The 143637-nt window shown below is 34.6% G+C and overlaps 13 protein-coding genes and 1 long non-coding RNA gene across 16 annotated transcripts; 4 read left to right on the top strand and 10 right to left on the bottom strand.

The window, feature by feature from the left end:
* Positions 1–2491: 2491 nt before the first annotated feature.
* LOC115700623 (vanillin aminotransferase) lies at positions 2492–8870 on the top strand. Of its 2 annotated transcripts, XM_030628231.2 has the most exons (18): positions 2492–2724; positions 3040–3122; positions 3253–3337; positions 3413–3485; positions 3755–3852; positions 4065–4157; positions 4362–4435; positions 4517–4555; positions 4632–4720; positions 4796–4872; positions 4973–5047; positions 5452–5583; positions 5914–6001; positions 6085–6163; positions 8075–8165; positions 8276–8354; positions 8430–8545; positions 8698–8870. In XM_030628231.2, exons 1-18 carry the CDS (start codon positions 2680–2682, stop codon positions 8770–8772), a joined length of 1491 nt encoding a protein of 496 aa, XP_030484091.2. In that variant the 5' UTR covers positions 2492–2679; the 3' UTR covers positions 8773–8870. The 2 variants fall into 2 exon arrangements, with proteins under 2 accessions (XP_030484091.2, XP_060958843.1); XM_061102860.1 differs by having other exon boundaries at positions 2567–2724; positions 8276–8545.
* A 159-nt stretch (positions 8871–9029) lies between these two features.
* On the bottom strand, positions 9030–9711 carry LOC115700624 (uncharacterized). Its single transcript, XM_030628232.2, has 2 exons — positions 9440–9711; positions 9030–9354 (listed from the first exon to the last, which is right to left on the bottom strand). The coding sequence occupies exons 1-2, from the start codon at positions 9533–9535 to the stop codon at positions 9241–9243; spliced, it is 210 nt and encodes a 69-aa protein (XP_030484092.1). The 5' UTR covers positions 9536–9711; the 3' UTR covers positions 9030–9240.
* A 13419-nt stretch (positions 9712–23130) lies between these two features.
* LOC115700177 (uncharacterized) lies at positions 23131–24142 on the bottom strand. The gene is made up of 3 exons (XM_061103368.1): positions 24064–24142; positions 23731–23963; positions 23131–23616 (listed from the first exon to the last, which is right to left on the bottom strand). The coding sequence occupies exons 1-3, from the start codon at positions 24140–24142 to the stop codon at positions 23131–23133; spliced, it is 798 nt and encodes a 265-aa protein (XP_060959351.1).
* A 142-nt stretch (positions 24143–24284) lies between these two features.
* Positions 24285–25078, bottom strand: LOC115700175 (uncharacterized). The gene is made up of 2 exons (XM_030627738.2): positions 24732–25078; positions 24285–24690 (listed from the first exon to the last, which is right to left on the bottom strand). Exons 1-2 carry the CDS (start codon positions 25076–25078, stop codon positions 24285–24287), a joined length of 753 nt encoding a protein of 250 aa, XP_030483598.2.
* Positions 25079–37288: 12210 nt separating this feature from the next.
* Positions 37289–38416, bottom strand: LOC133030577 (uncharacterized). Its single transcript, XM_061103367.1, has one exon. The coding sequence runs from the start codon at positions 38414–38416 to the stop codon at positions 37289–37291; it is 1128 nt and encodes a 375-aa protein (XP_060959350.1).
* A 9-nt stretch (positions 38417–38425) lies between these two features.
* LOC133030576 (uncharacterized) lies at positions 38426–39973 on the bottom strand. The gene is made up of 2 exons (XM_061103366.1): positions 39514–39973; positions 38426–39291 (listed from the first exon to the last, which is right to left on the bottom strand). The coding sequence occupies exons 1-2, from the start codon at positions 39971–39973 to the stop codon at positions 38426–38428; spliced, it is 1326 nt and encodes a 441-aa protein (XP_060959349.1).
* A 9127-nt stretch (positions 39974–49100) lies between these two features.
* Positions 49101–49997, bottom strand: LOC133030575 (uncharacterized). The gene is made up of 3 exons (XM_061103365.1): positions 49791–49997; positions 49515–49689; positions 49101–49123 (listed from the first exon to the last, which is right to left on the bottom strand). The coding sequence occupies exons 1-3, from the start codon at positions 49995–49997 to the stop codon at positions 49101–49103; spliced, it is 405 nt and encodes a 134-aa protein (XP_060959348.1).
* A 9208-nt stretch (positions 49998–59205) lies between these two features.
* LOC115699137 (uncharacterized) lies at positions 59206–67787 on the top strand. Of its 2 annotated transcripts, none has more exons than XM_030626383.2 (7): positions 59206–59400; positions 62274–62361; positions 62550–65801; positions 65943–66185; positions 66288–66446; positions 66718–66885; positions 67254–67787. In XM_030626383.2, the coding sequence occupies exons 2-7, from the start codon at positions 62278–62280 to the stop codon at positions 67500–67502; spliced, it is 4155 nt and encodes a 1384-aa protein (XP_030482243.2). In that variant the 5' UTR covers positions 59206–59400; positions 62274–62277; the 3' UTR covers positions 67503–67787. The 2 variants fall into 2 exon arrangements, with proteins under 2 accessions (XP_030482243.2, XP_060958842.1); XM_061102859.1 differs by lacking the exon at positions 59206–59400 and adding an exon at positions 59478–59880.
* A 4744-nt stretch (positions 67788–72531) lies between these two features.
* LOC133030283 (uncharacterized) lies at positions 72532–80873 on the bottom strand. Its single transcript, XM_061102857.1, has 5 exons — positions 80623–80873; positions 80239–80481; positions 73887–74045; positions 73457–73615; positions 72532–73089 (listed from the first exon to the last, which is right to left on the bottom strand). Exons 2-5 carry the CDS (start codon positions 80467–80469, stop codon positions 72841–72843), a joined length of 798 nt encoding a protein of 265 aa, XP_060958840.1. The 5' UTR covers positions 80470–80481; positions 80623–80873; the 3' UTR covers positions 72532–72840.
* An 8790-nt stretch (positions 80874–89663) lies between these two features.
* LOC115699549 (uncharacterized) lies at positions 89664–97816 on the top strand. The gene is made up of 11 exons (XM_030627020.2): positions 89664–89757; positions 89899–89982; positions 90084–90164; positions 90247–91799; positions 91914–92274; positions 93045–93129; positions 93710–93766; positions 94765–94824; positions 94952–95164; positions 95500–97002; positions 97302–97816. Exons 1-11 carry the CDS (start codon positions 89696–89698, stop codon positions 97800–97802), a joined length of 4560 nt encoding a protein of 1519 aa, XP_030482880.2. The 5' UTR covers positions 89664–89695; the 3' UTR covers positions 97803–97816.
* Positions 97817–98233: 417 nt separating this feature from the next.
* On the top strand, positions 98234–100786 carry LOC133030284 (starch synthase 3, chloroplastic/amyloplastic-like). The gene is made up of 7 exons (XM_061102858.1): positions 98234–98372; positions 98716–98845; positions 99309–99491; positions 99585–99716; positions 99826–99937; positions 100100–100223; positions 100308–100786. Exons 2-6 carry the CDS (start codon positions 98795–98797, stop codon positions 100105–100107), a joined length of 486 nt encoding a protein of 161 aa, XP_060958841.1. The 5' UTR covers positions 98234–98372; positions 98716–98794; the 3' UTR covers positions 100108–100223; positions 100308–100786.
* A 3442-nt stretch (positions 100787–104228) lies between these two features.
* Positions 104229–105839, bottom strand: LOC133030574 (uncharacterized). The gene is made up of 4 exons (XM_061103364.1): positions 105507–105839; positions 105330–105422; positions 105142–105246; positions 104229–104438 (listed from the first exon to the last, which is right to left on the bottom strand). Exons 1-4 carry the CDS (start codon positions 105837–105839, stop codon positions 104229–104231), a joined length of 741 nt encoding a protein of 246 aa, XP_060959347.1.
* A 9302-nt stretch (positions 105840–115141) lies between these two features.
* On the bottom strand, positions 115142–117475 carry LOC115700662 (scarecrow-like protein 23). Its single transcript, XM_030628281.2, has one exon. It carries the CDS (start codon positions 116968–116970, stop codon positions 115606–115608), a length of 1365 nt encoding a protein of 454 aa, XP_030484141.1. The 5' UTR covers positions 116971–117475; the 3' UTR covers positions 115142–115605.
* A 6759-nt stretch (positions 117476–124234) lies between these two features.
* LOC133030282 (uncharacterized) lies at positions 124235–126101 on the bottom strand. Its single transcript, XR_009684129.1, has 3 exons — positions 125701–126101; positions 124938–125015; positions 124235–124462 (listed from the first exon to the last, which is right to left on the bottom strand). It is a non-coding gene; the product is annotated as an uncharacterized LOC133030282 (long non-coding RNA).
* Between the last annotated feature and the right edge of the window lie 17536 nt (positions 126102–143637).

Raw genomic sequence — 143637 nt, 5'->3', positions numbered from 1 at the left:
AAGTGTATATTTATCTAAACTAGAATTCTAAATTGCATTACTGAAAACAAAAAAATAATAATTTTAAGCTTTAAACTGTAATACATATAAAATGTATAAGATTTTTTCTAAAACTAAAATCTTTAATTTCATAATAATTAACAATTATTTATATGTTTTTATTTTTCAAAAAAAATACTTGAGCTTACCAAAATCTATAAGAACAAAAGCAATAAAAAAAAATTTAACAAAAAAAAAATGAAGGAAGAAAAAAGTGTCATAAACATTATTGAATAATAGCAATTGCCAACACAAGAATTTCAGCACAAAAAATTATATTTGACCCCTAAACAAGATTATCATCTTCCAATCCTAAAAATATAAATAATGAACAATACCTCATTAGTTATTCTAGGAGAATGATGCATGGTAATATCAAAAAATCATTGGATGATAATAATATTTCTCTAACAATGATAGCCTAAGTAAGAACTAAGAAGTATTGTAGCGTTTTATTTTTAAGAGTATGAATAATATTAAGACAATTGGATTCCACAATAAAGCTCTTATTCTCCTAATAAAAAAAACACATTAATATACATGTAAATGATTTTTAATTTTACAATAATAAATTATTAATAAACTCACAATTTCATAAAATAATAAAGTAGTAATTTCAAACTATTAGTTGTAATTATTATTTCCAATTTTATAAAAAAATAAATATAATTTTTTTTTTAAATAATTGTTAGAAACTTGCCATAAAAAGTTATTAGATTGTTACCTTATTAATTTTTTGTAGTTCCCATCAATGAGTATTACCCATTAAGAAGTGTCCCATATATATATATATATATATATATATATTAATAGGCTACCTTATTATTTATGTGCAAAAAAAAAAATTATAAAAAGTTATTATGCACACATTTCGAGCAACAAATATGATCACGACATGTGGAAGAGAGTTCAAAAATAAAATATATTTAAAATAAATAAATATTATAACGTCTAGAGAAACGCTACGTGTCAAAATTAAAATATGCTAATCTTGTTAATTGGGGTCCATAAGCGAAGTGATTTAAAATAAATTTTACTTAATTGAACAGATAACTTGTAATAAAAACATACATTACTTTAAAATAAAATATTAAAGTCATGTCTAGGATCTCGTAAAAGTATTCTCAAAATATTACAAGTTATTTCATACAAGCCGACCTAAGTGACTAAATAGAATTTTTATACAATATTTTTTTTTTGAATGGGAGCATTATGATAGTTTTCAGAATCTACAATCTAGAACTAAGTCAACCCCCACTACAAGAAAAATAATTAATAGTTGCAAATTTATTAGCAGCGGGCTAATTTTGTCACTAATGATGGGGCAGTAGCGACAAAAAACATAATCCACCGTTAATGTTGGTTGATTTTTTTTTTTTTTAAAAAAAACAATAAGAAAGGTTATTGCAAGAAAAAAGTTAATAGTTGCAGATTTATTAGTGACAGGCCAATTCCGCCACTAATAATTGGAGTGTTAGTGGCGGGAAACATGGTCCACCGCTAATATTACTTGATTTAAAAAAATAATAAGAAAGGTTATTAGTGGCGGGCCTGTTACTATTGTCTGCCGTTAATAATTAGGTGAAAAAATTCTCTCTCATTTGATTTGAATTTTTATTAGCGACAGACATTAGCAGCGAGCTCTTCTAAAAAATTGAAAAAATATCGTAATATTATTAGCGGCAGCATTAACGACGAACTCTGACGCTAATAATGTCATATAAGTAAAAAAAACCTTAATTTTTCTATTTTTCTTCATCTCTTTCTCTCTTTCTTCTAAAAAAAATATATATTTTTACTAATTTTAATAAAAAAAATTATAAATAACGCATCCATTTAATTTATTTTTCATATTTAAAATATATTTTACAGAATTAAAAATTTAAAAAGTAATAATGTGAAAAATTATTTATCTCACACTCTTGAATAAGATTAATTAGATTAAATTATCCAATCTTCGAGCATGATCAAACACTAGATAAACAATTATTTAGCATAATCCAATCTTTGTGGCCAAAAGACTAGGAGACTAATTTGGATGATTTTGTCCAATCCTTAAAAAAAAAAAAAATCAAAATGCCAAATAATTATCGTGAACACCGACCGAACTTGCCCAAGAGCATTAACATCAAATCTATATATTAGAATTTAAATTTAACACTTGCTACTAATTTACACTTAATAATAATAATTTACACTTAATAATGCAATGTTTTACATTATATATATACAGCTCACCTTGTAAATATATGACAATAATTTATACTTTATAATATTGTCTTGTAGCTCATTTTGTATTTGGCCTTAAGTGATCTTGTTTTTGGCTTTCTAGGCAGATGTAATTGGCATAATCCAATGACATAATTAGTGACTGTTCGTTCACTTAACATTAAATTAATTTATTATATCCAAATGATTTATATATGTATATAGAGAGAGAGACAAATAAGATAAGACCCCAACATTTAAGAATTAAATAGATTCATTCTATGTTGGTATTATTCCTGAATGTACTTGGACTGAAATGCGGGTCTTTTTCATCCGCACTACTTCTGTAACTCATAACTTATACAAACATAATAAAGCCTCACTCATCATCTATTCATCTTCAACACTCTGCTTACGGTGAAAAGAAAAAAAATGACTATCAACCACCTATTTCAATCCATTTTGTTCAGAGCCCAGGTACTCATAATTCCCACTACCCTTCATCATTTAAAAATAATAATTATATGTATGTATATATTTTTTGAGTTCCTTTCATATTAATCTTTAGAAAGTATATATGGCTTTTCTAGAAATTTAAATGACTAAACTGAGATGTTTTTGCCTAACAAAGTGAATTGATTTATATAACCAAAGAAAAAAGTGCCAATAAAATCAACCAATTTATTAATCTCTCCAAAGCAGTGGAAAATCAACCACCCATTTTGATTTTTTTTTTTCCCTAGAATATTTCACCTTTGACTTGCATTTGAAACATGCTTGTCTTACCTGCAGAGACATCTTCGCCGGAAACCTTTGCCGTTCAGATTAAATGAAAGAGTTTCATCATCAACTGCTGAGGTTAAACAAAGTAAAGGGTATGCATCAGTTTTTTAATTCATGTATCTTAAGTGACACTATCATGTATATGCAAGAATCTAATGTTCATAAACTTGAAGAGTTCAATTTTTTATGTGTTTATATTTCTGCATATCTTGATAATCACAGATACAAGGGACATGGTATGTTAGCACCATTTACTGCTGGCTGGCAGTCCACTGAAACAGAACCTTTGGTTATTGAAAAATCTGAGGTATTATATGGGTTTTTAGGTTTCCTAAGGGAGATTTAAAGTATATATCTCTTACTTGAAGATGTAACATTTCAGGGTTCCTATGTTTACGACATCAATGGCAAAAAATACCTTGATGCTTTAGCTGGTCTTTGGTGCACAGTATTAGGTACTCTAAATCTATGTTTCTTTAAGTTATGGTTTTGTCTATCTTCAATTTGTTGCTGCATATTTCTAATGTTTTTGAGATAAATCTTTCAATATGGTGCTACACTTTAGAACCCTCTTAAATGTTAACATTTGGAGAATATTTTCAAAGGAAATGCAAACTGTTAAAACTGATGCATTTATTTACATATTCATCAAAACGTTTGCATTTGAAAGTTACTACAATCTAGATTTAGCTTCTCTTACTTCTGTAATGATGAAAAACTGTAGGAGGAAATGAACCTAGACTTGTGGCAGCTGCAACTGAACAAATGAATACTTTGCCATTTTACCACTCCTTTTGGAATCGTACTACGAAACCGTCCTTGGTATACATTGCAGTATCTTAATTTCATCATGTTCATATACATTTCTTCTTAAAGCATCTTCATTTAATTGGATACTAATAAAAGTTGTGCTACTTTCTCTGAAATAAGAAGTATTAAACATACCAAGTGATGAACTTGTTAGGAGAACCTTTCAGAAGATTCCTCAAGACTCAGACTCAGGGTTGGAACTGACATTTTCCTTTTATCTACAGGACCTGGCAAAGGAGCTTCTAGAAGTCTTTACAGCTAGAAAAATGGCTAAAGTTTTCTTTACCAATAGTGGGTCAGATGCCAATGATACTCAGGTTAGCCAATGATAGAAAATTTTCTTTGTTACACTTAGTTTCCCTGTAATGTGTTAATGATATTGCATTCAACCTTAGTCTTTAGTAGCCTTGAAGAAGTTGGAAACAATTTTCTGCTCCAACATACTGAGAGATGAAACAAGATCTTGTGAGCATATTATAATGCAATTATTATGAATAACTTCTTAACTTCTTGCTTTGTAGGTGAAGCTGGTTTGGTACTACAATAATGCACTTGGAAGGCCGAATAAAAAAAAGATCATAGCTCGAGAAAAATCGTAATACTGGCATACTCAATTGATGTTTTTTCTTTTGTCTTGTAACAAGCTCAAGTAACTTAAGATTCTGCATTTTGACAGGTACCATGGATCGACTTTGATAGCAGCTAGTCTTTCTGGGTAGGCATAATATTGAAGAAACATTACAACCAAACAAGCCTTTTACTATCTTAACTGACTGGTTACATTATCACAGGCTTCCAGCTTTGCATCAAAAATTTGATCTTCCAGCTCCATTTGTATTGCACATTGATTGCCCTCATTATTGGCGCTTTCACCTTCCAGGTGTGAGTTTGTTTGTGTGCTAAACTTAACAACATCTTCATTTCTCTTCATTTGGTAATGAAATCTTCATTATAGATGAGACAGAGGAAGAGTACTCCACTAGACTAGCCAATAACTTGGAGAGTCTCATACTCAATGAGGGACCAGATACGGTAGTAGAAATATATTGTCTCAGCATACAAGAATAAATTATTTAGTGCGAATTTCATTTTTTTTAGACCAAATAAAAAATGGACCATTTCACTTATACAGATAGCAGCATTCATTGCTGAACCCGTTATGGGAGCAGGAGGAGTGATACTTCCCCCCAAGACTTATTTTGAAAAAGTATGTTACTGCTAACTAGACTTATTTTGTAAGAACTAGCTGGCTTCTTTTTTTCTTTTTTTGATGTTTGGTTGTTCTTGTTGTTTTTGCATGGTTTTACATGTTCTGTGATTTTATGATGCAACACCATATTCAAATGTTCTTGTTCTTTTCACTTTTCCTTGTCTTTTAGTTGTTGTCATTCTTTCTTTCTTTCTTCTAATGTTTGCCCTCTATTTCTATATTGTCATTTTTCTCTTTTTCATCTTTGATCAAAAGATTCTATGAAGTAGCTGTGTCTTTTCCTTCATTAGTGTTAGGGTAACTTTAATTATCTCAAGGGTTTTTTTTTCTCTTTTTTTCACACAACAGCATAACAAATTCAACTTTTATTTCATGTGATCTGTATGTGTTATGATGTGCAGGTTCAAACTGTTTTGAAGAAATATGACATTCTTTTCATTGCTGATGAGGTGATATGTGGATTTGGAAGACTGGGAACAATGTTTGGATGTGACAAATACAACATTAAACCTGACCTTGTAACTGTGGCAAAGGTAAAGGTGTATAAACTGAATGACACACAAAAAGGTCACAAGCAAAAAAAATTATACACACACAAACATATTATTTACAAAACTTATGACACATATTTTTGTTAAAGCATAGCCTTCCCAAACAATATATGTGAGTGTCCCAGATCGATAAAAGAAGAGAGAGTTTATCACTTTATAAGGCTAAGGAGCTACTCCCCTTATTACCATATAGTTTTGAGGTAGAACCTCCTTGGACTTGTAAGTGGTGTCTCTATCTCTTGATGATGGGCGCGGTCCAAACCTATATTTAACAGTTTTTCTCACTCTTTCTAATGTTGGATTAATCTTCAGGCACTTTCTTCTGCATATTTGCCCATTGCAGCTGTTTTAGTGAGCCCTGAAATATCAGAAGTAATATACTCCCAAAGCAACAAGCTTGGTAATTATTGGGTCTAATTAACAATATAAATATTTTCATTTGGTCATTTCAAAGTGTTTCACAATTGTTTCTCTTAATGCCAGGTATCTTCTCCCATGGATTTACTTATTCTGGGCATCCAGTTTCATGTGCAGTAGCCATTGAAGTGCTTAAAATATTCAAGTCTGTTACTTTCTTTTCTAATCATCAATGTCAAAATATTTAACTACACAGAATGTCTAGACCTTAGATGTTTGTGGTGAATCCACTTAGATTATAACAGAAAAGAAATTAAGTTAATAAGCTTTTTTTTTGAAAAGAGAAAAGACCCATTTATCTAGGGTCCTTCCCATTATTTATTAATAAGCCTCACTTATGGCGGAGGAAAACCTTGGTTACAGATAGCATCTAGGAAGCTTATAAAAATGTTCTCCATTCTCTACATAAGTCTAGAAAGGACGTATCCTCAAAATGTTTGGTTCTAAAGATCCAAGTAGCTGTCCAAAATTTAACTGTCTCCCACACAACCACTTCTGATTTGACAACCCCTTCAAAAATTTTGGCATTTCTTTCGAGCCACACGGCCCAAATTGTTGCTAATATCACGGTTTTCCAAAGCTTTGTTCTGCGTTTGCTGCCAGCTAACTTAGAAGCTATCATTTGTGATACGGACCTTGGCATAACCCAAGCCAAATCGAACTCCTCTAGCGCATGTCTCCATAAGCATCGAATAAAATTACACTCCAGAAACAAATGTTCAACGTCTTCTCCGCTACCTTTACAGCAAACACACCAGCCAGGAGATATATAGAGGTAAGGCTTCCTTTTTTGTACCTTGTCATGGACACTGACTTTGTCTAAAGCGACGAGCCAACCAAATACTTTGACTTTTGATGGAACGCAATTTTTCCATAACGTCTTCGTCCAAGTCAGATCCTCAGTCGATGGGTATGATGTCAGCCAAGAAAAGGCTGATTTACAAGAAAATACTCTCGATGGATCCGGTTTCCATATTCGACTATCATCCGAAATACTCAACACTTTTACATGTTCCACCTTTTGCATTAATGAGATAAGGCTTGGCATCTCTCTATCCATTAAGTTCCTTCTAAACTTGAAATTCCAACTCTCTACCCATCCACCTGGTAATCCTTCATCCACTATCATGTCTTTTATAGAAGCATTCCTTCCTTTTGATATTACTGCTAAGTCAGGGAATACACTAATCAAAGGGGAATCATCAAGCCAAATGTCTTTCCAAAATCGAATCCTATCACCTCTTCCAATTTTGAACTGTACCAAGCCCAAGTACTCGTCATACAGATCTGAGATGTCCCTCCATGGGCCTTTGGGGGACAAACGACTTCCATTCTTGGAATCCCAAAAATTATCAGCTTTACCGTATCTGCTTACCACCACCCTGTGCCACAGCGAATTTTGTTCTAAAGGAAATCTCCACAACCACTTCATAAGCATAAGCAGACTTTTGTTTCTTAACTCTAATCTCCCAATCCCTAGTCCTCCTTCATCGCGTGGCCTGCAAACCTCCTCCCAAGCCACTAAGTGGTCCCTACCTGAAGATTCGCTGCCTTCCCAAAAGAAGTCTCTCATCATTTTCTCCAATGTTCTAATTACTGACTTAGGTGCTTTAAATAGAGATAGGAAATATAATGGAAGAGATGATAAAACTGACTGAATGAGCGTCAACCTACCCCCTTTAGATAAGAATGCACATTTCCAACCATCTAGTCTTTTAGCACACTTGTTCATTAATGGTTCCCAGAAGCTCCATTTTCTAGGTGAACCCCCCAAAGGTAGACCTAAATATTGGAGTGGCCAGCTTCCCACTTTGCAACCGATTCTGCTTGCAAGCCTTGCAACAATACTTTCATCCGTACATATTCCCAATAGTTGACTTTTGCTCATATTAACCTTTAGTCCAGATATTGCGCAAAATGCTTCTACTAACCTCATCAACTTGTATAAAGAAGTAGTGGATGTCTGTAATCTTTTTGGTTTCTACCTCATAAATGATGGCTCAGCTTGTTTTTCAGTATGTAAAGTTATATCGACTTGTATTATATTGTATTGTAGGGAGAGAAATCTTGTTGAACAAGTAAATAACATTTCTCCAAGGTTTCAAGATGGTTTGAAGGCTTTCTCCAACAGCCCAATTATTGGAGAGGTATGCATTTTTTTTTACTGAAATTTCTATTGTTTTCTGTTCAATAAGTGTATCCACAAAGATGAAAAATGCTAATAGTATATACATATGTTTCACATGAGATTTTGTAGATAAGGGGAACTGGCTTGGTTCTTGGTACAGAGTTTACAGATAACAAATCACCAAATAATCCATTCCCTCCTGAATGGGGCAAGTTCCTTCTTCCTTTTTACCTCGAACAGTTTGCATCTAAAGTTGTCCTAACAAATTTTCAAAAATTTCCAGGAATAGGCTCTTATTTTGGAGCTGAATGTGTGAAGAATGGGATGTTTGTACGCGTATCGGGGGACAATGTTGCAATGGCTCCACCTTTTATCATCTCACCTGAAGAGGTTGATGAGGTAGTAAATAAGAACCATTCCTCAATCCACTTCCACATATCAATTGAATATGTCTTTTTTCTTTCCTTTTCAATTATACACTTGAGTGACTTAATATTTGTGTAGTTACTGATTCAAGACAAGCTTTACTCACAACAACATTATTTTATCAGATAATACGAATATATGGAAAAGCGCTGAAGAGCACCGAAGAGAGGGTTAAAGAGCTCAAGTCTAAGCAAACTTAGAAAATATTTATAGCCTTGTTCATGTTAACCATACCTTATCAGTGAAGGATTCATAAAACAAAAATGGTTCTATAAATATATAATCTTTGATTGCTTAATTTCTATGTTAGATCGATACATAATTATATTCAATTTGTGAGACAAGACTGAACTGTAAAAACATAGTAAAAGCTGGAGAGAAACAAAGAGAATAATAATGATTAAACTAAACTGATCACAATGAAAGCTCCACCAAATTTAAAATATGCAAAATGGACTAGTTTAAAGGGTTATCTTAAAATTATAGAGATCATCATTGAATGCCAAGACATAGTCAACAATTTTCACTTTTTTCTTTTTCCCTTTAAGAAATGAAATAAACATTCTACAAGCAATTCATATATATGTATATATAAAAAGCAGAAGTGATATGCTTAGGCAGATAAGATAGTGAGAGAAAAGAGTACTGGTGAGGAGAAATATATATAGTCAGAATTTGGATTCTTTCTGGGCTTTTCTTCTGGCACGTTTTTCTCTTGAGGTTGGTGATGGCTTGAATCTTCCATTATCAGCTTGTGAATCTTCCAAGTCTTGGAAAGATTTCTGTAAAGATACCCAAATGAGATGAAGTGGTATAATAGAGAAGAGGATAGAAGAGAAAGGAAAGATGGAAAAGAAGAGCAGTTACCTCTCTGAGTTCAGAAAAGCTTACGACATAGAATGTAACAGCAGCAGCTGCCACTATTCCTAGAATAGGAAGGCCTAAACCCTGTAACCCATCCATCCTATGCTACTTCCTCTCTCTCTCTCTCTCTCTCTCTCTCTTAAAAACCAAGATTGTATTTTATATTATGGTTGTTGTTGATTCTTGGGCAAAAAAGGGATAAGGTTGTAATAAGGGGTAGTTTTGGCAGCCAAAGATGTTCTGAGGGGTATATCCGCCACTGGCGGTTTATATACCATTATGTTAGAGAATTTTTAGGGTAAATATATTTTGGACTGTTTGAGTAGTTATATTTACACCTAACCAAATAATTATAATTTCAGATGCTTCTGCTTAGATACGTCTCAAGTGTTTTTTACGGTCGACGGTGAAAGCAAAGTCAAAGTATTGATTGTGTGTGGCTTAGTATTCTTTGTCGGCCGAGAAGAATTATATCGCCATAAATCAAAGAGTATTTACGATCGTGTTCGAGGCTATTTCATAAATTCTAATAAATTCTTTAATTATTGTAATTCTTTGGTTTTTTTTTCCTTTTCCTTTTGTCATTATTCACACATTATACATGAAAATTTAGTAATTATATGTAGGGTTATTTGCGGCAAAACCCCTTAAATTAGGCAGGTTTTTGCAACTAACTCCCAATTCTAAAATTTTGGTGGTAAAACCTCCTAAATCCAGCTTCTTTAGCAGTTAGCCATTTCCGTCTATTTTTGGGTGTTAAGTGACCGGTTGGAATGTCTATGTGTACACAATGTACACGTGGTACAATTTAATTAGTCCACGTAATAAATATTTAAAATTAAAACATAAAAATTAATTATTTTAAAAATAAAAAATAAAAAATATTTTTATTTAAAAATAAAAAAATTTAAAATTTAAAAATTTATTTTTATATTTTTTTTCTTTTTTTTTTCTTTCTTCTTCTTCTTCCTCCTTCTAACCCCAGCTGCTCTTCCCTCCACCTTCGCACCTCCATTCACCAACCCAGAAACCCCAACTCGAACCACCTGCAAACGAGCCACCTTCAACATCTGATCCGAAGCCCTCATCACCCAAACAACCCACCTGCAAACGACCCACCTTCAACATCGAAGCCCTCATCACCCAAACCGAACCCAGCAGCACCTCCATTTCACCATTCCAGTCGACACCATCCGAGCCCCGTTCATCCAACAGAGGAAGAAGAAGAAGAAAGAAGGAATTTTCGTATGTTGCGACTGGGGTTTGATGGAAGGTTCCCGTGGATGTCCCCGTTCACGGCTAGGGTTTGATGGAAGGTTCCCGTGGATGTTGCGGCTGGGGTTTGATGGGGTTAATTTTGGGGACTAGGGTTTCAAAGATGAAGAAGTTATATAGAGAAGAAGAAGGAGGCGTGAAGAAAGAAAAGAGAAAGAAAAGAAAAAAAGAAAAAAAATATAAAAATAAATTTTTAAATTTTAAATTTTTTTTATTTTTTATTTTTAAAATAATTAATTTTTATATTTTAATTTTAAATATTTATTACGTGGACTAATTAAATTATGCCACGTGTACATTGTGTACACGTAGACATTCCAACCTGTCACTTAACACCCAAAAATGGACGGAAAGGGCTAACTGCTAACAGAAGCTGAGTTTAGGAGGTTTTACCACCAAAATTTTAGAATTGGGGGTTAGTTGCAAAAACCTACCTACTTTAGGGGATTTTGCCGCAAATAATCCTTATATGTATTACTCATATTTATATTTTTATCATATGTCGTACGTATAGAGAAATTCTCAGCCCAGTTTTAAAAATTTGCTTTTATTGATCTTTCTGTGCAGTACGGCAGTACCTTGTATTATCTATATCTATTAGAAAAACATATTCATATTTAAAAAGTTTTGTTATTATATTGCTGTTGTTGTTAAGGCGTGACCAAATCGCTATGGGATATGAAATTCTTGGTGGTTCTTTGTTCGGCACCAGTGGGCAGGGATAGTTACTCATAGAACAATTACTAGTGGTTACTGGTGTGATTTGTTGAAGATAGTAGAAATTTTCTCAGTTCTTTATATTAAGCTTAATTAATTTTAAAATTTTATTTTTTACATAATTAATATATTTAAAATTATATACACTGTTTGATAATCAGCATAAATTGTTACATTTTGAATTAGAACATTTATTTAAGTAGTTTTTTCCTTTAAAAAATTAAATAAATAAATAACTTTTCATATTAAAGTAATTTTTTTTTATTATTATTGACCGTTAATTTAAAACAATGTCAGATAATTTTTTCTTTTTAATATTTATTATAATAAGAATATATTTTTTTTGACATGAAATTACAACTTCATTAAATTAGCATTCCGAATACAAAATAGTTTGAAGATGAGGGGGAAGAGAAGTCCCAAGAATGCTACGACCAGATAAAGACCCAGCGTGCCTAGCAACAAAGTGGGTAACTCGATTTGCTGATCGTCTAACAAAACGTAAACTAACATTGGAAAGAGAGGATAATAAATTTCTACAATCACTAACAACTAGACCAAATACCGAAGTCATTGGCTGAGTAAAATGAATTGCTTGAACTGCTAACATACTGTCGCTCTCAATCATGACACCTTTCTAGTTGTTTGTTTTAATCCAACTGAGTGCTTCCTTGATGCCCATTGCTTCTATTGTTTCAGCTGGAAAATAGCCTCCATGATACATGGCTTGAATGTGGAGTGGAGAAGCATGATGATCGCGAGCAATAAAACCAAACCCATAGGAATTTTCCTATTCAAATACAGCGGCATCAACATTAATCTTGATGGTTCGTATCTCCGGTTTAACCCAAAGCTCATTTTGATCACCTATATTGTCAAAAAATATAGCTGATGAAGTAATATCTTGAGCTTTTCTCCAATGATCAAGAGAAGTAAATGCTGATACCATAATCTCGTTCAAAGAGGAAGTTTTATTTTTCCAAAATTTTTTTACGAGCTTTCCATAACATCCAGCAAACCATTGCTATTTTGCACATGTCTTCGGTGGCAGCAGAAGAAAAAACCTATTCGAGCCATGAACAAAGGTGGCGAAGGGAGTTTGATAGAGGACACCTAGCTGATGCCAACAAGTAGCAGCCAAAGAGCAGTTAATAAGAGTATGGGAAGTGTTTTCGGGTTGGGAAAGACACATCGGGCAGAGATTAGATATGTTTACATGTTTAGTGACAAGGTTTAGACAAGTAGGTAGACGATTTGTCAAGGCTCACCACAACAAGTTTTTAACCTTTGGCGGTATCTTCAGTTGCCAAAGCTCTTTTCAGAATCCGAAATTATTTGCTGCAGGTTGAGGAGCTTTTTCTTTCTGCAGCAGCAAATAGGCGCTGCTAACACTAAAACTACCATTGGATTCACCAATCCAATACCAGCAGTCATCTTCATCTGTAGAGCTGAGTGGAAGTCCTAGAATGAGGTTGGCATCTCTAGGATTGAACATATCGTGAACCAAATCATAATCCCAGCTAGCCGCACCAGTAGTAAACAGAGAAGAAACTTGCTGGTTTAAGAGACCGGGGGTCTGAGTTGTGACATAAGGTTGATTCTTATCAAGAAGCCATGGATGATGAAGGATACTGGTATTCATACTAGACCGAATTGTGCGCCGAGCTCCTAACTTGATTAGCTTTTGAGCACTCCAAATACTTCGCCAGACAAAATTAGGATTGGGGCCAAGTTCAGCATTGAGAAAATCAGAGTGAGGAAAATACCTTGCTTTGTAAACCCGGCTAGCTAGAGTATTGGGATTACATAACAAGCGCCAACCTTGCTTAGCAAACATAGCAAGATTGAAATCACTTAAATATCAAAATCCCATACCTCCAAGATGTTTATAAGTGGTCATTAGATCCCAAGACATCCAAATGATCCCGTGACCTTTACTTGAACTAGTTTTCCACCAAAACCGGACCATAAGCTTTTCAATCTCTTGACAAATGCCAATAGGAATGAGAAAAGCACTCATGGCATAAGTAGGAAGCGATTGAATTACTGTCTTAAGAAGAATTTTCTTGCCTGCTCTGGAGAGAAACTTATCATGCCATAATAATAATATTTTTATTCTCTCTAGAAACACTAATTATATTGGGTAGTTTTTTATTTTTAAGTCATTATTCTAATTATTTTTATCTTAATATTATTTTAAAATTATTATTACTATTTTAAAATATTTTATCTTTTTATATATGTGTTTAATATTTTATTATATTTGATTTTTCTACTTTTCCTTTTTATAAATTTATTTTTTTTAGTTATTTAAATTTGTTATATATTATTTGTATAGCCTATTAAGATTACTATTTCTAAATTTTATTGTATTATTTTTTTATAAAGTAGATATTTTTACTACTATTAAAGTTATTAGTTATTTGTTATTTAAGTGTATTATTAATTGGTTATTAGAGTTGTAAAATTATTGAGTCATTTAAGTTATTAATTATTTGAAGTAGCTTGCGTTCAAGATCCTTCTATTATTTTTGACAAGATGAGTATTCTAATTTTTCACTCAAAATTGACTATTTTAACTATTTATCAATACTATTTATTTGTAGTAAAATTTTATTATAAACTTTGTAACAATATTTATTTATTTGTTATAATGTTTTTTTTTTCCTTCTTGACTAATGTATTTTTATTTAGGGATAATTACATAAGGCACTATTTTTTGTAAAAAATTACATTTTTACGTTTAATAATTTTTTTTTTACATTTTTACGGTTTCCCGTAAAAACAAAACGAAAACAACAAGAAAACTACATAAAAGTAACATGAAAATAACATCAAAATAACATACATATAACAAAAAATTAACAACAAGTTAACATGAATACAACATAAAAAGACTGTATTTTCTGTAAATAAATTCAAAAAATTCATAAAAATATTTAAAATTCCGTGAAACCGTATTTTTGTAATTTTTTTGTTGTTTTTTGTGTATTTGTGAAATTATCCCTTTTATTTATTTGCAGTTAAAACTTTTTCTCTCTTCAAGGAAGTCAATCCTCACAAGATTCTCATACTTATGCTGCTAAGATTTCCTTCATGCCGAGAGTTGTTCATTGTTGTTTGGTTCATTTGGAAGAAGTAGAACAAGCGGCTGTAATTCAAGCGTATTGTTTGATATATTAGTCACGTTGGATAATTTTCCTTCAATGTTCGTTGAATTTATTGATTCTGATCCCTTAGCAATTGTGTTAGTCTTTGCTAGGTGACTTTCTCTTTTCAGTGATCAAAGATCATTGTTAGAGGATATAACAAGTTTGTTATCCAGATTTCCCATAGTGTCCCTCATCCATATACATCGATCGACCAATGTGGCTGTATATGAATTAGTTGTGTATGCTCTTTGGATGGATAAACAACTTGTTTGGCTAAAGACAACTCATTTTTTATTATTTAGAATGTATAGTCTTTTAGCATGTACGACATTATTTATTTATCAATGATATTGGTCATTACTTGTAAAAAAAAAAATTATAACTACACCTTCAAAAATATAATTACATATTTAACCTCCTTTTGTGAAATGACCTAAATAGATATCTTTGTTTTTTTTTTTTATTTTGTTTATCAATTTATTTTTAGTAATTAAGTATATCCCACCACTTTAATTTAATATAAATATATAAAATAAAAAAATTAACTTATAAAATTGTTCATTATAAAATTTGAAACCCTTGATAAAAATCGCTTCATTCAGCTGTAATTTATGTTAGATGCAATGTTGTATAAATAGGAGGTTTATTGAAAATAAAGGGATAGAGTTAGATGGCTTAAAGCTGGGGACAAAAACACTAAATTTTTCCACAGGCATGCCTCCTTTCGTAAGAGGACCAATTGTATCAAGTATCTTAAGACGGAGGATGGGACTGTTGTTAATACTCAGGATGACATTGTTGGCCTGATAACCTCCTATTTTTCTGATATGTTGTGTAATATCCCGAAAAATATATTGATATTTTAATTGGACATATTTTATTAAATATGTGATTAAGTGGGTATTAGAGTAGGATTATAATCCTACTTAAACTAATTACGAGTTGATTAGGAAAATATGAGTAAATGAATAATAAAGCGTAATTTATTAATTACGGAGATTGTATTGAAATATGTGGGTATCGTAGATACCATAATTCGAATAAAATATTTTCGGGCCTGGCAATTGTGGAACTCGACAGAATGGTCAGAAATGTCACGATGGTTGAAATTGTGTTATATTGGAAATTATACCGGACTAGGTTGAGATGTTGAGAAGTAGGTTAAATCGGGAAAGTTAGAAAATTACCAAAATGCCCCTAGGTTATTTTAAAGTTTAATTTCTTTGGGGGGTAAATTAGTCATTTTGTATAATAGGTATTTTGACTTTCTAGACTATGTGGGCTGCCCACTATTATTTAAAAAAAAAAAAAAAAGAAAGAAAGAAAATAATATGAAACCCTATTTAAGGGAAAAGCTTCCAAGGCAAGAAACAAAACTTTTTCTTCTTCTTCTTCTTCTTCCCTTCGTGTGAACCAAAAACCAGCCAGCAAAGGATCAAAACTTCACCATTTCTCTTGAATTGAAGTAGCTTGTAGAACCTAAGCACAACCTAGAAGCAATCAAGGTAAGTTCTATGCTTTGTTCTAAGAATTTAATTGGTTTTGGAGTAAGGTTTTGTGTTTCAGTAGCTGTAGGAGTTAAAGTAAGTTAGGGTTATGTTTAGTTTAGATTTTTGAGTATGCTGAAAATTGATTTGGGTGGTTTCCATGGCTGGTTGACTTGAGTTGCATTGGATGAAGCTAAAAATTAAGTTTTCTTCACTTGAACATGTGATTTTGAGTTAGAGATTGAATTGTTGTGTTTTGAAGCTTGGAATATGTTGTCTTATGGTTATTATACTGCTCTGTAATGTTTGGGATCAATTGATTAGGTTTGGAGCAAGTTTTGGGACTTTGAAGAGCTGAAATTTTTGAGTTTCTGCTGTTGTGAACCGGAATTCCGGATGGAACATGGCTGCACCAACCGGAATTCCGGATGGTCAATTTTCAGGAATCGCCAATTTTTCGTATTTTAGCCATAACTTTTCACTCGGGTGTCCGTTTTAGACATTCTATATACCGTTTCGAAGCTTAGGAAGAGCTCTACAGTATGAGACATAGATTAGAGCCAAAAGATGTATTTTATTTTAGGGTGTTTTTACCATAAGATTTGGTAGAAAACCCTAAGTTATTTTATGCGGGTTTTAGACAGTGTTTTGGAATGGACCCTTATTGATTTACCTTTATCGTGACATAGGACTCGAAAGTATCGGGCATCGTTCCACTCAGGTCGGCCCACATACTTGACTTTGGACTTGAGGTAAGAAAAGTATTATATACCGTTTGTAGTTAACGATTATAATTGTGATAGTCTCGATTATGATCGAGATTCCGATAAGTGTATGTTTTGACTCGATTATGATCGATGGAAATATTATGAAACGATTATTATCATTTGACTCGATTATGATCGAGGGAAATATTATGAAACGATTATTATCGTTTGACTCGATTATGATCGAGGGAAATATTATGAAACGATTATTATCGTTTGACTCGATTATGATCGAGGGAAATATTATGAAACGATTATTATCGTTGTGGCTCGATTATGAACGAGTAAAAGAAACGGTTATTACCGTTATGAGTAATTACTCCTGAAACCGCGGATAGGTTTCTTACTTATCGTTTGTTGTATCGGACAACGATAGTGACATATACAGCTCGTGGTTAACGAGTGGTAGGGGTACTTTATGAAGTACCTAAATTATGTGGTTATGAAGTTGTGGAACGATCAAGAGTGTTATTATGTGATGAGTTGTAATTGAATACATTTTTGTTAAGGTAGGATTGAATAAATGTTAAATTGCTTATGAAATTGGTCATTTTTCTTACAGTCTCAGTGGCTTAGGGATGTAAGAAAACAGGTTGTAATGATGTATGATTGGAGTGCTTTATGAAGCACTGAAATTGTGTGGATATGCTAATGTGTGAACTAGGGTGCTTTATGAAGCATTGAAAATGAATATTTATGATAATGCATGATTAAGGTGTTTTATGAAATGCTGAGATTGTTGATTATGTATAGCTATAAATACTCTTAATTTTGTAATGAGTTGCTCGTATAGACGTTGAATTGTAAATATACGTTGAAAGAGTGCAATCTACTGGTATGAATAATCTGTTGAAAAGAAATCTACTATTACTTTCCATAATTTTCTTTTGTCTAATAGCTTTCTTGCTGAGTCTATGACTCACGGGTGCTTCATGATGCAGGTAAGAAGATTAGCGGTTCTTTTTGGCCACGAGTCAGAGGTCTCCCAGCAATGTACATATCAACCGTGTTGTCTTGGCTTCCAGGAAGCAGGATCACCCCTTTTTCTATGATTGGATGTATAACCTACTCTTGTATTAATGGTTTTATAATTAGTTATAAAAGAATTTTATTAGCAGGGGATCCCCATATTACGACAGTATTTTGAACTAAAATTTCTATTTTAAATTTAATTAAAGATAATATATTTTTTTTTTTGAATTAAACCACACTTTTCCTAAACTAATAGATTATTGATAATAAGATTATAAAACCACACACGTGGCGTTCCTGAGGTTCAGGGCGTTACATGTTCTCTTTCTAGGGGAGTGATATTGAGGCTGCTGCTTCAATCTTTACTTCTTTGGGACCTGTGCTTAGGGAACATGATATAAAGGCTTTTGCCCAGAACTGTTGAAGAGGTGAGAAAAGCTGTCTTTCAGCTTTCAGGGGACAAGGTTGTAGGTTTAGATGGTCTGAATGCGTTCTTTTATTAGAAAAATTGGTTTATTTTGGGTAGGGATTTTACAAATGTAATCCTAGATTGTCTTAATAAGGGTGTGGATTTTACTGATGTTAATTCTACCCTCATTGTTTTAATCCCCAAAAAGTAGCATGTTATGTTAAAAGACTTTAGACACGTTAGTCTTTGTACCACTCTCTATAAAGTAATCTCTAAAACCCTTCCCAACAGGCTCAAGTTGATTCTCGATAAAATTATCTCTCCCTATCAAAGTGCTTTTGTCTCGAGTCGTGTCATTTATTTAATATTATCATTGCTAATGAGCTTGTACATGCTATCCCTAATAGAAGAGTTGGTAAGCGTGGGTGAGCTGCCTTAAAGCTTGACATGTTTAAAGCTTTTGATTGAGTTGAGTGGGATTTTCTTCGGAATCTTATGTTTCATTTTAATTTCCCTGTCCACTTTGTCTTTCTCATCTTTAAGTGCCTATCTACAACATCCATTTCTTTCTATGTTAATGGTCATGTTTGAAGGACTGTCAAACCCACTAGAGATCTTAGGCAGAGTGATCATTTATCCCCCTATTTGTTCATTCTCTATTCAGAAGGCCTGTCCACAATTCTTAGGAATTATCAGAGTAAGGGGCTTCTCCGTGGCATTGCTATTTCTAGAAACGCCCCTCCCATATCTCATCTTCTTTTTGCTGATGATAACATCTTATTCTGTTCAGCAGATCAACATTCATGAGATGCTTTAAATCATGCAGTTACTATCTACTCTAAAGCCTCTAGACATGTTATCAATTTTACTAAGTCCTGTATTTTATTCTCACCTAACACTCACACTGATATTATGGACCTTTTCTTTTGTACTTTTTAGTTAGAGAATAGGCCTTTTATCACTAAATATCTCGGTATGCTTCAATGTCTTTCTCGTGTAAGATATTCTGCTTTTACCTTTCTCAAAGATAAAATATCCACAATTGTTCACTCCTGGCATCACAAATAGTTCTCTAGAGCGGGCAAGGAAACTCTTATTAAGGCTGTTCTTCAAGCTATCCCCTCATATGCTATGGCCTGTTTTCGTATACCCACAAAGATTTGTAAGAAAATTGAATCCCTCGTCTCCAAATTTTGGTGGGGGTCTTCAGTTTAAACTCAAAAAGTCCATTAGAAAAATTGGAAGATTGTTTGCCAGTCCAAGTGTGTGGGAGGTCTAGGCTTTAGATCTTTAACTCATTTCAATCAGGCCATGATTGCTAAGCAAGCTTAGAGAATCCTTAAGCGTCCTGATTCTTTATTGAGTTTAACCCTCAAAGCTCAATATTTTCCTAATTCTTCAATTCTTGAGGCTGCTCCTGGCCATAGTCCCTCTTTCTCATGGAGAAGTATTCTTTGGGGTCGTGACTTATTGAAGTAGGGGTTGATTTGGAAGGTGGATGATGGTAAAGGTATTAAAAGTATAGAGGACCATTGGTTCCCTGACTTTCGTTTTAAATCGTATTCCTCTCTCTCCCCTCCTGACTCCAATTTATCTTTTTTTATAAACTCCTCTGGTGCTTGGGATCTCGCTAGACTCCATCAATATTTTGATGATCCAATCATAGAGGATATCCTTAGTGTTCTTATTTCAGGCAATAGTTGTAATGATAATTTGATTTGGGGCCAAGATCTTTCAAGTATTTTTAATGTTGAAACTGCTTACCACTTGGCTCCCAATTCCATAGATATGCCTTCTTCTTCCTTAATTGAAGGATGCAAACATTTCTACTCAACACAAGGGAAAGAAATGGGCGAACAGGTACCTCGACTTGCTTCTGGTCAATTGAGAGTTAATACAAATGCTGCCATTGATAATGTATCGGATTTTGTTGTTCCAATTGTAGGAGTGGCTCTTCCTGAAGTGGCTGAAGCTAAAGCGATTCTTGTTGTTATTTCCTAGATCCAAGTAGTCAAGCTGTCGGTTTCTATTATAGCTTCAGATTGTAAGAGTGTTGTGGATAAAATTAATAGTTCTTATTGTAATAATTCTGTTCTTAGTGATGTTATCAATTGTATTAAGGGCTCATTGTTGTTCAGCCCAAGCCTGCTTATAGTTCATGTTTCGAGAGACAACAACAAATTAGCTCATTGTCATGCTAGAGCAGGTTTAGGGTTAAACAGTGAGTGTGTGTGTAATATCCCAGAAAATAAATAATATTTAAATGGACATATTTTATTAAATATGTAATTACTTGGAAAATGAAGTAGGATTATGATCTTACTTAGATGGATTTTTGAGAAATTATTTAAGTAAATATGTTATTTTGGGCCCGGTAATTGTGGAAATTTAGCTATGTGGTTAGCAATGTCACGACATTAAATGAAAGAATTATTTTGAGAATATCCCGGATTAAGTTAGAATTTTATTAGAATGTCGGAATGGGGAGTTAGTAAAATTACCAAAATGCCCCTAGGGTTTTCTTTTAAAAAAAAAGTGTGAGAGGGGTAAATTAGGAATTCAAGAAAATATTTTTTTTTTGACTTTCCCTCTTTTCTTTGCTGCTGCCCATTTTTATTTAAAAGGAAAGAAATTTAAAAAAAAAAAAAGAAAAGCTTTTTTTTTAAAAGGAAGAAGGAGTTTCCTTCCAAGTGAAGCAACCTTTTTTTTTCTCCATCTTCTTCTCCTTTTTCCTTCGAGCAGCTGAACCAGCCTCAAGAGGGATTGGTTTGCTTCAGCCAACACCAATTTTCAGAGCTAAACTCCATCTCCAAGTTGACCTTGCACCCTAGGTAAGTTCACCCTTCTAGTCTTGGTGTTTTCTTAAGTTTTCAAGCTAGGTTTTGTTATTTTTTTGAAAATTTTCAAAGCTGCAGGTTTAGTGAGGGTGTAGGTTTGTTATCCAAGTTAAATATGGTTTGTTAATGCATGTTTGGATTGAATTCATGGCTGTTGGGATTGATTGGAGAGTGAGGAAGCTAAAAGAAACTTGATTTCTTCACTTGAGTATGTGATTTCAAGCTAGAGATTGAACCATTGTGTTTTGCAGCTTAGGTTATGTCATATGTATGTTAATAAACTGTTCTGGAAAGTTTGGATAGGTTTGGAAGGGTTTTGGATCGATTTTTGGTGAAAAGGGACTATTGTTCACAGTGCACGCGAAGCAGGTCGACCGGATGGGTTCGGTATGCAGGCCGGTCGGCCGGTTACTGCGAGGAGAATTTCTTCGGGTTTGTTTTATGTTCGCTTTTGACCGGGGAGTTATGTACTATCTGTTTTAAATTAAATATGGGATGCTTGACCTAAATTAGGGTTGTTGGGAGTTAGGTTACGTTTGATTTCTAAATTAGGGTTTTAAATCCGGAATATTATGTTAAGGTATTTATTGTGTTTCTCAATTGTCGTGACATAGGACCGGGATTGCCTAGCTTGTTTTTCCACCCAGGTCGGCCATATTCTTGACTTCTGAATTAAGGTAAGAAAAGTGGTAAGCACCATATGTGGTTAAAAATCAATGAATGAATGGAGGTGATCTTGATTATTATCATGATATTGATTAAAGTTTATTAAGCCTAGGTTATTACCTAGGGTTGGAAACGGTTATTACCGTTATGAGTAATTACTCTTGAAACCTCGGTTAGGTTTCTTACTTATCGTTTGCGTTATCGGGCAACGATAGTGACATATTCAGCTCGTATGTAACGAGTGGTAAAAGTGGTACTTTATTAAGTACCAGGAATGTATGATGTTTAAGAAAATGCCTGTTATTATCGAATAGTGAGTAAACATAATGGCATGAGAATAAGTTGTTAATCTTTTTCTTTCAATTATTGTTTTTGTCACTTTCTTGCTGAGTCTTTGTGACTCACTGGTGCTTTATGGTGCAGGTAAAGGAAAAGCTAAAGTTGAACAACCATGAGTTATGGTCACAGCAGCAATGTACATACCAGCCACAGGCAGCCCAGTTTACAGGATGCTCTATTTTGATTGTATTTTGGAAAATATAAAGTTTATGTTGTAAAATACTTTGAAACCAGTTTGTAAATATTTTGGAAACAGGGGGACCCCATAAATCATATTACTTATCTTTTGTTAAATAGTTTAAAGGATGAGTTTTTAACTATCAAAATTTTAATTACCCACACTTTTAGTATAATTACATCTTATATAATTATTGGTATTTTAAATAAAGTGCACACACGTGGCGTCCCTGTTGGACAGGGCGTTACAGTGTGTGTGTAATGGTTCTTTATCTTCCATTCTGACCTGAATGCTTTGTATTTGTATTTGTTCTTCTTTTATTGAAAGTTTTCAGGTTTATCAAAAAATAATTAAAATCCTAAAATTATTTTTTTTAAAAGCAACTCTAAAATCATTTAATAGAGTAAAATTTTTAAATTTTATCAATGGAGATCACTTAATAACAACAGTAAATTTATTATATATGTATTTAATATTTATCGTTGTTTTTATTATATATTGTGTTATCTTAATCTTTACATTATTTTTTTTTTTGAATGAAAGTTTGATCTTTATTAAATAACGACTTTCGCTACCAAACTAGGTAGCAAAACAGCTGGAACAGACTCCAATCTGAAGCTACAATTAGGATACAATGTAGTCGCCCTAGCAAAGGAATGATCCACTACATTAGTTGATCGCTTAACAAAAGAAACAAAAATATTATTTAAATTAGCAAGCAAATTCTTACAATCTTGAGTAACCAGTCCAAAGAACAAAATTATTCTGTCGAGCAATGAATAGCTTGGACCAAATTAAGGCAGTCTTTTTCCACATACACTTCCCTCCAACCGCTGTCTTTGATCCAGCTTAAGGCCTCTCGGACACCTATGGCCTCAGCAAGCACGGGTTCAACTTAACCAAAGAACAGTTTAATGTGTCTTTCAATGAGTAGTTCCGACCCATTACGAACAACGAGACCTATGCCATAACTATCACCATTGTTAAATAAAGTTGTATCCACATTAATCTTGATACTATTTCCCCAAGGAGCAGTCCAGCACTCAACAACGTTTCTAGTCTGTAGCAAAGACCATAACGATTCCATCTCGGAACTTTGAGCACACCTCCATTGATCAAGATAGCAGTTTGCAAATGCAACAATATCTTCAGGATTTATCCCTTTCCCTTTCCAAACTAACTCATTTCTTGCACCCCATATGGCCCAACAAATTGTTGCAGCTTTGCAACACAGATCAACAGCAGCCAAATTAAAAACTGTCGTGCACCAATCAAAAAAAGAGCTCCCTGCTAGTGTAGCCGTGCCTATCCCCACCCTTTCCCAGCATTTTCTAGTAACAGGACAACTAACCAATATGTGCAAAATGGTTTCATCTTCTTCCTGGCACAAGGGGCAAATTGAATTGATGGCAACATGCTTGGTTCGCAACTAAACCAAAGTGAGAAGGCAATTTTTACAGGTTCGCCAAATCAGATTAAGGATTTTTGAAGGTACCTTCAAGCTCCATAACCTCTGCCAGAATTTTGAATCTGCTCCCTCATACCATTGTCCCTTCAAGCTTTGCAAAAGTGCATAAGCACTCTTGACAGTATAAGTGCTTAAACCATCTTCTGACCGAATGTAGTGATCCTCAGCCGAAACCAAATTGAGAGAAATTTTGGTGATCAACCACCAATTTCTCTCATCAAAGATATCATGCAGTAAGTCCACATCCCAATTGAGCTCACCTACAGTCATTAAGTTACACAACCGGGTATTAATAAGACTTGGGTAATCTGTTGTAATATAAGGATTTAATTCATTTGGAAGCCATGGTTTGCCAATAACAGGGATATTGCATCCATTTCCCACCAACCAATGTGTACCTTTTCGCACCAAGTCTTGAGATTCCAAGATACTTCGCCATATAAAGCTCAAATTGGATCCAAGTTGAGCATTCAAAAAACTACCATGTGGATATACCGGGCCTTAAACACTCTCGAAGATAGTGAATTCAGCCTAGTAAGTAACCTCCATCCTTGCTTGCTTCGAAGAGCAATGTTAAAGTCTCAGAAATTATGAAAACCCATTCCCCCTCCTTTCTTGTGCTTGCAAAGTCTTTCCCAAGCCATCCAATTGATCCCTTTGTTGCCATCCTTAAAGGAATGCCACCAGAACTTGGTTATGTATTGTTCAATGTCTCTACTAATCTCCATAGGTAATAGAAAGACGTTCATTGCGTAGCTTGGAAAGGCTTGAACCACCGATTTAATGAGGACTTCTTTGCCGCCTTTGAAGAGAAACCTCCCTTCCCATGTCTTCAAACGATTCCTAACTTTATCTCGAAGATAGCCAAGAATCATGGTCTTGTTTTGGCTTAGAGTGCTTGGAAGACCCAAATAGAAGCTACCCTCTTCTACAACAGTTATCTCTAGCAGCGAACAAAGTTGATTGCGCAACACCATCTCAATATTACTACAAAAGAAAATAGATAATTTGCGAAGTTAACTCTTTGCCCCGAAGCCATTTCAAATTTCCTCAGCAATTCTTGAATACATATAGCTTCTTGAATCATAGCTTTGCAATAGAGGTAACTGTCGTCTACAAAAAGAATATGAGACAATTGAGGAGCTCCATTAGCAACCTTGCATCCATGAATCAAACCACTACGCTCATATTTCTGAAGCAATGCTGAAAGCTTCTTAGCACAAATGATAAACAAGTAAGGCGAAAGGGGATCTCCTTGTCTAATTTCCTGAGTTGGAAGAATCGGACCTACCTCGTGGCTGCCATGTATGATCTTATATTTTTCCAATGAGACACAAGACATAATCAACCTGATCCAGTGCTCTAAGAACCCCATCTTACGTAACATTGATTCCAAGAAGTGCCATTCAATTTTGTCATATGCTTTGCTCATATCGAGTTTTAAAGCCATGAAGCCTGTTTTGCCTTGTCTTTTCCTTCTAAAATAATGTAGGATTTCAAAGGAAACCATCACGTTGTCAGATATCAAACGACCCAGGATTAAAGTGCTTTGAGAGTCTGAAATTATTGAATCCATGAAAGGCTTCATTCTATTTGTCATGACTTTCGTAACCACCTTGTATAGGACATTACACAGAGAAATGGGACGCAAGTCTTAAATATATTGAGGGGACTTTTTCTTCGAGATTAAGACAACATTTGCATCCCTGCATGCTTTCTCAAAGGAACCAGTTGCAAAGAATTGTTGCACAAGGCCGACAACATTTTTTTTTTACAATGGCCCAACACTTTTGATAAAAGGCAGGCTCCTCCGAAACTGGCCTAGAAAATTCCAAATTTGTAGACTTCGAAACAGTTCTAGTAACACTATCGATAACTTCATGGCATCAGGAATTTGAGGCAGCAAGCAAAGATGAAAATTAATCAGACATGACCGCAGATAAACCACTATCCCAGTCCACCCAGTTATCTTGACCATCCTTCAATTTGGATATTTGATTATGGCGTTTACGTTTACTAGCAGATAAGTGAAAATACTTACTATTTTTATCTCTACCTTTAAGCCAAAAATGCTTTGCTCTCTGCTTCCAAAATATTTCCCTTTGATCAAGAATCTCAAATAATTCTTTTTTAACATCATTGTAGAGTTGTATGGATTCAGTATCACGGTTACCTTTGAGTAAACGCAGCTAGTCCTTGCAACGCTTAATACAGCCTCTAAAATTACCAGCGATTTTCTTCCCCCACTACTCCAAAGTTGAGGCACACAGTTCTAATTTTTTAGTAATTCGCCCACCAATACTTCTTTCCCAGCAACTTTGGATGATTTGGAAACACATCGGTTCTCTTAACCATGCGGTTTCAAAGAAAAAACGATGACAGGTTGAGAAATTTGTATGACCCACAAGTTCTAACAATAAAGGACAATGGTTTGATGAAGACGAACCGAGGTTGAGAAGCTTCGATGCAGGAAAAAGTGCAGCCCACATACTGTTAATAAGTGCTCTGTCCAGCCGAATTTCCACCCAAAGATCAGTACCCTGATTCCTTTCCCAAGTGAAAGGATAGCCAATCAACTCCATATCCTCCAAACCGCATTCAGCAAGGCAATGATTAAAGCCCTCCAATAGCCATCTTGGGTAGGGATGGCCACCCCTTTTATCTTCTTGAGTAAGAACATTATTAATTAACATCCTTTTTGTTGCTGGGCTGTATAAATGTTTGTAGGGCCAGCTCAATGTATTTGTGTAATATTTTGGGTTGAGATGCAAAATGGCCATAAATTTGGTAACTAAGTTAGTAAATGTCCACTTTTTTAAAAAATTAAGAAAATGGTCAAATCTAATAAATTAGCTAATAAAAAATACAAAAATAAATTTATCACATATTTTTTAAAAAAACTATATAATAATAAAATTAAGTTACATAATTTTTTTAGTATTGCATATTATTATATTGTAACAAAAATAAATAAATATATTTGATCATTTAAATATATACAACTAGAAAAAAAAGTTTTGAGGTCTGTGGTTCCTTTATGTTTTTCTAAGAGGTTATATCTACTTATTGTTTTACATTTGTTTATGTGTTGTTTTAGTAGTTTTTTGTTATGATTTTTTAAGATTAGGCTTGCAAATATAACTGCTATTGCATTGGGTATTGAGGTTGTGCAGAACACTTTTTAGTTTTTTTTAATCATGTTTTTCTTTCTTTTGTTTGATTTATTTTAGTGTTGTTTTACAGTTGTTTTGTCATGATTATTTATGTGACGTCGATTTCACTTTTTTTTTTCTCAATCTCACCGAAATTAATGATTGTTTTCCGATTGTTCTGGTGTTCCTGTGATGGTTCTGTTCGTGGGTGTGGAAGATGGAGGTCTCATTTTTTTTTTTTTGTGTGTTTACAGTATAAAAGAAAATAAAATTGGCCAAGACAATAAAAAGTAATTTCTGCCATGTGGCAAAGTATTTTTGTAAAGATTGGGCCGAAAGTCAGTATTTTTGTAAGTTTTCTTATTTAAAATACACTGTTAATATACCGTAGTAATAAAATTATATACCACAAAGAAATTATAAAAATATTTAATTAATACTCAAAAAATATATATATCATGCTAACAAAATTATATATACCACCATTAAAATATGAATACATACCAAAATATATATATATAATAAAATAGAAACTAAATATCATATTAAATAAATGATATATTATAGACAACAAAAATCATATACCATACACAGGGCCGTCTTAAGCATTTTTGAGGCCCTGTTCTAATCTTAAAATTTGGGCCCTTAAAAAAATGCAATAAAAAATAATAATATTTTCAAATATTATTATATTACGATAAAATTTACAAAATTAAACACCAAAAAATTTAAACAATTTTATTAAAATTATTATTTATCCCATTACAACTTTAAGCTAACATCAACCTTCTATTTAAAATTTATAATTTTTTTCTCTTAATTTTTAGCTTTTGATGGAATGTTGAAAGCTAATTGCAAAGGATTATAATATAAGATAAAAAAACAATATCATTGGAATGAATAGAATATGTATTTAAAAAATAAATGAATAGAATAAAAAAAATTTGATAAAATAGTTATTACCATTAAATATGGGATTGAGAACAACTTTTTTACTTAAAAAATAGAAAGTAATAATTTTATTTTTATTTTTTTTCATTTTTATTTCATTTAATGTTTCATTTCATAAAAAAAAAGACAAAAAAACCAACCTAAAAAGAAGGCAAGAAATTAGGCCCTATTTAAATGGGCTCTGTGCAATAGACCAGGATGCACAGGCTTATAGCCGGCCCTGACCATACAATAAAACGTATATACCTATAATAAAAAATAAAATAAAATAATATAATATTATTAAAAAAATTATATATATCATATTAACAAAATTATATATAAAGGTATACTAAAATAAAAACTAAACATGAATTATCTAAAATAAAATGACATACTATACAATAAAACTTATATACCATATAACATAAAATATATACCTTACAATAGAAATATATATAATAATGACAACAAATAAAAATAAAAATATATAGGATGCTAAGAAAATTATATATCATGTCAACAAAAGTACAATAGAAAATTAAACTTAAATATTATTTAAAAAAATTATATACCGTATAATAAAAAATACATATACCATACACCAAAATATATATACAAAAAATAATAATAATAAAAATATAGATAATAAAAACTATACATATGGGTATATATATGTAGTATACTATACTAACCAAAATATATACCACAATTAAAATATATATACCATGACCATTGTATATAATAAAATAAAAACTAATTAAATATTATTTAAAATAAATAATTATACAATCAAAAAATATAAAAATAATAATTAAATATATGTAGCATGTCAATAAAATTATATACATACATTAAAATATTTTTATTATGCTAATAAAATTATATACCACTATTATACATATCATAATAAGAAATAAATATCATCTAAGAATAATTATATACCATACAACAAAATAGAAATATACCGTACAACAAAATTTATATACCAACAACCCGAAATAACTCATAAAAAATTAAAAAAATTGACATAACTTTAAAATAAAAAAGATTTTAACAAAACTAATATAGAGATACCATAATGTTTAAATAATTTGCTTCTAATTCTAAAAAAGTAAAAAAAAAAAAAACTAATGATTTTGAAATAACGACATTTACTAACATAGTCTTATGATTTAGGGTCATTTGCTATATTTTTTTTTAAATGAGGACATAAACTAACATAGTCCTATAATTTGGGGCCATTTATTATAATTTTCCTAATATTTTTGTCATTTTAGTATATACCCAAAAAAAGCCTTTTTTAATATCTATAATGATTCAAAAAATTCAAAATAATTTATAATATAGAAAACAAGATTCAAACAATTCATTTTACTCGAGTATAAAATAAATAAAAAAAAAAAAAACATGCATGCAACAAAGTGTTTAAATTTTACTTTTAATGTGTTAATTTTTTTCTCTCTTTTTTTTTTAATTTCACAAAAAATTTGTAGGATGTTTTAAATTATTGTGTTGTACACTTTATACGAAAAAAAAAATTAAAACTATTTTGATGTCGAAAATACAAAAAGTGTATCGATAAACTCTTTTTGAGAATGCAAGGTAGAATTTCCAATATTTGTGTTTTCTTCTAATTAATCATTTTGACTTGAGCTTGTTTGGATGACAATTTGCAAGATCATCAAAGCAGTTGAGACATTTTCATTAAGTGGGGTAGTAACACCACTTAGTCTTGACAACAAGGTACCACCAATACTAAAGTGGTGGAATTTGATTGACCAAAAATTGACCCGCCAACTCAATCAAACCTAAATAGATATGACTTTTCTCTAAATATTAAACTAGTCAATTTGGCACGCTTTCTTGCATTTTCCCAAATTCATACACATTTTATTTACCACTTTAACATTCTAGTGTTGCAATTAGAATCTTCTGTTAGACATTTATATGTATAAACTGAAATATATATGTTTATGTATAAAGTGCAGAATTAAATCAAACATATATATACTATGAATAAGGATCGAAATACCTCCAGCCATTGAATCTTTGAGCTTTAGTCCCACATAAGCATGATCTGCAAAAGAAACCGATTGATGTGGGTAATCGGGCTTCCTCGCTCTCTCAACTCTCTTTAGATGGAATTTGCTGTTATGAACAGAATGAGTGAGGAGCTCGGGGACCGAGACCCTATATTTATAGGTGAGATACTCCATCAGTATCTGCGCCACATTAATTGTCAGAATATTTTGACAATTAATTCAGGAAATCAAATCAGGTAATGAATATAGAAATCTGACCATATATAGAATATTACATAATTGATTTTGTCCAGATTCAATGAATATAAAATATTCATTTATCAGAAAATCAATTATTTATTTATTTCCTTAAATAGAAATTTATTTCTTTAAATAGAAATATATTTCCTTAAATAAAAATATTCTTATATTCTCCCACTTGGTCAGCATTTAGACTAAAACATTCAAACCCAAACGTTTCTCATTATATAATAAACATACGAATCATAGCGACATGTCCTCATTATAAGTCGAGTATTATCTTCCATGTATTACGATATATTTATTATATAACAATGTACTTTATGTGGCAATATACTTAAGTGAATAAACCCTAACCCTTATGTTTATTCAGGTCCTCTTACGATAATTTTCTTAGATGAAATTAAGGTGCACATAAATATGAGAAAATATCAAAATTAGAGTTTCATTAAATAATTTTTGGTTGTACAAATAAAAAAAAAACTGCATATGGGTTAACTGAATCCCATATTTACTTTATGATCCTTGAATTTGTGTTGCGGCATGCCTTTAGTCAAGGATCTATGCGATCACCCAATTCAGTTTGCGTGATTAATGACCACTTATCACGCCTTTTTTTTATGGCTAAATACTTAATGTCGATATGCTAGCTTCGACCAGTACTCTTAGAGTTATTAGCCATAAATATTGTAGCTGAATTTATCGCAAAATTTTCTTAATGGCCTAATGAAACTGTAATTCTGAACTCTAGGCCTACTATGAAACTCTATAATACATCATACGAGATGTATCCTCAAAACAATAAATGAATCTGACTTCTATAGTGGAAATAACAATCAAGATTCTCTACAATATAACTTACTGGTAATCTTAAGGACGTAATAAAATATTGATTTATGTGAATCAATACAACCAGTGAAGTATGTTAGAATCTAATTGGTTAACTATATTTCTAGATGGTCAATTCATCTTAAAATATGTATGAATATAATTTTTAGTATCTTAAAGATACCTCATCACTTTATATGAAAAATAAAGTGGTCTTAACTTTAGTTATTCTGATACTACTTAACGATCCTGAAACAAATGTAATGCAAAGTCTTATTCAGACTCTTAGGCATACATTAGGCTTCTAAAATAGAAGCAAATGAATGTTCTTAATTTATTCTCACTCCAGATCATTTTTCAGATGCTGGTTCCAGTTGAATTTATCACACTTAAAGATAAAAGTTATATCTGATGAATAATACATAATTTTATTTAATCAGAGATGCTGTGGCTACTCTCTAATTAATTAAAATTATATATATTATTTATATTCCTTATCTCAAAATAATAATTTAAGATATGAATGATTTCAACTTATATAGAAAACTTTTATCATCATTTGCAAGTAACATATTGTCGACGTATAAAACAAATATTACTCCCACTAACTTTCTGGTATATAATTATTTCCATAATTCTCTTTTCAAACCTAAAGGAAAAGATGATATAATACCAATTTGTGAGATGTTTGTATTAATCTATAGGTAGACACTTTAAGCTTGCATATTCTCACCACTTATTAGAGGAAAATCTTTATGGTAGTCTGTATACCTTCTCCTCTAGTTCACTGTTTAGAATTGATTAATGAATTAAAACAAGCAACAAATGCCAAGGTCTATAATAGAATCTTTTATAAAAAATAAGTGAGAATGCAGATCTCCTTTGTTATTGATTCTTATTTCAAAATGAACTTCTTAGCAATGAATATTCTTTTATATCTTTATGTTTCTCAATGTTGCCTAATGAAGATTATTGGTGAAAAAATCTATGCTTAATTAATGTTCTCCACCCCATTAGGTAACTTTACTAAAGATAAACTTTATTGCTCTTTAAGATATTCATTTCTTCATTCGTGGCATATTGTATTACAACTTCAATTCTTTATCATTCTATAATTTAATTTGTGTCTCAAATTAATATTGTAGTTGAACTCTTATTGTACAAAATGTAATCACTAGAAAACATTGATCTTATTGTTCTAATAAGTCATCTTAAGGATGGACCAACAAACTCTTAAAAGAGCAAATGGTTCAATATGCATGTTATTTTAGCAATTACTAAATAACATAACTTATTAGAATTTTATCAATGGCTTGTAGATTATTAATGATTAGTTATGAATTCTCAATAACCATTAACCTTAAGGGTTGTTGTGAATCATAATTAATCTAACACTTGAGGTGGAAGTTTGAGAAAATATGAATGATCTTTCTCTAAAACTAGGTTCCTAGATTGATCACTCCCACTGATCAAGTCAATTCTTAATTCCACAGTTCTAGTGTTGTGAGATGGATAATAAAATATGTAACCCTTAAACCTTATAGCTTTTCAAATGAAATATGCTCATTTATGGTTTTGGGCCCAGATCTTTTCTTCGACAATTGTACTCTAACTATATATGGGTATTTATAAAATGTGTACATGTCATCCAGTCGGTTTTCAACCTTATCACAACTCAAAGTATATTTGAGAAACAACTTTGGTTAGAACACGATTCGATATGTACACCCCCATTGAAGAGTACTATCAATAGACAAAGATTTAGGAAAGTTTGGAGTTGGCTATGTAGGCTCCACCCCATGTCCAAAAAATGCTTAGTTTCTTAAATCTGTCACACACTATAATTTGGGTGTACCAAGCATATGTATCGGGCAATGAACCCATGCTTTTAAAGAAACTTTGCAAATAGACTGTGAGTTTATCCATACTCACGAATTTTAATGTAATATTCTCCATTTTATATTTGATCTCACTATCTTAATATGCAAAATGCACCATTTCTCTACTTAAGATTTAAATGTCTTTGAAACATATAAATCTATACTTTTGTAGAAAAATTATTTATGTGAGTAATCGTTAAAAAGGAGATGCAAAATTTGAGTCCATGTCTTCAAAATTAATTAACTTGTATGATTTCTAATATGATAGAATTCTAGTATGCACCGATTTTGATTTGTTGGAATACATATTCTTAATGAAATTCACACAAGTTCTAAATAAAGTTAGTAAAATCAAGTGTAATGAAGATCCCCACCATTTACTAACATTTATTCTATTTATGGAGATATGTTCCATAATTTTTGGTGCTATAATGTAGAAGAATTTTTATTAATAACACATTTTTTTATTGTCAGATTGAACTTGCATATCTTTATGATTGACATCATTTGTAGTAAAGACCTCTAAATGTGTCTAAATCAAGTTTCAATAGAATCTTGGAACATAAAGGTCTTTGCCAATTTTAAAACAAAGCCACTACTATATTGTTTGTTCCTTAAACTTCTAAATGTGAGAACTTATCTTGTTTATGGATAAGATTTGCTCACAGTTACTGACTTTCTTAGGTTTATTTGTAAACCTTGCAAGAAATTATGAATTTGGAATAACAATCTAAAATAATCCACTATGTGTTAATAATCACATTAACTATATTAGAATGAATTCATACACAATAAATTAAAATTTATTGGTGATAATAAAGTGTGATTTATTTTTCTTAATTAAACAGTAAAAACTGTACTTTTTAGATTAAGTTATCAGAATAAATTTTTGGAAATTTCTACTCGTATGGAAGAAATTTATGAATAGTGATGTAATAAAATTACATATATAGTTTTGAGGTTTAAATGAATCATGTTTTTACCAATAAATAAACATGCTTACATATGAAATCTTATTAAACAAAAATTGCCTGTGGGCTAAATTTTTAATTTAATAAGATTAGATTTAGATGTAGATTATGATAGATTTACACAATTTATGAAAAAACTTAAAGTTTAATATTTCTATCTTAATGAAAAGTATGAAACACTTAATTATTTATAAATGTTTCAAAATTTTATACTTTATGATAAAATTATTAAATTAAATCTACATAATTTCATGTGGGATAAATTAAGAGAATTTAATTTAACATATTAATTGTGTAAATATAATAAAATCCCTGTAGGGTAAGATTATTATGTTCACATAATTCATGTCCATTATGTGATCTTGATCCACTTAATGTATATAATTTTATATAATTAAGGATGCTGTGGCTACTCCCTAATTATTTAAAATTATGTGGTTCACTAGACACCAAAGTATAAACTGAAGATTAAAATTTTACTAAATCCAAAATTGTCTGTGGGCTAAATTTTAAATTTAATAAAATTAGATGAACTTTATGATAGATTTAATTAAACAATTAGTTTTGGAAAATGAAGGTTTATTATCTATCTTTAATTAAATTTGTGATAACACTATTAAATTAAATTCCCATAACTCCCTGTGGGGTAAATTAAGAGAATTTAATTTAACATATTATCCTAATTAATTATACAAATATAATAAAATCCCTGTGGGGTAAAATTATTATACCTATATAATTAATTACAAGTTATGTCCATTAAGGTGAATTTTAATTAATATATAATTTTATACAAATAAGGATGCTGTGGCTACTCCCTAATTATATAAAATTATATTTTCACTTTGACATTAGGTATTGGGCTCTACCTAAAAGTAATTTCGTTATTAACATAATAAAGAATCACTGAGATTAGTGCTCCTAGTGTGGTCGTCCGAAGATCATTAAAAACCGTTCTAGATATGAGCATTTGTCCCAAGTTCATGTTTTCTTATGTCAAACCACAAAATTACTTACATTTTATTCATATTTTATTCATTTTAGGAAGTTTTATGAATATTTTATGAATAATTTTATGAAGTTTTATGAAACTTAATGTGCTATATAAAATATTCAACCTATCTTAATGTTTGAATATTTCTAAATATATCTAGCACTATAAAAAGAATTTATGTATAGCATTTAAATCATACAAATCAAAATTAATTGTATTAAAAATAAGTTTGCCAAATAAATACAAATTAATACAATTATTGTATGATAATAAATTAAATGCTTAATTCCATGATATGTAATTAATTATGCATTTATAACCATATAATATCTTAAGTATTTGTACTAATGATTAATTTGTATAAATAAGGTAAATATACAAATTAGTACAATTAATTATATGAAATGAATTAAATACAAAATTAAAGAATATACTTAATGACAGATTATCAATTAATTTAATCAATAAATTACTTAATTGGTAAATAAATATAATAATTGCACACTTAATTGTAGAATAATTAAATATTCACATTCTTAAAATATCACAATTATTGTAATTACATGTAAAAATAAAGCATGTAATTAATTTACCAAGTTAAAAACTTTCCATAATAATTTATTACTAAATAACATATAATATATAAAGATATATGTTAAATAAGAATGGAAAGTTTAAACAAATGTAATTTAATGGACTAAATCAACAAAAATAAGGAAATAAAATAAAATTCCAAAAATAAATCAAAATAATAAAATTTCGGAATTTTCTTAAATTTTTCTTAATTTTCCTTTTTTTTTTTTTGAAAAATCTGCCCTGAAAAACGACACGTCGTACGGAGTCGGACTCAAAAATTTCATGCTGAAAACGACATGTCGTTTTTTAACATTAGAGAAAACGACATGTCGTACGGCCTTGGGTTCAAAATTCATACTTAAAAACGACATGTCGTTTTCCTCATAAGGAAAAAACGACACGTCGTACGGAGGTGCCAAAAAAAAACTCTCTACTTAAAAACGACATGTCGTTTTTTATGTCGTACGGAGTCATCTCCTGCCTCCAACCGGGTCAGTTTTGACCCGTTTACTGCGCGCGGGTCCGCTCGACCCAACCCAAAACCCGACCATAAAACTATTTTCCGACGTCTAAAAATCATGAAATCATTTCCAAAATGATCTAAATGAATAAATTAAGACATTCATATAGATTTCATGCATCGAAAACACGTAAAATAAAGACTTTAAAATCACCAAAAATATCGGGTCCGATTTTTTTTTTTTTTTTTTGAGATTTCTTTATTTTTCAAAATGAGTTTTCATGCTTTAGAACAATCTATATTAATGTATGAATGTATTTATTCATAATGTATAATGTATATATAAACATATATACATATATATATACAGAAAATAAAATAATGTACCGTATGTATATATATAATCATGAAATGTATATATGTATATATTTATATATAGCATTTAGGTATATAAACAATATGATATAATGAATATATGAACATATATATATACAATATATATACCTAATGAAATGAAGAAAATATCTATATATATGTATAAACTGTATATGAATATATATATAAACTGAATGTATATGAATATATATATAGATATAAACTAAATGTATATAGGTATATACGTATGAAAATGTATATATATAATATGAATATATATATATAATATGAATGTATATACGAACCCGAAAACGAATATATAATATATATATGAACACCGTATATACGTATATATATATTAAACTCAAACTAAATCAAGGCAGAGATATATAATCCGCTCTGATACCAACTGTTAGACATTTATATGTATAAACTGAAATATATATGTTTATGTATAAAGTGCGGAATTAAATCAAACATATATATACTATGAATAAGGATCGAAATACCTCCAGCCATTGAATCTTTGAGCTTTAGTCCCACATAAGCATGATCTGCAAAAGAAACCGATTGATGTGGGTAATCGGGCTTCCTCGCTCTCTCAACTCTCTTTAGATGGAATTTGCTGTTATGAACAGAATGAGTGAGGAGCTCGGGGACCGAGACCCTATATTTATAGGTGAGATACTCCATCGATATACGCGCCACATTAATTGTCAGAATATTTTGACAATTAATTCAGGAAATCAAATCAGGTAATGAATATAGAAATCTGACCATATATAGAATATTACATAATTGATTTTGTCCAGATTCAATGAATATAAAATATTCATTTATCAGAAAATCAATTATTTATTTATTTCCTTAAATAGAAATTTATTTCTTTAAATAGAAATATATTTCCTTAAATAAAAATATTCTTATATCTTCGACTTTTCCAAAAAAAAAAAAAATTAGAATGTTCGACCATATTTTTTGCATAGGCTTGATAATTAATTCATATGTATATTTAAGCTTTTCTTTAGGAACAACAAGCAATTGACACTAATACTATTCTTATTATGTTTACATGTCCACAATTTGTTTTTTTTTTTTTTAAGAAAAACGTGCAATATATTAGCATAAAAACAGTTAGACATGTCGGTCATTACAGAAAAGATTGTCGGGCAAGGAAGTCGGAGACAAAGTTCCAAACCTCTGATGGGGAAAAGCCCACTTGGCCACATTATGGGCCGCAAAATTACAAAGTCTACTAACATGTTCAAAACTACAACCGATAAAAGAGGGAGAGATTCTGTTACAAAAAGAGACATAGTTCGCAAGCTCCCAACAGGAATCTTTCTCATTGAGGGCATTGATCACTACCCTCGAATCACTCTCAACAATAATAAAATGGAAACCTAGAGTCCTAGCCGCCTCTAAGGCTAAACAGCACGCCGCCGCTTCCCCACACAGAGCATCAGCAAACTCCAGTTTAGAAGTAGTAACCCAGATCACCTTGCCAACGTGATCTCTTGCAACCACACCTGCACACATGCTATCCAACCCGACTCTGATGTCGCAGTTCAGTTTCAACCAATCCTGAGGGGGAGGACGCCAAACATCCGACGAGCACAACTTGGGGCAAGGGAGTAAGTAAGCTTGGTGATCTGCAAAAGAAAAACGAATAGTGTCAATGCATTTAAAAATATCAACAAAACTGTTGTTGTGTACCTTTTCATTCCGAGTTTGCCAAATCTTATCAATAATTATTGAAGCATAAAGGAAAGCCTCCTCAGCATTAATGCCTTTGCTTTTTAGGTCCCATAAGAACTTGACCCAATCCCACATTCTAATACCAGTATCACAAATAGGGTAGATACCCCAAGGGGTTGACCTCCATAAGTGAGAGGCAAAGTCACAAGACAGGAAAAGATGCTCCATGGTTTCGACTGCTGCTCCGCACAAAGGGCACTTGTCATCCTCAATAGGAAATTTTCTTGCTATGACCACACGGACAGGGAGAGCCTTAGAGAGGATACACCACCAAAGAACCTTGAGCCTCTCAGGGATTTTACTGTTCCAAAGCTTGTTCCACAAGGACGGGGCGACCTCACAAGAAATCACTCGATCTGCAGCTTGGGCCCTATAAGCTGACTTGCTAGAAAAGTAACCATTAGATTCTAAGGTCCAGAACCAATTGTCCTCTCCTATGCCTGAAGGATTGCCTCCTTTCAAGATAGCCGAAATAGTCTCATTATCAAACAAGCTGTTAAGCATTTGGATATTTCATCCCCCATTGGGCAGCAGGAGATCAGCAACTTTTAAATCCTCATTCAGCAAGGGACCTCTTGGCCGGGGTAAGAAGCCTTTCTTATGGGCTATCCAAGGGTCATGCCAAACATTAGAATCCTTACCATCCATTATTCGCTTACAGGCACCCTTGCGAATAATTGCTCTTGATTTAGTCACATTCTTCCAAAACCACGAGTCCGAGGCTTTCGGATTGCAATCCAAAAAGGGTCTGCCTTTAAGATATTTAGCTTCCAAGATCCGACAGCATAAGGATTGGTTTCCTGTCAGAAGGTTCCACCCCCATTTAGCCAAGAAAGCCTGGTTTATTTCTTTTGATTTCCGGAAACCCAACCCCCCTAAAGACTTGGGGAGGCACAACTTGTCCCATGCTTTTAGGTACAGCCCATGATTACCCTTCTCAGAGCCCCACCAGAAGTCACGAACCAAGCCGTCAATCTTCGTAGCAAGACGGTTGGAAAGCTTAATAGTTTGCATAGCATGCATAGGAAGAGAGAGACCTACCGATTTGATAAGCATCGCTCTTCCCACTTTTGAAAGAGTCTTAGCTTTCCAACCATGTAATTTCGAAGTCAGGTTATCCAGAATGAAGTTAAAGTCAGCATCCTTTTGTCTCGATCTGAAAAGAGGGAGGCCTAAATACTTGACATTTCCTTCCGGAGATCCTATACCCAGCATAGCCTTGATCCCTTGTTTCATGTTGTTGGGGGTATTCTTACTAAAGAAAATGGATGTCTTCATTTTATTCACCTTCTGACCAGACCAGGAGCAAAACTTCTCAAGACAATCCCAATATCCTTTGGCCTCCTCTAGATTGGCTTTACCAACCAGAATGAGGTCATCTGCGAAGAAGATATGGGATATAATAGGGCCCCCCTACTCAGCCTGATACCACTAATAGATCTCTTAGCTTGGGCATCTTCCAGAAGCCTAGACAAGATGTCCGCCGCCCAAATGAAGAGGTAGGGAGAAAGGGGGTCCCCTTGACAAAGACCACGCGAGGGGATAATCTTTCCAAAGGGGCCTCCATTAATGCAAAGGTTGAGGGTGGTGGTAGGATATACACTGGGAAACCCAATTCCGAAATTCCGATGGCACCCCAAAGCAATCAATAACATGATCAATAAATCTCCAACTCATCTTATCATAAGCTTTCATGAGGTCAATCTTTATAGCAAACAGACATTCTCTGCCTTTTTTCCGATTAAACGAGTGGATAATTTCCTGGGCAATCACATTATTATCATGAATATTCCTCCCAGGCACAAAGGCGGCTTGAGTAGGGCAGATGAGTCTAGGTAACACTGACTTGATTCTGTTAGCAATAATCTTGGATATTACCTTATAAACCACATTGCAAAGAGAGATTGGTCGATACTGGCTCGGTCTCTTAGGGTTCTGAACCTTAGGAATAAGGACAATATTGGTAGCATTGACACCTTTGTGCATACGTCCTGAGTGGAAGAAATCCAAGACTGCTTCATAGAAGTCATTCTCAATTTGTTTCAATTTCAAATTAAGCATGAAAAACAATTTTACCAAAATACATAACAGAATTTTTGTAATTGAAATTTTTATATATATTTTTTAGCAACGTATAATATTTAAACAATGAACACATTAACCGAATTATAGTACCAAAGCTTACATGCACAAGTGGGAAATGGAATATATGTGTAATTTCAGTTTGAAAACTTAATAAAGGGTCAAGTCGCTAATTTAGTATAGGACCAAGCATTCAAGTATATCAGCAAAATAATTAATTAATCAGCCAACAACTTGCTTTGAAATATAAATAGCAAATTTATATTTATAAATAGCAAATTGAGAAGTGGAAACAACTAGTCAAAGGGTGTTCGGCCGGCTACGATTATGTCCTGATATTCTTTAAAATGGGTCACACGAATTATATGAGTGATCCTAATGTAATATTTCAATTAATATCTAAATTCAAGCATATAATAATAATAATAATAAAATTGGGTTTTAACACTAATCTCAGGAGTGTTCATTGGATCATATTTAATGGATTTGAACTCATCCGTTCCAATCCAATTATTTATTAGATATTGGATTTTTCCATCCGATCCAATCCAATTGAATTGAGTCATCCGATCCAATTCGATCCAATTGATGTATTGGATTGGATCGGTTCCATCCATTAGATGCTTTAACTAGTTTTTTATTGGATTGGATTGGATCCATCCATCTAATGGATGAATCAAATCCATTTTAGCCACTATTTAGGCTGATTTCATTAAAAAGAAAAAAAAAAATATAAAAACATAATTTAAAACCTAATAATCCAACATAGATAATAAAATAATATATAAAATATTAAATAAAAGGAGTGTTTTCAATATTATAGTTAAAATTGATTTTATTTAGAAAAATACCTTTAAGAAAATAATTTACACAAATACCGTTGTGCCACATCAGCATACATACCGAAAATCAAAATAATTACCAAAAATAGAAAAAAATTATCGTTTCCAGGAATTTTTGCTTTTTGGGAGTTTGGAAAAAAAAGTAACCATTTAGTTGCTTTTGATGTGAATAAGATATCAATTGGTTATTTTTTTACTAAAAAATTTATTTCAAAATTTTACGCATATAAATAATAAAATAATCATTTTAATATGCTAGAAACATATATTTTTTTGTCTCCAAAAAATGACGACTAATATTAAAAGAAACTTTTTTGTTTTTTTTTTATTATATTTTTAGGGTGTGGTAAATAGTGGCATAAGTACCCAAAGTTTTAGGTTTGTAAGTGGCATAAACCTAATGATTTTTTTTAGTGGCATAAGTACCCAATGTTTATAAAACTGTAATTTTCTTCCAGTTTCATCAGTACAGACTCTGTTATTGTCTTAAACAGGACACATATAAGACCCAAATTTTAGATTATTTGGTCTGGATGAAAAATATGTAGTATCAAAATCTTTTTTTAATAAATTTAAAACGGAGCCTGTACTGACGAAAATAGAGAAAAATTACAGTTTTACAAACATTAGGTATTTATGCCACTAAAAAAATCATTGGGTTTATGCCACTTACAAACTCAAAACTTTGGATACTTATACCGCTATTTATCCTATTTTTAGGCTATATTATGTTATTTTATTATTTAAGATACCTTAAGATTACTTTTTTTTTTCTTCTAATGTAACGATTTTTAGATACTATTCAATTTATTTACAAATTATTTTATAAATCTATTGAAATAGTTTTATAAAAATAAGTTTATTTTTATATAATTTTGTAATATCTTAATATAAAATAAAATAAAAATTAGTAACTAAGTTGTTTGTTACATTAAATTTTATTAAAATTTAAATGTTGTTTATTTATTTATAAAAAAAAATATACATAAAAAATTAAAATATTTAATAATAATAATAAAAAAGAGAATATTTAACAAATTTACCATCATTATTAAAAAAAATAACTTTATTTGAGTCACATTAAAATAATAATAAAAAAAGTAATTAGCAAAAAGAAAAAAAATAAAAAAAAATAAAAAACAACCTGTAGGCTTCAATACCTAGAAGAGAATCACTAATTAATTTTTTATAATCTTTAAAAGATTTGTAAATATATATATTAAAAGATGATAGGAAATTGTGAAAAGAAATATTAAGACAAAATGATATTTTTTTTGACACATATAAAAAGAGGAACAAGACAAACAAAAACATAAGTATACATAATATAATGAAATTTTTACACCCAAAATACAATTTACACACTTTATTACTAATAAACCTACACACGGTTAAAACAACTTTTTTACCTTTTCTCTATATTTTATTACACATATACCACATGCACATCAAATCCATGCACCAGACACGCGCGACTTCCCTATCAACCATCAATCAACTCTCAATCACTTCCCTCTCTTTTTTTCTTTTGTTTTCCTTTGATTTTTATTTCTTTTCTGCTTTTTTTTCTAAAATAACAAGTAACCTCCATTGTTGAACCTTAACTCCCCACGATTCCTCCACCATTTTTCCCTCTCATTTTTGTTCTTCAAAATTTTTTTAACTCCCACTAAACCAATCCCATAACCGTTTTCCCACTTTCTTTTTGTTTCCCAATCTTTATTTAAAATGACTGTGACCCGTTCATCCTCATCTCGTTCCCTTGTTCATAAAAAAAATTCCAAAATGGGTTTGAAATCACTAGCTAATAAAGCTAAGGGAAAACGTCCTATTATTGAGGAGGAAGACTCTAATTTTGCTCCTCCATTAACGAAGCGTGGGAGAGCTCATCCTAAGAAGAAAACAAAGCTCGGTGTGCAAGAAACAATGGCTGAAGATGTTTCCAAGAAAAAAGTTAATGTTGGTGCTGATGTTCGAACCGAGGTTCGGTTTCATTTTCGTTTCCTCCATTTTGAACATTTACTTGTATTTCCATTTCATCGTTTTGGTTTCTTCTGGTTTCTAAAATTTTAGGGTTATCATTTTAAAATTTCGTTTGGTTCTCTTTGGATTTTTAGGGCTTTAATTTTGTTTGATCAATTTTATATTGTTCTTTTTGTGGGTTTCGCATTTTAGTTTGTTTCTTATTTCTTTCGTTTAATTTTTGTTGTGTTTTATGTTTTGTTTGTGTTACTAGTTTTTTTTAGATATTTTGAAACATATGTCTCGTTTAGTGTCTCTAATCAGTGGGTTTTAGTTTTATCCTAGTTTTTTTAATAGTTTAATCTGTTTATGTGTGATGTGTTTTGGGAATATTATTAGGTATAGTTGTTTGCTGTTATTTTTTAGGTAACAATTCGATTTTAGATGTTTGTAGTTTATATTCGTAGAGTAGTTTCTGTTTGTCAGTCTGTTTTTAGTTTTTTTATAGTTTTATTATAGTTTATATACTTGTTTAGTTGCAATTTATATTTATTGTTGCCATGTTTGTTAACTTGCAGGTCTAGGATTACAAATTTAGTCCCTCTGATTATTACAGATCCAAATGTGTTTGCACTAGCAATTTTTCTGTTATTGATAATATTAAGAAAACTTTATCTGTCAATTTACTGTCTATGTTTCGTGAAACCCACTTTGGTCATTTTCTTGATATACCTGAGTATGTTTTCCACCCCCAAGTTGTACATAGCCTACTGTTGAGGGAAGTGTATCAGCCCAATCCTAAAGAATTTTGGCCTAAGGTTGCTGGCCGTTGCATACGGTTTAGTGCCGAGGAGTTTTATTTGATCACTGGAATGATTGTTTTGGTGATTGCAACAAGTTGTTGTTTTCCCAGGAATCAAACCAGTTGGTTGAGATTTGTTTCCGTGGTGTAAAAACCATTAACCATAAAGCTATTGAGGATGCTTTTTTGGGTAGTAGGTGGGGTTTGGACAAGTCTCTTGGTTTGAAACTGGCTGTGTTGTATTTTATTCAATGTTTTCTTCTTAGCAATACTCTTGATAAAGAAGTATCTAGGTTTGATCTAGATGATGTTGATAGCAGTCGTTGGGATGAGTATTGTTGGGGTAGGGAATCCTTTGAATTGACTATTGATTCATTCAAAGGTAGAATTCAGCATGGGATTATAATGAAAAATAGGAAGGCAGAGAAGGGAGGCCAGTATGATCGTTGGTATAGGGCTTTGGGATGTCCGTGGGTGTTTACTGTTTGGTTTTATGAATGTTGTCCTGCCATGGTAAACACTTTCTGTAAAAGAGTTTCATCTAGGATTCCAAGAATTCTGAATTGGAGCAATACCATTGTGACCAAAAATCCAACTCTTAGAGACTTGAAGGACAAGATTTTTGATTTGCCGTTGAACAAGGTAAAATTCAGTTTCTTTACTGTTTTTTTTTTTTTTTCTGTTTTGTGCTTTTTGTTAATATTTGGTTATTTAATTGTTTTTGTTTCATTTTTTTATTGTGTTTGATTACGATGTTCGTTAAAGATTAAAAATATATGTCCTGCTGATGAAGAGAGGCAAAAGCTTCAACTTGAAGGTTTATTTCTTGATGAATCTATTGATGACCGCAGTATATCTAAACAAACATTTGAGAGTGGTTCATCTTTAAAGAAATCTGATTCAGATGACATTGATTTGATGAAATCTAAGTTGGAGCTAGTCATTTCGAATCAAGAATCCTTGGCTGAAGACTTCATTTCCTTGAGGTGTTTTGTTGATCTTAATTTCAAGCTTGTAATGACTGTAATTAAGGATATTCAACAGAAGGTTAATGCCATTCATCGTCGTCCTTCTGATGAGGTATTTAATTATACTTTATTGTTTCTGTTTTTACATGCTTTGTTTTTAGTTTCTTTACTGTTTTAAGTTGCATTTGTGTTGTATGAATCAGGGAAAGTCATCTGATGACTTCGTAACACAAGATTCTGATGATGATGATGATGATGATGATGATGATGATGATGATGATTATGATAATGATGATGCTGAGGATGATGAGAAGGAACTGCCTGATCCTAAAAATATTGATTCAGACTCCGATGATGGTGATGAGCTGGTTAAAGATGGTGGTGATGCTGATGAAGATGATAAGGTTGTTAATGATGTTCCTGCTTCTGATGTGAATCAATCTGAGGCTGTTGCAGGCAGTGATGAGTGGGCTAAGGATGTTGAGAACCTTAAGGCCAATGAGTCCAGTTTAAAGGGGGATGATTTTTTCGATGGTTTAAGCCAGCTTGAAATTGATGATGATCAAGTTGTGTTGGCTGGTTTAGAGGCTGTTCGTAAAATCAATGTAAGTGTATCTTAATTTGTTTGCAAGAAAATTATGTTTTATTTTAGTTGCTTGACAGTTTAATGTTTGTTTTGCAACTGTTTATTTTCTGACTTTGTTTTTTCTTTAGGTCCCAGAACCCAATCCAGATGTTGTTGGTGAAAAGACTGTTGCCATTCCTACTGATGAAGAAGCTGAGGACACTGTTTCTGATACTCCTCTTTTGGATAAGAGAAAGCGTGCACCGGCATTGAAATCGCCTTTTGTTGATTTCGGGTCGACTGATGTGAGGAGCACTCCAATGGAGGTAATGTCCTCAGATTCTCAATTAGGAGGGGATTAGAGGGATTTTAAGATGATTACTTATGTGAAGGGCCTTTATGCTCTTAACGATTCATTTGCTGATCCCGTCTCTCTTGAAATTGAGACAAAGTTTGACGCTTGGGTTGGTCAAGGCTTACTAAAAATCCTAGGTGACTATTTTATTCTTTCTGTATTTGTATTCTGTTTTATTTTTCAACTTTATTTTAGTTTTTCTTCACAAATTTCATTTTAATATAATTTTTTTTGTTGTTTGTTTGTTCTTTTAGGCATTTCAATTGTTATGTTGATGGTGCGAAGAAATTTTCCCCAGGGTTTAGATTAGGTGTTGATTATGTTGAGGATAAAACCTGGTTTTATCATTTGGCTACCTGTGATATGTTTATCAATGGCTCGGTAAAGTTTCTATTTTCTATTATAATTTATGATAGTTGGTTTTAAGTTGTTTTATCAATGTTTTTAAGTTTAGCTACTGTATTCAAGTTTTTAAATAGTTGTTTAACCTTTTGATTTGTGTTTCTGTATTGTTTTTGTTTCAGCATATGAACTCTATATTTTATTACCTTAGGAAAAAAGGTAAATATTCTTCTACTGTTTTATTGAATTTTGCGATAACTGATTGTCTTTTCGATGATTCCATTCTAGCGATGTACCACAAGTTCAACAAAGCTAAGGCAATGAAAACTAAGATGTCGCACATACATGCTGCCCACCCAATAGCGCATTACATCTGAGGTTTGCGAATTCCGTGTTCTAAGCCTTGGTATGAATTCGATCATGTGTTATTCATCATAAATCTTAGGAAGGAAAGCCATTGGATTTTTGGTCGTCTAGACTTGAATGAGGGGATTTTGTTTCTTTATAATTCCTTGAGGACTGCCAAAATGAATGCTGCAGCTAGGAATGCAATGAAGGCTTATTCTGTGTTGCTCCCTTTATTTTTTGATCTCCTTGGATTTTGGAAGAATAGGTCACATGCTCTTGATTTAGGTTCTGACCCTAAACTCCTCTAAGAGTTGTGGAGATTAGTGGTCTTCCGTCTCAGCAGAAAAAGTGAGTTGTTTCTTTTAAGTATATTTTATGTTATTTTTTAGTTGCTTAACTGTTTTTCATTTTCTGGTTATTAGTGATTGCGGAGCATTTGTGGCTGCATTTGTCGAGTTCTTCATCCATGGAAAAGATGTTCCTACGGATTTTGACATCAAAGTTTATCGTAATCGACTTGCTGCCCTTTTCTTCTCATATGGGCAAAGGAAAATTGATGAAAGTATTGATAGCAAGGATGAGAAGCAAAGCAAATCTTCTAAGGCTTCTAAATTGAAAAAGTAGGGTCTTTTAATTGTTGGGTTTTGTGCCCTAAATAAAACCTATTATAATCTGATTAGTTATCAATATAAGAAATTTGAAGTGATTTATGTTTGCATGAATTTTACATGCTTATGGTTTAATATGTTTAATATATGCACAAAATCTGTTAAGTCCAGAACATATATTTATTCACAATTACAGTATTGTCAACACAGTGGAATGTGATTGTGATTATATGATTCAAAAGAATAAGTCCCTGTTTCATCAATGTTTTGGATTTACACTGGTGTGATAATCAGCGTTGATGTGTACTTACACTTGAGTAAGTGTTATGTTCTTTCCAGGACATTGGTAAAGTATACTAGTTTCGAATGTATGGAGTATACATTGGACTGGACCGATATTGAACTTAGTTAAGATACTATAAACTTACCGTTGTATCTTTCCAAGTCAATATCAGTAGTTGATCTTAGATTAAAAGAATCTAAATCCTGATATGCTTAGGCTCAACTCAGGAGTGCTACTCATGTTCTTTGATTTATTAGTTAAGCCTACTTTTGGGTCAGGGTGATACGTATATTTTGGGAACATGATAGTATGATTGAGTGGGAGTGTTGAACATAAATATGGAATCTATAGCTTCTACTGGTGTATAGAAGTCAAGTGATGATTCCCTTCGAGCTTAGCTAAATAGAAGTAAATGGATGAGCTCTTGTTTCAGTGACTAATTCATAGATCACTAAAACATCATTTACAGGTAGCTAAGTGTTTTAAGGGGCCAAATACATTAAGGGGTGAAAACGGTAAAATTATCCCATCTCGATGTAAATCATCTATATAGAGGATCTTTGATCACATTAAGGTTATAACAATGGTTAAATGAGATAGCATATCTATATGGTGAAACATATAGAGTGCTCTATATAAGTCTGAGAGTGCAATTCTAAGTTCTAAGAGTGGATTCAACGAGGAATTAATAAGTAGGGATTTACTTAGTAAATTGGGTTCACTTATTGGAAGCTCAGCATATAGATCCATGGTCCCCATTCTAGTTGAGACTATACTGCTTGTAAGACTCAATAATTGATTTGTAATTAATCAATTATAATTCTAAAGTTAGACTATGTCTAATTTGTGAATTTTCACTAAGCAGGGGTGAAATTGTAAAGAAAAGAGATTCTAGGTTTATTTATTAATTAAGAAACTCTATATGTCTAATTAATAATTAAGTTAAATGACAATATTATTTAATAATCTATTTTAGTTATTAAATAATTAGTTTTGGCATTTAAATAGTTAGAATTGGGAAATTGGCGTTTTTGACAAAATAGAAATAAAAATTGTGAAAACTGCAAAATCCAAATAAGGCCCATTAACACCTATGGCCGACCACTTGGGTGAGATTTTCCAATTAATATTTTCATTATTTTAATGCCAAATAATTACTAACCTAAACCTAGTAGTTGCCTATAAATAGAAAGTGATGGCTTAGTCAAATAACAAGTTTTCAACAAGTTTTCTTCTGATTGCCTTTTTCAGAAAAACTGAGCCTTCCACTTTCTCTCTCTATAGCCGACCCTATCTCTCTCTCTTTTCCTCTTCACCATTTCAAAACCTTAGTGATAGAGTAGTGCCCACACACAGCAAGTGGTACCTCAATCATAGATTGGAAGACTGTGAAGGATCACACACAAAGAGAAGGACATTCGGGCTCAAATCTTGATAATACTCTGCGACAGAAAGGATACAAGGGTTAGAGATCTGAGTGGAAGGAGACATTATTCCGATGCAACCAATGTAAGGTTTTCTTAACTTTATATGTGTTTAACTATCGTTTTAGTAAGTTCATATTTAGGATGTTAAAGAACATACTTGTGAGTAGATCTAAGATCCTGGTAAAATAAATTTCCAACATTAATTTAGTGACAATTTGGTGTGATTGGTTGACTTTATCATCAGACAATTGTTAGTTATTTTATGTTTCTAAGTATTATATTTGGTTTTATACTCTGGATCTGGTTTTAAACTTTTAGTATATTTGACATTAATCATTATAATATGTTATTTTTGTATGTTTGTATCAGCATTAGTTTTATGTTTTTCCAATTTTTGAAATTTTTATATACAGTCGTACAACTATATAGAAACTATTATACAACTATATACAAACACTGTGCACTGTTCATCATACTTGTAATTTCAATTGTTTATCAATGTATTATTCACTTTTTTGCAACTTTTTTATTATCCTTATTAATTATGTTTTATAAATTCCTATTTGACTTTTTAAAAACTTTGCTAATGAAGTTATTTTCGTAGTTAACCTTTAACAAGTGTCAAAACTGTCATAAAACGATTTTGCAACTATTAGCAAACTGTTAAAAATTTGCAAAATAATATCCCAAGTGTATCGAATATAACATATCATCCTGTGTGAATTCTCCCAGAGAACTAAACAATTCAAATAATTCATATGTATCTATTTTATTGCTTGATTGTTGCATGTCTTTCGGTTGTGCCCGTGTTGACCACATTTGCTGCACCTGTTATGTTTTTTTGTATCCCAATCAGCTAAAAATCTTCGTTTCCTTGGTCTTCCAGATCTTATTTTCTGGTTTGGTGGCAGAACAATGATATCTTTTATGTTTTGTGGTACATCACATGTTGTGTGATTGTGTACCGGATATGTTGAGCCGTTGTATGTTTCAAGCCATGTTCTTGTCGTGTAATAACTTGAACAGTAGTTGTAAACATTCAAGTTCATCTCTTTTATAACAGCAAACGCATGAGCACACAGTAATTCGTCAAGTTGGAATCGGTTGCAACTGCATGTTTTCTCCTTGAGATTGATTACCCATGATCTTATTAGTTCTACCACTTCGAACATGCTCTCATTTATTGGCTTTACCTACAAATTAAGTCAATTTTATAAATCGTCATTATGATCAAGAAACTGAAAATAAACTATTTAAAAATTGTAATGCAACTTAAAATTTTAAGAGATTTTACATTTTCTGTCAATGAGTCCACAAAGTTGTTGACTAATTTCTTCTCTGATGTAGGTGTTAAAAATGTTGTTGCTTTCTGTGTCTTTTTCCTGTTTGTGTATGTCCATTGTTGTATCAAAGCTCTCAATGACTCCATCAGTGTTGTGATTGGTAGTTCTCTAGCTGCTAAGTTTGCTGTATTTAGAGATTCAACAATGTTTGAAGTCATAGTTGAATACCTGTTGTTTTTGCTGTTGTATCTTGACCATTTATGGTATCCAACTTGTTGTAAATATGGTCTGACACGAATGTCCAAGTTGTCCAACTCGCTCATATGGTATTCAAATTTCCTCTCTGTGTATGCTCTGGCTGCAGCAAAGAATGGTTTATCCAGCTTGCTTGCATTCTTCTTGAAGGTTGCTTTTAGGTTACTTAACAGGTGGTATACACAATAGCCATGCGTGATTTCTGGAAATACTTGAGCAGCTGCCTTAATTATGCTCTCATGTCTGTCTGAGATCAAGCACTGTTCCTCTCTGATCCCATATGTTTCTTTTAGTTTTGTGAAAAACCATTGCCATGAGTTGTTGTTTTCTGAATCCACAACAGAAAAAGCTAGTGGAAAAATGTGCCCATTTCCATCTTGTGTACAAGCAGAGAGCTATGTACCTCCATATGTTGATTTAAGGAAAGTTTCGTCAACAACTATTATAGGTTTGCACTTTTTCCATCCTTTTTTCGAAGAATCTAGTGCGACAAACAAGTACTTGAAGCTGTTGTCTTCCTCTGTTTGCATGTGCACTATAGTTCCGGGATTAGTTTTTTGCAGCATGTGCAAAAAACTTGGCAGCAGCTTGTATGATTCGTTGGCTTTTCCTCGTAATTCTTCTTGCACGTGCTCTTTGCTTCTCCATGCTTTCATCTAGTTCATTCTCACCCCATACTTGTGTTTCATTTCTCCTCTGATGTCTTGTGGCGTTTGAGTTGTTTTTATGTTGGTAAACCGTGGCTTGATGTAGTTTCCAATCAACTTCGTTGTAGCTTTTCTTTTGTCGGCAAATCTTATGTTTAGATCACAAGTGTCTATCACCTTTCTGTCATACTTTCGAATTATGAATGACTTTGTTGGCCCGTTTACGGATGCCGTTAGTGCCCACTTGCATTTTGGATCCAAGCAACAAATTTTGTATGTTCTTGCACATGATTTTTTCACTCTGAATTGGAAGTTGTTCCTAATTGCATAGAAACCAAGCACACTCTACAGTGTTTCTTTGTCTTTGTATATTTGTGCTTCTTCTATTTCAGGATGTTGCGGATCTGTGATTAGTAGTTTGTCATAATCTGTGATTTGTGGTTCCCTATTTTTGTTGTTTTCCAGTTGCTCAACCATTTCCTCTGCCCCAAGTTTTGCATAGTCCATGAAGTCAAAATTTTCTCCCCCATCTTCTGGTTCTGTCAATTGTATGTTGTTGATTTGTTGAGTCTTCTGTTGTTGCTGCATTGTATTCGATCGGTTCAAATGCGCTTGTATGTGCAATTAATGCATTACTATTTTCCAAGAAGGATGGATTGATGGTTGTTGTTGGGTTGTTGATGATATTTACACACAATGAGTATGTTGTGAAGTCGGGGTCCTTCAGGTTTAGTTGTATGTAGAAATGCAGGCTTTGATCATCCTTTATCCTCAATGGTTGGTATCCTTCTTTGACTTGATATTTCTGTTGCAAAACAGTGTTTTCTTGGTTGCATTCCAGTACCTCTTTCAGCTTCCATTGTAATTCTTCATATTTACAATTGGCTGAAATGTAATGTCCACTAGCTTCATAATTTTCATAATTCATTCGATCATCAAATTGTCCATTGTAGAAGACTAGGAATGGAATGTTTTTTTTTCCTGTGATTTTGAAATTGCTATTAGTGCAAGGCAGCGATATTGAAACTGGTTTGATTCTGTTATGAAATAGAGTAGAAACTTACTTCTATTTCCTTCCCTTTGTTCAAGTCTTGTATTTCCTGTCCTGATTCAGAAACTAACCATTTCTCAAAGTGTTTTCTCCTTTTCTTATCTCCAAAATAAATTACTGCAAAAAATAGAATTAAACTATTATAAAATGATGGTGCAACTGTAAATCAACTTGAAAAACCATAACACTTATCTCAATTTAACATAGTTGTGGTCATTGTGCTTTTTCATCAGTTTTATTTGAATCAGATCAATTTCCAACTATTATAAAACTAATTTGCCACCATTTACATAAATTGTACCTTGTATATCTGCTATTTTTTGGTATCCGTCAAGTGACAATCCTTCATAATTTGTAAACTATTTTAAAATAACATTGCAACTGTAAGGCAACGCAAAAAGTTAAAAACAGGCTTATACGTAACATGTCGTTCCTTAATTAGAATCAGATCTTGTTTATTGTTTTTAAGAATCTGAATTGCTTGTTGGAAACCAGAGAATCAACCAGAATGCAACTGTATATGACGTAGATTTATTTTTGAAAAAAATTTCATATCATACCTTGTTTTGGATTCGAGGGGGAGCTCCAGATCTGTTTAATACAGATCTACAATTCTTGAATCTGGATTTTCGATTCTGGAGTGAGTTATTTTGAACGATTAAAACCGAAATCAAATGTTTAATTTCAGTTTCTTCACAGTTTTTCTGGGTTTTTTTTGTAATTTTCTGTTTAGAACATTGCAGTTGTTCTTTTCCAATCAATTTTCGCCGAAATTTATGGTTGTATTACCCTCGTTTTGGTTTCATTCTGGTTGCGTTGTAGATTTGATCGATGGAGGTATCTTCATCTTCTCCGTTCATTACGTGCGGTTTAAGGTATAGACCATGTGGTATTTTCGTAATTTTTTCATTGTGGGTTGTATAAATGTTGAATGGGCCGGCCCATAGTAATTTTGTAATATTTTTCCCTTTTTGGAATTTTCCTGTTTTTTTTCCTAATATAATTGTAGTGTAAATAGTTGCGGTATGTGTATCAATTAAATCAGTGGCAACATTTTTATAAATAAAATGCAAATGACGTTCCTCAATGCAATTTTTTCTAAATAAAATAATTAAATATATAAAATTATAAATATTAAATATGGTTGGATGGACATTGGATGATATTAGATTGGATCGGTTCGGCTATCCATTGGATCGGATGTCTCATTCAACATCCGATCCGATCTAATTGGATTTTTAAAATTTTCATCCGATCCGATCCAATTATGATTGGATATCTGATTCTATTGGATCGGTTGGGATTAGATCAGTCGATTGGGATTGGATCGGATGACTTTCTACACACCCCTAAACACTATTATCCGTTGGTGTGATTTATCAGTTTGATATTTGGAGACATTTTTTATTGCAACCAAGTCCCCGTATCAATATTTCACCCCAATTTTTTTTTTTTGATAGAAATGTTCCCACATTACTAATTACGAAGATCATCTTCATGGGTCACATTTTTTTTTGTGTAAATTTTTTACTTTTGATACAACAACTTTAATAATTTACAGTAAATATCCAACTAAATAAATATATTCTACTTAAAAAAATATCTCGCATTTATTTATTTACATTAATAATCTAAAGTAGCTGATTTTGATATAATTATATCACGACTACTAGTAAGAATTTACAATTTTAAAATAATTTAGTAAAATAAAATATTTATTAAATCAATTAAACATTACACATTTTTTTTTTAAAAAAAAATACTATTGAAATTCTATAGTTGATTCTAATATACACGACCTGTTTTCGGAAAAATTTAGATAATACCAAAATTCGTGCAAGTATTAAATAATCTAGATAATGAAAGTGTGAATACTCACTTAGAGTAGCGAGTATTCAACAATGAGCTACCAAAAATAAAAGAATATCTGGAAATAATAAAGACACAAGAAAATATAGTGGTTCAGTCAGATAATATAATCAATGATGACATTGTCGTCATTGATAATATAATCAATGTGACATTGTCGTCTTTGATTTACCAAAATAATAAAAAATAAATAAATTATTATCAACAACGACTTTGTCATTATTGATATTAAAATTTTCCAATGACATTAAATGTCGTTGTTCATAATACTTTTTGTCGATGAACTATTCCTAACGACTTTTTACCAACGAAATGTCCTCATTGATAGACATTACTGATGAAAAATGGGCTTTTCACCAACGAAAATTGTCCTCATTGATGCCCATCATTCTTGTAGTGCAACCAGTGATATTACTTAGAAAGATATAACAGTAAGTCTATGATATCTTATCCAAGTTCAATATCGGTCCAATTTAATGTATACTCCATACATCTGATACTGGTATACTTTATCAATGCCTTGGAAAAGACATAACACTTATCCAAGGTGTAAGTATACCTTATCACTGATTATCATGTTAGTTTAAATTTAGTGTACTGACAAATCATGGGAATTAAATTTTTAAACATATAATCACGACTATATTCCACTGTGTTGACAATAATATAATCGTGAATAAATATATATTATGAACTTAATAGTAAATTTGATTATATTGAAATAAGTTTTATTTATAGCAAAAAACCCAACAAGGAGTGGTTTTTAGACGTGAAATATTGTCTAAAGACAGAAAGAAGAAATCCTAGTAAGATGTTTAAATAAAAGATTGAAAGAAATCTAGGAAGGAAAAATATGGCATCACTTCCTTGCGACACTGAAATCTAATGATAGGGTTAGAACCCTCTTTAACGGGAAGTCAATGGTGAAGAACCAGTAATCTTGAAAGTCGTGCATGTACTTTACAGTGTTGGTTGGACAAATCAGCCCCTATTTCATTTTTCAAGCCGATAGAAGCCAATTTCGCTCCTATTCTTCTGCATGGGGTTTGACTTCACTTGGTAGAAGTAAAGAATCTCCTCTGGGGACGGGATCTCCAACTTTTTGGTTCTGCAAAGAACGAACCAACCTTCCAACAACTTATAAACTTAGGGGATTAGCTGGAAGGGGGAAATACCTACTTTTACACAGAAGTGCATGAAGTAACATCTAAGTGGAAGAGGAGCCCCCATCTCTGTATGAGCCTAACTCTAAACGATGAAGCTATGTGTCCATCTACATGGGGACTCCCTCAAAATAGAAAGCATGTTCAAGAATATGCCAAAAATATTCTTGAGGCTTTGATCTTCCTCGTATGCTCAAAGCACCTCATAATTTTTTATATTTATTTGTGTACTTATCCATCTCCCATGGATATGAATTATACACCACTCTTGGAGCTTAAACTTCCTCTTGCTCCAAAATCTCCACCTCATCGGTTTGAGCAGCTTCAGCCATGATAGAAGCTAGAAAAGAATAAAAGAAAAGCCAAACAATTAAATACTCAAACTAAAGAAGATAACAAGGGTGTGGGAGATTCTTCCCCTAACACTGCTTGGAGAGGTCCCCAATGGACCCTACATTTAGAAGCAAAATCCTCAAGAAAATTGCTCCACGATGATCATATCAGGAACACAGAGGGATAATTGAAGATTTATGACATATCATTGTTGGAATTATTTTACCAGGATCTAGATTTACTACCATGTATGTTTTTAACATACTGAATATGAATTCTCTAAAACAATAAAATAAACACATATAAAGTTTAAGAAACCTTACAGTGGGTGCAGCGGAATTAAATGACTCCTTCCGCTTAGATCTCTATTCCTTGTATCCTTTCTGTAGCAGAGTATCACCAAGATCTGAGCCCGATTCTCCTTCTTATTGATTGGATTCTTCACAGTCTTACATACTATGATTGAGGACCAACTTGATGTATGTGGGCACTCACTCTATCACTCAAGGTATGAAAATATGAAGAGAGAAAGAGAGGAATAGGGTTTCAGCTATGCTATAGGAAAGGAGGCTCAAAATTTTACTGAAGGAATGAGATGTATCATCATCTTTTCCCTTAAGCCACATTACCTATTTATAGGCAACAAAGATCTCAGATGGAAGAATTACATTCAGCAATACTTGAGTGCATTATGTTGAAGTTTGCTACACAACCAGAAATTTACTAATGGAGACAGAATTTACATAACCTAACAATGACTACAAACAATATATATATATAAGTGTCCTTATTTTGAAAAAATGTTCAGAACTTCCCCAAAGGTTTAAATCCTATTCCTCTACCTTTTATGAAAGACAAGCAAGCATCAAAGAGGTAAAATACTTATGTGATGGATTCGAACGTCGTGTGTCAGTCATTCATAAATTCTTATTGTGAGAGGTTGATCAAGATGCACAACCCTAGTTCAAATGGACCAAGTTTTATTTATGAGGGCTTTGATCTCTGCCTAAAGATCTAATGGTTCCAACTGCGTCAAAGAATCAATGGTGAGAACTATAGGTGGTGCTCCGAAGTTTTCTCGTGCACGAATTCAAAGAAGAAGGTGAATACACTCGTCAAAGTAATGGTTCATTCACCAAAAGAAATTTTCACTTTTTCTCTCTCAAAAAATTCAAATTCAAAATGAAAAATGGGAAAAAATGGTAAATAGATGATTTCCACATTATTTATAGGACCAAAATGGCAATTTGCGTGCCCCTAAGTTAATGGCTCAAATTGCATCCAAGAAAATAGAAAATATATATGATGGTCTAGAAAAACTGCGAGCTTTTCATTTAATGCATCGCTTGGAACTGAGATATTCGAATGATGATATTCTTCTTGGGACACTCGCTAACATGATCAGCGACAGTTTTGCAAATCCACGATGTGCGCGCTCCTTCAATAACGTAATCTTCACTAGCCAACAAAATAATGGCACATGTCACTCCATTTCAAAAAGTAAGAAGTTGTCAACCACAACGTGTTCACTTAGAATTGAAAAAGGTCTTCACCTTTTAAGCATCCACATGTCCTCATGCCATTTGGAAGGAAAAATACAAGCCTTCAAAATCCCAGAGTTCTGAAAGCTTGGGGCTAAATATTATTCGTGTTTCTGGAAGGACACGTGTGATTCCAAGATTATTTAATTCAGCTAATACAGGCCCAAACGCAGGCCCATTTAAGGTAATAGACCAAATCCATTAATGGAGTCAAACCATCCAGATGATGGACAGATGATTGGTTCATGCAAACAAGTATCCATCTAAGCACATCTCCGAATAGCATTAAGCAATGCTCCAAGAAGAGTAATTAATGAGCATCTATATGTTGAGCATAGTATCCCACTCATTTATTATTATCTCCCACAATATCAAGACATTATTTCTAAGATCTTGTCTGAGAGTCTAATATTCTCAATATGGAAATAAGATAATTGCCAATCAAGCATTATCTTTATTATCTACAAAAGTAGGACATGTTTTGACAACTATCAACATGACATGGCATCCATGTTAGTAGAAAATTAATACCTCACGGGCCGAGCTTCACCGGATGAACTCGAAATTAATAAATTATTTGTATTTACCTCATTAGTGGGCAATGTTTACATACAAGAGCTCTAAGTCTATAAATATAAGAAAATTCATTTATGCAAAAGGTTAAAATCTGAATTCTTGCAAGCTAAGGCAAATTCTAAGGTTTGTAAACTCGACAAATATTTGTGCAATACTCAAAGACTTTTCCAGCTATAATAATATTGACTCGTGAATAAGAGGTCGTTAATCTTTGACCACGTAAAATCTCTTTTCTTGTTCTTTGTTTTTGATCTATCTGTTTAATTTTAACATAATTATATTCTGTTTCTAAAAATCTCGATAAATAATTTTATTTTTAAATATTTATTCACGTGTGCCAATAAAATAATATCATGTGTACATTGTATCTATGTGGATAATACTCTATGTACATGTAGACATTCAACTTACAGTTTACTGTCAAAATAGATAAAAATAATTAAATACTAACGAAACTTGGATTTAAAAAATTTTATCATCAAACAATAAATTTTAAAAATTAATTGTTAGTGAGGTGACACTATTAAAGATTACCTCGCAATTTAGTCTTTCTAATATTGTAATTAGTTTGGTTAGACCTTCTTGAATTATTTATTTTGTGAGATTTGTGCAAGTTTGAATAGGAATTTATCATTCTTAACCAATAATGAATGTTCTAAACAAGGGAAAAAAGAAACTTTTTTTATTATAAAAAAAGTGAAAAAAGAAAAAAAAAAATCATTTGTACTAGCCAAAAGACAAAATTGGTTATAAAAATTTGTTGAAGCATTAAATTGTGAATAGTGACTAGTGATTAGGAATAGGGTAGTTCGAGAGCTTCCAAAGTGATAAAGGGATTGGATAAATAAGAAGAGTTTAAATAAAATATAGAAACATGTGTGGGCCAAACTTAAATTTCCATAAAAATGATATTAATTTTTGTAAATAGAAATAGAGAAAGAGAGAAGAGAGAGAATATATAATGTCTTAATCCGCCGAAGAAAGACAGAGTCCGCTTCGTCATGCTCCCATTGCACTCGAAGAAAGGGCGGTTTGGTCGGTCGATTATGGCCGCCACTTTGTTACCAAAAAGCCATCCCAATACTTTTTTTTCTTTCTTTTATTCAATGACCAATTACACCTTCTTTTTGTCTCAAATATATGATATAACATTCTTGGATGTTTCTTTTCAACCAAAATAAAACTATTTTTAAACATTAATACATTTTGGAATTTCCACATGGGACTCCCCCTAAACTACAACCATTTAGGGTAGTTTGGTAACACTAATATTCTTCTTATTATTTTTTTCTCTCTATATTCATTGCTCTTAGATTCAACCTAAATAAATAAATCACTGAAATGATAATGACATCATTATATTCATAATTTTTTAGTAGGTGTGCATTTTGGCATGAAGCTCAACATATTTATGCTATATTGTCTAATAGTTAACAAAATCTACTCATTTATTTTTACTTTTCTTACTCATTTAATTGTTATGCACCACAGTATTTTTCCACTATCATCATAATAATGAAGGTCAAATCTAAATTATTAGTAATCTACTGCATTTTCAAGGAGAAAAAAAAAATCTTCTATTAGGTTAACACATTTACTGTTAGTAACTTGTTAAAATTCAGTAATTTAGAATTTATTCTTGTTCTTATAGAAATTTTAATCTTACCATTAAAAAGAAAAAAAAAAGTGTCCAAGTAGATTTTAAAACATTAAAATAAGACATCAGAATTAAAAGTGGCAGATAATTTATCTTAAATAAATAAATCTAAGGCATATCTGTTTTTATTAAGAGTAGATCTCACTTTCTTTGAGGTTATGAATCTACATCCAAATATACTAGCACACCATAAAATGAGTTTCCTATTATGGATGTTATTTCCGTAATTAAACCCAAATCTAGGGGCAATACCTCGGCGACCAAACCAGCCATTGTTTCAACTGGTGCTGGCTATTAGGCCCCACAGGCCACATATGTGACCCTACATGGCACTAAAGTGGGGACTCATTTCCTCTCCTTCTATAAGAATCTCTCTCTCTCTCTCTCTTTTATATTTTCCAAAATTTGCTACCTTCATAACATTGATCACCCTCGCCCATTCTTTCCGTTTTCCCATTTTTCTAAAACAAATATTCAGAAAACGCCTTTTGGAAAAAGCTCCAGAATCATCCAAGCTCTGGTAACGCAGGTAAGCTCAGTTCACCAACCTCATCATCTCTTATGATTTATTGTTTCATATTTTCTTTTTTCTTTTTTTAGTGTGTGACTTCTAAATAGTAAATCCGGTTTTAGCTTTTTGCAGCTCTGTTTATCAGAAACTGTTTTCTGTTTCTGTTTTGTGTTTTTCCTGAATCAGAAAACTCGGATTCCAGTGTTTCTGTTACTATGTATTTGCTGATATGATTAATCATCTCTATCTATCAATCATAAATATTATATATTTATGTATATATGTATGTATGGATATTGATCTTTTATATGTTATTTTCGATGTCTCTGGTTAAATGATGTTTTTTGGAGTCTCAGATTCTGAATCAACCATTTCCATATCAAATTTTGGTGTGTTAGATACTAGAATCGGGTTCTGATCTTCAAAATGGTTTTTGTTTAATGGAATTTGAAGAATCATGTTTGCATAGATATGATCAATTATATATATAAAGAAAAGGTTAGAACCTATTTCTTTCTTTGCTATATAGTCTTTGTTTATGTTTTTATTTCTATTTAGTTCACTAAATATTCTAGCTAATTTCATTAGATGCCATAAGTCTGTAAACAACTTTGTCTGGGTTCTTAATTAAAATACGATGAAAAGAACACCAACCACCATTCTTTTGCTTTTACTTTTGAAAAAAATTAAAATATATTGATCAAAATTTCATACTGATCAAATCATTTTTTTTTTTGTTGTTGTTGAAGAATGAAATAAATTATAAAATATATATTTTTTATTTGGTCAAATATGTGTACATGGTCATAGGTAGATTTTAGTAAATTATAAATAGATCATTGACTATATAAAATATTTTCCTGCTCACTAAGCACGCATTTCTTTCTTAGTTTGGTCCTGGATACCAACTTTTTATCAAGTTTTTTTTTTATTCTTTTCTTTTAAAAATATTTCCCTATTTTCTTTTTAACTTTAATAAAAGAGAGAGAGATTAAAAAAAAGTGGTTTGATATTGAAAAAAAGTTTAGGCAGATAGTAAAATAAAGGTCCTGACAATCTCTATATCACATCAATATAAAATCAAAGTTGATCCTATGTTAATTATTATTCAGCTTGAATAAAGCACTATTTATATTATATTTTGTTTTGTTTTGTCTTTGTGCATTATTGTTAATGGTCCTCAAATTAAAAATAAAAATTGCTAGCTGTCTTCTCTCTGTAAGAAAGAGATGCTTTTTACAAGCTAAAAGAAGAAACGGGTGCCTAACTTGGTAGTGGGCACCCCTCAAATTGTCATCTTTATTTTTGCAAATTTTAATATCAATATTCAATGGGTCTATTGGTGTAAAATTGTAATATTATTATTACTTTAATACTTTTTAGCAATATGTGATAAATCTATTTTTCACTAGTATGATTTGAGAAAGTAAAGTATAGGAGGCATGAGTATGTAAAGGTGTTGCTATTGTTGTGTTATAAACTTATAGTTGATATGTACGTGGAGATTTAAACAGAATAATTACTTGGATTGGGCCCACAAATTTGATGTGTTCAGAGTTTCACATGAAAACTTCACGTGGTTAGATCTACCTGTTAGTCATCAAGGCAGCTCATTTTTTTTTTATTTTATTACTTTGTAGTTGTTACTTGTATATTTGCGTATAAATATAATACCAAAAATAGTAGCTGTTGCAAAAAAGGAAAACAAAATACCAAGTATAGAAATAACAAGATAAAACAAATTGTGTTTTTCTTGTAAATAAAATAGTAATATTAAGAGGGAGTGATAATTGGGTACAGTTAATAAATATTAATGAAAATGGGCCGCAGTTCCCCAATCCCATATTGTATTGTATTAATGGCCCATGTAATCAATGACCCCTACATCATTTGCTTCCTCATTACTTCATCTTTCCTATAGGTATTTGTTTTGTTTATGCATTACTTTCCTTTTTTCTTTCCCAACCCCATATTAATATGTTATATTTATATCATTTGTAATTTATTGATTTCATTCCCTTTCATAAATTATTATTTTTTTTTACAAAAATAAGATAAAAGTAAAAATGAAAGTGTGTAAATTTGAAGTAAGCTATGATATGGATAGGCCACCATTATGAAAATAAGGAACTCTGTCTTTGGGTGTCACGTCGGGTCATTTGTTTTTATTTGCACACACTCCAAAATGGCAAATAGGTCCTGTCCTTCCCCACTAATGAAAATATTTTCATGTTCCTTCTGTATTTACACTTAACATTTATACTACAATAAAATCTTAATATAATTTTTTCTATATTTTATATTACATATGTTTCATTGTATATTAAAAGTCAATACAATATAACTATCTTAGGTGTCATGGTATAATAATAGTAAATTATCTTAGAAAAATATAGTTACTTGGAAGAAAAAGGAGACTACTTTGCAATAAGATGTGTGATTTTTCTTTTTATTATTACTTGTTTATATGGACTATTTAGAGTTTGGAAATATTTTATTTTTATTAATTGTTTGTGAACTGCTATACTTGGGGGTTTTCTTTGTTCTAATCAGTAACTGAAGTTCTTAGTTTGCTACAGTCTAGTGGTTCATATTAAACATTTTATTTTGGAACAAACTATTGCAATGTCAAATTATAGCTAAATAATCAATCTGATGAGGTCATGGAATGTAAAATGAGAGCAAAATCTGGAATTTAGTGTTGTGATTTTTGAGAGTTAGCTTCCTAATTTTGTTTCCCATGCCTATTCTTTCATATTTGTCATAAATCTTGGTTTTACATCACATGATTACCCCCCCCCCCCCCCCAACAACCAACATATGTGTATATATTCCTTGTGCAGCATTATTTGTTGGTAATTCATAACATACAATTTTAATCATAATCACAGTAAAATGGAAGAAGAAACACTAGTGAGTTCAGAAATTCCGGTGACAAAGTCTGTTGATGGTGCTGATGCAAATGTTGACGCTATTAAGGTGAGCACATGCTAATTCTTCAGCCACTCTTTAGTTGTTATAATACTAAATCTGTTGATGTAGTCTATCTGAAAGCCTTCAAATCAAAATTTGGAATCCATCATCTGAAATTGTGAATTGGGGGATACAAAGATATTATCAAAATTAATAGGAAGTTGAATATTGATTAATATGATCAAATTTTGCAGGGACTAAATGGGGACCTGAAATCAGTAGAGAAAGAAGTGAAGAAAGAAGAGGAGGAAAGTATGGATGATGGTGAATTCATTAAAGTTGAGAAGGAATCACTGGATGTCAAGGATGATTCTCATACTGTTGAAACATCTTCTGCAGTAGAAAAATCTATTGTTATTGAAAGGAGCTCAAGTAATTCCAGTAGAGAAATACTAGAAGCCCAAGAGAAGGTGAGAGAACTCGAGAGTGAGATCGAAAGATTAGCTGGCATACTGAAGCACTCAGAGTCCGAGAATTCACAGCTGAAGAATGACGTTTCTGTTACGAAGGAGAAGCTGGAAGAAAGTGGACACAAGTATGTGGAGCTTGAGCTCAGTCATAGGAAGTTGCAAGAGCAAATCGTTGAAGTTGAGGAGAAGTACAGTTCACAGCTCAATGTGTTACAAGAAGCAATCCAAGGACAAGAAAATAAGCACAAGGAGTTGGTTGAGGTTAAAGAAGCATTTGATGGTATTAACCTTGAGCTTGAAAGTTCTAGAAAGAGAATGCAGGAGTTGGAGCAGGATCTACAGACTTCAGCTGGTGAGGCTCAAAAGTTTGAGGAGCTTCACAAGCAAAGTGGCCTACATGCTGAATCGGAGACAAAGAGAGTGTTGGAGCTTGAGAGATTGCTTGAAGTGTCGAAATTGAGTGCAAAAGAGGTGGAAGATCAGGTCGCTTCTATGCAAGAGGAACTCAAGGGCTTGTATGGAAAGATCACTGAAAATGAGAAGGTTGAAGAAGCATTGAAGTCAACAGCAGCAGAGCTTTCTACTGTCCATGAGGAGCTGACACTTTCGAAATCGCAATTGCTGGACTTGGAGCAAAGACTTTCTTCAAAGGAAGCAGTTATCAATGAAATGAGCCAGGAGTTGGAACAGAAAAGAACTCTGGAATCTCAGATGAAGGAAGAGATTTCAGGTCTTGAAAATTTGGCTTCTTCGACAAAAGAACATCTTCAAACAACAGTTTCTGAACTGGAAGAAACTAAATTGAAGCTGCAAGAGGAATTGGCTGCCAAAGAGTTGATTGAATCTTCAGTCAAATCATATGAAACACAAGTCTCTAATATTCAAAAGGAATTGGCTCAAGTGCTTGATGAGAAGAATGATCTTGGTATTTCTGTGGTTGAGTTGACAGCTAGTCAAGAGAACTTAAAGGAGTTGTGTAAAGATTTTGAGGAGCGAGTTAAGCAATCAGATGAAGAAATCTCAAAAGCCAATACTCTTATTTCTCAAGCTGTGTCAAGCAATGCAGAGCTTGAACAGAAACTGAAGTCTATTGAAGATCTTCACACTGAATCAAGTTCTGCTGCTGCAACAGCTACTCAAAGGAGCCTTGAGCTTGAGGATATTGTCCAGTCTGCAAATGCAGCAGTAGAAGAAGCAAAATCACAACTGAGAGAGATTGAAACACGTTTTCTTGAAGCAGAAAAAAAGAATGCAGAGCTTGAACAACAGCTAAACTTGGTAGAACTTAAGAGCAACGATGCTGAGAGAGGAATGAAAGAATTCTCTGAAAAAGCATTGCAACTCGATGCTTCATTGCGAGAGGTTGAGGAAGAAAAGACACAGCTGAGTAGTCAAATGCAAGAATATCAAGACAAGATAGCCGAGCTGGAATCTGCCTTAAATATGTCATCTTCGAAGAATTTAGAGCTTCAGGAGGAGTTGAAGATTGCCGTGGCAAAAGGTTCCGAACATGAGGACAGAGCAAGTATGAACCATCAAAGAAGTATTGAACTAGAAGACTTGTATCAGACATCTCATTCAAAAGTGGAGGATGCCGGTAAAAAAGTAAGTGAGTTGGAGTTGTTACTTGAAGCAGAAAAGTATAGAATTCAGGAACTTGAAGAACAGATAAGCACAATGGAGAAAAAGTGTCAGAATACCGAAGCAGATTCAAAGAAATATTCTGACAGGGTAGCTGATCTTCAATCTGAACTTGAGGCATTTCAAGTAAGAACAGAAAGTCTTGAAATTGCATTGCAAGCAGCCAATCAAAAGGAAAATGAGTTAATTGAATCCTTGAATTTAGCTACGGATGAGAAGAAAAAGTTTGAAGAAGCATCAAGTAGTACAAGGGAGAAGTTTGCTGAAGCAGAAAATCTAGTGGAAGTCTTGAGGAATGAATTGAGTCTGACACAAGAGAAATTAGAGAGTGTCGAAAACAGCCTCAAGGCCGGCGGACTGAGAGAAACTGAGATAGCAGAGAAGGTCAAATCTGCAGAGGAGCAACTGGAGCAACAAAGAAGACTAATAGAGCAAACAACTGAAAAGAATGCTGAACTTGAAAGGCTACATGAGTCCCTGAAAAAAGAGTCAGAGATTAAAATTCAAGAAGCAATAGCAAATTTTACAGACAGGGATACTGAAGTAAAATCTCTGTTTGAGAAGCTGAATATTTTTGAAGATCAAGTGAAGGTTTACCAAGAGCAGATTGCTGAAACAGCTGGAAAATCTGCTTCCTTGACAGAAGAATTAGATCAGACTTCAAAGAAACTGGCTTCATTGGAGAGTGAAAATGCAGAACTAAGGAAACAGATCTTAGAAGCAGAAAAACAAATTTCTCAATCTTCCTCAGAAAGTGAACTATTGGTTGAAACGAACGTTCAACTCAAAAGCAAGATTGACGAACTTCAGGAATTATTTAACTCTACTCTTTCAGAGAAAGAAACAGCTGCCCAACAGCTTGAATCTCACAAAAGTACTATTGCAGAATTAGCAGATCAGCATTCAAGAGCCATTGAGCTTCACTCTACTACTGAAACTCGTTTCAAGGAAGCAGAAACACAATTACAAGAAGCCATTCAGAAGTTCAGTCAGAGAGATTTGGAAGCCAGTGAAATGTCTCAGAAGCTAAGTGAGCTAGAAGTCCAGCTAAAATTGTTGGAAGAACAGGCTCGTGAAGCATCAACGGTTGCTGAAACCAAAAAGTTAGAGCTCGAGGAAACTCTCCTGAAACTACAAAGTATTGAAAGCAGTGCCGAGGAGATACAAAGTAAATATGCTCAGTCCGAAAAGGAGGGCCGAGAGCTGTTGGAGACAAATGCGATGCTTAATCATGATGTGGCTGAGTATAAGGTCAAACTAGGTGATTTACAGACTAAACTTGACACTACTCTTGCTGAGAAACACGAAACAGATGAACAGCTTCGCAGTTCAATAAAGAATGTAGAAGATTTAAAACAACAACTTACTTCTGATGGGGAGAAACTACAGTCTCAGGTTTAGCAAAAAATATTCTTTGCTTATTAGTGATTTTTATTACATATAAACCAAATTTCCAAGTTCAAAACCTTTTTGAGATTACACTTTCAAATTGATTTTCTTGTCCATTATGTATTAAATTTTATGTTTGTATCACAGATATCTTCAGTTATGGACGAGAACAACATGCTAAACGAAACATATCAAAATGCTAGAAAAGAACATCAGTCTACCATTCTCCAGCTTGAAGGGAATTTAAAAGAAACCAAGGAAATTATTGACGCTTTAAAAGCTGAGAATGAACAGCTTAAGGCTGAGATTGCTGAAAAATCTTCTCTACAATCTCGTTTAAAGGAACTTGAGGAACATTTGCTGAAAGCCGAAACTCAGCTAAAAGAAGAGGTAAACTATTCCCTGAATAAATACCAATCTTCTGTTGTTTTTGCCTCTGAAAATCAATAGAATAAACATGAAATACAAATTCTGACTTGTATAATATTTTAGGTTGAAAGAAACCAGTCAGTTTCTGCTGCAAGAGAAGCAGAATTTACATCAAAGTTAGAGGATCATGCAAATAAAGCCCGTGATATAAACTTATTAGATGACCAAGTAGTACAACTTCAAAAAGATTTGCAACTCGCTCAGGCCACCATTGCTGAATTGGTTAGTGCTACTTTGGTTGTGGTTTCTATTCTTTTCACTTTTGTTTTTCATAAAAGAGGAATACTAGTTAGTAGATTCCAGAGAAAATAAAATTGCTGATCTTTGATAACAAATAAGTGTAAAAATTAAGAGGAAAGAGAGAATTTGTGAGTAATATGCTTCATTCATCTGTTTCGATATATGGTCTTATATTAGGAAAAAAGAAAGTCATACTTTATTATTCTTTTAAAATGAAATCCTTCAACGTGATATGTTTCTTGTTCAAATTTAGACTCAAAAGCGAGATGCTGATGCTAAAAAGGATATGGAACAAGAAGCAGCAGTGAAGCTTTCTCAGGATGAGATTGAAGCAAAGAACAAACAAATAACACTTCTAGAGGATCATGTCAAGGATCTTGAGCACAAGTTGCAGCTTGCTGATGCCAAAATAACAGAAAAGGTATACTTTTTATCTACAAGCATTAAATTCCTTTTCAATAGCAACATTTGGCTTCAAGAGGTATCTATTTTACAATTTCTACAAATATAATTAAGCTGTAGCTCATATGGTTAGAAAAGAGAAACTTTGGTTTGGAGTTACATTCCACTAGTCACATAACAAAACAAGATTCATCTTTGATGAAAAATTCTTTTATATTCAATTATTTTCCTTAAAATAACATGACATTTATCCCTACCTGCAATTTAAGGGCAGTGAAGATATTCATGGCTTCTCGATAACAATCCTATAATCACTGTAGAACTCCACAATAATTACAATTCTCAGAAATAAAGAAACATATATTTACCAAATAGATTATGCTGCAGGGTGATGGAAGTAATCAATCCGAGGTTAAAGATGGTTTGGAAATTAAATCCAGGGACATAGGATTAAACGTATCCGCTCCTTCAAAACGAAAGAGCAAGAAGAAGTCAGAAGCAACATCTGCACCGTCGTCCTCATCGGAGGTCCGCACACAAAGTGCTGAGCATTCTCCTTTGATGACCTTAAAAATCACATTGACTGTTGCTCTGGTGTCTGTGATCATTGGCGTCATTCTTGGGAAAAGATATTAGCTTGGCATCATGGTTTTGGGTTTTGCCGCTTCAGTTTTTGTGTATGGTTTCTTGTGTTTCATATTTTGATACAAAAGTTATGCAGAGCAGATTTTGAAAGTTTTCTTGTATGCTTTCAAAATTAATGTTTTTTTAAGTTTGGTCAGGAATTTGTTTAATCTTTATCCCCTATACCAGTTTGGAAAGGATATACTATTTGTTCATGTTGTATTTTTATCTGTATCTAGTTTTTGGTTTTTTTTTATTATTTATTTTTATTAATGGTATTGCAGATGTTTTTATTCATTGCAACTCTAATTAGTAATCATGAGCGTATCATGTTATCCATTTTCAAGGTTTTGCTTGATGAAAGTACAGAAATTTGTGGGGTCAAAAACCTCGTCTCAAGATAGATAAAACAGTTAACCACTATAGAGGAATCAATACCCCCTGGTTCTTATTTTGCACTCAATAGAAACCCAGACACTTTCCTTCAAAGGACTATTTAAACAGCTATTGACCTGAACAAAGAAATAGTACCAATCCAGTATTAAAATGTCATATTTTAAACCTCCGTAAAGCCTAATACATCAAGCATTAACAATGAATGTTTTTGTGTCTTTGCAATTTGTATTCCACTATTTATACATACAAGAATTTTAAGCTAAGAATATTTATTGAATAACCATCAGTCACAAAACATATCGTTTGATAGGCTCTTTAGAAGGAATGTCACAAGAATTGTGCTTTATGTTCGCATCAAACAAAACATACATACATTTTCTCTACCACGAAAATATATACATGAATATAAACAGTTTTTCTACAATACCTTAAGGGTAAATTGCAGCATAAATACCTAATGTTTCCGATTTTATACACTTAAATACCTAATATTTATTTTTAGTGGCAAAAATACCTAATGTTACAATTCTCTTACACCGTTACTACAAGTACTTCCGTTAACTCATAAATATGGACACGTGAAGGGTTCAGATGCATTACATTTATTTTTATTTTATTTTAAAACTTAATATTTTTAACATCAGAAACTACATGCTACTTGTTTTAAAAAAAAACGTATTCTCATTAACAATTTTCACATGATATTGGCACTTCAATTCGATAATCATGTTCCATATACTACACCGGTTCACTCAGCTGTGGTAATTTAGTATTGCATCTCTCTTATTTTTTTTTAAAAAAAATAAGTAATATTTAATTTTTTATATTAAGAATATAAAATTTTAAAATAAAATAAAATAAAATAAATGTAATGCATTGAGCCCTCCACGTGTCTATATTTATGAGTTAATAATGGAACGATAGTAACGGTGTAAGAGAATTGTAACATTAGGTATTTTTGCCACAAAAAATAAACATTAAGTATTTAAGTGTATAACATCGGAAACATTAGGTATTTATGCCGCAATTTACCCATACCTTAATCTCAGACATCAGTTTATTTACCACACTTCATTTAATACTTCCTCCTTGACTTCCTTCATTCTGTTAAGAATCTCATGATCATCAAAGCCTGCATGTTAACCAAAGCTTTAGTTCAATTTGGGAAACTACTATGAGGGTGTTTGTTATGGGGATTTGGTTTCTTGGGAATAGGAATAATACTCAACTTTCGTTTGGTAAATTTTTTTGGGCAAGGTTTACGTTTCCGCATGTCCCATTTGGCTTTATTTTTACGATAATGTAAACTCTATAAGCACTTGGTTTAAGGGAGTTTTAGCTTCCCCTACACCAAACACCCCATAGGTTTATTCAAAAGCTCAGAAATTTAGAGAATATAATTACCTGAACACAACTCTTAGAGCTTGTTTGGCTGTGTTTTCAGTTTTTCAGTTTTTAAAATTGTATTTTTAAAAGTGAGAATAGAAAACAGTTTTTTGTCATTTTAAAAATTTAATGGTGTTTGGCACAAATTTTAAAAAACTGTTTTTAGATTTTTTTTTCTTACGAAAAAAAAAATCAATATTTTAGCATCATACCATGACATTAACCCATCTGGGTCTAAGTTCGGGTATGGTTTCGGGTCTAGGATCCGAGTATGTGAGCAAAATATAAAATATAATATGTTAGACAAAAAAAATTATTTTTGAATTTTGAAAACAGCATTTTGATGTTTTCCGTTTTCTAGTTTTTTAAAACTCAATTTTTAAAAAACAGTTTTTAAAATTTTTTGCCAAACGACTCCTAATAGTTTTTAAAAACTATTTTTAGTTTTAAAAAACAGAAAACAGTTTTTAAACTGTAAAGCCAAATAGCCTCGACTTCGGGACTACAAAGTTCTAAAAGCATCACATTAGTTCAAGGGGATCAACTGACATCAAATCTTCACAAGTGTTGTCTTGTAAGTTTATTTTTCTTCTCCACGATCCAATCTTCCACAACACTTTTGTAGTCTGATGTTTGTTTTGATCTAATCTTTCTGGAAACCTGCCCCCTTTCTTGTTTTTTTGTATTTGTTGTTGTAGAAATAGCAATCTCTTTTATAGTGGCCAGTTTTGCCACAATAGAAACAACCTGTAGTGTCACCAGAATTTCTTGATGGTGACCTACTCTTTCCCTTGTTTGAGTCTCTGTGATGATTAGAGCTATTACTCCTTCCTCTGTTTTGATAAGTTTTCTTGTGAGATGGCCTTCCCCTACTCAGATTCATTTCACCATTCCCAGAATTAGTCTTCTCACTCTTCATCTCTAGATCCTTAGATTTTAGGGCAGATATGACTTCATCAAGTGTGATAGAAGTCCTTCCATACTTAATAGCAATCTTTACTTCTCTGTATGATTCAGGCAATGAATTCAGAATAATTATTGCCTGATTTTCATCACTTAGTGCCTCATTCTCTCCTGAATTTGCCAATTCAATGTGCATCCTTAGAAATTCATCTAAGTTTTGATCTAGGGTTTTTGTATGACTCATCTTGAACCCAAATATCCTCTCCTTTAGGTAGATCTTGTTAGTCAAAGACTTTTGTTGAAATTGTTCTTCAAGCTTCTTCCAAATCTTGGCAGGAGTTTCTTCTTTATCAACCAATCTGATAATTGCATCAAAAAGATTGAAAATTATGATCCCATTAGCTGTTTCCAACAGCTCTTCTTACTGTATCTTTGAAGTGTTTTCTGGCCATTAATAGGGTCTTCAAGAACCCTAAGTAGTTTCTGTTGAGCCAATAGGGATCTTATCTTTCTCCTCCAAATCCTGTAATCACCAGATCCATCAAAACGATCAATGTCAACTTTGATATTACTCATTTTAATAAAATCGAAATTAAACTGAGTTGAGTTTTGAGAAATTGATTGAGTATCCTAAATAGGATCATTCAGTGGAATTTCCACAACTTTTCCACTATCCACAACAGCTTGTTGTGATTCTTCTTCTTCTTCCAGCCTTGGTCAATCTTCTTGATTCCTTCCTTGAGTTGAATGATGCTCGAACCAGAGCTCTGATACCACTGTACGATTTTCTTGGCTTTCCAAGAATGCCCCTACACCAACTCAAGAATTGATCAGAAATGACAGGGACAAAATTGTCCCAAAAAGGTTAATTCACAGCTTTAACAAAACGACCAAGAACCAAGGTCGTTTATCCCTACACGAAAGATGGTTTAACCAAAACGATTTGTCGTTCTGCATAGAACAAAACCAAGCACAAATGAGCTAACCCTAGCTCAAAATCCCACACGAACCTTAGAGAGTTCAACAAAACTCTCTCTCTCTCTCCTTCTCTCCTTCTCTCCTTCTTTGATTCTCAAACCCTAGAATCAGATATCCTTCTCGATCTAACCAGATCGATTTCCCAGAAAACTTTCCCCAGAAAATTACCACGAACACATACAAACATACATGATCAAACATAAGTATTGAAAAGAAATAGAGAATCCAAACACAGAGATTATAGAGGTTCGCCCTAAATCAGGGGTACATCCTCTTTCGAGCTCGCCAAGAAGAACGATCTCAGATCTGCACTATTGATGAAGAAATTACAATCAGGTGAGAAATTCAAGTCACAAACTTGACTGGTATTTCTGATTTTCTCTCGATTTTTCTTTTCTGAGTTTTCTTTTTGATTTCTCACTAACTCTCTCTCTTTTCTTTGCATGTACACCTGGAACAACAACGAGAGCTCCTCTCTCAAATCTGGGTCTTCAACATTTTGGTATCTCTCAACTCGAGAGAATGGTGAGCTCCTTTCCCTCTTTTATAGCTTTAGGTTGTGTGTATATTTCTGTTGCAAAACAGAAATTCAGTTACACCAAGTTGTTAAAGTTGTTGAGTCTGGTGAGTGGGTAAAGCCACGAGCCTTTTACTTGTAATTTTAATCTTCTAGTAAACTATAAAACAAGTGGTCCAGGGGAGATCTAATTTTAACAAAAGTTTTGGTTAACATGCAGGCTTTGATGATCATGAGATTCTTGACGGATCGAAGGAAGTCCAGGAGGAAGTATTGAATGAAGTGTGGTAAAATAAACTGGTGTCTAAACTCGAGATTAAGGTATTGTAGAAAAACTGCTTATATTCATGTATATATTTTCCTGGTAAAAAAAATGTATGTATGTTTTGTTTGATGCGAACATAAAGCACAATTCTTGTGTCATTCCTTCTAAAGAGCCTATCAAACGATTTATTTTGTGGCTGATGGTTTTTTAATAATATTCATAGCTTAAAATTCTTGTATGTATGAATAGTGCAATACAAATTGCAAAGACACAACAACATTCATTGTTTTTTTTTCTGAAATTAACTACATTCATTGTTAATGCTCGATGTATTAGGCTTTACGGAGGTTTTAAATATGGCATTTTAATACTGGATACGTACACTATTTTTAAATGTTCAGGTCAGTTACTGTTTAAATAGTCCTTTGAAGGAAAGAATTTGGGATTCTATTGAGTGCAAAATAAGAACCAGGGGGTATTGATTCCACTACAGTAGTTAACTGTTTTATCTATATTGAGACGAGGTTTTTGACCCCACAAACTCTGTACTTTTATCAAGCAAAACCTTGAAAATGGATAACATGATACGCTCATGATTACTCAAAAGAGTTGCAATGAATAAACATAACATCTGCAATACCATTAATAAAATAAATAATTAAAAAAAAAACAAAAACTTGATACAAACAAAAATACAACATGAACAAATAGGATATCCTTTCCAAACTGGTATAGGGGATAAAGAATTAAACAAATTCCCTGACCAAACTTAAAAAAACCTTAATTTTGAAAGCATACAAGAAAACTTTCAAAATCTGCTCTGCATAACTTTTGTATCAAAATATGAAACACAAGAAACCATACACAAAAACTGAAGCGGCAAAACCCAAAACCATGATGCCAAGCTAATATCTTTTCCCAAGAATGACGCCAATGATCACAGACACCAGAGCAACAGTCAATGTGATTTTTAAGGTCATCAAAGGAGAATGCTCAGCACTTTGTGTGCGGACCTCCCATGAGGACGACGGTGCAGATGTTGCTTCTGACTTCTTCTTGCTCTTTCGTTTTGAAGGAGCGGATACGTTTAATCCTATGTCCCTGGATTTAATTTCCAAACCATCTTTAACCTCGGATTGATTACTTCCATCACCCTGCAGCATAATCTATTTGGTAAATATATGTTTCTTTATTTATGAGAATTGTAATTATTGTGGAGTTCTACAGTGATTATAGGATTGTTATTGAGAAGCCATGAATATCTTCACTTCCCTTAAATTGCAGGTAGGGATAAATGTCATGTTATTTTAAGGAAAATAATTGAATATAAAGGAATTTTTCATCAAAGATGAATCTTATTTTGTTATGTGACTAGTGGAATGTAACTGCAAACCAAAGTTTCTCTTTTCTAACCATATGAGCTACAGCTTAATTATATTTGTAGAAATTGTAAAATAGATACCTCTTGAAGCCAAATGTTGCTATTGAAAAGGAATTAATGCTTGTAGATAAAAAGTATACCTTTTCTGTTATTTTGGCATCAGCAAGCTGCAACTTGTGCTCAAGATCCTTGACATGATCCTCTAGAAGTGTAATTTGTTTGTTCTTTGCTTCAATCTCATCCTGAGAAAGCTTTATTGCTGCTTCTTGTTTCATATTATCAGCATCTCGCTTTTGAGTCTAAATTTGAACAATAAACATATCACGTTGAAGGATTTCATTTTAAAAGAATAATAAAGTATGACTTTCTTTTTTCCTAATGTAAGACCATATATCAAAACAGAAGAATGAAGCATATTACTCACAAATTCTCTCTTTCCTCTTAATTTTTACACTTATTTGTTATCAAAGACCAGCAATTTTATTTTCTCGGAATCTACTAACTAGTATTCCTCTTTTATGAAAAACAAAAGTGAAAAGAATAGAAAACCGCAACCAAAGTAGCACTAACCAATTCAGCAATGGTGGCCTGAGCGAGTTGCAAATCTTTTTGAAGTTGTACTACTTGGTCATCTAATAAGTTTATATCACGGGCTTTATTTGCATGATCCTCTAACTTTGATGTAAATTCTGCTTCTCTTGCAGCAGAAACTGACTGGTTTCTTTCAACCTAAAATATTATACAAGTCAGAATTTGTATTTCATGTTTATTCTATTGATTTTCAGAGGCAAAAACTGTTGCACAATTTACCGGGACTAATATAATATTTTGATATAAACTTGATGATAAAATACAAATAATATACTTCTATTAATATGCTTAAATAAACACTATATAATTTATAGAGATAAAGAAAATTAACCGTGAACGCAATTCCAATTGGAGAATATCTGAGGCCTGTGTAACAACAGAATAAAGTAACAAGGCGCACCACCTTTTACTTTTGGCGAACTAAATATGCCCGAACTCTATAACCTAATTACTCTATAGAGTATTTAAGAAAATTTTATAGCAATAACAATTATCTTCAAAGGAAGAATTAATTGTTTATGTTATAACTTGTTTATTAAAACAAGATTTGATGTAAAAAATAAAATAACAGCAAAAGGCTCTATATATAGCCTATAATTTGCCAACATTTTACTTCAAAATCAATGTGGGATAAAAACCCACTAATTTTCATTCATAAAATATAGTTGACCAAGTCAACTTTTTCAACAATCCCCCACATGAATGAAAAATGACTCGAGAATAACCAATAAAATGGTTAGACCTTATAATAGAGTTCAACGTTTGAAACCTGCATAGGATAGGTAGGTTTTACCCTTTGAACCTTCCCTTGTGTGAGTACATTTACTTTACTAGCTGCTCAGTAGACGCGATGTCCTTGAACTGTTCTGCCGTTCATGTAAACGATGATATACCACACACAGGAATCTCTCCTGGCATACTTTAGTTCTCACTAATATGTTCGTTTTGGCCCTGAACATTTCCCTGGTTCTGCAAGAGATATTCTAGAAATTAAGCCTTAATCAATTCCTATAGAAGCGGCCCATCTTCTCTCTCACATAGGTAATTACTTATTTAAGAGTAACTCGTATTACTCTGCTCGACGTTTCGACGCATAAGAATCATTAAAAGCATAGCTTAACCTTTCCTTACGAGTATCACTGTTGCATCATAGGAATGGACTTGAGGATAACCCCCACAGTGATCCATCATAGTCTTTACAGTTTTAGTTGTCCCTTTGAACCTAGATCTTGGGATCTCCAGTCAACTAGGTTGGGTATCAACTGTATTGACTTATTCATTCATAGGCTTTAGCCCCATTCCCTTTGATGATTTTTCAACTAACTCTCTATTTAACCCTTTGGTTAGTGGATCCGCAATATTATCTTTTGACTTTACATAGTCAACAGAGATAATTCCAGTTGAGAGTAGTTGTCTAATGGTATTATGTCTACGACGAATATGTCTAGACTTGCCATTATATAAATTACTCTGTGCTCTACCAATTGCAGATTGACTATCACAATGTATACTAATTGGAGGCACAGGTTTTGGCCATTTTGGAATATCTTCTAAAAATTGACGAAGCCATTCTGCTTCTTCGCCACATTTATCTAACGCTATAAACTCAGATTCCATCGTGGATCTAGCTATGACCGTTTGTTTAGAAGATTTCCATGACACCGCTGCACCACCGAGTGTGAACACATATCCACTCGTAGACTTAGAGTCTTTTATATCAGATATCCAGTTAGCATCACAATACCCTTCAAGTACTGCTGGATATTTTGTATAATGCAGCCCATAGCTTCGAGTAAAACGTAAGTACCTCAATACTCTTGTTATTCCTTTCCAATGGTCAGGACCTGGATTACTCGTGTATCTACTCAGTTTACTAACTGTGTAGGCTATGTCAGGTCTTGTACAACTCATTAAGTACATTAGACTTCCAATAATTCTTGAGTAATCTACCTGAGAGACACTCTCACCTTTGTTTTTAAACAAATGTAGAGTTAAATCAATAGGAGTTCTGGAAACACCACTATCTTCCTTGTTGAATTTCTCAAGAATTTTGTCCACATAATGTGACTGATTTAGAATGAGTCCATCAGATGTTCTAGAGATTTGAATTCCCAAAATAACATCTGCTAGGCCCATATCTTTCATGTCAAATTTGGATTTCAGCAAATTTTTAACAGATTTGATCATCTTATCATTGCTTCCTATAATGAGCATGTCATCAACATAAAGACATAAAATGACATAGTCATTATCTATTTCTTTGACATAAACACATTTGTCACATTCGTTGATTTTGAATCCATTTGCCATCATAGTATGGTCAAATTTCTCATGCCATTGTTTTGGTGCTTGCTTTAATCCATATAAAGATTTCACCAATTTACAAACTTTTCCATGTTCTGGGTTGGAAAAACCCTCGGGTTGTTCTATATAAATTTCCTCATTTAAATCCCCATTTAGAAAAGCTGTTTTCACATCCATTTGATGTACTTCGAGATTGCGTATAGCTGCAATAGCAAGTATCATTCTAATAGAATTTATTCTCGTCACAGGAGAATATGTATCAAAGTAATCAAGGCCTTCTCGTTGCTTATAACCTTTAATTACAAGTCGTGCCTTATACTTTTCAATTGATCCATCTGCTCTCATTTTCTTCTTGAAAATCCACTTAGTCCCTAACGTCTTACATCCTGGAGGAAGATTTACTACCTCCCAAGTGTGATTTTGCAGTATAGATTCAATTTCATTATCTATGGCTTCTTTCCATAGATAACCTTCAGAAGAATTTATAGCTTCTTCATAACTTTGAGGTTCACCTTCTAGCAAATAGGTCAGAAAATCTGGACCAAAAGATTTTTCTGTTCTAATTCTTTTGCTACGTCTAGGTTCATCCTCAGATTCATGGTTTTGATCTTGACTATCTTCAGTAATAGCCTTATGTGTTCGTTTTAATGAACTCGATTCCTCTTTGGATCTACATGGAAATACATCTTCAAAGAAAGATGCATTCCTAGATTCCATTATCGTGTTTTTGTGTATATCAGAGATTTGTGACTCATGCACAAGAAACCGATACGCAGTACTATTAAGTGCATAACCAATGAAAATGCAATCAACAGTTTTTGGACCAATCTTTACCATTTTAGGTAAAGGTACAGCCACTTTGGCAAGACACCCCCACACTCTTAAGTATTTGAAAGAAGGCTTAGTTCCTTTCCATAACTCATGAGGGGTCTTATCCTCTTTCTTTTTGGGTACCTTATTTAAAAGGTGATTAGCTGACAGGACAGCTTCTCCCCACATGTTCTGAGGCAATCCAGAACTAATTAACATCGCATTCATCATTTCTTTTAATGTGTGATTTTTCCGTTCAGCAACTCCATTTTGCTGAGGCGAATAAGGTGCCGTGGTTTCATGAATTATTCCATGTTTAGCACAAACTTCACCAAACGGTGATTCATACTCACCACCTCGGTCACTTCTTAACACCTTAATCTTTTTGTTTAGTTGATTCTCAACTTCACTTTTATAGAGTATAAATTTCTCTATAGCCTCGTCTTTGCTTTTCAGCAAATATACATAGCAGTATTTCGTGCTATCATCGACAAAAGTAATAAAATACTTATTGCCTCCCCTTGTTTGGACAAATTTTAAATCACATATATCACTATGTATTAAATGAAGGGGTTCATTATTCCTTTCAACATTTTTGAAGGAAGACCTTGTTAGTTTTGCCTCAACACAGGTTTCACATTTATGATTTAAATCAATGTGGAAATTAGGTATATGATTTAAGTTAATTAATCTCCGTAGAGTGTTATAATTAACATGTCCTAGTCTACCATGCCAAATATTGGAAGACTCAAGCAAATAAGTAGAAGTGTTATTAACTTTATTGATAACTGGTTTAACAACCATTACATTGAGTTTAAACAACCCATCAGTTACATAACCCCTTCCTACATACATTCCACTTTTAGACAACACTACCTTATCTGACTCAATTACCATACGAAATCCATGTTTACTCAAAAGTGAACCAGATACAAGATTCTTACGGATTTCTGGTACATACAGCACGTTGTTGAGAGTCAGTTCCTTTCCAGAAGTCATCTTCAAGATCACTTTACCTTGACCCATTATCTCAGACGTGGCAGAGTTTCCCATAAAGAGTTTCTCTCCATTATTCACTTGTTCAAGAGATTTGAACATACTCTTGTCTGAGCATATATGGCGAGTAGAACCAGTGTCAATCAACCATTCTCTTGGATTAGACTTCACTAGGTTTACTTCTGAGACCATTGCCGATAGATGTATATCATCATCTTTAGACATGTCTTTTACCATATTGGCTTCACGATTGTTATGCTTTTTTGGCAGTCTACAGTCTACAGACTTGTGACCCAACTTATTACAGTTAAAGCACTTACCAAGAAATTTGGACTGCTTCTTGGTGATACCACCTTTTGGTCCCAACTTTACCCCTTTATTATTGGGTTTAAAGTTTTTCTTCCCTTTGGAGTTTTGACCTTGCTCCATCAGATTGGCTTTAGCCACCTCCTGACTATAACTTTTGTTCTCAGAGTTCTTGTTACCTTCTTCGATACGAAGTCGAATAATCAACTCTTCAATAGTCATCTGTTTTCGCTTGTGTTTAAGATAGCTTTTGTACTCCTTCCACGAAGGGGGTAGCTTCTCAATCATCACAGCCACTTGGAAGGTCTCACTAAGAATCATTCCCTCAGAATGTATCTCATGTAAGATCACTTGAAATTCCTGAACTTGACTAATCACAGTTTTGGAATCTACCATTTTAAAATCAAGGAAACGACCAACAACAAATTTCTTTGTGCCAGCATCCTCAGTTTTATATTTTCGATCTAAAGACTCCCACAGTTCCTTAGCCGTATTCTTTGTAAGATATACTTCATACAGATTATTTTCTAAGCTATTCATAATATAATTACGACATAGAAAATCATCTTTCTTCCAAGCTTTAACAGCGTTGATGACGTTAGTGTCTTTTTCATTTTCTTTGAGCACTTGTTCGTCATCAGTGACTAATTTTGCAAGATTCATGGTAGTCAGATAGAAGAGCATCTTCTGCTGCCACCTCTTGAAATTTGGTCCTGTGAATTTTTCCAGTTTTTCCCCAACACTCAGAAGTTGGTTCATTGGAACAGATTCCGGAACTCTTTGTGTATGAGTTTGAGCTGCCAGACCATGAGTCTCAGCCATTACTTCATTACCTCTACTATCTTGATCCTTTTCAGTAGTCATTTTTTACTGAAATCAAGTAACCAAAAATAGTGTTAGTTTCCTCACAACGGAAACAAATTTATACTCTAAAGATAATTCTCAGAAAAAACCTGGAAGGGTTTTAAACCCAACCATTCGTGGTTTAACCTCTCGTCGAATATTTCTTTGAGTTTGTTCAATCCCCAGGCCAATTGGGAAGGTTGCCAAGGTATCTCTCGTCCCACACTTGTTTGAACTCCCCGGGGTTCTTTAAACAAGTAATGGAGGATACTCTATCACAGACCTTAAAGCCAATCTTTCTAGACAGGATATCACAATCCGTAATAATTTACCATCATATATCACATATTAATAGATATATTTATATCATCAAAACTTTAGATATTTCTAACATTTATGATAAAACATATATCACAAAACTAAATCTAATTATCAAATATTATATTAAAGATAATCTGTTTTAAGATTGTTGCACAATTTACCGGGACTAATATAATATTTTGATATAAACTTGATGATAAAATACAAATAATATACTTCTATTAATATGCTTAAATAAACACTATATAATTTATAGAGATAAAGAAAATTAACCGTGAACGCAATTCCAATTGGAGAATATCTGAGGCCTGTGTAACACACAGTTTCCTTAAAGCAGATTCGCCTTCTCCCGTTGGTGCTAGAGAATTTCAACAGCGTCTGTCTCCCAGGATACAACAGAATAAAGTAACAAGGCGCACCACCTTTTACTTTTGGCGAACTAAATATGCCCGAACTCTATAACCTAATTACTCTATAGAGTATTTAAGAAAATTTTATAGCAATAACAATTATCTTCAAAGGAAGAATTAATTGTTTATGTTATAACTTGTTTATTAAAACAAGATTTGATGTAAAAAAATAAAATAACAGCAAAAGGCTCTATATATAGCCTATAATTTGCCAACATTTTACTTCAAAAATCAATGTGGGATAAAAACCCACTAATTTTCATTCATAAAATATAGTTGACCAAGTCAACTTTTTCAACAAAAACAACAGAAGATTGGTATTTATTCAGGGAATAGTTTACCTCTTCTTTTAGCTGAGTTTTGGCTTTCAGCAAATGTTCCTCAAGTTCCTTTAAACGAGATTGTAGAGAAGATTTTTCAGCAATCTCAGCCTTAAGCTGTTCATTCTCAGCTTTTAAAGCGTCAATAATTTCCTTGGTTTCTTTTAAATTCCCTTCAAGCTGGAGAATGGTAGACTGATGTTCTTTTCTAGCATTTTGATATGTTTCGTTTAGCATGTTGTTCTCGTCCATAACTGAAGATATCTGTGATACAAACATAAAATTTAATACATAATGGACGAGAGAATCAATTTGAAAGTGTAATCTCAAAAAGGTTTTGAACTTGGAAATTTGGTTTATATGTAATAAAAATCACTAATAAGTAAAGAATATTTTTTGCTAAACCTGAGACTGTAGTTTCTCCCCATCAGAAGTAAGTTGTTGTTTTAAATCTTCTACATTCTTTATTGAACTGCGAAGCTGTTCATCTGTTTCGTGTTTCTCAGCAAGAGTAGTGTCAAGTTTAGTCTGTAAATCACGGCGATTACGGTTGCCTGCTCAATTTGGAAGGCCCAAAGTGAGTTGGTTTGGAAATCAAAATCAACTTTGCCGCAAATGTCATTGTTAGCTCGTGTGGTCCTTAATCAATAGTAAAAAGCTCACTCTAAAAAGAGAGGCACACTTTTTATTTATATGGGAATAGATGGTGAAGTGGAGCTTTGGACTAAATCAGAAACTAATATGATTAAAATGAATGTTGATGACTCGACTTTTAATTAAGAGAATCGTTATAGGATGGGCTGGGTGGCTAGAAATCACTTGGGTCGACTTTTGGAGGCTATTTCTATTAGTAGACCAGGGCGACTTGATCCTGTTATTGTGGAGGTTATTGGTGTGAAAGAGGCATTAAGTTAGATTAAAGAAAAGGCTATTACGCATTTTCCTTTTGGTATCATTATTCAAGAATGTAAGGCTCTTTTCTTCTTCTACTATCAAGTTTAGATTTGTTAAGTGCACTTACTGCTAACAAGATTGCTCATTTTATTGATCGCAGACTCTTATTCTTTACCAGTTTATATTTTTAGGGAGAGGAATGCCCCTAATGGTCTATTAATATTGTAATGGTTGATTTAATTTAATTCAATAAAATTCTCATTCTTATTAAAAAAAAAATTCTCTAATAAATGAATTTTAATGGTTCCATACAAAAAAATAATAATTAAACAAGAAGAAAAAGCAAAATACATTTCATGACATGGATTTATAAATTCATAACATTCAGGTTAGTTTAATTTTAAATAAAAAATAAATATTTTTTTTTAACATTTTAAAGCAGTTTTCTTTTTTGGTATTTGTATAGAAATCCACATAATAATCCATATAGCAACTAATAGATGAACTTAAATCGCAACTAAAATTCACATAGTAATCCACATAAAAACTAGCAGAGGCAGAGCTACCGAAACAGTAAATTTGAACAAAAATTAATTTTGTCAAATAACTTATGCAATAATAATTTAAGAGTAATGTAGTAATTTTGTAATAGTTTAATTTTGTATTTCATTCCTACTCACCAAACATATACGAAACAAATAGATTTTTTTCATTCCTACTCCATTTTCCCTTTATCTTTTTTTTTTTTCCCTTTTTCTTCATAATAACATAAAAAATTGTGTATAATTACAAAATATTACAATTTTTTAAACAATTAATACATATCAATAATTGTTTTATTGATTTTATTAATTTGTAAGAATATTAATGATGACTATAAATAAAATACAAATAGTTTACTTAATTAATCTATAACAAAATAATTTACTTATGTATAAAAGTAGGTATTTATTAAATATTGTTTGATTTATTTTATATACAGACCAAACCAAACTTATTAAAAATGATATTAACGATGAATGCAAGTAATATAATTTGATAACATCAACTTTAAATGAAGTAGCTATTACAAGTGAGCTACGATATTTTTTTAAGAACTTGATTTGAAGATATTTTTTTTATTATTTTATAAAAAATATTACACGATGAGTTTTTTTTTTATTTTTTTTAAAGTCTTCTATATAAATTTATTATTTTTTAAAAAATAGTATACATTAAAATATAATTAAAATTATTTGATATGATTATATTATTCAATTAATATTCACATATATAATTAATTTTTTTTTTCTAAATATCTATACGAAAATTAGGGTAATATTTTTGGACAAAAACTAATTTTATGATATATTTACATGAGTTTTTAGATGTAAAACTTAATATTCAATTAATGTAAATTTAATATTTTATTAAAAATATAAAATATAAAAGCATATAAATTTTATTAATTTTTTGAAAATGGATATAATTTATTAAGCTTTAGGCACACCAATTTTTATTTTATTAATTTATTTATTTGCAAAAGCTACATTTTTTAGCAATTTATTCACCAATTTGGAGGCTCTAATTATTCGTATGTAATTTTTTTATGGGATAATTGCGGCAAAAGTCTCCAAAAACTTGAGGTTGATGCCGATTAGTCCTCAACCTCAAAAATTGGCGGTGAAAATACCTAAGGTCCCAATTTTTGTTTGTCCGTTAGTCCCTTTTTCTAACGGACCCGTTTTCTAATTCAAAATACCACGTGTCGATAATTAATTGGTTTAAATTATAATTTTAATTCAAAATAATTTAAAATTAAAAAAAAACTAAATAAATTATTTTAAAATTATAAATTATTATCTTTTCTTTTTCTTTTTTGTTTTTTTTTTCTTCTTTTTAAAATTTTCCATTTTTGTTTTTTTTACCTCTCTCTACCTTCTTCTTCAACCTTTCCCCTTCTCCAGTGGCTCCTCACCATCACCAAAAATCACCATCATCAAAAATATCTCCAACTCCATTGGCTCCTCACCATCACCATCTAACTTTTCTAAATCCCCAACTCAACAGAATAATAAGCCCCAAAATCTAAACCCCAGGCGACATCCACAGCAGCTCTCCGTTGTCGAAATCAAGCACGCTATCGACGCTGGAAGATTCTGCGAGTCGATCCCAAGCATGTGATTTTTTTTAGGTGAGTTTATGTTGTGGATTTTGAATTTGATGTGTTATTAAATTTACAGTGAGTTGGAAGAAGTGAAGAACATGAAATTCAATGTGAGGATGATGAATTTTTCATGGGTGTTTGAACATCCATTACAGAAGAAGATTCGAGAGAGTGATGAGAGCATTACTGATCAAATGAAAGAAAATTTCGTTTAAATGGTATTCATTTTCTTTTCTTTTCCTTCAAGGCCAGATCGGGCTCTCTCCTTTATTGCACAAGAAACCTCAAGTCCAGATCTGACGTATGAAATCCCAGTTATTTTGTAATGGGTTTGGATTTTGGGTTTTAGATTTTGAGTTATTTGTTGTTGTGATTGTCATTGGTTGAATAAGGAATTTTGATTACTAAATTTGTTTAGGGATTTTCGATTAAGAGGTCTTTGTTATTGTCTATTTTCTTTTTGTTCTTAGGGTGGTGGTCTCGCCGAGATTGTGGTCTCACTGTTGTCAATGGTGGGGTGGTGTTGGGTTTTGGGTTGGGGGTTTGTGGGTGCTTCATTTTTCTGGGTAGTTTGTGTAGACTAAGGAAGAAGATGAAGAAAGAAAAAACGAAAAAAACAAAGAAAAAGAAAAAGTAATAATTTATGATTTTAAAATAATTTATTTAGTTTTTTTTTTAATTTTAAATTATTTTGAATTAAAATTATAATTTAAACCAATTATTTATCGACACGTGGTATTTTGAATTAGAAAACGGATCCGTTAGAAAAAGGGACTAACGGACAAACAAAAATTGGGACCTTAGGTATTTTCACCGCCAATTTTTGAGGTTGAGGACTAATCGGCATCAATCTCAAGTTTTTGGGGACTTTTGCCGCAATTATCCCTTTTTTTATTTAGGGAAATTTATGGTATTAATACCGTATGTTTTTTATTTTATGCACTTAAGTACTATATTTTTCTTTTTGACGGATTAAATACGATAAGTTAGTTTCCATCTATTTTTATTAGGGAAATTTAATTTTTCATCCTTACATTAAGGGGAAATTTTTTCCTTAAACCTAAAATACCCTATATTGGTAAAATAGGACAATATTTACTTACTTCCCACATTACCCCCTCATTCAAATCTGACTCAACACAAGCATCGGACCCAGCCCCCCATCGGACCCAGCCCCATCGGACACAGCCCAGCCCCATCGGACCCAGCCCAGCACCATCGCACCCAGCACAGCCCCCATCAGACCCAGCCCAGCCCCCATCGGACCCAGCCCAGCCCCATCGGACCCATCGGGTCTTCGTCTTCCCCAACCATTCACGCCTGAATCGGACTGCGCGTGGGTTTTCGTTTTGGTCGGTTTTTGTGGTGGTCATGGCGTCCAGCAGTGCGGTGGTTGCGGCGGTCGAGCGGTGCGTGGAGGAGGTGGATCGGCGTGGGTTTTGTGCGGTGGAGGAGGTGGCTCGGCATGGAGGTGCGGTGGAGGAGGTGGCTCAGCATGGAGGTGCGTGGGTTTTGGGTTTGATTTGAGAGAGAAAGGAGGAAGAGAGAGAGAGGTTGAACAATATGGGAGGGGTATTTTAGGGTTTAAGGAAAAGTATACCTATTTTTTCAATAGCTATAACTATTAGTTTGGGGAACAAATTTAGGTATAAAAAATGCATAGAAAATCAAATTTCCCTTCGATTACTACTATTCTGTTAAATGATGACTGTATTTACTGAACTTAATTTGTCCATGTTTATTTTTAGTTAAAATTTAAAATAAAAAAAAAATACTTTTTCATTTTTACACTTCAAACATTTTTTTTGTTTTTTTTTTCTATTTTACAGAATTCTTCATAGAAACTCCTACTGCAACTAAATTGCAACAAAAAATCGTACAGAAATCCCTATTGAAACTAGCGCTGCAACACTTTAGAAACTCAAACCGTAAATTTGAAAAAAAAAAAAATTAAAAATAGCATATGGCCCCTAAAAAATAACTAAAACATATTTTAATTTATTTTCAAAACAATATTAAATAAATAAGGAAATAAATAACTGAACAAATAATAAATAATTGTTGAACCTCAAGGCAAGAGTGGGGGATTGGCTTTTCTTTGGAAAAATGAAGACGAAGCTCGCCTGTTGGGGTTTTCTCAGTCCCATATTGATATGGAAATCACCATGGAAGGGAAGGAAAAATGGCGTTTTAGCGGTCTTTATGGTGAACCAAACCGTGGCCAACGTAGACGTACTTGGGATCAAATGAGAAGCTTGGCTTTGGATTCGGTTTTGCCATGGTGCATCATGGGTGACATAAATAATGTTTTATCTCAGGAAGATAAGAGAGGTGGCAATAATTATCCGGATTGGTTGCTACGGGGATTTCAACAAGCAGTCAACGATTGTGAGCTTCAGGATCTTGAGCTCATTGGGCATCCTTTTACTTGGGAGAAAGGGCGAGGTACTGATCAATGGATAGAGGTTAGATTGGATCGATGTCTATGTACTAAAAATTGGTTAGATCTTTTTCCTCTTGCTAAATTGTATAATTTAGAGTTTTCCACTTCCGATCATTGTCCCATTTTTCTTGATTTAGTGGATAACATTTCTTTTGTTATGAAAAAGAAATTTCGCTTTGAGAATTGTTGGCTAAGAGAGCCTCTTTGTCATCAAGTAATTAAAGAGTGCTGGAATTTCAGTTCTGAGTTCGATATTCAACAAAAGATCAAATATTGTGGTGAGTTCTTGCTTGTTTGGGGTGAAGCTTACTCGGGTGACTTTAAGAAAAGACTGAAGGAGTGCAAAGCTGAAATTAACCTCTGGAAACATGGTAGAGATACTATTTCTACTAACAATTTTCGGGCAGCCAAAAGTAAGTTTAAAGAAATCCTCACTCAACGTGAAGTCTTTTGGAGGCAAAGATCGAAACAGTTATGGCTCCAGGCTGGGGATAACAGTAGCAAGTTTTTTCATGCGTCTGCATCGGCTCGAAGACGAAGCAATTTAATTACTAAGCTTCAGGATTCTAATGGTATTTGGACGAGTTGGGAGGATGGCTTGGATCGAATTATGGTTGAGTATTTCAATGATTTGTTTACTACCTCAGGCACTGCTTCTATTGACGTTATCAGCTGCATACAACCTAGTATTACTACTCTTCAGAACATTGAGTTGCTTCGGCTAGTTTCAGAGGAGGAAGTGAAGTCTGCTCTCTTCCAAATGCACCCCCATAAGTCTCCCGGTCCTTATGGGATGACTCTAGGTTTCTTTCAAAAATGTTGGAATGTTGTTAAGATTGATATTGTTCGATTAGTGCAAGATTTCTTTCTTACGGGTTCTCTTCCAACGGGTCACAATCACACTAATATTGTTTTCATCCCTAAGAAGAAACAACCAACTGCCATGGGTGACCTCCGTCCTATCTCGTTGTGTAATGTTATTTACAAGGTGGTTTCGAAGGTTTTGGCTAATCGTCTTAAAGTGGTTCTCCCTATTGTCATCTCGGATACTCAAAGTGCATTCCTTCCTGGAAGATTGATCTCAGACAACATCCTTGTTTCGTTTGAGATTATGCATTATCTTAAACGAAAGACAAAGGGTAAGAATGGCTTCATGGCTCTTAAATTGGATATGAGTAAAGCTTACGATAGACTTGAGTGGGGGTATCTGCGAGCTGTTCTTCTGCGTATGGGCTTCGATGGGAGATGGGTGAATTTGATCATGCAGTTTGTTTGCTCGGTTTCTTACTCCATAGTTCACGGCGGTCATGAGCTAGGTCCTATTGTTCCAGGCCGTGGGGTTAGGCAGGGAGATCCGTTATCCCCATATTTGTTTATCTTGTGCTCAGAAGCTTCTCTGCTCTTATTCGGCATTATGAGACGGTTGGTTTGATTCATGGGTGTAATGTTGCTAGAGGAGCACCGAAAGTATCGCACATGCTTTTCGCCGATGATAGTTATGTGTACTGTAAAGCTAATGATAGTGAGGTATCAAATGTGCTTCGGTTGCTGCAATTGTTTGAGAATGCTTCGGGTCAGAAGATTAATTTCGATAAGTCTTCTGTATTTTTTAGCTCTAATACTGAGGAGTATATGAGGGACTACATCTGTGGCTTGATGGGCATCTTTGAAGCTGATGATCACACTACGTATTTGGGTTTACTGAATACCATGGGAAGAAAGAAGACTGCTATTCTGGGTTTTTTAAAAGATAAGTTGAGGAAAAGGATTCAGAGTTGGGAGGGGCGTCTTCTCTCTCAAGCAGGGAAAGAAGTTCTTCTTAAAACAGTTGCTCAATCACTTCCTAATTATGCTATGAGTGTGTTTTTGCTGCCCATTGAAACTTGTAAAGAGTTGGAAAATCTTATGGCTAAGTTTTGGTGGAATTCTAATAAGCCCCAAAATAAGGGGGTGAGTTGGATGAGTTGGAAAAGATTGTGTAAGCATAAGAATGTAGGAGGTCTTGGATTCCGAAGCCTCCGTGATTTCAATTTGGCACTCCTTGGCAAACAAGGTTGGCGGTTATTAACTCATCCTTCGTCTTTGGCTACACGAATCTTGAAGGCTCGTTATTTTCCTACTGGTTCTTTTCTTACAGCGGAGATTGGTTCAAATCCGAGTTTCGTCTGGCGTAGTATTTTTGAAGCTAGAGACTTGGTGGCGGCAGGGGTGCGTAAGAATGTTGGTGCTGGTCTCTCGGTTAGCATTTTGACAGACCCTTGGTTTGCTGAGATGGATCATCCTTGTATTGAGTCTACACACCCGGGGTTAATCGGTAAAACAGTTTCTAGCCTTATGAGGATCGATGAGCGTGCTTGGGATGTTGAGATTCTTGAAGATCTTTTTGAGACTCGTGATAGGATGGCTATTCTCTCTATTCCTCTCAGTTCTTTTATTCACGAAGACTCATGGTATTGGAGTTTTGAAAAGTCGGGGCTGTACACTGTCAAGAGTGCCTATCGGTACTTGGATGATTTAAAGAATGGCTTTTCTACAGATAATTCTGCTGGTTTTTGGAAGAAAATCTGGGCTCTAAACATTCCGCCGAAGGTGAGAAATTTTATTTGGAGAGCTGCTTCTAATGTGTTGCCTACGTGTGCTCAGTTGGTTACAAAATATGTCCCGATTAGTAGCATCTGTCAGCTGTGCAACAACAGCAATGAAACAATTTTTCATGCTCTTGTTGGCTGCTCTTTTGCTCGCTCTTTTTGGCACCGGTCTTGTGTTGATATTGGTAGCTGGATGGAGATGGCTTTCTCGGCCTGGTGGTATAATTTGTCGCACAAGGTTAGTGAGTCTATGTTGGAAGAGGCGGCTATGGTTGCTTGGGGCATTTGGCGAGCTAGAAATGATGTAGTTTGGAACCAGAAATCTTCAAACGCTGCTGGTGTTGTTCTCTCGGCTAGGCGTACTCTTGATCAATATCAAATTGCTCAATCTTTGAAAAATGATTCTTTATTATTTTTTCGTGGTGATGAAACAGTAGTTGAGCATTGGAAACCTCCTAATTTTAACCAGATCAAGGTCAATATCGATGGTGCAATTTTTGAGCAGTGGGGGCGCTATGGTGTTGGGTGTACAACCCGCGATCATGAAGGAAGAATTGTGGCTGCATTCAATAAATCTTTTGAAGGTCGGGTGCAACCCGAGATGGTTGAAATCGTTGGCATCAAGGAGGCTCTTAGTTGGATTGATAGTTTTTCTTGGGGTGATGTTGTTCTTGAGACAGATAGTTTAGTTTGTGTTCAAGCTATTTTAAGTTCTTTTTCTACGCCTTCTCAATTTGGACTTATTGTTTCTCATTGTAAGCTTTTGCTTACTCGTTTGTCTTTTGTTTCTGTGTGTTTTGTTAAACGATCTGCAAACAGAACCGCTCATTATATGGCGCGTGCTTCTTGTTTCTCCACAAATCGTACTATCCAGGAGGGTTTTCTGTCTCCTGAGTTAGTTGCCATTGCTTTGGCTGATTTCAATACTGAAATTTTTATTCAAAAAAAAAAAAAAATCTTCATCATCGTCTCCAACTATCCGACCCTAGCCCCAACCGCCTGCGATTCCAGTCGCAACTCCGACGGCAACCAGCGATCAGCTACTCCCCCCTCTCTCCCGACGGCGATCAGTCCTAGCCCAGCGCAGTTCCGACGGCGTAGCACCCCTGGTACTACCCCCTTCTCTGTCTCGACGGAGATCAGCCTCAACAGCCCACGCAGCTCCGACGGCGCACCACCCCAGGTACCCCCTTCTCTCTCTCTCTCTCGATCTCACACCATCTCTCTATCCATCTCATTCCTTCTATGTTTTTTTTTTTTTTTTTTTTTCAAGTTTAGTCAGCGGCACGAGATTTAGATCTCATTTGGTTTGTAGGTTTCAATAGCGACATGAGATCTAGACCCAAATCTCAAGAACACTGAGGTTTCAATTTCATGGTGTTCTGGTTTGGTTTTTTGTGGAAGATAATGCCGAGATACAGAGATGATCCTCCAGCTGTTCGTGTTTATACAGTCTGCGATGAATCTAGGTTTATCTCTTAGTCCTTTTACTTTACAAATTTTTGCTTGAACAACTTTTGATATGGTGAACCCTAAATTCCTAATATTTATTCACAAATTGATCATATTGAGATGATTTTTAAGTATCTTCACTCTTTGTTGCTGTATAGATATTTAATCGTGAGGAATGTTCCAGCATTGGGATGCGGAGAGGAGTTGCTGAAACTATTTTCAACCTATGGAGACATAGAAGAGTAACTTCCGTCAGATTTAATTTTGTTTTTTTTTTAATATTTTCGAACATTTCCTTTTGTTGTTGTTGTTATTCTTAGTGCCATTGTAATTTGTAATTCAGGTGCAAACCGATGGATGCTGAAGAATGCGAAGCTTACACTGATGTTTACTGGATAAAATTTCGTTTAGTAAGCAATGCTAGGTGACTAGTGTTCGTTGTGCTTCTTGTTCTATGGTTGCTTTACTACTAGCCATATATTGTGTCTAAACAACTTGCATTTCAGGTTTGCAAAAAGAAAATTGGATGAGTATGTTTTTATTGGGAACCCATTAAAGGTTTCTTATGTGAAATTGACCGAAGTTGGGGGGGATCTAGGTCACCAGGATGTTTGCCCCTCTGAGACAAACTTGTCTGAGTACCATGAGGATCCTTCAAAACCTGAAGAAGAATGTGAGGAAGAAGAGGAGGAGGAGGAGGAGGATGTAGATTTTAATCCCTTTCTAAAGGAGACCCTGTCACCCGAAGCTTCATCAAGTTTGAGCTCCGAGGTAGAAGGTTTAGATGGTGATGCTGTTGATAGTGGTATTGTTGGGGTTGGTTCATCAAAAGTTACCAGTGAGATCCAAAACTCTCAGCAGTTTTTTGAGCATGGGGAAGAAGTTGTGATGCAGGCCACACTTTCTTCTGAAGATATATGCAGAAAGGAATTTCAAACTATAATTGAAAATATTCAAGAACAGGATAACAATTTAAGCAATGTAACTGAAATTAATGATGCTGTGGAAGGAGAGTTGGTTAACAATACAGATCCACAGAGCTCTGTGATTGATTTTGATACCGAGGATGCTATTTGTACTCGCACTCGTGCCCGTTATTCATTAAGAAGTTTCTCACTTGATGAGCTTGAGACTTTTCTTCAAGAAACAGATGATGAAGATGACCTTCAAAATGTTGATGATGAAGACGAGTACAGGAAGTTTCTTGCTGCTGTTTTACAAGGTGGAGACGTTGATAGCCATTTGACTCATGAAAATGAAATTGTTGATGAGGATGAGGACAATGATGCAGACTTTGAGATAGAACTTGAAGAAGCTTTGGAGAGTGACCTTGATGAAAATACAAAGGAGAAAACTGAAGGGGTCTATGAGAAAGGAGGACGGAGACCAGAGACTAGGCAGAATAGGCGCCAAAAAAGTAATGTACAGTGCAAGAAAAATCTTGCAACACCGACAAAGAGACCATTACGTCCCCTTTTGCCAAATATACCAGTTTCATCATTCTCCACTCAAGATAGGAAGATGCCAGAGGCAGCTTCAAGCTGTCTATCTTTTCCAGTACAAGCTGGTCATGCAAATGGATTCACTCCACGCCAAATAGGCCAACTTCATTGTTTAATCCATGAACATGTACAACTACTTATTCAGATTTTTTCTCTGTGTGTTCTTGATTCTTCCCGGCAGCACGTTGCAGCCCAAGTTCAGAAAATGATTGTTGAGATGCTTCACAAGCGCAATGAAGTGCTAGCATGGAAAACGGAATCATATCCTACTACTTGCTTTTCTCCTCCGTACCTCATTTCCTCAGTGCCATATGATGGTCCTAAATTTTTATTGGGCACTTTAGAATCTTCTTCTAATGATGTTACAAGCTCTCCAAATAATCGAACAACTTCCCAAGGAATCATCCTTTCAAGAGGAAGGTTTGAATGTGCTTCTAATGGTGAGACTGGTAGTTCTCAAAACTTTTGGGTGCCGTATATAAGTGGTCCAGTAGTATCTGTCCTGGATGTAGCTCCGCTTAGTATTGTTGGAAAATTTATGAATGACGTAGAAGCAGGTATGTCATGAAGGTCTTTAGTGTGTTTTCATGTCTTTCCCCTTCCCCATGCATATTTTGTTCAGGAGTTTAATCTTTTATATCTTTTTCACTGGTTTTGAATTGCTTTGGTAGCTGTCCATGAAAATCGACGGCGACAAGTGGAAACTAGTTGTGATAGTCGTTTTGAAAGAGAAGCTCTATTTCCAGTTCCTGCTTTCCCATTAGAAGATCAAGTTAATTCTGAATTATTGGGTAGAACCAGCACCCTGTCTATCAATGCAGTGTCATCTTCTCCCAGTCAACAACCACGCAAGAAGAGTATGGCTGCGAATCTTGTTGAAAATACAAAGAAGCAATCAATTGCTTTAGTTCCTAAAGACATTGCAAAGTTATCACAGAGATTCCTACCGATGTTTAATCCAGCATTGTTTCCGCATAAACCACCCTCTGCAGCTGTATCAAATCGAGTGCTTTTCACGGATTCAGAGGATGAGTAAGCTTCCTTTCTTTCCTTTGTAATGAATTTCTTATATTTATCAAGTTTTCTTACTGTTTGAGTTGATTTAACATATTCCCAACAAAAACTCACTTTATTGTGCAATTGCCTTTATAAAATATAAAGAGGTTCTTCATTTCATGACAAGAATGTGGAAAATATTGCATGCTTGTGCTAGAGTAGGGTTGGCCAAATTATAAATATACTCTAGTGATGCTCATCACATTCTTTATCATTTACATTATTATTATTAATTTGATAAACATTTGAGTATAGTTAGATTTTCTGTTAGGGACAAATATATGTAGTGTATGGGAAACATTGTTCAGATATGACCATTAACTCTGCATTGTGGATTGCTCCATTGAATCCGATTTATGTGTGAATCACCTGGTCATGGGGGTTGGAGGAATGGATAATACCATTAAGTGTGATGTCTGATAAGTGTTTTTTTTCCCTTTTTTATTAAATTAATTTTTTTTTATAAGAGTTTCATACAATAATTATGTATATGTGTATCATTATTATTGCATTTTCACTCTCGTTCATATGTATTATACATGCAATAGCTTAACATAAACAAATGATTGAACAAAACTGAGTGGATGGTTAGAACACCAAAATGCACATAGGAGTTGTAATGGAGATTATGTAAAAGAATGTTTCTGCATAACATACAAAGAATGGGAATTGTACTATTCTGTCTATCTCTTGCTTCTTCTATTATAGATTATGGCATGAGGATTTACATTTCTATATTTAACCAGATTGTTAGCACTGGGAATGATGGACCATAATACAGATTGGAAAGCAATTCAACAACGATTGCTTCCTTGCAAGTCTAAGCATCAGGTATTATATTTCTACTTGTGATTAGTTAAAAGTATTCTTATAGCTCGTTCTTATTTCTTATGGCTTATGAATTTTCTGCTGCCGAATAGATGAATCCTATGTTTAGAAGAGAACATACGAGTCAAGTAAATACACTGCAAAAATTAACAGAAAAGAGCCAAGTTCCATATGTCCAGTTTTCAAAATTTATGTAGTATCCAGTAACAGCGTACTATACCAAATTGTCACTGACTGATCAGAATTTGACTTCACATATTGGCGTGAAATGAGATGGTTTTTAATGTGTGATTTTTGTGAAAGCTTCGCAGAAATTTGCATGCCAAATTTTGAACTAAGTTGATTTTACCATTTACTATTTTGTACTTTTGTATGATTCCTAAATGGATTTCACACTAATTGAAAGCTGCAACACCTCCCCACCCCCTCTCTGTGATAATGCAACTTTTATTTCTCCCTTCTCTCTCCCCTTTTTATTTGAAGAGCTTGTATGACATGGTTATCCTTCTTTCCCAGCTTTGTTTGTTGTCAAACGTAAACTTTTAGGCTATGTGAGGCTAATAAGCAATTTTTCGTTTTACAGATTTTTGTCAGGCAGAAAAACCGTTGCTCATCCAAAGCACCAGACAATCCCATAAAGGTATTAGAATATCTGTAGATTATTAAATGTATTTCTAAAATTTCTATTGTTTATAGGAGAATTTCTATTGTCACTTTCGCCCTGCTTCATCTCTTTCACTACAGCTAACTCCTTCTCTATGCAACTTCTGGTCTATCAAATTTACAAAATACACAAAACCCATAACATTGTTTTCCTAAAAAACTTTGTAGATATTGCTTTTGTTTTCTTCATTCTCATATCTCGTCCATTAAAGGTAGTGTTACGTGTGTTCTTATTCACTTGCATTTGTTAGAAAAGTTAAATACAGTAGAACCTCTGTCTAAAAATACACTATTCAAGAATAACTTCTAATTTATTATAAAAAAAATTAAGTACCAATTTAAGCAAATTATTAATAAAAATAACCTCTAAATTGTAGTTAGTTTTAGATTTTCTAGGTCCCGCATTAAGAAAGTATACCTAGAATAATTTTATCATAATAAAATATATATAGTTTATAAATTTATTTATGTAGAAATAATAATTTTATTCTACATTGTAATACATATATAAATATTATATTTACTCAAAAATAATTTTATTAAGATATAGTATTATGAATTGTTTATTGTTATTGTTGTTACATTTGATACTTTTTAGTGTTTTGATTTTTTTTAGTGTAATTCTATTTAGTTACAATCTCTCAATTAGAATATAATTTGTTTGGTCTCAAATGTATTCTTAGAGGTTGTACTGTATTATCACATACATATGATCTCACTATATCTCAAAACCCCAAAGCAAATGCAGCCTTTTGGTCCAATGTATCACATACATGTGATCTCACAGCAAAATTGATAGATCATTGGTTTTCTATTTGTCACTCACTGGATGGTGGTTCATTTGCTGAACATTTAAGGGTGTAGATATTGGTACATCTTTTCTTGATGAATCATACCATTAGGGGAGCAATGTATTTGCTCTTCTCTCTCTCTCTCTCTCTCTCTCTCTCTCTCAAAGTATTGCAATTCATGCAGGCAGTTAGGAGGATGAAAACCTCTCCACTCACTGCAGAAGAGGTAGCTTGTATTCAGGAGGTAATTTTGTTTAGAAGCTACATGCTATTTATATATTCCTATTGGTAATACTTATATAAATGTAATTATTTAGCATTGTATTCCCATGAAACTTAGACCTGTATGATTTGTAATCCTTATCATTCAGGCAATTAGGGTATACAAGTATGACTGGAGGTCTATATGGCAATTCATTGTCCCACATAGAGATCCATCCTTATTGCCTCGACAGTGGCGAGTGGCTCTTGGAACTCAGAAATCATATAAGCTTGATGCTGATAAAAAAGAGAAACGGAGACTATATGAATTCAACAAAAGAAAATTCAAATCTTCAGCATCAGCAATGTGGCAAAATAAAGAGGTCTGGATAATATTTATTTATTTATTATTATCATCATTATTTTTTATCTCTGAACACATTAATCAACTAAGTATTTAATTTTTCTTTTCTTCATGATTGTTTGAGAGGTGCATGGTTGGTAATATAGGTGTGGTTGTTGGTTTATGAGCAATTGAATGCCTAGAACTTTTCTATCAAAAAACCATATTTACTCTACATTATATTTTACTTGCTGGGCCGCAAAGGACTTCTTGAGATTATCTATGGGCGGGTGGAGCTAGTAATTCTGGTTAATGGGTGACCGGAGGTATTTTCTGTGGATGGTAATTGTACTTACAAGTTTAGTATTGATGCAGGATTCTCAGGTTGAAAATTCTGGTGGAGACAATAACAACACAGATGGTTGTGTAGATAATGGGGGCAAAACTTATGTTCATGAGGCCTTTTTGGCAGACTGGAGACCAAGTGATTACGTTGGACAATCTTGCTCAGATATTGCAAGAAATCCTCACAACGGTATGCTATCACAGGAGGCTGTTCAGGAACAGCTACAAAATAATGGTTGTGGGATGGCTCGTCAACCTCTGGCTGTTAGCATGCAGCAGTTTCCATCAATGTATCAGCATCCCTCATTTCATTTTGCTGGTGCTAGACATTTAGAAGCCAGTACCACTGAGGGAAACAGTTTAGTTAATAGCACTTTTAATACATTGAAATCTCAATCCCATTTTCGGCCATATCGAGCTCGAAGATCTAATGGTACACACTTGGTCAAATTAGCACCAGACTTGCCCCCAGTTAATCTTCCACCATCTGTTAGGGTTGTGTCTCAGTCATCCTTTAGAAGCTCTTTTCATGGTGCATCTTTATCAGTTGCTGCTGCGAGCGGTACATGTGACATTGAAAGAGATAATTTGATGTCTCAACTTCCTAATGCTAGAAGTTTGGGGATCCATGATCTCACGAAGGCTGGAGGGAATAACATTAATGCTCCAAATGATCGCCATACTAGTTTGCAGATAGAAGAATCCAGATTAAATAAGGATAAATGTGTAGATGATGAAAGAAGTACTGATTCTGATCTGCAGATGCATCCTTTACTATTCCAGGCCCAAGAGAATGGACATTTACCCTATTACCCATTAAATTGTAGCACTAGTGATTCAAGTTCTTTCAGTTTCTTTCCAGGGAATCAACCACAACTAAATCTGAGTCTTTTACATAATCCTCACCAAGAAAATCACGTTGGTAGTTTTACTAAATTATTGAAATCTAAGGAATCCACCTCTTTAGCACAAAACATTGATTTCCATCCTCTTTTGCAAAGAAATGATTATCTTCCTAGCGACTTTATTAGTTCAGGTGGAAAATGTATGCAACTTCAGCGTCCTCTTCATGATGCTCTAATTGTGAATACAGATCCGCTTGCAGCAGGTAGATCACTTGAGAAAGCTAATGAACTTGATTTGGAGATTCACCTTAGCTCCACATCTAGGAAGGAGGACTCGTGGGGTAAAGGTGCAACGACACGTAATCTAGCCAAATCAACTACTAATGCACAGGTTTCTAGATCTACAATGAATAATCAAAATGGCAACAACTCATTTTATCAGCATACTGAAAATTCTTCCTCACATAGCCAGCCTGTAACAGGTGGCTCCTCATCTGGTGTACCAAGTAATACCATCGATGAATATATGGATGACATTGATGACCAATCGCATCAGGAGATTGTGATGGAACAGGAAGAGTTGAGTGACTCCGATGAAGAAAATGTTGAATTTGAGTGTGAGGAGATGACTGACTCTGAAGGAGATGAAGGATCCGGCTGTGAGGAAACCACTGAAATACAGAATGAGGTAATATAGAAGTTATGTGTTTAGTTTTTCGGCCATTTTTGTATGTTAAGAAATGCTTTGTGTATACTGGCTATTCAGACTTTTGTTTCTTCCAAATTGAAAGGCAATATTTGGAAGTAAAATATTTTTTTTTTCTTCTGTAGATTGATTGTGAATTCAACGAAATATTATCTCAGCTACATTACATTTCAACCCTACTGTTTTCAAAGTTTGTGGCCATTTGGTCTGCTATGCTGTTATTTTTGCATATTCCAAGTTTTGATACATCCGTTTTTGACACTATTTTCTTTTGTTAACAGGAGGGGCCTGGTTTTGCTACAGAAAATGCTACCACAACAGATTTTGATGAAAGGAATTGTGAACCAATATCCAACTTTCATTCCCAAAGCAATCTTCAAATTCCAGGAAAGAACATTCCCTCATTAGAGTTAGGTTTGACAAGTGAGGGGAATGATGATAATAGCAGGTCTTCATGGTTGAGTTTAGATCCAGGTGCACCACATTGTTTGGGAGATGTAATTGAGAATGAGATCGAAAGTACTAAAACAAGGGGAAGTCCTGCTGCCAAAAGTTTGGTTTCATCTCGCCCCGGTCGATCTTGCAGGAAGAGGAATCCAAGCTTGAAAGAAGATATGGACCGAAGATCAAATATCAATGGGAAGCAACAACTCAGCTTAGCTTCTTTTCGAAATCCCATGTCGAAGAAACCTGGGAAACGTGTACGCAGAACTAACTCAAGTTTGAACATAGAATTGAATGTACAAAACACTAATTGTGATGGTGAAGATAAAGTTTCTTAGTTTTTGATTTGCTATACTACCAAGTTCTTTGATAAAGAAACAGAACTTTTGCCATGCAGCTCTTGAATTTCTACTCCAAAGTGGATCTCATCCGGTAAGTTGAGTTTCAGATTAATTAAATTGTTTGTTTGCTCATTAAGTTATTTGGAGGAAAGAAAATGATTAGTATAAAAAGTCAATCACAAAAGGAAGACCTTCAATTTGAACTCGCTAATTGCTGAGCTTCCTGTAGAAAAAATAATGAAAAACTTAAGAATAGATATATGAGAAGTACCAATGAGCGTTAGTTGGCATTAAGTGAAACTTAAAGGAAAAAACCTCAACCTAAGGTTATGCAAAAGAGTTGGATGAAATAATTAACTTTAAAGTTATTGTCTCTAATCAACTTTGTGATGACAGGATATTATTCATTGCCATGATTGGTCTAGCGCACCCGTTGCATGGTTATTTAAGGAAAATTATGTGCATTATGGTCTTAGCAATTCGCGAGTTGTCTTCACAATCCATAACCTTGAGTTTGGGGCACATGCTATTGCAAAAGCTATGGCACACTCAGACAAAGCTACAACTGTAAGTAATAAGTATAAAAAGTATGCTAAAACTTCTGATGTCGTTTCAACATTTGTTGCAATATCATAGTATCCAGTAAATTTGTTTTCTATTATGTTATTCAGTAGTAAAGTTTGTGGAGAAATACACTTTTTTAATATATGCAAATGAGGAATAAAATTTGACAATTTAGGACTAAAAATCAGTCACTTATTGTTAAGACAGTGTTAATAGTTTGCCCTTTGGAGTTTGATGAAGATGAGTAAATCAGTGAAAACTGTTCATTTTTAAATTTGCATTAATACTATCGTGAACCATTTTACTAGAAGCAAAAATTTAATGACATTTTTTTCCCTTTCCACAGGTATCTCCCACATATTCAAAGGAGATAACAGGAAATCCTGCAATTGCTCCTAACCTCTACAAGTTCCACGGCATACTAAATGGAATTGACCCAGATATATGGGGATCCATATAATGACAAGTTCCTTCCTGTAAGTAGCTTATTTTATGCATCGTAACAAAAAAAAATTATATAATAAGTTGACAAAACAAGTTATTATCACCAAGTTTCATATTTCTGTTCTTTCATGGAGTAACCTGAATTAGACATAGACGGTTGGATAAACATGCAAGTAACCGAATGTAACAAGTGATTTTCTCAACCTCCAACTATCTTATTTTCACATAGGTGGAAATTCCATCACTTTTATAGTTAATATATGTTCTTATGCATCAATTTAGTGTTACTCCTGCAAATATTTCCTTGCAATGCTTTTTTGTACAATTGTCTGTAACAATTTATGCTATCCGGGGTTTTGAAAAAGGTAAAAAAAAAAAAAAACCAAAATGTCAAGATTAGTGTAAACCTTTGAAGTTTCAAACATATTCCTTTTTGGGCTAATGATCATAATTCTTTATTTACAATTGTCTAATGCACATTTCATACCATCCCAGCTATCATACACATCTGAAAATGTTGTTGAAGGCAAAAGAGCTGCCAAGCATGCGTTGCAAGAAAAGCTTGGTCTTGAAACAGCTGATCTCCCTATAGTAGGAATCATTACTCGATTAACACATCAGAAAGGAATCCATCTCATTAAACATGCCATTGGGCGTACTTTGGAGCGCAATGGACAGGTTAGTTATAAATTTTCAAGAAGACCTCATTTTCAGTTTTCACGAGTCATGGCAATAGAAAAATATTTATAACAAGGAGTTGTTTGATGGCAGGTTGTTCTCCTTGGTTCAGCTCCAGATCCTAGAATCCAGAATGATTTTGTAAATTTGGCCAATCACTTGCACTCTACTCATGCTCGTCGCGCTCGTCTTTGTTTGACTTATGATGAACCTCTATCACATTTGGTATGCTGTCTTTAAACACCATTCATTGCTTTACACTGTCTTATCATTTGTAGTAGCATATTCACTTCAATCCTCCAAACCAAACTAACTATTTTCAGTATTCCTTCAGATATATGCTGGTGCTGACTTTATTCTAGTTCCCTCAATATTTGAGCCATGTGGTTTGACCCAACTTACTGCTATGAGATATGGTTCAATTGCTGTTGTTCGAAAAACTGGAGGTATGTACACAAAGTATCTTATTAATTTGCTCTATAGTGATGTTTTGATTGTTCTGTTTATAAGTCTCTGAATAAAGTTCTTTTACAAAATATTAAGCACTAAAAGAACAATCTGTTGATGAAAACATAATGGCTGTCCATTTGAATCTTCATTGCTTATAGGACTTTAGGACACTGTATTCGATGTTGACCATGACAAAGAGAGAGCACAAGCACAGGGTCTAGAACCGAATGGATTTAGTTTCGACGGAGCTGATACTGCTGGTGTTGACTATGCTCTTGACAGGTAAGTCCACATCTGAAATATTTCACACTTACTAGATATTCCTTATTCTTTTGGATAGTGCTCACTATGAAATTGTTTTGGCAGAGCAATCACAGTATGGTACGACAAGCGGGAGTGGTTCAACTCATTATGCAAGACAGTGATGGAGCAAGACTGGTCTTGGAACCGGCCGGCTCTTGATTATATGGAGCTCTATCATGCAGCACGCAAAATCACTTGATTCAAGGCCAAAAGTGAGGTCTAAGTTTTTGTACATATTAGTGAATTTTTGCAGTCATGTTTAATTTTTTCTTCTTCTTCTTCATATAAGTCTCTTAGTGAAAATTATGCAAGGTAACTCGATTGTAGAGCACATAAGATGTTCATTTGTTTAGCTTAAGAAATAAGAGGTCAGCTTCCAAGTAGTACTGCCTTATTAATACATACAACACAATCTATTATTACCCCATGCTCTAACATGTAGTGTTGTCTTTCTAATCTATTTATTTTTGTAAATAAATAAATAAAAAAAATTGTAGTGAATTTTTTGTATTTAAAATAAATGATAAATAATTTCCCTTGTCTTTGCTTTGCCGAGTTTGTAACAGGATTAGATTTTTGGTATATTACTATAAGAAACTATGGGTGCTGCCTTTTTATAATTTAAAATATTAATATTATCAAAATCAATAAATTGTTTGGTATATGTTTCCTCTTTATCACTTGTGAATATCAAAATCAATGATGGCTTCAATTATCAATGGCTGAGGATTTTGATTTTTGATAATTGATATAATAATTGCTAGAAAAGCCACTAAAACCATGTTAGGAAACAGAAGAAAAAAAGAAAACCTAAATAGTTTTTATGTAAGTAAACTTTGTTGATTATCATGTCTGTATAAATTCAGTGCACTGATAAATCATGAAACTAAATAGCTTGAAATATATAATTATAATTATTTTTCACTATGATGACATCAGTGTAATTGTGAGTAACTATGTGTTCTGGATTTAATAAAATTTATTTATTAAACTATAAAATGTAAACCTAAATAATTTCTAATCTTACATTGATAGTAAATAAGATTATACTGAAATAAATTTTATTTAGTGCATAAAATTCCAACACAATGATCTTATTTTTCATTGCACACACTAATGTCTGAGAAGTGTATACAAATAATGTGTAAGTCTCCTCTTCTAAATATTTGTCGTTCAAACACACATTATGACTTGAAACTTGCATATTTTTTTCTCAACATCTATTAAGGTTAATATGTATTTTAAAAAATGAATTTATGAAGATTTTTTAAAGCATAACATGATTTTGTCATTTTTCATGTGAGAGATAGATAAATTTTGAGCAATTTTTTATTTGTATAAAATTATTTTAAATATATATAAAAAAATAATGTATTTCTTTTTGAGAAGAAATAAAAAAAAACAAGGGAGAAAATTTCGAATGGCTTAATTTGTGGGCTATGAAAATTAATGTTCTTTTGTACTCAGTGGCGATTGTGATCATTGAGGCGCATCGAGATGTTGTGATTGAAATACACTGGTTCTCAATGGTGTTGAGCTCTGGTCTAAGCAACTTCAGTGCTATTGAATGTTGAACCATTAATTATTGGAGATCCTTGCAGCACCAACAGTAGTCATGTTAGCATTAAACGGAGGAAACTGCTCTGATACCATGTTGAAGTTACGAGCCATTGACAAAGAACAAATGCAGAAAGTAAAGAAGAAGAAGGAAGAGAAAGAATTGAGAAAGAAACAGAGAAAAAGATATGGAGAAGAAAAGGAAAGATCTCATTGAATGAAGCTTAGTACATATTATATATACAACATGAGAACAATACAAACTAAGTGACTAACAGTAACGAACTAACAAACAACTAATATAACAAGCTAACTAACTGTTAGTTGCCTTAACAATGTGTCTTTATATGGTAGACTTTACGGCTAATTTCATGGAGATGAACTTAAATAGAAACTAAGGAAGATCTTGATTGACTTGCCACATAAAATTGCGAATCAACGCTGTTGGAGATCAATAAACATTCAATTCTAAGAATATTTATTTTAGGAATATGCTTTTTTGTTAGATGTAAAAACTCGTTGTTGTTGTTTTTTGTAATATTGTATAAATAAAACCCAAAGAGTAACCTCTTCTCTTTTAGTATCTTATTTTTCATATATTTTTTTTTTTTGAAAACAATTATTTTTCATATCTTAATTTTGTGAGAAGATTATTTCTTTTGTAAAAACTTAAAGTGTTCTATTAGGTTTTTGTGTCTTTGTTATTGTTCTCTTGTTGTTCGTAAAATAGGTTGAAGAAAAACTTTCAATAAACGTGTGTATTCGGGAGAAGAGTTTTCTAAATCTCATTTCGAGAGGAAGTGATAAGCACATATCTTTGGGAGAAAATTTTTTTAAGTCTCATGAAATTCCGTATTTTAATATTCCCAGTTTAATTATTTAATTAAGTGATTAATTAAATGCGGAATAAAGAAACTGGTACTGAAAATAGTTTTTCCGTAGTTATAGAATACAACTCTGTAACTCCAGAGAAACCCAGAAAAACAAACAGTGCATAAAAGTAAAAACACACAAGATTTTTTTACGTGGTTTCAACAATCCTTTTAGATTGTTACTAGTCCACGAGGCCACGCCCAGAGATAAAATTCATTAGATCGGTATCAAAAATACAAAGTAATTGACTTATGCATAAATAGACTCCCTCTTATTGTATGTCGCAAGCTTGATGTATTCCACCTACTAACCGAATCTTGATAAAACTCCAAGAGCTCGAACTCCCTTCGATCACCTTGAAGAGTGCTTGAATCCTCCCGATTCAAGGCTTAAAGGCTATCTCCCGAAAGCCTATACAATCATCTTCCGAAGGTTGTGTGCTTGTATCATCCCGATGCAAGACTTCAAAAACAATCTCCCGAAAGCTTGTAAAACCCTTCTCCCGAAGGTGTGCTTGTATCCTCCCGATGAAAGACTTCAAAAGCAATCTCCCGAAAGCTTGTAAATACCTTCTCCCGAAGATGCATAGATGTTCTTCTTCGTTGTAGAGTTGAATACAGACTCAAGACAATACAAACAACAAATAAACAGAGTAAGAGTCGAACAACTCTTCTCTACATAACAAAGACACTCTTTCCTTAAGATATGAAAGTGAATGAAAGAGCATATAAACCTAGCTGCTATAAGATGTATTTATAATGAATATACATGTTATTGACAGCTTACATTCGGTCTGAACAAGACCTCAGCCCACTAGAAACTTCCCTAAAATAATTCTTCAATCAGTCCAGGAATTTCCGTTTCTGTACCTACAGAATCGTGGGCAGTAACTACAACTTTCCTTTTATAGAAAAGGAAAGTTTAGCTCTGGTTTTCTCTTCAAGAAATCTGATCTGAGAAAATGGGAAACTCAACACAAGATCAGATTATACAGCTGGTTAGATAAAAACGAAATGGGTAACCAAACTTACCATTTTTACCTTTTTTCCAAAAATAGGAAAGCTAGACAACTTTCCTTCCAAGTTTAAATACACAAAATAGGAAACCATATTAAACACATACCAGCCGAAATATACAATAAATAACAAAATATTTTTGTCAATTAAATATTCTAAAAATGGAATTAGCAATCTCCCCCTTTGGCACTTTGATTGACAAAACATTTTATTATGAGAAAACATGCATCAAGTGTTAGAAACCAAAGCAAATAGCTTTTTGAAGATAAAAGAGTATAGAAAATACTCCCCCTGTATGAAAGCATTCTAACACATAAAACAAAGAACTTTTTTTGGACGGAAAAGCTTACAAACCGAAAACAAGCAACTCCCCATAAACCAAGGGTCAAAAGTTGTAAAACATAATCCAAAAAATCCAACAAACAATACTACTCCCCCTTTTTGTCTACAAGGAGCCAAAGATAACAAAAAAAGCATGGACAAAGTCATAAGTTCAAGCATACATTAATAAAAAGCAAGAGATAAAAGATTGAACCACTTATTCATCATCATTGGGTCGGAAATATTTCATGATGCTATCCATCTTCCTAAGAAGCAAGGCCTGACTTGTCTCCATTCTTCCCAACCGCAAACTGAATTCTGCCATTTCTGTAGGAGCAGAAGTTGAAGCAGATGCAGCAGCAAGATCATTTGTAATACCAGGGGAAGCAAACCGAGCCTTTCTCTGAGCAACTTTTCCTTGAGGAGGCTTCTCAGGAATTTTGAAAGTGGTTCCAACAGCAGGCAGCTCAATTGATTCATTCTCAAGAATCAATTCCTCTTGATCAAATAGAATCTTATAGATTAAATGAGGAAATATAAGATTGAGCCTAGGTTTCTTGCCCTTTCTAAGAGAAACAATTTGCTCCCAAATCATGCCAGCCAAATCAATTTTAGCACCAATTGAAACTTTATACAAAAAGAAAGCAAGTTCATTTGAAACATTTACCGGATTGGAGCAAGGAAACCAATTGGATAGGGCAAACCACATGAGTACAACATGTTGATAGGTGAGTTGAGACATATGCATGGTGTCGGAGAGTTCCACATCATTATCACCACTGAGATAACCGAACACCTTTTGACGATCAAACTCCACATCAGTTGGCTCAATTCCCATAGGCAGATTGAGAGCTTCAGCCACATCCTTCACAGTAAAGGAATACCAGTGTCCTCTGACAAATACTTTACCAAACATAAAAGAGTCCTCATCGAGAAACTCATCAGTGATGTTAGCATAAAATTCCTTCACGATTCTATCCACATAGATTAAAATTTTTCTCCACAGTAAAATTCCTATTCTCATAGAATTTCATATCTCTAACATGATCATTATAACAAATATAATGAGAGTGGGGCTTGAAGTTATCAAGAGAAATACCAGAGGGCCTCTTTCTTTTCTGTGGAAGAACAGGACTTGAAGAGACAATGGGCCTTTTTCCTTTATCCTTCTTTGGAACTGCAGCAGGGACAGGAACAGGTTTTGTAGTGACATGATCAGCTTCAGGTTCTTCACTCTCGGATGCAGAATCATCAACAACAGGTTGATCTTTGGGCACAAATTCTTCACTTGAATCGGACAAGCCCTCTGATTCATGACCTCCTCAGTTTCTTCTTCAGGTTCAGAATCCGAGGATGAGACGGAAGGGGGATTCTCCTTGAGATTTTTGGCCTTTGAAGATGAAGACACCACCTATTTCCCTTTGGATACAATTTTAGGTTGAACCACTTCGGGCTTTTGAGGAGTGGAAACCTTGGACCTTGTTTGAGAGCTCACCGTGGGCAACGTCACCATAGCTTTGTCGACATTAGGAGCACCATTCGAAGAAGAAGACTTCGAGAATGTGTGATCGGATGAATGGGATTCATCATGATCACCAAACCCAGGTGTTGAAAAAGCAATTGGAGAAGCAACGACTGGTGGAGAGGCGAGATTGATCACTGATTTTCGAGCCTGGGTCTTCGATTTTCTGGCAGATTTCGTCGGAGCAGAGGACGAACCAAGAGCTCCGGTCGCTGGTGCAGGCGGCGCAGGAGGGGTGATCGGAGATGCAGAGGCAGAGCCACGAGAGGGCTTCTTGGACGGTTGGGCATTCTTAGTTTTGGCCATATCTCTTTGAAACCCTAGAACACAAACACTTTCACACTTTGAAAAAAAATTAGACCTTTGAGATAAAAAATAGAAAGATAAGAGAGAGTGGTGATCGTGGGTGAGTGGGTAGTTGCGAATATATACACATGATTTTACTTACCCAAAATCAGAAAAAATTGAAAAAGGAAAGTAATTTCCTTACCTTAGATACACGTGTGAAGAGGAAAAAGGAAACCAACAAAGGTTTTTCAAAAAATGATCAATGTTTCCCTAATTAGAAAAAGGAAACCAAATATCCCCACAAAATCTAATTATTAAAAAACCCAACCAAAATCGAAATTGCCACCAAAAAGGAAACCAAAATAATTAATTATTGAAGGACAAGTTTCCTAAAAACACCAAAATAAGGCCAAATGTCCAAAAATAAAGGAAACACAATATAAAGAATACAATTAAAACATATTTCCACACATGAAAAAATAAAAGAAAAAATATTAACAAAGAATCGAAAAAATATGCCCCCCTTTTTCTTTAATTTTTTCAAAAAATGCCCCCCAAAATAATTTTGCAAATAAAGAACAAGAGAGCACATAGAGACACATAAAGCACCAATCAACACTTAAGAGCAAAAAAAATAGTGCCTAAGAAAATAATGAAACATAACAAGATAAATAACAAGAAAGTTTTAAGAAAGCTCAATTGACAAAATTGGTCACAATTTTTTTTTTTTATATTTTTTTTTATTTAAAAGACAGAAGAATAAAATAACCTTGATATTTTTGTAACTAAAATTCACAATGTCCGCTTGTCTTTGTCCCTGATGAAAAAATCAAACTCATAAGAATAGTCAGAAATTATTTTATCAAGCTAATGAAGTAGTAGAATGAGGTCATACCGATTACACAGGAAAAATTGACTCAGTCACCAAGAATATTAAAGCAAATCAAACAGTATGTAACAGCTTTATAACACCATTTTCGAGGATAGAAAATTTTTTTTACCACAAACTGTGTCAAGCATAAGTGTGTGAAAGTGTAAGTAGGGAACATTGCCCAATTTGTCAACAAGACTTTTTCTGATAAATTGTAACCATAGGAGACGTTGTCACACTACCTCGATGGTAGCCCTTTTCAATGGTAGCGTATCTTCTGCATAACTCCCAATTACATAGTTCCAACTTACTCAGAGATGGCTTTCACACATTGAGATAGGTAGCTTTATTCATCCAATGGAGCTTGAACACACAGTTTTTAAACATCATTATTCGAAAATGGTAGCTTACATAACACTGTTTGATGAACCCGAATATTCCTGTGAGGAGTGAACAATTTTCCTGACAAACATGTATGACACCATAACATTACAACATTAGCAATAAAATAATGACTGTAATTCTTATAAGGTTGAGATTTTCTTCTAGGACAAGGACAAGGACAAGGACAAGACATTATGAACTCTAAGATAACTCAAATATCAAGGATTAAGAAAAAATAAAAACATTAAACAGTACAAACTCCTAAGGATTTCCTTAGAGAAATAAAACGGACCGAGTCAAGAGCTTTAGTAAAAATATCTGCAATTTGTTTGCTAGTTTCAACATATTCTAAGACAAGAATTTTATTTTCCACAAGCTCTCTAATAAAGTGATGACGAATGTCTATGTGCTTTGTGCGAGAGTGTTGAACAGGATTCTTAGAAATGTTTATATCACTAGTATTATCACAAAAGATGGTTAAAGTTTTCAAATCAAACCCATAATCTGCCATCATTTGTTTCATCCATAACAATTGGGTACAACAACTACCCGCAACAATATACTCAGCCTCAGCTGTGGACAGAGAGATTGAGTTTTGCTTCTTGCTGTGCCATGAAATAAGATTGTTTCCAAGATAGAAACATCCACCACTAGTACTTTTTCTATCATCTGCATTACCTGCCCAATCAGCATGCAAACAAGGTTAGAGTTAGTGTCTTTAGAAAACTAAATCCCAAAATTAATAGTGCTATTTACATAGCGAATAATTCTTTTCACAGCAGAAAGATGGGATCCCATGGGATTTGCCTGATATCGTGCACAAACACCAACACTATAACAAATGTCAGGACGACTAGCAGTAAGATAAAGCAAACTACCTATCATACTTCGATACAAAGTTTGATCTACCTTTACTCCTTGTTCATCTTTGCTTAATTTCAAAGTTGTGCTCATGGGAGTGTTGGTATGTTTGGCTTTCTCAAGACCAAACTTTTTTACCAAGTTCTTTGCATACTTGCTTTGAGTGACAAAAGTTCCCTCATCTGATTGCTTCACTTGAAGACCGAGAAAATAAGTGAGTTCACCTACCATGCTCATTTCAAACTCCTTTTGCATTTGGGAAACAAAAACCTGCACTTCAGAGTTAGAAGTAGAGCCAAACACAATATCATCAACATATATTTGAGCAACAATTACATCAGAATTAATGTTTTTGATGAAAAGTATTTTATCAACATTTCCTCTCTTGTAATCACGAGAAAGCAAAAATTTAGTTATATGCTCATACCAAGCACGTGGTGCTTGTTTTAGACCATACAAAGCTTTGTCTAACTTATAGACATGGTTAGGAAAATGAGGATCCTCAAACCCTTTAGGTTGTTCAACATACACCTCTTCTTTTAACAGCCCATTCAAAAAAGCGGATTTGACATCCATTTGATACAATTTAATACCAAGAATGCAAGCTGTGGAAAGAAGTAACCTGATCGATTCCAGTCTAGCTACTGGGGCAAATGTTTCATCAAAGTCAATACCCTCAACTTGAGTGTATCCTTGGGCAACCAACCTTGCCTTGTTCCGAATGATAGTGCCAAACTCATCACTCTTATTTTTGAAGATCCACTTGGTTCCAATGATGTTCACGAACGGTGGTCTTGGAATCATTTTCCAGACTTTGTTTCGAACAAACTGATGTAGCTCATCCTGCATAGCAAGAAACCAATCTTCATCCATTAGTGCTTCTTTTACAGATTTTGGTTCTAAAGAAGAAATAAAACATAAGAATTGAATTATATTAGCATATTTTCTTCTTGTAACCATGCTCTCATCCAAGTTTCCAAGGATGAGATCTGAAGGATGATTCTTTTTAACCCTGGAGGATGGTTCCCTCTGTATTGGATCAGTGATTGAATTTGAAGAATGCTCGGATTCTTTTGTTGTTGGGATTTCTGTAGCAACAGATTCCTGCACTGTAGCCTCGACAACTGCTTCTGTAGCTTCGTCAGGTTCCTTTTCCTCAGCAGCAGGCTTTTCAAGCAGGTCTTCAATCTGTTCTTCTATAGAAAACTTAGACAAATATTTTAGGTCATCAACAACAGTATTAGCAGATTCCATAACAGTTTGGGTTCTCATGTTATACACACGATATGCCCTACTATTTGTGGAATATCCTAAGAAAACACCTTCATCACTTTTAGCATCAAATTTACCAATGTAATCACGATCTCTTAAAATATAACAAACACATCCAAACACATGAAAGTGACTTACATTTGGTTTCTTACCTTTCCAGATTTCATATGGTGTTTTGTGAGTACCTGGACGTAAGAATACTTTGTTGATGGTATAGCAAGCAGTGTTAATAGCTTTCGCCCAAAGACCCCTCGTAAGCTTCTTGCTATTCAACATTACTCTAGCCATTTCTGTTAGAGTACGATTCTTTCATTCAACCACTCCATTTTGTTCAGGAGTTTTAGGAGCAGAAAATTCATGAGAAATACCGTTAGCTTTACAAAATTCATCATATATGGTATTTTCAAATTCTTTTCCATGATCATTCCTAATCCTAACAATTTTACCAATGTTACAATCTTTTTCAACTCTTAATTTCAAACACAAAGATTGGAAAGCTTCAAAAGTATCAGTTTTTTCTCTCAAAAAATCCACCCATGAAAATCGAGAAAAATCATCAACACATACAAAAATATACCTCTTACCATTCAAGCTTTCTACCTGGATTGGGCCCATTAAATCCATGTGCAAGAGTTCGAGAACTCTAGAAGTATTCACATCTGGGACACTCTTGTGAGAAATTTTCAGTTGCTTACCTAACTGACATGGTCCACATTTTCCCAACGACTCCTTACCTAATTTAGATAATCCTCGAACAATCCCTGAAACAGACAATTTTTTCATATTTTTAAAATGAATATGACCAAATTTTTCATGCCATAGATCAGTAACATTTTCAATGACAGAATGACATGTAGCATACGTAGTGAGAGTATAACAATTATCACTAGATCTCAGCCCTTGTAAGACAATTTCATCAAGAATATTATATACATAGCAATGATTGCTATCAAAGCTCACAGTATAACCCTGATCACAAATCTGACTAATGCTAAGAAGATTAGCTTTTAGTCCTTCAACCAACATGACATTCTTTAGTTTAGGAAGCCCTTCGAACTTGAGAGTTTCCATTCCTATGACTTTTCCAGTAAGACCATTACCAAATGTAACTTCTCCACAGTGCATTGGTCTTATGTTCACAAGATATTCTTTTTCACCTGTCATGTGTCTAGAACAACCACTATCAAAGTACCACATGTTAGAAGCAATAGTTTTAAAACAAGTAGAACCTACCAAGCATTTGTTTTTGACAACCCATTTTTGTTTTTGTAAAACATGTTTATTTCCAAGATAATTAGATTTAAACATGTTTTGCATGGTTATGCACTTAGGTTGAATGTGACCTTTTATTCCACAAAAATGGCAAATAGGGATGAAACGTCTTCCAATCCCTTTGAAATTATCAAACTTACCGCGCTGCTTCTTTTCTGTAACAGCAGAGTGCTTTGCTGTAGAGACGGAAACCTGCGAGGTAGAAACAGCTCTTCTAGAAACAAAACTATTAGATTTAACAAAAGTGGTATTAGAATTAGGTTGATTAGAAACATAACCCAGACCCGCATGATTAGTTTGGCCAGATTTTTGAATTTTTTAAAAAATAGTGGAACCTGGATTTAGCATTTTAACATTCTTTTTAATGTTATCAAGTTCCTTGGTTAAAGAAATAATCTTAGACTCTTTTAAAGACAGTAGAGATTCACAACATTTAAGTTTATCTTCCAACTCATTAATGTTGTTACACAAGACTTTATTATCTTTAACCAGGGAGCGATTTTCAGCACATGTTTCCAACCACTTACCAAACATTACCTTGTTGGATTCAGCCATCGAATTCTCATCAATTTCTGACTCATCTGATTCGGATCTAGATTCTTCCTTGTTGTCATCGATCAGGATAATATTCATGCAAATGGTCTTTTCTTTTTCCTGCAAATTTCTTGACAAAACACTTGTTAGGACAACCTTTTCTTTTTCATCCTCACTACTCTCGAAATCATCACTCCAAGTGACATTTAATCCCTTTTTATTTTTCTTTAAGGTATTGGCACATTCAGATTGAGTGTGACCAAAACCTTCACATTCTTTGCATTTAATACCTTTTTTATTGCTAGATGAAAAAGGTTTAGAGGGAATATTACCAGAAATGTTACCTTTTGGGCTCTTTGAAAAGTTCTTTTTATTTCCAACAGATTTCATGAATTTTTGGAAATTTTTTGCCAACAGAACCATTTCATCGTCATTTTCATCATCAGAAATAATATTTTCAGAAGCATTAAAGGCAATACCTTTACTTTTCTCATTCGAGAGACTTTGCTTACTCTTTTTCTTGATCTGTTGATTCAACTCAAAAGTCCATAAAGACCCCATGAGTTCCTCAACCTTCATTTTGCCAAAGTCTTTTGCCTCTTCCATTCCAAGCAATTTTGTGTCAAACCTGTTAGGAAGCACTCGAACAATTTTCCTAACCAAGATAGATTCATCTAATTTTTCTCCCAAGGCAAAAAACTCATTAGAAATATTAGATAATCTTTCATAAAAATTATTTAAAGTTTCAGTTTCTGACATTCTCAATTCATCAAATCTAGTTTGCAACATGGTAAATCGTGATCTTTTTACATCAGCAGTACCTTCAAATTGAATTTGAAGGATTTCCCATGCTTCCTTTGCAGATTCACAAGATGATATTAAATAAAGCCTTCCCCAACACCATTAAAAATAGCATGTAAAGCCTTATTATTACAACCAAATAATTTTTCATCTTCAGTGGTCCAACTGAGTTCAAATTTTACCTTAGTATTACCTTTTTCATCATTTTCAGTAGGTTGAGACCAGCCTGTAAGTATAGCTCTCCATGCCTTCTCATCTTGCGATTTGATGAATGCTCTCATCCTGACCTTTCAATAAGGATAATTCGACTCATTCAACAGAGGTGGTCGAGAGATAGAGCTTCCTTCTGCAAACAAAGACATCTCACACAAAACAAGTTAAACAGAATAACCTCAAGATCTCACTAAGAATTTAGTGACTTGCTCTGATACCAATTGAAATTCCGTATTTTAATATTCCAAGTTTAATTATTTAATTAAGTGATTAATTAAATGCGGAATAATGAAACTGGTACTGAAAACAGTTTTTCCGTAGTTACAGAATACAACTCTGTAACTCCAGAGAAGCCCAGAAAAACAAACAGTACATAAAAGTAAAAACACACAAAATTTTTTTACGTGGTTTCAACAATCCTTTCAGATTGTTACTAGTCCACGAGGCCACGCCTAGAGATAAGACTCATTAGATCGGTATCAAAAATACAAAGTAATTGACTTATGCATAAATAGACTCCCTCTTATTGTATGCCGCAAGCTTGATGTATTCCACCTACTAACCCAATCTTGATAAAACTCCAAGAGCTCGAACTCCCTTCGATCACCTTGAAGAGTGCTTGAATCCTCCCGATTCAAGGCTTAAAGGCTATCTCCCGAAAGCCTATACAACCGTCTTCCGAAGGTTGTGTGCTTGTATCATCCCGATGCAAGACTTCAAAAACAATCTCCTGAAAGCTTGTAAAACCCTTCTCCCGAAGGTGTGCATGTATCCTCCCGATGCAAGACTTCAAAAGCAATCTCCTGAAAGCTTGTAAATACCTTTCCCCGATGTTCTTCTTCGTTGTAGACTTGAATACAGACTCAAGACAATACAAACAACAAATAAACAGAGTAAGAGTCGAACAACTCTTCTCTACATAACAAAGACACTCTTTCCTTAAGATATGAAAGTGAATAAAAGAGCACATAAACCTAGCTGCTATAAGACGTATTTATAATGAATATACATGTTATTGACAGCTTACATTCGGTCTGAACAAGACCTCAGCCCACTAGAAACTTCCCTAAAATAATTCTTCAATCAGTCCAGGAATTTCCGTTTCTGTACCTACAGAATCGTGGGCAGTAACTACAACTTTCCTTTTATAGAAAAGGAAAGTTTAGCTCTGGTTTTCTCTTCAAGAAATCTGATCTGAGAAAATGGAAAACTCAACACAAGATCAGATTATACAGCTGGTTAGATAAAAACGAAATGGGTAACCAAACTTACCATTTTTACCTTTTTTTTTCTAAAAATAGGAAAGCTAGACAACTTTCCTTCCAAGTTTGAATACACAAAATATGAAACCATATTAAACACATACCAGTCGAAATATAGAATAAATAACAAAATATTTTTGTCAATTAAATATGCCAAAAATAGAATTAACATCTCATTTCAGGAGGAAGTGAGCACATATATTTGGGAGAAGATTTTTCTAAATCTCATTTCGGGAGGAAGTGAGCACATATCTTTGAGAGAGGATTTTTCTAAGACTCACTTCGGGAGGAAGTGAGCACACATCAATGGCTAAAGGGATTTCACTAGTTGGTGTGTTTCAGAAATTAGATTAACAAGTTAAATTATAAAAAGTTGCGACAAGCTTTAGAGGAATTCAAACTTTATTTAAGTCAATTGCATTTGTAATTTTTGATACTTCACTAATTAATTTTATTCTTTGGGCTTACCCAGTAAACTAACAATATTCGAAAGAATACCGATACTATCTATAGTTCTCTAATTTTTTACATTCCGTTTGCTGATTTTATTAATTGTTATTGTAGAAATAATTTTGTTTTTTTTTTTTTGAAAAACAAGGACTTACAAGCTTTGATTTATTGATCGATGTCCAGAAGTAAATATATACCGAATCTATAAAACTAACTTTACAAAAGAAATATAATTCAACATGCATCATTGATTACGTTCAAGATATCTGCAATTAACGGAAACACTCTGCGGCAGGGCCAGTTGCAGCAGATTCCGATCAATCCAGCAGCCAAGCTAAACCAATCCCTCCTTCTCCATAAATATATTCTATTTTATTCTACTCTAATATAATTCACTACGTACTCTTACTGCAAAAGCGCAGTACTGGTCGGAACACTTGGCATTAGATATCTTTTCTTTGATTTTCTAATCAACATATTTGGAACTATATACATATGCCTCCAACTGCACTCCAACATTAACCTACTTCTCTTATCTCAAAAAAACCACCTCAACTCAACTCTAGTCTTTTTTTATTATTTGTTTTCTTGTCTTTGCAGATTATTATTGCTTAGTACAACTCTAGTTTTAACTCCAAAACTCATCCCCCCGACGGCCCTACCGTAATTACATTACACCTATATAATTTAACCGTTAATATATAGTGCCGAAAACGATCTAAAAAAGAAAAAGAGTGATAACAAAAAAAATCCTGTTTTGGTTTGCTAATTCAGTAGTAACGATTTATTTTATTTTTACTTTTTTGATAAAAAATATTGTAGTAAACTTTGTAAATTTTCTTTGCTAAGTCAGCAATGATTGCTTTTTCTTTTGTTGTTTTGTAAATTTTCCATAATGCGTGTCAATTATTGGCTATTGTGTCAAGATTGTGACATTTTGGACTAATGCAATTCTGCCGTGTTACGACATATAACAAGTATTATCTTATTTATTTTCCTTGATTTATACTCTCCCTTTGTAAAATATGCTAATTCTACTGAATTTATATTTATATTATACGCAAGCATTAAAGTCAAATAAATAAATATTATCATTATTGAAAAGGTCGGTGGAATTTCAAGTTGTAAATTACAATTTCTGTGGAGCAAGTTTGACAACAAGAGATATTAATTAACCAAGGTCAGGTGCTATCTCCAACTGTGTGAGTAACTTTTATTTATTTATATAACAAAAAAAAAAAATGTCTCAACACAGCTGATATTAAAACAGAAATGATCAATATGCATGTTCCATAATTTCTAACGAATCAAACAATGGCGTCCATTAACAAAAGAATAGAACCTATATACCTAAGATCCACCATGAACGTACGTATTAACTCCAAAAAAACAAGAGGATATTTCTCCAACCTCCTTTCTTCTTACTTTTCTTTTAAAAAATAAATGAAAAAAAAGTAACTACATGTGTTCACCTTGAAAGAATTATACAATACCAATGTTAGAACCTTTCTTTTTTTTTTCCCTGTCTAAACATTCAAAATCCCCTATTGGAGAAGATTAAAAGGGAGGTTACCATAAGGAACGAGACAATTCCTCAAATAGTAACAAAAGGGCAACAAAGCCAAGATGAGATCATCCATAATATTGTTCTTAAAAACCATCCATCATCATCATCATGATCACCAGCATCGTATGCATAAATCAACGGCCCTGATCCATATTAATTGCATCTCACCAAATCCGATAAACAATCTCAATCATATCCACCAAGAAAATTGATACGATCGATTAGTTGTTACTATCGAAGAAATCAACTATATATATATATTTGATCTAAAAAAATGATAAAAAATAAAAAAGTATTTCAATCGGACGGCTGCCACGCTGACGCAGTCAACAGAGACAAATCCTTCCAACCCAATTTCAAGCACCCACTTTCTTCTACCAATGTGTATCCTTTCCAAGGGTACATCCCAAGCAACAAGCTAGCCTGGGCGGCCGGGTTACCGCCAAGCGAAATGGGTTTAAACCCGACCCGTTTAAGCTCCTCACCCCACCTATCCACCTTAACCTCGCCAGTCCTCTTCGGCCCACCCACGGCCACGATGTTCCTAATCTCACATCCAAACAACTGCTGCTCCACCATATGTCTCTCTAGGCTGTCCGCACCCGATACGTCTCCTAACGCATCGAACAACGCGCTGTAGTAATGCAAGGCCTCCACGAACCTGCCTAAGAAGCTTCCGCCATGGCTGAGGTCCTGTTCCACTATGGTGATTAGTTTCGGTCTCAGCAAACTCAGCAGTCTCAACGTGCCTAAATCGCTCCCTGTGATGTCGTACAGGCAGTGGTGCATCCAGTGGACGACCGTGGCCTCGTTCGGCCTCACGTCCAGTTGGCTCGGGTCGGTGATGCTTCCGATTTTCCCTTCTAGCGGGTGGAATTCGAAAGGGAGACCGAGTGAGCTTGCAAAATCGGCGAGTCTCCTCCCGGTCGACTCGAGTAACTCGGTGGAGGATCCGAACCCGGTGATTCTCATGGACCTGATCTTCCTCGACCGGGAAGCTAGGATGTGGAACAATCCTGGCCATTGGAGGCCTTGCATTATATCCAAATCGATGACGTGGACGCGATCCACGCCGTCCAGTGCCTGGAAGATCGCCTGGTTCGCCGTGAAGTGGGAGAATTTCACCAAGGGGCTGATAGAGTTGTAAGACTGCAAAGCATTGAAGATCCGATGGGACTGAGTTAGGTTTATGGTTTTGGTAGTAAGCGGTGAGTATCTTCCCAAGTAGGAGCTGATCACACGCGCTTGAAGAGCGTGTGCGAAGTAAGCTCCCACGCGCTCAGGCGACGTTCCGAAAGGGGAGGATAGCTCAGCAATCTCCGGGAGTAGGTCACCGGCGTTGTTGAGGTTATCCATAGCTACGCTCTCGGCGCATTGAAGGAGAAGCCCGAGGAGTCTCAGACCGCTTGACTCGCCTTCGACAACGAGTTCCTCCTCTTGATCGTTGACCGCCTTGTCACCGGATATAGTGGCGTCGTCGGAGAAATTTCTGGCTGAGTTAGCTGGCCTTTTGGTGGAAGGGTCTTCGGAGACAGTTTCGCCGGGTGCTGAAAGTTCACGTTCGACACGCTTGGTCTTCATGGACGAGGAGGAATTAGAAGGGTCGGAGTTTGGATTCGAAGTACTGTGTAATGGAGATTGAGTGACTAAGCTCTGAAGCATGATCAAAAATCAGACGTAGGATAGAGAAAGAGAGGGAGAGAATCAATAGTGGTAGGAAAGTTTTGGTGAGAAATGGACAAAACAAAGTGATCAAGAGAAGAAAGAAACAGGCAAAGGCTGTAGAGAGTTGCAGAAGCTTTTTGTCAGAGAGAGAGAGAGAGAGAAAGAAAGAGGGGTGTTTGGGAAGAGAGAAAATTGAGGGGGAGAAAATTGAGAGAAAGTGACAGAAAGTTTGGTAACTTTTTAGTAGTCGTTTTGTTGGATCAGAAAAACGATAATATGATAATGATATTGAGATGAGTTACTAAAAATAATAATAACAAGTTAATTGATTACTTATTATTAATAATTAAAGTGTGTGTGTGTTTTGTTTGGGTTGTGTCGTTTTGTTCGTTTTATTATGTGTGGGTTAAGGGGTTAAGACAAAAGTCAAGATAAAGGGTGTTAGATTTAATTAGTCTATTCATAGATTATGATTAATCTTTTGATTAATTAACTAAAGTTTTTCGCTAATGGCATCATTTATCTAATTTTTTGTATTTTTCGGATAAAAAAAATTAAAATATATAACTATCATGATGAATAATATATATTTTTTACCCACGACATATTTTCACTTAATTTTCTTACGCAAAAATGTGAACAAAAATATGCCAATTCTTTTTTCACACTTCCCAAATTACTTCCAAAACAACTCACTCCTTTTTCTCTTCACTCAAATCACTCTATTCAATTTGGAATCACATAATCTCATCACACTCTACCCAACCCCACCACCAGTCTTGACAGTGCCACCTCGAAACCCTCTCTTTCTCAGTTTCGCACACTCTCCCTCTCTCTTTAATTCCCTCTATAGTTTTCTTTTATATATCCTTCTCTCTCTTGTTTTTTTTAGGGAAGGATTCTCTTAAGAGAAGAGAAGATTTTTGAGGTTACAAAGGTCATTTCCAATTTAGATAGAAGCTTCATCTAATCCCAAAGTTAATTTTGCTAATTTGTGGGCAAAAGTATTAGTAGAGCACTTGACATACGTGATAGTGACGTTGAGAAAATGAGATAAAGCAGCCTGAAGAGATCTCCGAACAGAGAAATGTCTTCCTTGGAGGCCACAAGAGCATCGATGATGGTCTTGTAGTTAGTTTCAACCTAGTGAATGGGAAAGTTATCTTCGGTGCACCAATGAAGCAAAAAAAAGGAGAGACATTGCTTCAAGGATGGCCGCATCTCCGCCAACTGTGTGAGGAGAAGCAACAACGCTACCACTTTGCCATCGCTATTGCAAATGACCCCACCTAAACCAGCTGAAGGATGATTCTTCGAGATAGCTGCATCAGTATTCAACTTGAGAAGGCCTTGTGGAGGAGGTGTCCAGCTAGTAGCAACAGGAGGTCTCGATCCAAGAATGGGTGCATTGTGCTCCGCAACTGAAATTCTATAGTCAGCCAAAAAGTTTCCCGCTATATCTAGGATAGCATGAGTTTGATCCGACGAGTGATATCTAATTTCCTTGTTCCTGTTGTGCCAAACAAACCAAGCAGCACAAAGAAAGAATTCTATTTCTTCTTTGCTTAAATTAGTAAAAATAGTGTAAATAATATTATGAAAAGAGAAAAAAATTTGAAGAAAATATGTAAGGGTAAAAAATTGTACCTTTCCACATTCTTCGAACTCTCTTGCAAAAGAACAGGGCATGAGAAACAGATTCAACGTCTTGACCACAACGGGAACACAAGGTAAGTTGGATAATCTTCTTATAGGTCAGATTCTTGTTTGTCGATAAAGTTGAATTAGAAGCTCTATAGGAAAAATGTTTAATCTTTGAGGGGAGATTAAGGTGCCAAAGGCGTTTCCACCAGGGGAATAAAGGAGGAGGAAAGGTGGTTGAGAAACTTAAATGGTATCCCAATTTAACCAAGTAAGTTCTAGATTTTGTGAGTATCCAAATAAGGTTATCTTTGATAGGGTGGGGGAAGGGGAATGGTTAGAATGTCTTGGACTATGTGAGGAGAGTAATACTGGTTGAGACAGTTAGTATCCCACATCATGTTATTTGAGATGAAAGAGGTCACAAGATTGGGGACAGGGTTATTTGAGATATCTTAGCCATGGCCAAGCCAGGGATCCAATAATTGTGAATGGGAGAAGTGTTTCACCATTGCCAATTTCTGAGATGAGACCTTTTTGCAGTAATTCTTTTCCCCAAAAAATACTATGCCAAACAAAAGAAGGGGAATGGCCAAGGGAGCAGTTCAAGAAAGATGAGTTTGGGTGGTATTTGATTGCTAAGATTCTAGCCACGATGGAGTTTGGACGTTTAAGGATTTACCAAGTTTGCTTAGCAAGAAGAGCTTGGTTGAAGTGAATTAAAGACCGAAAACCAAGACCTCCATCTCTTTTTGACTTGCACAACTTTTGAGTCCAACAAGAAGAGTTAGGGAATGCACGATCACTCCCGATTCCACGTGCATTATTCTTGTGGTACCAAAGTCTCAAACCTTCCTCGTCTTCTCCATAAGAAAATCTAGGGTTTTTTTTACAATCGATTACACAGATCAATCACACACACGATATCTAAAAGCAACCAAACACACTCATCAAGAACACATCCAGACACATTCAAAATAGATATTAGAGTTGGTGATGAAAAGAAACAAACACAAATAAGAGAGAATATGAACACCACGATATGATTTCAGAGTTCACCCCAAATCAGTGGGCTACGTCTTCGTTAAGCTACCTTAGAGTGTTTCATTTTCACTATGAACATATAGGTAATTACAATGTTTCCTTTTAGATTTCAAACCAAGATCTTTGGTTGATAATCTATTGATTTTCTCTCTGTTTTTGTTTATTTTCTCTCGACTTACTCTCTTTCTTTTTCTTTCTTTAATTTGTTTACAACTGAGCTCAAAAGAGCTATTTCTCACCTCTCTCTCTCTCTCTCTCTCTCTCTCTCTCTCTCTCTCTCACACACACACACACACACACACAAGAATAATGCTTCAGGTATCCTTCTTCTCTTAGTAGTATGTATTTGATAGCTTTAAAGGCGATGTCTAAATTTGGACTAACAACTTGGTCTGAAGTCAGACTGAGTAGAATTTCTTTTTTTGTTTTTTGTAGGAGTTTGTTGTAACTAAAAGTTTGTTGCGAGTTTTGGTATGTATTTAAGTATTAGTCCAAGGGCGTGATTGTAATGTGTTGTTATGTAAATAACTAAGCTTATAAGGAAATTTACTTAACAAATTCTACCTAAATTTCCTTATAAGCGATGAGAATTATTTTCACTTAAAGGATTTTCGCTTGATGACCACTAGGGTCAACTTCTTTTGTCAATCCCTAGCAAGTTCATGCAATGCTTGAACTTGGCTAGAGTTATCACTTTAGTTCCCATGTTTGTAGGATTATGTTCAGTGGGAATCTTTTTCGCTGTGACCTCTCCCTGAGTCTCTTTGTCTCTGATAAAGTGGTATTTGATCTCAACATGGTTGGTTCTATCATGGAAGATAGGATTTTCCTAGAGATTTAGCTATTTGAGTAGATTATAGGAGTATTCTTAAGAAAATTGAATTCCTTTAAAACAACCTTTATCCAAAATTCTTCCTTAATAGCTTCTGTTACAGAGATATACTACGCCTCAGTGGTTGACATGACAACTACTAGTTACAGTTGGACCTACCAACTTATGCAGCTAGCTCCAATTAGAAAATATTAAGTTAAAGTAGATCTTCTAGTGTCCTTGTCACTAGCATTGTCCTTCTGCAAAAATTGGATTTTGTGACTACTTGAACACTAAACCAATCTCAGTAGTCCCTATTAGATATCTGAAAATCCAATTCATATAGCTAGCCAGTGTAGTTTTCTAGAGTTAGCCATGTACTTACTTAGTACACTTATAACATAGGCAATCACAGGTATGTTTCTTAAATTAAGTACATTATGGACCCAACAACATTAGAATAGGGTACTTGGCTCATCTCCTCCCTTTCTTTCTCTATTTTAGGGCATTCATCTCTAGAGATCTTGTATTGACTAGTAATTGGCTTACTGGTCTTCTTGGCAATAGTCATCTAAAACTTCTTAATTACTTTTTATATGTAATCTTCCTGGCATATCTTTAGGATTCCTTTACCTCTATCTCTTACAATAGTTATCCCTAAGATTTTAGTAGCAAGACCCAGATCCTTCATCTTAAATTCAGAACTAAACTTTCAAATTAACCTTAGATCTTTTCTTATTTATTATCAACATGTTATCTACATATATCAGTAAGTAGATGACATCTTCGATACCATTCCCATGAATATACAGACAAGTGTCATAGTAGCTCTTAGCAAATCCCTTCTTAGTGATAAAAGCATCAAATATTTTATTCCATTGTTTGGGAGATTGTTTAAGTCCATACAAGGACTTAACTAACTTTTAGACCATGTCCTTTTTCCTTTTCTACATGACCCTTATGTTGTTCCATGTAGATATCTTCCTCTAGTTCACCATGTAGAAAAGTTGTAGTCACATCTATTTGATCAATTTTCATGTCAAATGGATTTACTAGGCAAGCATTAATCTAATGGTTTTATATTTGACTACAGGGGAAAAAATCTCTGTATAGTCAACACCTATGTCTGTGTAAATTCCTTAGCTACTAATCTAGCTTTATACATCACTGGTTCGTTCAGGTTAGTAGAATCTGCAGCTTCTAACTCCAAAACACAAATTAATATACAAAAGGAAAGCAATGGTATTTTCATAAACATTTCACGCGTCCATGAAGAATGGTAAAAATAAAAACACTTGAGTCCAACAAGACTCGATCCATCCCAATAATATTACCAAAATAAACTCCAATTCTTTGTTTAAACAACTTAGATCAAATTGAGACCAAAGTCTCGAACCTTCCTCGTCTTCTCCACAAGAAAACTTAGGGTTTCTTTCATAATCGAGTACACAGATCAATCACACACACACAATATTAGAAATCAACCAAACACACTCATCAAGAACACATGCAGACACATTCAAAAGAGAGATTAGAGTTAGGGATAAAGAGAAACAAACAGAATTAAGAGAGAATCTAAACACCACGATATGATCTCGGAGTTAACCCCAAATCAATGGGCTACGTCTCCATCAAGCTACCTCAGAGTGCTTATTTTTCCCTATGAACTACAAGTAATTACAATGTTTTCTTTTAGATTTCTAACCACAATGTTCGGTTAATAATTTGTTGACTTTTCTCTCTATTTTTCTTTTCTTTTCTCTTGACTAAGTCTCTTTTACTTTCTTTGATCTGGTTACAACTGAGCTCAAAAGAGCTACTTCTCTCACTACTCTCTCTCTACATCAATGGCTCTCACAAAAATAATGTTTCAGGTATCCTTCTTCTCTTAGCAGTAGGTATTTTATAGCTCTAGGGGCGATGTTTGAATTTAGACTAATAACTTGGTCTAAATTCAGACTGAGCAAAAAAAAATTGTTTTTGTAGGAGTCTTTTGTAACTGAAAGTTTGTTGCAAGTCTTGGTCTATATTTGAGTATTAGTCTAAGGGCATAATTTTAATTTGTTGTTATGTAAATAACTGAGCTTATAATTAAATTACTTAACAATTTATTTATCGCATTTTATTTTAAATGTAAAACTTTGATATTTGCAGAAATTAGATTTTACTTAATAATACTTGATAACCAACTTGTTAGGGGCTTAAAAATTACGATTTTTATGATAAAATATATTTTTGCTCGATATAATACTCCATAATATTCAAATATAATTCTTTGAAGAGCCTTCATTTTTCATTCAAGTGTCCATTTGGGATGGTATTTATTTATTTTTACCTTATATTGAGATGTACATGTTTAAGATGTGTATATACCCATTTAAAAAATATATAGCTTACAACTATGATTGAAAATAAAGTGTTATTTTGAATTTTAACGTGTTTTTAAAATATAAATTTTTCAAATGTACATATGCACATTTTTACTGGTGTAGCCAATCCAATCTTTGTTATTTTTATATTAGGGAGGGAGATCGAGAAGTATAAAACTACGAAACTATATCTATGACCATAAGTTAGATTGATATTTTAGTGGGGGTGATTTTTTTTTATTTTTTTACCCAAAGTATTAGTGAAAAATATAATTTTTTAAAAAAATATATAAATTTTAGGGGGGATAAAAATAAAAAAAAAAAATATGGGGGAATAAAAACGAAAAATATTAATTTTATAGGGATACAAAATATAATATGTGGGAAAAATAAAAAATATATATTTTATGAAGAAAGACATCATATTTTTTTTTTATAATATATCACTAAAATCTCTTTTTTTATTTATTTTATATAAATTTTTACATTGCACTATACATTAGTTGTTCTATTTTTTCCTTTACCATTGTAATATTATTGTTTTTAATATATTATATTCTTTAAACTACCAAGTGTGCCATTAAAAAGCTCTGTGGCAGTTGTTTCTTTTTAACTATTTTTTAATTTTTTTCTTTTGTTTTTTATGGTTTTTTTTTTTTTTTTTTCAATTTTCGTTCTGGATTTTTTTAATTTTGTGAGTTATTCCTTTCCTTCCCCTGTTATGATCTTTCGAACACATCCCTATCTGATTTTCCTTGCTACTTATTTTTCCTCACATCTGCTCTAATGGATAATATTTTTTTTCATCCACTAGGCCTAGTATATCACTTACTGATCTTTAAAAAGAGGTTCTTGAACTATTGACCACTATTAGTACGAGAGTTACTGAACATGATGATAATACTCTTTTCGCCAGAGTTTTATCTTTCAAAAAATATTAATCGAAAGACTTTTCAAATTAAAATGATTGGTCACTGGAAAGGGTGTTACCCTGTTACTATCACTGATCATCACTCTGGCCTGTTCATGGTTTCTTTTGGGTGTCTAAGAGATAAGAAGATGGCACTCATATTATAGCCATGGAACTTTCAAAACCACCACATCGTCATATGCTCTCCATCTACTCTGCGAAACGTCACAGTTGATTCCTTACACCATTCTCCGTTCTGGGTCCAACTTCATCACTTACCATTTCTTAGCAAGTCGGAAGCTATATCTATTTGGGTTGGTAATATTGTTGGGACATTCTTAGAAGTTGATGAAGATTTCTTGAATCAAGGATGTAACACCCTAAATAATTAAGCATGCTACTCAAAAATACTTATGAAACCCTAATCCCCTAATCGGGATTACTAATTAAAATAGCGCAGAATTTAAACTTTTATATTAAACAAACTGAAAATAAACTTGTAATATATTTAACTTTTCAAAATAGTTGGGATCCCAAAAATATTTACAAACTTATTACAAGTTCTTTCTTACTAGCCGACCTAAGCGGCAAAACCGAATACAAAAGTCAACACTGTTAGACCCATAACCCGCTTGGTCTGAAGTGGCGTGAACATGTACATTCTTCGTCCTGCTCCTGAAACTCATGGTTGATCAGTCACTGACTTACCCTTTCCTGCACAGTAGAGCACCCGTGAGCCAAGCCCAACAAGACAGTATAAATCATAACAAATATAATATGCTCATTCACATATGTCTGTATAGCACAGACCTGATCATTATTTCATCATGCCCATTTATGTCTACGTGGCGTAGACCTATGTGTTGCGCTCACACATCTAATTAAATCTACATGACGTAGACCCACGTGTTACTCTCACACGTCTAAATACATTAAGGCCTTAGAAGTGGTTCATCTCAGTTATGTGTACCGAGTCCAACCTGATTATGCCTTGAGCGCATAATCCATAAATTTCATTTCAATTAACATGGCATGGCATTTATACACATATTTCACTAGGGTAATAACCCTAGGCTAACAAACCGTTCCTATTAGGGTAATAACCCTAATCCCGGTTACCATAACTCACATATATCATATTCAACATAAGCGCCACTGCGCATACTCTACGTGCAAACTACTGTCTTACCTGTTGTCCAGCTATAGAAGGAGATTCCAAATCCCTGGGTGCTCCTGATCAGGTGTCGGTAATCCTAGTCACACAAATCTGGGATAATTCATACTTAGGGTTAACCCCTGACTTTTAACTCAATAAAATTCAAGCATGGCATTTACAATACAGATAATCACATAGAGCTCGAAAAGAGCTTTCCAACGGTATAAAGAACGTCCCAAACGGAGTCCCGAGTCAAAAGTTATGGCCAAAACAAAATCAGGAAAAAGATGGCTCTCTGCTGCATTTTATGGCCGCGGCAACCATAGATCTGGCCGCGGCCACTGGGTTCGAAAAACCCAGAAAACCAGATTTTAAGGTCTAAACATGCCCACTTTACCATATAATCGAACCTCAACCAAAACAGGGAGTAAAACACAATTTCATGCTTAAATTCATCACAGAATATGCATCCCAAACATAAGATTAACAACCCTCAAGTCAAGCTCAACACTTGAGCAAAATTCAACCTAGAATTCAAGTCCATAACCATGAACATCAAAACCCCAAAACACAAACTCAAGAACAACACTAAAATCAGAGCTGCAAACTCAACCAATAACTCACATTCCATGCTCAATAAACATATATCACAACTAAATTATGCTTTACACACTCTATTCACCAAGATCAACATCAAAATCAAGAACATGCAATTCACAACATCACAACCATTTTCATGCTCTTCTAACAACAAAAATCAGCAAACTTTAATTAGAAATAAAGCTGAGAAAACTACCTTAAACTCAATCCAAAAGCAAGCTCAAAATTCCACAATTGCAAAGCTTTGATTCCACACCAACTTCAAGCAATTCTCCAAACAAATTTTGGAAAATCAAGAGGGTTTGGAAGAGAGAAAGAGGGTCGGATGAGAGAGAGAATAACACCAGAAAATTCATTTTATTTTCCTTATAATCATTCTTTTATTAAACATAAATTAAGGGTCTAAAAGACCATTTTGCCCCTAGGGCCAAATAACATTCACTTAGGCATGCAAGGGCAAAAAAATAACATTTACACACCAATTCAAACCCAATTAAATTTCAAATTTCTCATTATCAAATAAAATGGCAATTAATTCAATCTAATTTTCATTTCGGGCCCGAACCCGGTTCGGCCCGAAATACCCGGTTGTAACTATACCGCGCCAACCTGTCAGAACACACCTGAAAAGACAACACAGGCATACTATATAATAATATAGTTCTGTTAAGCACATAATTAAATTAATTTCATCAATTTACCCTTCTCGGGTCATAATTACCAAAATACCCCTGGCTCACCATCGGGGTCTTAACATGTTAAATTTCATATAATTTCACATATATTGAACTATATAATAATATAATTCCTCAATTAACTCATAATTATCTAGTTAGGGTTTTGGTAATCCTTTTCTTAATCCCGGGTATTACAAAGGATATGGACCTTTCCTACGTTTCCAAGCTACCATTGATGTTTCTAAACCTCTGCTTAGAGGAAAGATGGCTAAGATTTGTGATTTTAGGGAGGAATTCTGGGTGGAATTTTGTTATGAGCGGCTCCCTGAATTTGGTTTTAAATGTGGTATCATAGGCCACCTTTTGAAAATTGCCTTGTTTTCCTTAATTAACTTTACAATGGGATAGAACCATCTCTTTCTTATGGACCTTAAATGATAGGCTCCCCCTACCATCTTCAGGTTATGATCGTTACAGAATTGACTTTGGGAAGGGTAATGTTTGGCCTCTTATGACCTGATTGGCAAAAAAATCTTTCACTGCTGCTGTCCCACACCTTGCTGATAGGTCGTCTCCTCATCCTTTTCCTTTAACTGCATTTGAATCTTCCTCTTCTCCGAACAACAACTTGCTTGGCCATCATTCCATCAACAATAGGTCCTATCCACAATCACATGCTTCATTTGATGACACTAATCAAGAAGTTTTTTGAAATGCCTTTTCCTTCCTACTTACCTTTATCTATTCCTACTGTAACCTCAAGGATATCATCTATTTCCATTTCTACTTATCCTCCATCAACCAATACAGGCAGCACTAGTTCACATTTATATAATGCTTTCAATTCTCTGCCCCAGCCAACTGTTACTGAGGCTACAACTGTCTTAACTTTTTCTCTTCATATGGCCAATCAAATCAATTTTCAAAGAAGTAACTTGGACGTCCATGACCCTACTGCTATGAATAATCTCAAAGAGAATATGTATCCTAATAAAGTTCGTAAGAGGCATGTTAAAATTGAATCCTTTCGAAGTGCTCTTAACCAATGTCGTTTCAACAACTCTGGTCATTTAAATCCCTCAATATCAACTAACTCTTCGAATGAATGCAAGTTTTTGGTTTTCCATCAGATTCGGCACAGCAGTAGTTTGAAAATTCTACAGTGATTGTTGAAGATCATTGCGGTTCGCCATGAATATCCTTAGTTAGAATGTTAGGGGTTTGGGGAACCCGTTTGCATTCTGACATTTACGATTGCTTGTTGGTTGGAGTCTTAAATCTCTACTTCATCTGCATGGTCACATAATTGAAACTGACTCTCTTCTGGCAGTTCAAGGATTGAAGAATTCGACTAATTACCTTTCAGCGTTTCAAGCCATTCTCAATGATATTTACCTTCTTGTTTCCAATTTCTCACGAGCACAAATGTTTTATGTTTATAGATTTGCTAATAATAAAACCTACTTATTGGCTAAGTCAGAAGGTATTTAGTTGGAAAAAATTCCATCTCTATTTATGACACTTATGTAATTTATTTTAAAATTAATATAATTATCTTCTCTCAAAAAAAAAAAAAAAAAAAAAAAGAGAGAGAGAGAGAGAAGACATAGACAATACCGAAAATAAAGAATATAGAAATGTGCATAAAAAATTAATTATATTTTACAGCGTGAAAAGTATGTTATAAATGTAGAGAAGCATTCATATACTTTTTTTTAATTATTTTTTGTCGTTCTTTGGTCCAAAATAGATAAAAGAATCATTATGAGTGGTCTAAATAAGAAGAAGAGAGTAGAAGTGCATATGCAAAAGTAGGCGTAGGTTACAAGAGAACAAATGATATCATCATAATGTAGTTGAATATCGGAAAACACAAAAACAAATTGGCAAAACCCTTGTTTTCCGCTGACACAATATTCTTCCAGTTGACAATTTAGAACGAAAGACAAATGTTTCTTTATTGCAATTTACTACATATACATTCTTCTATGAAATTAAGCTTTCATAGGCATCAGCATTTTACTACAGTGCCACATTGATATTTCTCATCAGTGGTTAGGTTGTTTTCATTCTCAAACAAAATGGCTGTAATAAAATCTCAGTACAAATTAATAATACATGTGAAGTGGATGTATAGTAGCAATAGCAAATAAATATGCATAGATATTCTTTTGCACTACTACCAGTTGGACTTGAACATCGTGGACCCCTTTCATGACTCAACAAAACTCAAAAAGTAATATTTATAATGTTAAAGAAAGAGACTTGTGAGAGCATATGTATGGTTTTCTTTTCTAATTTTATTGATCAATCTCTCGAATTGGAGATGGAGGACCACTCCCTCAGCCTCTATGAGGAGATGAGGTTGGTACTTGGTATATATAATATATGGTCCGTAGGTGTTATATAATTCTACTGTACAATTCTTCATATAATACGAAGGATCACTTTTAGGGTGCGTTTGGAAAGCCACAATGTAATTGTATTTGTGTGTAATTGGAGGTAATTACACAATTTGGCATTTTTGTCTGACCATGTAATTACACTGTAACTGTGTAATTGAAAGTAATTGAGGGGTTCCAATTACACTCTCCAATTCTCATGGCTCCTATGAGAATTGAATGTAATTACACTGTATAATTACTAAAAACTTTCCATATTAAACGTTAGCTATTAAAAAAAAATATTATTTTCTCATATAATTACTAACTATTTTGCCAAATAAGATATTAGGAATTCATATGTAATTACCATCTCATATCCAAACACACCTTGCATTTTAAAATATAGTGTAATTACTACCCTAGTAATTACACAGTTACTTCCAAACACACCCTTAATGAATTATGAAATTGATTTGCTTGATTAATTACGGGTGACTATTCAATGGTTATATTTTGGGTAAATGGCAACAAAATCTCAAATACTTTCGTTTTGGTTTCACTAAACCCCCACAACCCAAATTTCTACGGGTAAACCCCCAAAACCACTATTATGTTAGCAATTTACCATTTCCGTCCAAATTTAGCTGTTAAGTGCCAGGTTGGCTTGTCCACGTGGACACAATATACACGTGACACAATTTTATTGGTCCATGTAAATAATTATATTAAAAAAATTAAAAAATTAAAAATAAAATTAAAAAAAATTATAAATAAAAAATAAATAATTTTCTTTTTCTCTTTCTTTCTTTTTTTCCTTTCTTTTTCTTTTTCTTTCTTTATTTTTTCTTTTCTTTCTTTCTTTTTTTGTTTTTTTACTGAAACGATTCTCTCTCTCTCTATCACTCTCGCTCTATCACTCTCTCTCGATCTCGTCTCTCTTTCTCTCTTGGTTGGGTTTTCAATCTAGGATTTTCAAAACCCTTGGGCGGCCTCTCCACCCTCACTGAAATTGATACAATACCCAGAAATTAATAGAACAAATTTTGAATAGAAAATACCCAAAAATTGATACAATACCCATATCCATATACAAAATTGATAAAATACCTCGAAATTGATACAATACCCATATACAAAGTTTTGAACAGAAAATACCCAGAAATTCCGACTCGGTCTTCTTCTCCACTGAGATTGAGTTGCAGCATCTACAACTCGGACCGAACTCGCCGCAGCAGGGAGGGTTCTTGGGTGGAACTTCGCCGACTCTGGTGGTGAAAGACCAAGGGAACGTGAGTTTGGTGGAGGGTTCTTCTTCGGTGGTGGTGGAATCGTCTCGACCTTCCTTTGGATATGGATCAACCTTCGTCAAATGGGTCTGGAGAGGAGCAGATGGGTTTTGGGGTTGGGGTTTAGTGAGGGTGGAGAGGCCGCCCAAGGGTTTTGAAAACCCTAGATTGAAAACCCAACCAAGAGAGAAAGAGAGACGAGATCGAGAGAGAGAGAGTGATAGAACGAGAGGGAGAGAGAGAGAGAGAGAGAGAGAGAGAGAGAGAGAGAGAGAGAGAGAGAGAGAGAGAGAGAGAGAGAGAGAGAGAGAGAGAGAGAGAGAGAGAGAGAGAGAGAGAGAGAGAGAGAGAGAGAATCGTTTCACCAAAAAAAAAAAGAAAGAAAAGAAAAAAAGAAAAAGAAAAAGAAGGAAAAAAAGAAAGAAAAAAAAAGAAAATTATTTCTTTTTTATTTATAATTTTTTTAATTTTAAATTAATTTTATTTTTATTTTTTTAAATAATTTTTTACGTGACCAATAAAATTGTGCCACGTGTACACTGTGTCCAGTCCAACATGACACTTAACACCTAAAATGGACGGAAATGGTAAATTGGTAACAGAATAGTGGTTTTGGGGGTTTACCCGCAGAAATTTGGGTTATGAGGGTTTAGTGAAACTAAAACGAAAGTATTGGGGGTTTTGCTGCCATTTACCCTTATATTTTTATTGTAACCACGATGGTTACATTCTTTTTACCAGTAATAGCAAGTTATCAATAGATAATTTTTTTTTTTAGAATTAAATTAATTATAATTAATTATTTTCTTAAAATAAATAATTTTTAATTTAAATATTTAACAAGTCCAATTTTAAAAATTAATATTTATTAATAATTTTTTTATATATATACAAGTCCATGTTATAGTTTTTTTAACAGTTAAATCATTAAATTATAATATTTACAATAAAATTCTTTTTCTTTTTTTTTTACAAAAATTAGACTTCCACATATATCTTAACTAGGGAACTAAGGCGTGTTTTGGCACGGTGTTGTCCAACTTTTATAATTTTTTGCATAAATATATTGTACTTGTTGAGTGATACTGTATAATTTAAAATATAGTATTTTGATATGTGTAAATAATAGTATTAAAATTTGAAACATAATTTGTTATTTTTAAAAATATATAGAAAGATGGCACTTTGTGATAAATATTAAAAATAGTAGAATTAACAAAAAAAAATTGCATGTGTTAATATAATAGAATAAATGAAAAAGAAAACTATTTCTAAATTTAGTAAATTGGGTTTTTTGACTGATGATGTAGTTCTTTTTTTAAAATAAACTATTTAAACTTTTTTTTTCTTTAATAGAAAGAAACATATAACTACTATTTATAAAAGTTTTTATATTTTGTTTCGTAAGATGACAACGGTAAAAAAGAGCGTCACAACTTTTGTTTCGTAAGATGACAACGGTAAAAAAAGGCGTCACAATATTATCTATTTTTAAAAACTAAAAAAAATGAGCGATTTATATAAAAAAAAAATTAATAATAAAATTGGTCTATATAAAATATTTCATAAGAGGATTAATTTTAATAAATTATGTGAATATGAAATATATGTCTTAAATTGTAATGATAAAAAAAGAGATCACGATTCATATGACTAATTCTTTCTATATGGAAAATATTTATTTATATTACTCTTTTGTAATAATTAATATGATAAATACCATATGAAGTTGGTTATGTAATTGCATGATCGTTATAATTAAATCATTATTATAATCTTTGAAAAATCAAATTTTATTTATGATTATTTTTTTAGAAATCATATATTAAGTATTTTTTTTATTAAATGATAATATAAATATATTAGATAAATATATAGAGTTGATGTGATGACTCAAAATAATAATAAAAAAAAATTATAACTAACTAGGCAATATCAAATATCAAGTGATAAATCAAAATAAATGTAAGAATACTTTATTTATAATTTAGAAGTATACTAATTGTGTATTTTTTAATCCTTGTGAAGTTTTAATAACAAAGAAAAAAAAGTTACTAAGAAGTCATATTTCTCAACATTTACAAAATAAAATATAACGATATATTGAATCTAAGTGTAATTAAATATTTTTACCCTAACCTTAAAACTTTCTCTTTCTAACCTTTGTTAACAATTATGATCTCATTTCTAAATATATCACAGTCAAACATAAAAGGAGATTAGTAAGATTCTGAAAAAGAGAAGTGCAGCAGTTAGCCTCCAAACCAAACCCTAACATAAAAGTAGGGAATGGAGGTCCCCTAACCGCTGGAAAGAGTCCGGATGTCTGCCAGAAATAAATCCAGGGATTTTCCTAGGCAAACATCGGGTACGAATATCCCAAAGGCAGCGAAAGCAAAAGGAAAAGAAAAAAGAGAGAGGGATATAAGTATGTTCACCGTGTCACGCTCTCAATAGTCCCTAAGCATAAAAGTCGTTTGCAAAATGAAAAGAAAGGAAGCATCAAAGCCTAGATGAAAAGCTACACCACACGACGGTCTTTGCCAAAATTATCCCACCGTAGAAATCAAATACGATTAAAAGCTCTACTAAAAACTCTGCCTTAACACGCAAATGAAAAGCAAAAGCGAAATGTACCAGGAAAACTTACATGAAGGTAATGAACTAGAAGTTGACGATGGCCGACGGTAGAATGCAGACTGGCAGCGGCGGAGAAACAGCAGCAAGAAATCTATGGTTTCTAAAATTTTCTCAAAGGGGTTTCTTGGGTCGAAATAGCGAAGTAGCGAAAGTAACCCAATGAAGAAAAAATGCTGGCTTTTATAGACCAGAAAGGGTGCAAGGCAGCTGTGATCAGGCACCATCGCACGGTGGGAATCGTAATCGATTTGCATTCTACGAATGCAACGGGTGAGATAAATGGGTGCCAGGGCGGTTGAAAACGTTTGAGTACTTTTCTGACACTCGAATTAAATGCATCGGTTTCTCAATAGACGTGAAGCGAATCGTTACCTGCAAAAAGAAATAAATATTAATGATGACCATCATAACTGCAGCCCACGCGCTTAAGGCACGTGCCGTTATATCAACAAGCTAGCCGGAGGCATCAAGCAAGCCTCATTTACCCTTCACTAAACGAGGCTTGGGGGGTAAATGTTGCCTTTGATTTTTCCCAAAATACGTGGACATGGATAAGGGTGACACATGGATCTGTAAGAACACCCACGTATTAAAAACGACTAAGTCTTGGACAAAAAAGAACACCACAAGGAGTGGGCCTCCCGGAGGAGAGCATAAGACACATATTTACTCTTCGGGAGGCTAGAGCCATGTTAAGGCATTTCCGGGAGGTAAAGAGATTACTTGAACAATCACTTCGCATTTAATGCTGCATGGGGAAAAACATATTAGAACCTCCATGAAAGATGTGACAGATGGCGTAAGCCCTTTTTACGGCAATTACACAACAATCGATGAGTCTAGTGACGACTACATTATGAGGAATCACATCAGTCAAAAGATGATAAAAGATTATATCCACCTAACTCCTAAGATACCTACGGTATAATAAGTCATGTATTTCCTATTTTGTATCTACTAGGAATATGTGCCCCTATGAAGCTATCACAGAAAGAAAAGTGATCCATTTCTAAGGATCCCTCAAAAAACACTATAAATACCCCACAAACAGACTGGAAAGGGGTCGATCGATTTTCAATTAAAAAATCAAAGAGAGTAAAGAAGAGAGAGATTTACCAAGAAAATTTTCTGTAATAAACACTCTCATAAATACCAAAAACTCGTGGACTAAGGCTCATTAATGTCCCAACCACGTAAAAATCTCCTGCATTAAACTTTTTACAGCTCTTCTCAATATATTATTTAATTGGTTGCCGAAAAAACAAAATATCAATGTAATTACAATAACAATAAACAAATATTAATACTATATCATAATAGATAATATTTTTTTGAGTAAATATAATATTTATATATGTGTTAAAATATAAAAAAAAATTATAAACTATAAAAATATTGTATTAAAAGATAATTATTCTTAGTTAGATTTTCTTAGTACAAGATTTAAAAAAATATATACTAATTATAATTTAGATGTTATTATTAAATAAATTTTTATTGGATATTAGTTTTTACTCTATATATATTTATATTTTGCGGTTTATAAAAGATTGCATAATAGTTTAGGGTGATTCTACAATACACCCTCTTAAAAAAGATGTACTGATGCACCCTTTACTTATTTCGATACACGGAAGAATTTTTTAGTTTGATTTTTTTCATATTTGTGTACGTTATAACTATTTAAGATATCTTACAAAATTTTGAGAAATTCAGAATTGTTGACCGAGATTTTCGGCAACTAATAAAATATTATAAATTTATTGAGCTGTAAGAAAGTGAGAGAAGGATTTTTACGTGGTTGGAGCGTTAACGAGCCTTAGTCCACGAGTCTTTGTTATTTATGGATGTATTTAATACAGATATTATACTTGGGAGAATTTCACCCTTATAAATACAGAGAATGTTCTTGGTGAGTATTTACTCTACTTGCTCATATGCAGCCCAAGATTCTCGATCCCATTTAATGAGCTTTGAGGGGGTATTTATAGTGTTTTTGGTGGGGTAATCCCTAGAATTGTCCTTACAAGTGTATCTGTAAGTATCCATAAAGTTGGGTATTCCCAATGAATATACCATGGGTAATGCATGGTCAAATCCCTAGGTGTTGTAGGGTTTTTATGTGGAATGTCCTTATTGCCTTTTGATTGACGTGACTCTTCACAGTGTAGCCGTCGCTAGACTTAAATGATCATTACTGTGGCGCTGCTGGTTGGAGGTTGTGCCGTCAGACTTTATTGCGTGTAGCAGTCCCAACACGCTTCCTCCCATACGGCATTTAATGCGACTTGATTGCTCAGGAGAAACCTGACACCTCGCGGAGATGCCTTAGCGTTGTGTGAGCTTCCGGGAGCATATTGAGTTCCATGTGCCTTCTCCGGGACCTACGTCCGGGACGTTATCTTATGGCCTAAAGACTTAGCAAATATTGTGAATTGCTTGATCCACGTGTCCCTGTCTGATTGGTCCACATATATTGGGCGAAATTAGGGGCAACATTTACCCCCCAAGTCTTGTTTATTTGGAAAATGAAGCAAGGCTTGCTCAAGTGCCTCCGGTTGACTCCTCGGTTTCCTGGCACGAGCTTTGAGCGCGTGAGGGTGTATTTAATGATGGCATTTAATGCAGCGATTCACTTTTTGCAGAGGTCGATTCGTTTCACGCCCATTGATTGATACGGCGCATTAATGGTGTCAGACGGACACTCAAGCGTTTCCACCGCCTTTATTGTAAATCAATCTGGTCCGTTGATCTTTGGGCATTTGAATCGTGCGCTTCCCTCACCGTTCGATTGGTAGGTGATGACGCCTGTTCCTCATGCATTTTTGCCTATAAAAGCCACCATCTTTTCTTCATTTCGGTTACTTCCCATTTCTTGCCAACTTTGCTCGAATTTCCTAGAGAGAAAATTCTCAGACCTAGAACGAAGCCTTCAAACACTTTGCGATTTTCCCAGTTCTTCTTTGCTCGTTGCTACCAGTCCTTCTCGTCTTCACTCGACTTGCATCAGGACCCCCGGTTTAACACTCCATCGTAAGTTTTTTGCATCCTTTGCTCTGTTATTGAATGGCATATTATTACTTGTTCTGTTTGTTCTTTTCTGGGTTTGCATTCGAGATTTCTGGGCATGCAAGTGTTTAAGTTCTTCATGTAGTCTGTTTGAATTTATTGCTCTAGTGGTAGGATTGCCATTGTCATGCCTCTGTTGTTGTTGTGTAATTTCTTTGTAGAAGGCCATACGTTCTTCGTTTAATGGCTGCTTAGGGCATAGAACAGAATCTTTTCTTTCTGTTTTCTTGATCGCGTAAAGCCGTCTTCTGTGAATTTACTGCACCCGACACTTGTCCAGGGAATCCTTCTAGGGTTTCCTGTGTGACACGTGTCCGGAGGGGGCCTCTTTCCAGCGGTTAGGGGACCCCCATTCCCTTTTTCTTGATTTAGGGTTTGGTACGGGGCCTAACTGCTGGAATTTTACCCTTTTTTTTTTTACAGAATAGAAAAATGTCTGCTTCCGGCTCAAAGTCCTCAAAGAAAAGTGGTAAGCGCATGGCTACCCTCGAAGAGGTCTCCCTGGGACCCGTTACCCAGGAGGGGTATAATTCCTGGGCAACCGGATGGGAAGCGGCTGAGCTTCATTCGACCTTGACCTGCCCCCACCAACAAGAGAACATTGTGGAGGTTGCTGGAATCAAGCCTTCCACTTCAGGAACCTACCACCGGCCACCTCGCGACGCGGAGACGCCCAACCACAACTACGGCGGCTTCGGAGCCTAGAGCCAAACGCACCTGATGGCCGGTGCCATGCTTCCTCTTCAGGATTACTTTGTTAATTTTCTAGTTTTTGTCGGCCTTGCGCCATACCAACTCATTCCCCAAGCTTACCGCCTGCTTTCAGGCTTATTTATTTTTTATGCCGCCCGAGGATGGGGATCCCCCCGCCCGGCGGAAATTTTCTATTTTTATGAACTTGTTTCCGTCCCCAAGAAGGGGGACAAACTTAAGGACGGTTTTTATGGGTTCCGGGCCCACCCTGCTAACGAAGGGGTGGTCCCGTATAATAGGCAGACTCACGTTAAGGAGTATCGCCATCGCTTTTTCTTTTCCTCCGGATTTAGGGCAATGGACCATCCGGAGCTCCTCACTGAGTGGGTGAGGATCCCTCCATATGAACGGACTGCCCCTACCCAGGCCTTTCTTCGGAGAGCCCAGGCCTTTGCCTCTTACGACCGGGCCGATCTTGACGTCGGGGGTCTGGTCACTACGGAGAACTGCAGGAAGGCCAAACTTATCCTTCCGCATCAATCCGTGGAGGACTCTAACCTCTCCCGGGTCATCTGTCCCAATGTGAGGGTGCCGGTCGCGGAGAAGACCTTCCGGGACGAGATCATCGCCACGGCAGAGAAGAAATACCAAGAGTATCTCTACCGGAAGGCCCAGGAGAAGGCATACTCTAAGGCCCAGGCGGCTTCCGGGAGGGCGCTCCGTGTGGGGAGCCCGATGGAGAGAAGAAGTCAAGCGATTACCGGGAAGCCCCTTAACATTGGGGATTCATCGGAGAGAAGGGCTCCCAGGCCACAGCCTTCGGTTCCAGAGCCAAACACTGGGGCTCCTGGTGCCAGCACTTCCGGCGCCGGCGGTAAGTCTCCTTTGGTAATTCATTATGTTCCTTCTGTTGGCGAATACGCCAGTCGTAGGCTCGTAGGGTTCGACGAGCGTCTGTATAGGTTTAGGATGCCCTTGACCCGGTGGGGGGATCGTTTGAAGGAATTTTATTTTTCAAACTTAGGAGATTTCCTAGGTCGGTCCCGGATGGGTTCCGGTCCTCCGGAGCCCGTTCCCTTAGGTCCTTCAGCTTACATTACACCCAGCTGGTTCCGGCCTTCGGACAGCTATCTCGGAGATGATGCTGCCAGCATAAAAGTTCGGAACTTTGCTAGGGCCGAATTAGGAAGTCCGGGTAGGACTAGCTTATTTGCCATACCTTGTGTTGGTGGTTTCCCACGGATGTTCTAACACTTGCTTATTTTTGTTGTAGCAGGTATCTCCATGGACGCCATCTTGGATCAGCTTGCTGGGGTTCACACTCCCGAGGCTCCTCCTGCCTTTACTTCTTCCCCAATGGCCCCTGCTCTAAAGATTTCTTCTAGCGCTCCCCCCGACACTATTGATTTAGTGGATGACGAGGAGGTGCTGCCGGGAGAAGGTCAAGAAAAGCAATGGGGCTTTTCTGAGGAAGTTGAAGAAGGTGGAGGAGGGCTCCGGGCTCTTCCTGGGGAAGTTGAAAAAAGTGAAGAAGAGCAAGAAATTGCTCTGATTCGCAAGCGTAAGGGCAAAATGATTGCCCAGGAAGAGCTCAAGCGGCCTCGGAGAGCTGACACTCCGGCCCACGGTCTTGATGGTGGGGTCTCTCCCATGGAAGAGCATCCTGCTCCTCCCAACATTGTGCTGACTCCGGTTCCTGGAGACGAGGCGAGGCAGGAGCTCCATATAGCCAAGCATAACTATGCCATGGACGAATACTCCCGGGGGTTTGCCGAGGTAAAAGCCCTTAGGAGGGTTCTGCGGGTTGAGGTGCAAGAAACCATCAACAACCCGGAGTACCAGGATCCGTGGGACCTAAACTTGGACCCCCTGTCGGAATGGTTCCGTCGCTTCCTTGGGCCCACCTTGGCTCCCTTCACCGCGGAGATGACTGGCGAGTTTGCTTCTCAGCTTACCCGGTGCGCGCCTAAGCGGTTCGCAACTTGTGCCTCCCTGAACTCTATCTTCCAGGTCCAGGACCTCAGCCACTCCCTCACTGTGGTAAGTGCTTTGTAATTTTGCTTTTCCCTTTATTTTTCTTCTTTGGGGATTCTTTCTTACACTTGTATGGTTGTTCAGCTTGCTGCTGAGGCTGGCCGCCTCTCCAAGAACATAATTAACCATGGCTTCGTTCTGTCTGATTTTGGAGACATGAACGACGTCAGGAAGGTCCTTCAGGATCTCACTACAGAGAGGCAGCTTTACCAGGAGGCTGCTGAGCGCCGGGAGGCTGCTGCCAAGGCCAATGAGGAGGAGGCCAAGCGGAGGGAAGCCCAGGCGGAGGCCATGATCCGGGATGAGGCCCAGCAGAGGGACAGGCTGGAGGCCCAACATCAAGAGGAGCTGAGGGCAGAAAGTGAGGCCACTGCAAAGGCCAAGCGGGAGCTCCGTGAAGCCAGGGAAGCCTTGGACGAGATGGTTGCCAAGGTGAGATCCTTAGAGGAAACTCACCAAGCAAACTTAGAGTCCAGGGCTGCTCTAGCCGCGGAGCTGAAGGAGCTCAGGGACTTCAAGGAACAAGCCTCCAAGAAGGCAAAAAGAGCCAAGCTTCTCTCTCCCGTTTCCTGCGGCCGGTGCCCTAAGCGCTTCGACGATGGAGTCTTCATGGCTTGGTCTACCAACGACCAAAATATCAAGCTTACTTTTTACCCCAAACCTGAGGAAATGATTGCCAAATTTCGGGAGAAGAAGAAGAAGCTTGATGCCATGGTAGAGGCGCGTATCGGACCTCGCCTTCCTCCACGTATTGATTGAGCCGTTTGAGATTAACCCAGTACAACCAGGATTCCACCCACTTCTCTTATTATTTATTTTTTCTTTTTTTTTTTTATATATAGTTGCTGCTACCTTGGGACAATATATTTAGGTAGCTGTTTTTTATTTGAAGGGGAGACAATTTTTTAAGGCCTGTTCCCGGGCCACTTGTATATATTTGACCTGCCCTGTGGGCTAGGATATTTATATGTGATCTCTTTTGCCACATATTTCTCTTTTTTGACCTGTCCTTTGGATCAGGATTTTTATACTTATGCTTTTTATTTTTGTGCATACTTTTTTGACCTGCCCTTTGGGTCAGGATATTTTGCTTAGTTTGTTTTCTGTCTGTCCGTGCGGTATACACTAGTACCCCCCTGAGTGGCATAGAAACTTTGTTTTTAAGGCACTCAGTTTTATTCAACATGTAGAGGAGGTATACGTTTGGACGGTACAAACTCTTTGAACAAAGTCTAAGTTATATCTTTGCTATTGGTAATATTTTCTGAGGTGATCGGCATTCCAGGCTCTTGGCACAATGGTCCCATCCATTCTTTTTAGCTTGTAAGTGCCGGAGCCGATTTCGTCCTCGATTTCATATGGTCCTTCCCAATTTGGCCCAAGTACCCCTACTCCGGGTTCCTGGGTGGCTGGGAAGACTCTTCTTAGGACCATATCCCCAATAGCAAATTTTATGTTTTTAACCTTAGAGTTAAAATACTTAGTCACCTTCTTCTGATAAGCTGCCATCCGTATTTGAGACTCATCCCGGAGTTCTTCGACTTGATTTAAAGCCTCTTGAAGCAAAGCTTGATTCGCGGCTGGATCGTAAGTCGTCCTCCTGTGGGATGGGAATAACGTTTCTACCGGGACCATCGCTTCACAACCGTACGCCATTGAAAAAGGCGAGTGACCGGTCGTGGTTCTGGGGGTCGTCCGGTAGGCCCATAACACCCTTGGCAACTCTTCAGGCCAGTTGTTTTTGCAGGCCAGCAGCTTTTTCTTCAAGGTGACCTTTAGGATTTTATTGACTGCTTCCGCTTGACCGTTTGTTTGAGGTCTGGCCACCGCGGAGAAGCTTTTCACTACTCCGTGTTGGTTGCAGAAGTCAGTAAATTCCTCACAATCGAATTGCTTTCCATTGTCAGAGACTATTTTGTGAGGCAAGCCATATCGACACACTATGTTTTTAATAACAAAGTCCAGTGCTTTTTTAGCAGTTATTGTCTTCATAGGCTCAGCCTCCGTCCATTTGGTGAAGTAGTCTACTGCTACTATTGCATACTTTACTCCCCCTTTTCCTGTTGGCAGGGACCCAATAAGATCTATTCCCCAAACCGCGAAGGGCCAGGGACTAGTCATCAGGGTGATTTCATTTGGAGGAGCTCTCGGTATGTTCGCGTACCTTTGGCACGAGTCACACTTTTGGACATAGTCTATACAATCTTTTTTCATTGTTGGCCAGAAGTACCCCTGCCTCAATATTTTCTTTGAGAGACTGGGTCCTTCCGTATGATCTCCACAGAACCCTTCGTGGACCTCTAGCATGATTTGTCTAGCTTCAGGGTCCGATACACACCTTAAATAAGGCATGCTGAGTCCTCTTCGGTAGAGAATTTGATCCATCATTTACATAACGATGAGCCTGATACTGAATCTTCCGAGACAGTGCCCTTTCTTGGGGCAACTCACCTTTTGTTATGTATTTTATGATGGGGACCATCCAGCTGGGTTCTTGCCCAACCGTTAGCGTGGCCTCTTTTATTTTGATGCTTGGCTCTGCCAAGCGTTCCACTGGTACTACCCCCAGCTCTTCGATTTCGCTATCCGAGGCTAACTTAGCCAGACAGTCCGCGTGAGCGTTCTTTTCTCGGGGGATTCTTTCTATTTTGTAGTCCGTGAACTCGTGGAGCAGCTCTCGGACTATTGTTACGTACGCGGCCATTCGCTCGCCGCGGGTTTGGTATTCTCCGGATACCTGATTTATGACCAGTTGGGAATCACTATAGACTTCCACTCTTTTGGCTCCTACAGCTTTCGCTAATTTCAGCCCTGCTATCAGGGCTTCATATTCGGCCTCATTGTTTGAAGCTGCGAAGTCAAACCGTAGGGCCGCCTGGAGTCGCAGTCCGGTTGGTGATATCATAGCCACTCCGGCTCCGGAACCGTTCTCATTGGAGGCTTCGTCTACAAATACCCTCCATGTGGGGATTGGCGGTACCGGCGTATTCGCGGTTGCCTCGGCTTTGTTGCATTCAGTAATGAAGTCCGCCAAGGCTTGGCCTTTTATAGAAATTCGGGGTATGTAGTGCAAGTCAAATTGACTTAACTCCATTGCCCACTTGAGGAGCCTTCCGGACGCTTCAGGCTTTTGGAGGACCTGTCGAAGCGGGTGATTGGTCAGAATTTTGATCGGATGGGCTTGGAAGTATGGCCTCAACTTCCTTGACGCCATCAGGAGGCAAAACACCAGTTTTTCAATGACCGGGTATCTTGTTTCAGCCCCTATCATGCGCTTGCTGACATAGTACACGGGATGCTGAGTTTTTTCTTCTTCCCGGACCAAGGCAGCGCTGACCGCGTGTTCGGAGACGGCCAAATAAAGAAATAGGTCTTCTCCGAGGACGGGTTTGGATAGGATAGGAGGCTTGGCCATGTGCTCTTTTAGCTTTTTGAATGCCTCCTCGCACTCATCCGACCATTCGAACTTTTGGCACTTCTTTAGCACGTTGAAGAAGGGTATGCACTTGTCCGTGGACCGTGAGATGAAGCGGCTTAAAGCAGCTACCTTTCCGGTCAGGCTCTGCACATCTTTATGTTTTTTGGGGGATGGCATGCTCAGGAGAGCCTGCATTTTTTTCGGATTTGCCTCAATCCCCCTTTGACTGACGATGAAGCCCAGGAACTTTCCTGATTTGACCCCAAAGGTGCATTTCTTTGGGTTGAGCTTCATGTCGTATCTCCGGACAACTTCGAAGCATTCTTCTAAGTCGCTTGCATGGCTGTTGCATGCTTTGGATTTGACGAGCATGTCGTCCACGTAAACCTCCATGTTTCGCCCCAGGAGGCCTTTAAACATCCGGTTAACCATTCTTTGATAGGTTGCTCCGGCATTTTTCAGTCCGAAGGGCATGACTAGGTAACAGTATACCCCCTTATCGGTCCTGAAGCTAGTGCACTCCTGGTCTGCCGTATGCATTTTTATTTGATTGTACCCAGCATAGGCGTCCATGAAGGATAGCAGTTTGAATCCAGAAGTGGAATCTACCATCTGGTCGATCCTGGGCAGCGGGAAGCAGTCCTTTGGACAAGCTTTGTTTAGATCGGTGAAATCTATACAGACTCGCCAAGTTCCCTTCGGCTTGGGCACCAAGACCGGATTAGCCAGCCACTCTGGATAGTATACGTCACGGATCATGCCGTTAGTCAAAAGTTTGTCCACCTCTTTCTCTAGAGCTTCGACTTTCACCGAATCGAGCGGGCGTCGCTTTTGCTGGACGGGAGGCATGTCTGGATTGACGTTGAGTACGTGACTGATGACATGAGGGCTTATGCCAGTCATGTCTTCTTGGCGCCATGCAAAGATGTCGATGGCGCCCTTCAGTGTTTTTATTATTTTTTCTTTTTCCTCCGGATCTAGGTTCTTCCCTAGCCGGAGTACTTTGGTGGAGTCGAGGTCGCACACTGATACTTCTTCGATGTCCTCCATTGGTTCCACAATTCTTTCGGACCCCACACGGGTGTCCAACTCATCCTCTTAAGCCACTTCTGGCTCTGCTGACTCCCTGACCATTAGCACGGGCAGGTGGGTTGCGACATTGTAACATTGTCTTGCTTCCCCCTGGTTTCCCCTCACAGTTCCGATTCTGGCCTCCCGGGTAGGGAACTTTAGGCACAGGTGCCGAATCGATGTGACTGCGCCAAAGTCCTCCAACGCCGGTCGGCCGAGGATCGCGTTGTAGGCTGCCGGACAGTCCACCACTACGAAGGTGCAGTATTTGAATGTGCTCTGGGGGGTGTCCGGGCACAAGGTGACTGGGAGCCTTACTTTTCCCATTGGGATAAGTGTCATCCCGTTAAACCCTGTGAGCTTGGACCCACTGGGTGAGAGGTCCCGGTCTGTCAAGCCTATCGCGGTGAAGGCTTCTTTGAAGAGTAAGTTCACAGAACTTCCATTGTCAATTAAGACTCTGGCCACCACTTTATTCACGATAGGGGTCTCTATGACCAACGGGTCATGATGAGGGAAGCGCACCGTCTTGGCGTCTTCTTCCGCGAACGTGATGGGTTGGTCTATCAACTGGGGCCTTTGAGCTGGGAGTTGAGTAACCTCCCATACCTCATTGTGTTTTGCGGCCCCGGCGTATCGCTTAAGCTCCTTGCGAGTAGTCCCTCCGATATGGGGACCTCCGGAGATCATGGCTACCCTCCCATTAGGCCGGGGCGGCAGACCGGGGATATGCTGGGCGTCGCCCGTGGGAGCATCTGGAGCCAATACTCCTGCTGTACCCCCCGGTGTTCCCTGAGGCATACCCACAGTCGCCTGACCCGGATTGAGGTGGGGCAACCTATTCTTGATCCACTCGTAGAG

The sequence above is a fragment of the Cannabis sativa genome, chromosome 8 (genome assembly GCF_029168945.1).
Source record: "Cannabis sativa cultivar Pink pepper isolate KNU-18-1 chromosome 8, ASM2916894v1, whole genome shotgun sequence".
Taxonomy (NCBI): domain Eukaryota; kingdom Viridiplantae; phylum Streptophyta; class Magnoliopsida; order Rosales; family Cannabaceae; genus Cannabis; species Cannabis sativa.
This window is presented reverse-complemented; position numbering and strand designations above follow the sequence as displayed.

Excerpts from the sequence above, each read along its gene's own strand:
- LOC115700623 (XM_061102860.1), top strand. The coding sequence starts at position 2,680 with ATGACTATCAACCACCTATTTCAATCCATTTTGTTCAGAGCCCAG. Across the intron at positions 3,338-3,412 it reads TGGTTATTGAAAAATCTGAG|GGTTCCTATGTTTACGACAT; the intron begins GTATTATATGGG and ends GTAACATTTCAG. Across the intron at positions 4,436-4,516 it reads ATCATAGCTCGAGAAAAATC|GTACCATGGATCGACTTTGA; the intron begins GTAATACTGGCA and ends GCATTTTGACAG.
- LOC115700624 (XM_030628232.2), bottom strand. The coding sequence starts at position 9,535 with ATGGATGGGTTACAGGGTTTAGGCCTTCCTATTCTAGGAATAGTGGCA. Across the intron at positions 9,355-9,439 it reads GCTTTTCTGAACTCAGAGAG|AAATCTTTCCAAGACTTGGA; the intron begins GTAACTGCTCTT and ends GTATCTTTACAG.
- LOC115700177 (XM_061103368.1), bottom strand. The coding sequence starts at position 24,142 with ATGGCGAAGTATCTTGGAATCTCAAGACTTGGTGCGAAAAGGTACACA. Across the intron at positions 23,964-24,063 it reads GAAATGGATGCAATATCCCT|GTGAGCTCAATTGGGATGTG; the intron begins GTTATTGGCAAA and ends TAATGACTGTAG. Across the intron at positions 23,617-23,730 it reads AGAGGTTATGGAGCTTGAAG|GAAGAAGATGAAACCATTTT; the intron begins GTACCTTCAAAA and ends CCCTTGTGCCAG.
- LOC115700175 (XM_030627738.2), bottom strand. The coding sequence starts at position 25,078 with ATGGGGTTCTTAGAGCACTGGATCAGGTTGATTATGTCTTGTGTCTCA. Across the intron at positions 24,691-24,731 it reads AAATTTGAAATGGCTTCGGG|TAATATTGAGATGGTGTTGC; the intron begins GCAAAGAGTTAA and ends TTTCTTTTGTAG.
- LOC133030577 (XM_061103367.1), bottom strand. The coding sequence starts at position 38,416 with ATGCTTAACAGCTTGTTTGATAATGAGACTATTTCGGCTATCTTGAAA.
- LOC133030576 (XM_061103366.1), bottom strand. The coding sequence starts at position 39,973 with ATGCTTAATTTGAAATTGAAACAAATTGAGAATGACTTCTATGAAGCA. Across the intron at positions 39,292-39,513 it reads TCGGAATTGGGTTTCCCAGT|ATGACCTCATTCTGGTTGGT; the intron begins GTATATCCTACC and ends TCTTCTTCGCAG.
- LOC133030575 (XM_061103365.1), bottom strand. The coding sequence starts at position 49,997 with ATGACTTCAAACATTGTTGAATCTCTAAATACAGCAAACTTAGCAGCT. Across the intron at positions 49,690-49,790 it reads TGGACTCATTGACAGAAAAT|GTAAAGCCAATAAATGAGAG; the intron begins GTAAAATCTCTT and ends CTTAATTTGTAG. Across the intron at positions 49,124-49,514 it reads TGTTTACAACTACTGTTCAA|TTTTGACACTTGTTAAAGGT; the intron begins GTTATTACACGA and ends GTTTTATGACAG.
- LOC115699137 (XM_030626383.2), top strand. The coding sequence starts at position 62,278 with ATGGAAGAAGAAACACTAGTGAGTTCAGAAATTCCGGTGACAAAGTCT. Across the intron at positions 66,447-66,717 it reads AGGCCACCATTGCTGAATTG|ACTCAAAAGCGAGATGCTGA; the intron begins GTTAGTGCTACT and ends GTTCAAATTTAG. Across the intron at positions 66,886-67,253 it reads ATGCCAAAATAACAGAAAAG|GGTGATGGAAGTAATCAATC; the intron begins GTATACTTTTTA and ends ATTATGCTGCAG.
- LOC133030283 (XM_061102857.1), bottom strand. The coding sequence starts at position 80,469 with ATGGACGAGAACAACATGCTAAACGAAACATATCAAAATGCTAGAAAA. Across the intron at positions 74,046-80,238 it reads AAACTCAGCTAAAAGAAGAG|GTTGAAAGAAACCAGTCAGT; the intron begins GTAAACTATTCC and ends ATAATATTTTAG. Across the intron at positions 73,090-73,456 it reads ATGCCAAAATAACAGAAAAG|GGTGATGGAAGTAATCAATC; the intron begins GTATACTTTTTA and ends ATTATGCTGCAG.
- LOC115699549 (XM_030627020.2), top strand. The coding sequence starts at position 89,696 with ATGCCGAGATACAGAGATGATCCTCCAGCTGTTCGTGTTTATACAGTC. Across the intron at positions 89,758-89,898 it reads ACAGTCTGCGATGAATCTAG|ATATTTAATCGTGAGGAATG; the intron begins GTTTATCTCTTA and ends GTTGCTGTATAG. Across the intron at positions 93,767-94,764 it reads CACCAGACAATCCCATAAAG|GCAGTTAGGAGGATGAAAAC; the intron begins GTATTAGAATAT and ends CAATTCATGCAG.
- LOC133030284 (XM_061102858.1), top strand. The coding sequence starts at position 98,795 with ATGGAATTGACCCAGATATATGGGGATCCATATAATGACAAGTTCCTT. Across the intron at positions 98,846-99,308 it reads ATAATGACAAGTTCCTTCCT|CTATCATACACATCTGAAAA; the intron begins GTAAGTAGCTTA and ends ATACCATCCCAG. Across the intron at positions 99,717-99,825 it reads ATGAACCTCTATCACATTTG|ATATATGCTGGTGCTGACTT; the intron begins GTATGCTGTCTT and ends GTATTCCTTCAG.
- LOC133030574 (XM_061103364.1), bottom strand. The coding sequence starts at position 105,839 with ATGGCCAAAACTAAGAATGCCCAACCGTCCAAGAAGCCCTCTCGTGGC. Across the intron at positions 105,247-105,329 it reads CTGAAGAAGAAACTGAGGAG|AGTGAAGAACCTGAAGCTGA; the intron begins GTCATGAATCAG and ends TCTGCATCCGAG. Across the intron at positions 104,439-105,141 it reads CCATTGTCTCTTCAAGTCCT|CCTCCTCAAGGAAAAGTTGC; the intron begins GTTCTTCCACAG and ends ATTCCTGAGAAG.
- LOC115700662 (XM_030628281.2), bottom strand. The coding sequence starts at position 116,970 with ATGCTTCAGAGCTTAGTCACTCAATCTCCATTACACAGTACTTCGAAT.